This window comes from Chenopodium album, chromosome 26 (genome assembly GCF_948465745.1).
Source record: "Chenopodium album chromosome 26, dcCheAlbu1.1, whole genome shotgun sequence".
Taxonomy (NCBI): domain Eukaryota; kingdom Viridiplantae; phylum Streptophyta; class Magnoliopsida; order Caryophyllales; family Amaranthaceae; genus Chenopodium; species Chenopodium album.
The window spans coordinates 4,967,346-5,111,524 of NC_137859.1; the positions used below are offsets into that span (position 1 = coordinate 4,967,346).

Consider the following 144,179-nt stretch of genomic DNA (forward strand, 5'->3'; position numbering starts at 1 on the left):
TCTCTCCTCCATTAAAGCTTATTCAGAGCTTTTCACTGAACCGCCTTCAGTGCTTTCTCTCCTCCATTAAAGCGACTAATTTGTTCATTTTAGTTATCGATTATCAATTGAATTTTATTTGATTTTTGGAGTTTAATTTTGATATTATTGGTTCGAATTTGGCTGCTAATTTGTTGCAGGCTTTGTTTATAATCTTTCAATGTCGGAAATGGATTATGAAATCGGACCTATTCCCGGGGCGGAGGCGGCCGCCCCTTCTGCCCTGGCTCAGGGGCGGGTTTGTTTGGATTTCGAGTTACAGAGGTTAATTGCTCGTTGTCCGAAGCTTAGGAATTTAGCTCATCTCAGTTCTTTGTTAGAGAAGGTACCGAAATTCTCTTAATTATGCTACTTACCCTTTTTGTTTGTTTGTTTGTTTGATTGTTTGGATTAGTTTATGTGTGATTAATTCTGGGATTGTGTTTGGGTTATTTGAAGGGGCGTGAATTGGAGGAGGAACAATTAGTGAATGCTTTGGCCATGGTATTGCTGCATCCCAGCTATACAATACCTATTATGGGCTGTTTTCGCTCGATTGCTAAGAAAATCATAAACCGTGTCGTTGAATTGTTAAAACTAGTGCCGAATTTGAGGTTTGATCATCCCGGGGGAATTACAAATTCTATGGAGGATAGGTATTTTATAGAATGTGAAGAACTTGAAGAAGTATATCTATTTGGAGTGATTGAGGCATATTCGAGACATGGGAGGTTTTTGGATCTTCACGAACTTGCGAGTCTTGCCTTTAGTCGAGTACTTGATCTTGCACCTTTCTTGAGGGGGTAAGCAACTAAACATTGATAACATTTTATTTTATGTATGAACTTATAATTTGTATACTTTGTAAGACTTGTATATGTCTGTTTAAGAAAAATGTAGAAAACAATCATTGCCTGGCTATTTTTTACATTGCAAGAACGCGGTTGCCAGTTTTCAGTGGTATTACTATTGGATGATTCATGCATGATTCTAATTTTATAAGTATAACCGAGCTTTTCCTATATTTCATTTTCTTTGATAGTGCTTTTTTTTTGTTTTTTTTTGTCAAACATAGTATTTCTGCATTCTGCATCTGTGTAAGTCTATGCAGACTTAGTAAGAGCAATATAGCTTTCTTCTGGGGTAGTGAGCTGTATTTTGTAAAACTGCCTTGATCTGGTTGACTTCATAAATAAATGCCGTCTTTGTTTCTTGAAGTGTTTAAGAGAATAATTAGTAGTTTTCGTTGTGTTCTTGACTTAACACTAGAAACTGAGACTCAGTTTAATGCTTATTAAATAATTCCTAAGTTCTGACAACTTCAATATTCAAAGAGTTTCTTAGTATATACAAGTACATATCTTTATTTTGGAGTGATATTAGAAAACACACACTTAAGATATATAGATTAATAATTTAATATATTAAGTTCTGATTATCTTTGTTAGGGAATAAATCTCCAAACCATATTACTTCGACTCATCATTTTGTCTTTTGTACCGGACACTAAAATCCATAAGGGTATGCAATCCTTATCTGACATTTTTATCCATACTAAGATTTTACAATTTTTATCCATACTAAGATATTACAATTATCTTGAATCACATGATTGTAAAAGAAAATGTAGAATCAGAGTGAAGGATTAGCACTGCTCTTAAATAGGCTTCTAGTAAGCATTTTGACAAGGATTAACTATCAAGCTAGCTTAAAATATTGTATATGAACATTTGTACATCTTAAGTCTTAACTTCTGCCAAAAGTTTGTTAAGGTGAGGAACATGTTTCATTAATGCCAAGCACCACATGGGCCACACCCATGTCAAAGTTAAGGACAATGTCCCTGTTTTTAAAACTTTAAATTATCAAACCTTGACATTTCAGATGCATTGGATATGTATTAACACTCAAAGCTTGCCTATCTCAAAGCAAAGTCTTGTTCACTTTACCTTAAGATAATAATATTGATTAAAAAGAATTTTAGTTTAGTAAAAATCAATAATTTTAAAGAAGAAATATAATAGAAAACTAGTACAAATAATTTTAGTTCAGCATAATTAATTTCAGCTTAGTAAAATTAATTTCGTTTGAGTAAAAATAAATTAAGTTAATCATAAATAATTTGAGTTAAGTAAAAATAATTTTAGTTCAGCAAAAATAAGGTGAAGTGAACAAGGCCTGATATAGTTTTAAAGGTGTTTGATACATCTTGTTCTCAAAATTATATCTTCTTATTGGCAGAGTATGTAAAGAATGTGTGTGCTGTCCAGCGCTATTTGAGTGGTGTTATGTTTATTCAATACAATATGGATTTAACTTTCATGTAGGATATGTATATGACACTTGTTCCCTGATCATTGTTTCAGTGCAATAGAATGCTACTACAAATTTGGTAGACCACCATTTCATCGTATTATTGAGGCAACATTCAGTTCTAAGGTGAAATCCGAGGTATTATTTTTTCACTTTTTGGCACCTTGGTTTTTGAATTCTTGATTTTAAAGACGCCAGTTGGTTGATCTTTCATTGTTATTTACATACTTTATTTTGATTACAAAAGTACTCTCAGACACATATCTATCAATATACTTTACTTTATACCATTATATATTGAGGGAGATATATGTTCGATGATTGCCTATGAAAAGATAAAGTTGGAATTATTAATGAATTTAGATTATATGTTTAACGAATTTATGTTTGTTTGTTTTTTATTTATTTTATTTTATTTTATTTAAGAATTTAGGTAGTATTAATGAAAGTGGCACTCCTTTCATGTTGTTGAGATGTTTTGTCTAATGTCGTTCAGTTTCTTAATGATTTGGTGGACTTTTGCACTTCTGTAGTTTTGGAAACCATTCTGTGAGTTTAAGCTATTTTAAATCTGCCTGGCTCTCTGATTTAAAATACATACTTATGCTCTATTATCATTTTTCATTCTCCAATCTGTTATCTTCTTTTTATTCCTTCTACTTTTGGTTTTGCAGCCAGCCGCAAGACATCTACGAAATCTTGTCTGGATGTCTTATCGTCTACTTCTTCTGGACCCTGAATTTTTTTCATGCCATTGGAATTGGTGCTGTTTTTTGGACCTGGTACATCAGGCTGCAAGTTATGATGGTTATTTTAGTACTGATCTTGCTAGAGATATAAGATGGTGTGGAGTGCAGATACTGTGTATCCTTCTGAAGTTACCCTCTAGAACTGCTGTACTTGGGATGGAGCCTGTAGAAGTTTTACCCTCTTTGTTCCGGTAAGTTATTGTATCTGAGCTGTCTTCATGTCTACATAGCTTGTTGTCAGGGCTGTTGCGAAGCTTGTAATAATGACCTTCCAAATCAAACTTTGCTGAATGGATTTTCTCTTAATAGGTGGCATGAGTTCTGTTGGGATGTATCGATAGAAAAAGCTGGCTGGTTCGTATCCAGAAAAGAAGCTCCTATTTTTTCTGATGGAGATGCTTCTTTTAGTCGTGGAGGAGACGCTATAGCTATTGATCTATTAAAGCTTCTTGAATATGAACCTGAAAAATTTAAAAAGAGGTTGCAAAGGTTTGTTACCCTCTGTTGCCCTTGACTGAATAAATGTTAGGAAAAACTGCAAGCATATCCGATGTATTCTAGGATTAAATTGCCTCTAAAAATCCACAAAAGCTATATAATCTTGAGTTCATCATCTCCCTTGGGATCCAAACCATGTATTACGGATGTCTACTCTATGTAAGAGGCGTTTTGTCTGCCTGCTGACAATTTTGAATGCTACTGTCATACTTGCTTGCTTGAACGCCTTAATCCCATAAGTGGGTCGGCTACATGAACCAACACGAGGATTTCGCCTTAATCTCATAATCCTCTTAATACTACGCTCAATCATTGTGGCTCATGTCATTTGATGTGACAAAGTTTTACACTGCTGTGGGACTGGCAGTGGGTTGCGGAGTTTGACTTATGTGCTGGATTTTGAATATCTTCCAATTTCTCTTGCTATCCCTTAGCGGTGGTTATGAAACATTTGATGTTTGTGTGTTTTCCATTTAGCTTGGTTAGGCCAACATGTATGGAAGCCTAGGAATTATCTTGTGGAATTAGGTCGAAATATCTGATAATTTTTTTTGGCGTATACACATATAAAATTTGTGGCCTCTAATGGTTGCAGGGAGCAAATGAGTAAAATTCATTGATATTATGTTTAGAAGATAGGTCCTCTCTTGATCTCTATTTCATGCTCTTGAAGTTTTTGTTTGTTACATCCTAATCATATGATCCTGTTATTTATTTTCTGTGGTGTTATCAGGGACTGCAGCCCTTTTCTTCTGACATCTTCAATACAGAGCAGTTATGAAAGAGTGATCTTAGCAGTAAATCAAAAATGGCCTGTTCTGCTGTATGGTCCACCTGGTTGCGGGAAGACTGCACTTATTAGCAAGTTAGCTCAGGAAATTGGAACCCAAGGTAGCATCCTTATTATTTCCATCTTTTCTTTTTTCCTTTTGTTTGTTTGTTTGTTTTACCCATATATCTTTGAACAATTATTTCTTATATATCTTGATGGTAATTGTCTTTTTGTGTAATTTTTTTCACAGAATGGCTGTTGCCAGCTTGAGTTTTGTAGTTTTAGTTCTGCCGATTTATGTACCATTGTACATCTCTTATATCTAAGTTTTTGTTTTTTGCTCAGTTCTTTCAATTCATATGGATGAGCAAATCGATGGAAGAACATTGGTTGGAAGTTATGTCTGCACAGAACAGCCTGGCGAGTTCAGATGGCAACCAGGTCCTCTGACTCAGGTTGTACTAGTTTGTAAAGACTGGTGGCTTTGCAGTTTTTCAGCTCTTTTACTTATTTATTTTTATTTTTGTTTTCATATAATTAATGACTCTTTATCATTTACAGGCAGTTAAAAATGGTGTATGGGTTGTCTTTGAAAACATAGATCAAGCAGCTTCAGACGTGCAGTCTATATTATTGCCTCTTCTGGAGGGTGGGACTTCTTTTCTAACTGGTTATGGAGAGGTATTGTATTCTGTTGTTTATTGCTTTTGATCCACCCATAATATGATTTGATTTCTCATGTGGAATCAAATGGCTTTGAAAAATATGTTGTAGTAAATGAAATTAAGTGATATTCATTATGCTGATTACTTAATTGAAGATATGATTATAATGTTTCGTTTGTTGTATATTACCGTTGACTGTTTTCAATAGATATAGAGTTTGCTTTAAAAAAACTGAACTACAGCAAATCATTATATCATGTTGTCACACTGTTGATTATAAATTTGCGCCAATTATATTACTTGCTGCTGCCCTTTTCAAGAAAATTTACTGGTTAAAATCTTCTGCAGAATTGATTTACATCATTATATGTGTTGGATGGGGACTTTGGATAAGCTTAATACTGATGATATTCTTCAAATTCGTAATCAAATTGGACTTATTTTGTTTGTTTTATGTGTATTGTTTGAGTGGGTGAGACTAGAATAATTTGTTTCTTTTTCGAAGGGTTCTTGATCTTATGGCATTATTTATTTGAGGTGGAAGGATGTAGCCTTGTTGGGGTTGGTTTGATTGGGCTAGGATTCAATCTTGATGCATCTCTAATTTGTCTACATTGGTCACGATGAAGATATTGGCAGTCTTTTCTAGTACAGTTTTTTCCTACTTTGTTTAAGACCTTTTGTCCTCACTGGAATATTTTATTTATTTATTTTATCTTATTAAGTTTTTGTACATAGTACTTCCTCTGTTTCATAGCATCATATTGAATTTTTACACTATTCCCGTATTAACTTTAATCATGTTTAATTGTTAATATGGGTCAATATATGTCATTTTTTCCTTACTGTTTTCAGGTCAGATTCTAAGTTCATATTAGTACACTAGATACTACTTCTGTTTCGCATTATGTGCAATTTACTAAAAATGGTTGCTACGTATTATGTGCAACAAATATCTTCTTTGCTTATTAAGTTGTCATTTCTCTCTATCTCTCTCCATTTATCACTTACAAACAAATTTTGCCTAGGAGTCTTTGTTGCGCACTATGTTACATTGACACGGGTACGGGTATCCGATATTGGTACGTATCCGAGTGTCGGATACGCCATTCTAAAAAATTTAGGACACGGGGACACCGTCTTAACATTGGACTCGGGTACGGATACGGCAATAATTTTGTCCATAATATATCAAAAATAGTACTGTATATACAAACACTCAAAAGAAAAACACTCGAAACCTTGCTTGGGAAGCCAAAGTAGTGCCAACAAACTAGTAATAATCTAATACTAGTAATTTGTACCACTTTTCTTGGGAAGCAACAACTGCCCACACAGTTTTTTTTAAGAGTTTTAAAATTAAATTCAATAAATAAATAAATAAATATACTAAACGTCTTCATCTTTTTGAGAACCGTCTTCAACTGCCCACACACTTTTCTTGAGAACCGTCTACATCTTCTTCAAAGCTTCAACTCCTTCAATGGCCGCCGTACCCGAGAACAAAATGGAGTATCCGGAACGGATTTCATACCCGGATCGGTGTCGCGTCGTATCGACCCGGGTATGCCGGCCAAAATGCCGTGTCCAGGTAACATAGGTTGCGCATAATATTGCACATAATATGAAACAGAGGTAGTATATATTTTTTTTTATGATTTCAATTTAAAAATAAAGATATTTAAGGGTTAAAGTCGTGCATTGGAAAACATGCTTTGTCAAAATGATGCAATTAATGTGAAACGGATAAAGGAAAAAAGTACAAGAAAATCATGAAACAAATCAAGAGTCATTGCTCATACACAAAATTTTAGGGTCATGAACATTAATTCTCATGCACGTGGATTGAAAAATCAACTTTTAGCTCCAGCTGAACAATAATCATAAAACAATGTCAACTACTCAATGGTGTTAGGAAAAAAATTCCCATTGACAAAAAGGCTTGGCGATCAAGTTCCTTGTCTTGATGTTGCTCCACCAGTATGCCACAACAGGTCTGTAAATTTTTTCATGCATCACTTGCATTTACACATAGTTTTTGGAGACTTAGCAGTTGATAAAATTGAGGTAAGTGGCGTATGGAAAGTATTTAAATGTAAAACTGGGGCAAGTGTAGTATGGAAAATAGTGTTTTAATGTAACAGTGGGATATGAATAGTATCATTATAATGTAATTGTGAGTATAAATTTTTTTTTTTTTATCATGTTTTGTGTGGTGGGATCTTGCAATATGCTATAATTGGTGAAGGAAGATCAACAAAAACCAAAGACAAAGAACACATAGAATCATAGATGGGCATGATTCATAAAAAATGTGTTAGTTACGTCCACAAGGCGGTAAGGTGAAGTTTTTATTGATCTTGAGGAATCTCTATATGAGGAATTAGGCTAATAACCTATAAATTTTATATGCTACTTCCAAACATAATCAGTATAGGCCCAAATAGAAAACAGAACCTAAAGAACCGTGTTCGATTGTTCATAGGGGACAAAGTGGAAAACTAATTCAAGGTATGTAATAATAATATCCACATTCATTTGAGTCCCTGTAGAATCAACCAGATGCACCGTAACTGCCAGATGTACTAAAAAATCTAAACAAATCCAACCCTTGATTTAAATCCTCTCTGAATTAACAGACACCATAATAATGCTAGATGTATGGATAAGCCCTATGCCTTTGTTTTTGCGCGAAAGTAATTATCAGGTTCTAACATTTAGTAAGTCAAAATAATATCGGAACATGTGATACTCAAAGAGTTTGGTGAATATGTCAATGGGATTATCACATTTGGGAAATTGTTAAATTCATTTTTTAGGGAAGATTATCTGACCCAACCAAACACACCCAAAGAGATAAAGAATCATGTTGTCTATGCACCTTAAGGTGTATGGAGTATAGAGTAGCAGTGGTGCTGTTTGCATCTGTATCCCACTGGAGTATTGGACACTATCAACTTTAGGATTCATGTAGGCCAATTATTCTTTTTGGTTTGGTGCCTTGATTGTGGAGAATTGTTGGAGTGATTTTTCTCTGTAATATAGGAAAATAGCTTTCCTGTGATGAGTGAATCTTCACATGCTTTGAAATCCTGCAGATTTTTATAATACTGACCATTATGCTCCTGCAGGTTCATTTTTGCTTATAATCAGTATAAAATCATACAAAAAGGGTTATGTGATTGTAAATCTTTACTGATAATTGATATTCTTGCAGGCTATTAGAGTGGCAGCAGGTTTTCGACTATTTTCTACCATCTCAACTTCCAAGCCTGATATATGCAGCCATGCAGAAGGTTTGTGAATGGCTTCTTGTATACTATTTCTGTTTAGTGTTAGTCTTCTAGATTCATGCTTTTGGTGCAAATCATCAGAACCATTTGCATGGGAAGGGAGCTTTCTATCTTGTTCCTGGTGTGGTCTTTGTCGAAAATTCGAATGTGTACATGGCTAACATGTGCATCAGCTCCACAGAATAGTATAGTCTCCTTCTGTCTCTTAACATCCATAGAGGCAGTGAAAAAAGAGGAGTCTAAGTGTATATATGTTGACTGTATGGAGTTAAAGAATTGGATTAAACGGAAGATGTTTCTTACTATCTTAAATTCCACATATTGATCATGTAGGGAAAGTTGGTGTACTGGTAAGGTGGCAAGTGGTATTTGTTGTAACTTGTAAGAATAGGGGAGTGGAGAAAACATAACAATGCTCTATGTGCAAGAATAAATGAATCATTGTCAAAGATTATGTTGTTATAATTAGAGGGATCGAAATTAATAGGTTTGATTATGTAGATTTGTCTTGCTTAATTTGTTTCTTATGTGAGATCTGCTAGCTCAAATAGACACATTTGCATATCCTAGAATGCTGATATGCTAGATGCAGTAATCTTTGAAGAATTTACTGTATTTCGTTATCTGTGGATGATTTTACATCAAAGGGGAGCTTTGTGTCTTTTGATAGGTAGAAATGCTTTGTCTGCTCTTTGGAGACGAGTGATGGTCAAGCCAGCAGCTTGCACAGATTTGGCAAATGTAGTGTCTGCATGGTACCCGGATTTGGAGCCTATAGCTTGGAAGCTCATTGGTAATTTCCTTCCCTAGAGGTTTTGTGATCTCAATGTGGAGAGAAAATTTATTGTTATTTTGTTCTTGCAGAAACCTTTGAAACGCTTAATGGAGATTCTGAATTATTTGGATCCGGACAGTCTGGTTGCAAGAATTCATCCAGCAGGTTCTCGCTGAGGTTTGTTGATCCAAGCCATGAATGTAGATGCTCTATTCCACACAAAACTGTAATCGTTGGCTTTAATGTGACATCTAATCATCTTTTTTTCAACAACAGGGATCTACTGAAGTGGTGTAAAAGAATCGCTGGCTCTGGTTTCAGCTTCAGCTGTGATGGTCTGTCAGCTGACTTGTGTCGCATGATTTATCTGGAGGTTTGATCTTTGGCTGTTTGAGCTTACACTGTATCTATTTTGGGTTGCTAGCTTATCTGTGTTGCATTTGCATTACAGGCTGTCGATGTATTTGCTGTCAATGCAGCGTCACCAGTTACCAGGCTGAATATTGTAAGGAACATAGCAAAGATGTGGGCGGTGCCTGTTCCAGAAGCGGAAGCCCTATATTGTCTTAACAGACCTGTTCTCAAGGTCATTCTTGTTCTGTTCGATCTTTTGCCAGTTTATTTTTGTGGTTTAATATGTAATTTAAATTTGACAATCTAAATAAAAATAGGATTTTATTGGAGCTGTACAAATTGGAAGAGTCACTCTGCCAAAAAAAGAAGATGTAAGTTGATATGCTTAGCTCGTGTGTCAATGAAAGTGTATGTTTTCCTGAATTAAAAGATATCCAATTTCTCTGCAGCTTCTCCATGAAAAGAAACCCTTTGTGGAAATTCGCAGCTCTTTTCATGTACTTGAGAGAATAGCATGTGCTGTTAAATGGAACGAGGCTGTTCTTTTGGTTGGAGAAACTGGTACTGGAAAAACTACACTTGTGCAGAATCTGGCGACAAGACTTGGTCAAAAACTTACTGTTCTGGTATTTAAGGATTTGCATATTTTGTGCTACGCATAATTAAATAATGTCTTTAATCATAATTTCTTCTTATTTATGCAATCTTGGTAGGTTGGTCTTATTTATTTGTTGTCTCATGTGGTATTATTTAATATTTCAGAACCTAAGTCAGCAGAGTGATGTGGCAGACTTGTTGGGGGGTTTTAGACCAATGGATCCTCAGTATATATGTGTACCTCTTTACAAGGAATTTGAGAGCTTGTTCATGACTACATTCTCTGTAAAGGTATTGGTATATGTATGAATGCTTTTTAAGCTGCCTATTCTGACCCTGATTTACACTTTTTTTTTTTAAAAAATTTAATTTTTGTATTTTCAGGATAATCAGGATTTTCTTGCTCTGTTGAAAAAGCTTGTGAATGACAAGAATTGGACTAAACTGTTGACTGGTTTTAAGAAGGGTGTCGAAAGGGTGGTTCGTATAGGGAGATGTGGGTCTGGAACAAAGCGAAAGCGACCTCTGGAGGAAAGAGTTTTGGGGCTCTGGGAAAATTTGTCTCAGAAAGTGGAGATAGCACACAATCAACTTGCTGGCTCATCAGGAATGATATTTTCATTTGTTGAAGGAGCCTTTGTTACAGCACTGCGAAATGGCGAGTGGATTCTGCTAGATGAAGTAAATTTAGCTCCTCCCGAGACATTGCAGAGAATCATCGGTGTCCTTGATGGAGAGAGTGGTTCACTATGTTTAGCGGAAAATGGTGTTGTCGTGGATAGACATACTAACTTCCGCATGTTTGCCTGCATGAATCCCGCAACTGATGCTGGGAAACGGGACTTGCCATATTCATTGCGAAGTAGATTTACAGAATACTTTGTAGATGATGTTTTGGAAGATGAGGACTTGACTCTCTTTGTTAATCAGTTTCTTGATGATAGGCACACAGATAAAGATTTAGCAAATAAGATTGTACGGTTTTATAAGATGGCTAAAAAGGAATCTGAAGAAAAACTGCAGGATGGGGCCAACCAGAAGCCTCAATATAGTTTGAGGTCTCTTTATCGGGCTTTAGAATACATTAGAAAAGCAAGGAAGTTAGGTTTTAAAAGAGCAGTGTATGATGGATTTTGCATGTTCTTTATGACTTTATTGGAGGATCGCAGTGCTGAAATAATGAATGAAAGAATTATTTCATTCTTGCTTGGAGACCATAAACAACTACCACCACCTATCCCTCTGGAGCAACTGTTGAACATCAAAGAAAAACCTGGAACTGAACAGTTTCTGAGAGAATATGTAATAACTAAAAGTGTTGAGGAGCATATAAGGAGTTTGGCTCGAGCAGTTTACATAAAAAGATATCCTGTTCTCTTGCAGGGTCCAACCTCTAGTGGGAAGACTAGTCTTGTGCAATATCTTGCTGCAAAAACAGGCCATGAGTTTGTTCGTATAAATAATCATGAACATACTGATCTGCAAGAATATTTAGGATCATATATTACTGATGCCAGTGGGAGACTTGTATTTCATGAAGGTGTATTGGTTAAGGCCGTTCGTTATGGACATTGGATTGTCTTGGATGAGCTTAATCTTGCCCCTTCTGACGTCCTAGAAGCATTGAATCGATTGCTAGATGATAATCGAGAGCTTTTTGTTCCAGAGCTGCGTGAAACTGTGCGTGCTCACCCAAATTTTATGCTTTTTGCTACTCAAAATCCTCCAACTTTCTATGGTGGCCGGAAGATGCTTTCACGTGCGTTTCGCAACCGTTTTGTTGAGATACATGTTAATGATATCCCAGATGATGAGTTAACTGAAATATTAGAGAAAAAATGCAAAATTCCTCGCAGTTATGCGAATAAAATGATTGAAGTTATGAAGGAACTACAGCTACGGAGGCAGAAGAGCAAAGTGTTTGCTGGAAAACATGGATTCATTACTCCGCGAGATTTATTTCGATGGGCTAACCGTTTCAGTAAGTATGGAACTTCGTATGAAGACTTAGCCAAAGATGGCTATTTTCTTTTGGCAGAAAGGCTCAGGGATGAGATTGAGAAGAATATTGTGCAGGAAGTTTTGGAAAAGCATCTGCGTGTTAAACTCAAGAAAGATGAATTGTATAAACAGGTATTTCTCTTATTGTCTTAACTAAAAAATTGTTGTCCTCTACTCTATTTCTATTACGTTATACCCTTGATCTTTTCTTTGATAGCCACGATGCTGTTTCCTTTTAATACTAATTCTATTTACAAGTTGTCACAAATCAGTGTGACGGAGTGTGTGCCTTTTTACTGTTTATTATGTGTGCTTGGACATTCAATTGTGTTAATGGTATATGAGGTCAGTAAAGTTATATCTTTTTCTTCTAAATTTTATGTTTATACTTTTCAGGGATCTATAGAGATGAACTCTTTTCAGGAAAATGTTGGAGAGTACGTATATATATATATTTTTTACTTATTACGTTCTGTATAGTCGTCTTTCAGTATCTTCAATCAGTTTTTCTATCATTGTTGCCTAAATGAAAAATCTTGATTGCTGCAGTATTGTTTGGACTAAAAGTATGCAGAGGCTTTACTTCCTTATTGAACGCTGTTATCAGCTAAAGGAGCCTGTACTGCTTGTAGGTGAAACTGGTGGTGGAAAGACTACCGTTTGCCAGCTACTGAGCATGGCTTTGAGTGCCAAACTGCATATCTTAAACTGTCATCAGTACACAGAAACTTCTGATTTTATTGGGGTTTGTGACTACCTTTCTTTCATCTAATTGATCCGATTATTAGATTTTCTAGATGTTGATTTTACTCTGTAAATGTATTTGGATTTACTGTTGACAGGGATTCTATCCAGTTCGTGAGAGGTCAAGAATAGCATCAGAATTCAAGAATTTGATTGAACACCTAGTGATCTCATTGGCTTCAATCCATTTTGATATTGTATGGTACCTTTGATTCTCTGATATTGTGTCCATTATATGGAAAAAATGCTCTTGTTTTGAAGTTAATATATTTGTGGGTGCAGAAACTTTCTACTGATATTGGCAAAGCTCCGTCTACTCTTAAGCAATTGGGAGAAGTTTTGGATGAATGTAAACGTACTCTGGTCTCTATGTCTGATGAGCATGAAAAAGATCTAGCTTCTTCTGAAAAAACGAAAGCAGAGCTATCTCAGCTGTATCAGCAATGGCAAACAATTTTTGTATGGCAAGATGGACCACTAGTACAAGCTATGAAGAATGGGGACTTACTTCTTGTGGATGAGATCTCTTTAGCTGATGATAGTGTGCTGGAACGGTTGAATAGTGTGCTTGAGCCAGATAGGAAACTAGTGAGTGTTATAAATCTGTTTAATCTTTCGTGCATGTTCTACATTGCTGCAGTAGCTGTTGCTTTGTTTTATTTTAGTGGTAGATCATCACGGCTGTAGTGAATTAGAGTTTCTTGTGCAGTATGTGGCTAGATTTTTCTCATGATTCTCAATATAACTAAGATCCTGGTTCTCTAATGCTGTGGATTTACCAAGTACAAAGGGCTTCTTTTTATTTATTTATTTATTTGTTTATTATTTTTTTTAATAATCATGTAATTAGAAAGGCTTCATTGACACAGGGAATAACAATATTATGGATCACTGACACAATACTCTATTCTGAACCATTCAAAACCACAAATCCAGACGGTGAAAATTGAGAGTCCTTGTGACTTGCATATTTATGTCCCGTTGGTCACTTGGGCCTCCTACTCATTTTGCTACCTCTCACTCTTATTTTGGCTCATGGGAAGACCAAGAGGTCTATTAGTTGCAGCCATACACTTTCACTGTGACTCTAACCAGTTTTTTTTTAATATCATACTACGTACTACCTCCGTCCCTTAATACAAATCCTCTTTCTAGCATTTATTACTCACATAATAAAGAGAAAAAGGCTTTTAATTTAGGGATGGAGGGAGTATTTTATATTAAGAACGGATTATTATAATGGATTGTTCTCTTGTCACCAAGAATGATAATCATTGGTTAAAACTTATTTGGTTTGTTATAATGGAATATCTTCCTTATTAACCCCGTTGATCGTCAGCATACACTTTTGGGTTACAATACTCAACTCATCATTAGAATATAATCTTCCTCATGCATCACTTGTAACTACCTTGTAAAGAAAATGAGACATATGGTTAGGTTTACTGTAATCCACAGTATGAAATAGTCCTTTTAAGACCTTTTTTAGGGAAGTAGAATATGTTCTTCTGTTTTTGAAAAGCTTAAGCAATTCTATTTTCTACTTTGTGCAGTCTTTGGCCGAGAAGGGAGGACCTAGTTTAGAGACTATAACAGCTTCTGATGATTTTTTCCTGCTCGCTACGATGAATCCTGGTGGGGATTTTGGTAAGAAAGAATTATCTCCAGCACTTCGGAATAGGTTCACTGAGATATGGGTTCCCCCTGTTGATGACTTAGATGAGTTGAGAGGGATCGCTGAAAGGTATGCTGGTTTACTTAAAGGATTTGAGAAATCTGTGTGATTGTTTCTATGTTTAAATGACTTTATTTCATCTTCTTGCACAGGTTCCTAAGTCCCAAGCTCCATTGTTTTTTGAACCCTCTTCTACATTTCTGGGAGGTATGTTTCTTGTTGGTCTCAATGATGGAGTTATTTTATAGTAGTGCAAGTGTTAAGGACACTTGTTATATGAAAGTTTTGTGTGATTTTGGTGATTTGAAGAGTCAAGTATTCAACACAGATAGTGTAGGTAAAGTGAAGAGTCGGAGTAACATAGTAGAGAATAATACAAAGCAGGAGGATAAGGTGTTTTTGTGAAAAAAACCAATAATTTTATATGCAAACAACATATCTTTATTCTTTAATGATTTGCAGTTTAGCACCTACAAACCCTTGCCTTCTTAGGAAAGGACATCAAAGAAAATGCTTCTATTATGTAGCTTTACAAAATTATTGCATTTTAATGTAACTTTACCAAATTATGGCACTTTATCAAATTATGGCACTTTAATGTCAACACATACACCAAATAATGGCCAACTTAACATAGTATGTTGTACCATAACATCTGATTTCTTTAGTGTCTTGAATCACAATAGATGTTTTGAAGCAGATTCTTATGACAAAAATGTTGGATAAGATCCAAAAAGAGAAGTATATGGGGCCCTATTCTTTCCTTTGAGCTCTCCTTTATTTGAACCATTGCTTGAGCATCTGAGGTGGGAAGGTAGAGTAAATAAGTACATGTTTACGAGCACAAGGGGCCGTATTCTTTCCTTTGAGCATGTTTATGGTATTGGCTGATTGTACACCTTCCGTGTTCTATTAATATACCCATTTATTGTAGACTTAGTGGGTGTAAGAGAAAGATGGATAAAGTAAGAAAGATGGGTAAAGTAAGAAAGATGGGTAAAGTAAGAAAGATGCAGTAAAAAGGTACTTGGGTGTAAGAGCAACTTGGATAAAGAGAGATATTATTAAGAGGTAAGGGGGTGTAAGAGAAAGGTGGATTAAGGTAGAGATTATGAGTGAAAATATGTATATTTGTGTGTAAGGGGATAAGATTGTAAAATGTGCTAACCAAAGTAGAATAATTTAAAATTGGGTACATCATATAAAAACTCTTCAAAATGGAAATTGGGTACATCATAAAAATAACAGAGGGAGTAATTGTTTTGAGCTTTATAATCTTTTAGCTATTCAAGTTAGATTGACATGTTCTTTATCAAATTCGGAACATGTTTTTTTTGCGTCTTTGTTTTGATATATGAATCATTCCTCTTCCTGTCAAATATGGATAGTACAATGCACTATTTACCTTTTTATGATTTTAATGCATGCTTTATCATTCTACAGTGGTTCAATCAGATACAAGCAGGAAGGATGCTTACTGTGAGGGACCTTCTTGCTTGGTTGGACTTTGTTTCAAAGACAGAGAAGAGCTTACATCCTAATTTTGCATTTTTGCATGGGGCCTTCCTTGTTTTGCTTGATGGACTGAGCTTGGGTATGTCTTTAGTTTTTGTTTACTGTATTATCTTGTTCTAGAGAATTAAGATTGGTCTTACCTTTTTTTTCAAAAATCATAATATGGAGAAGGGATAGGTAGGGGTTTGCATAGATGGATACAATTAACTTGTACTAGCTCCACACAGTTCAACCTTTAATTATATTTAAAAATTCATTAGAAAAAGCAAACTGGACGACTAAATTTTGTTTTGTTTTGCTCATGACGAATATAGTTTAATCTTAGATTACCCCTGAAAAGGGAAACTAATAAGAGATGATAAATTGTAGTAACTCTTAGTGAACAACAATAAATAAGTCAGAGAAGTTGATTCTTCCTCTGCCTCTTAAAAGTTGTCATGTTTTGACTCTGACACTATTAACATAAGTTACTTTGTCTTTGTTGTGTGATTTATACTTAAGACATCATAGTATTTTGAGGTCTTGTTGGATTTATCTTAATATAAACTTTCTATAAATTAATATTTGCCTATTGATTATTGAAGATAGTGATATTTCAAATCATACATTGACTAGTGCTTCAAGGAATAGATCAACTAATATGAAACAGAGGAAGTATTTATTATGTTATTCAAACTAGAATCCCAAGGTAATTACCGGGGCACACTCTAGCTTTATTAATTATTTTGATATAACTAATCTATGTGAATGAGTGAGTGAAAAGGTGTACATATGATGGGGCAAGTATTCTGAACAAAAGAACAAAGGAAATTTTTTCAAGACCCTTTTTTGACTCTGCTTACACCCCCCCCCCCCCCCCCCCCCTCTCTCAGATGTATATTCCTTTTAGATCTCTCTTATTTGTTCTTCCTTTATTTGCTATGTTCCTATATTTATGTTTCTCATGAGCTAGAATAATCTCTCAAGATCTATGGCTGCTTTAGTCTTGAATGGTTTGCAGTTTTGAACCCTATTAACATCTTGCATCACCTATGGGCTTACGTCATTTACCTTTAGTAATTATGAGGTAAAGCTTTGCTGGGAGTTGTGTTTACATTGGCAAATTATATAAAACTCTAATGTATGATCCTATAAGCTTGCCTTCTTCTACTTCTTATATGTAAATTCTGTGATATTATCTTTATGTAATGGAATTCTTTCTTCCTGCTAATCACTTCCGTTTGTTCTCTTCTTTTTTTTTTTGCCAGGCACTGGTATATTGAAGAACGAAGCTGCTGAAGTAAGAGAAAGATGCCTTGCCTTTCTTGTGAAACAGCTTAAGGTGTGCTTACTGTTCTGCTTGACTTGTCTCATCTCTCGTTTCTTTCTCTCCTGTAAAGGATTGGATTTGGTACTCTTGGAGTCAATAATTAACACAACCATTTTAACTTGACTCATGTGAGGAAATCTTTCCTCAAAAGTGTGCAAAATCACCTGTACGTTGGTAGGTAGTCAGAATTTAAGACCTTGTGATGGATTATTGTGCTTTGAATTATCTTCTGTGTATGGTTACGTTTCTGCAGTGCTCATTGGTACTCTATATTGGTTATATCTACTAAGCTGTACTGTTGTTGGTTCAAGATAATTGCAATTTCATTTAAGTTGTTTGTTACAGGCAGATGATTCCTCTGTGATTGATTCAGAACTACTTCAGATGGAAGTTTATGGATGGGCTGATATTAGCAGGGATGTGGATATTTCAATACCCGAGGAGATGCAATGTGACAATGTTTTTGGCATTCATCCATTTTATATTGTGAAAGGTATATACTGCTTAATTTCTTTCTGCAACTAATCAGTTGCCTGTCATGTATTGTTGTGCCATTCCTTTCTGTTAGTCTCCTGATAAAATAAGCTCTCTCTTTTTTAAAAAAAATTTAATTTATCATTTACTTGGAGAGGAATTTTATAGCTCTAATGAAAAAATTGGAGAATTTTGTTTGAAATTATTGCCATGTAAACTCACCTTCTCACATGTCACAAATTCTTCATATCTGGTTTGTAATTTGGTATGAATTAGGAGTAAGGTAAGAAGATTGGCCTGGCAATCATCTTGTTTGGCTTTTTTTTTTTTTTTTTGGGTTTTGTTGTAAAAGAGCTATGTGACTTGATAGTGTAAATAAATTTTTTGCATATCTTCTGTTATATTTGGTACTGTAAGGCATGTTTTGACACACTCCTTTTCTTCTTTGATTATGATTGTCAGCATTCCTTTCTTTTGTTTGTTTTTCTTAATTTCCTCATGATTTGTTATGTTTAAAATTTTATGTTCTCTATTATGGATTGATCATGATATTGTTGCATTGCACTTGATTTTGTGTTAGTTTAACCTTTTAACCATTTTAACTGCTATGTAACTCTGTGAAACTATGAATTATAGGATGGATCGGACCTGTGCATTTTTCAGTTAAATTAATTGTGCACTGTTAGCTGTTTTAAAAACTATGTTCTTTATATATTTCTGTGTAGGTGGTGCTCATGTGGAAAATAGTGGATTTGAGTTCTTGGCTCCTACTACACATAGGAATGTCTTGCGAGTCTTGCGTGCTATGCAACTCTCAAAGCCTGGTTTGTTTTTTATTTATTTATTATTATTTTTTTTATATAAATATTGTTATTTTCCCCCTCCCCCACATAGCTTGGTGCTAGTTTGTTATTCTGCTGATTTTCCTAATTTATTCTACCAAATGTAGTGCTGTTGGAAGGTAGCCCTGGTGTTGGAAAAACAAGTTTGATTTCAGCCATTGGAAAGTTTTCAGGCCACAAGGTTGTACGTATCAACCTGTCTGAACAGGTTAGAATTTCGCTTTTAGCCTTTTTTGAGCTCCACATATTCTCCTATATGTTTTATATATTTGCATTTCTTACTCTTTGTGTCGTTGCGTGTTTTTTATTTGTTGCTTTTGCATTATAAGTTTTCATTTTGACCTGTTGCAGACTGATATTATGGACCTATTGGGTTCAGACTTGCCTATAGAGAGTGAAGAAGGGTTGCAATTTGCTTGGTCGGATGGAATTTTATTGCAGGTACTGGAAGTTTGTTTTCATGGTAGAATGGTAGATTATTCAGTTAGACTGCAGTAATAACATTGTTTATGATTTTTGTTCGCAGGCCTTGAAGGAGGGATCTTGGGTTTTACTGGATGAGATCAACTTAGCTCAGCAATCTGTTTTGGAGGCATATAGATTTCTCATTTCTGTGCTCTTATCGTTTATAAGTTTTGGCTCTAGTGTAGCTTTTCTTGAGTGTTTTTCTCCTTCTCACTGAGATCTTTTATTTCAGGGTCTGAATGCTATTTTGGACCACCGAGCTGAGGTGTTTATTCCAGAGTTGGGCCAGTCTTTCAAGTGTCCATCTTCCTTCCGAGTTTTTGCTTGTCAGAACCCATCTTGTCAAGGTGGTGGGAGGAAGGGTCTTCCAAAATCATTTCTTAATCGGTTTACAAAGGTATGTGGTTATGTATGCAGTAACCGTATACCTATTATTTTTGTTTTAGATTCATTGAAATAAATGTTGCAAAATAGCTTATGCCCTTATTACCCTCTCTTTTTGGACCTGGTCTTTGTTAGGTTTATGTGGACGAGTTAGGTGAACATGATTATCATTTTATATGCCGTTCTCTCTTTCCATCAATCCCTGAGTCCATACTTGTGCGATTGATTACGTTCAATAAGAGATTGTATGAAGAGACTATGGTATGTCATAAGTTTGCGCAGCAGGGATCTCCATGGGAATTCAATCTGCGTGACATCATTCGCTCCTGTCAGATAATTCAAGGTATTTTTTTTAAGTATACCTAAAGTATTTCTGATACAAACATTTTATTTGTTTGCTAAAGAATTATCTTTTGCAGGTTCATCTGGAAATTCTAAGAACGATTGTTTCCTAAATGTTGTTTATGTGCAAAGAATGCGAACTGCTGCAGATCGGAAGGAGGTATTGCGGTTATATGAAGAAGTTTTTGGGATAAAGCCTTCCATAAACCCTTATCCACGTGTACAGATGGATGATCACTTTTTAGTAGTCGGGAATACTCGTATGAAGAGGAATCAATTCCAGTCCATTAAGACCATTGGTAGTGAGCTTAAGATTTTTCCAGGTTTGAGGAATACATTGGAAGCTGCTGCACAATGTATACAGCATAAGTGGTTAGGAATTTTGGTTGGGCCAACATCTTCTGGCAAAACATCACTGATAAGGCTGCTTGCACAACTAACTGGAAATGTGCTCAATGAAATCAATCTTTCATCGGCTACAGACATTTCTGAGTTGCTTGGGTCCTTTGAGCAATATAATGCCTATAGGAACTTCCACTCTATTGTATCTCAAGTTGAGCGCTATATGAATGAGTACTGCAATTTGCAGTTAGATTCTTCTGCTGATGAATTTTTAAGAGAGAGAAAAGACCTAATTTCTAAATGGCTCTTTTTATCATCTAATATAAGTTCCGGTCACATGACAAAATCTGATACTTCTGATGGTGAAAATTGGATGACAAGTCTACCGTCGTTGGTTGAAATAATTGAACTTTTATCGTTGGACTTGGAAAGGTATCTGCTACCTGTGTCTTGGTCATTGAATGATTTGTCTAAAGTTTTGCAAAAAGTTCAGAAGCTGCAGGAAATTCAAAAGGGAAGGCCAGTTTCAGCAAAGTTTGAGTGGGCTGCTGGACTACTGATAAAGGCAATCGAGAACGGAGAATGGATTGTGCTTGAGGATGCTAATCTTTGCAATCCAACGGTATACCTTTTTATTTGTGAAACTGCATATCTGGTAGCAAACATAAGTAAAATAAAATGTAAATTTTGGTTTGGTTATCAGTTTTAACTTCCTACCATTTTGAAAACTACTTTTTTTTTTTTAATTTTTTTTTTTTTTTTTTATAATTAATGTTGTTTTATGTTTTCCATACATGTTGATCGATTTTAACTTCGTCAAACTAATATGAATTTTTTTTTATCGTAGGTTCTTGATCGAATCAATTCATTAGTTGAATCAGAAGGATCAATCACTATAAATGAGTGCGGTAACGTGGATGGAAAACCTTTGGTACTCTCCCCACATCCTAATTTTCGGATGTTTTTCACCATTAACCCAAGCCAAGGTGATGTTTCTCGTGCAATGAGAAATAGAGGAATTGAAATTGTTATGATGCATCCATATTGGCTGCTAGATGTAGATGGCAAAGAAAAGATTCAGGCGTCAGAATTAGATGATATTAAGAGCTTTCTTGCATTATTTAACATCCCAAATGGGATGTTAGTTGATTCAATGGCAAAAGCTCATATGCATGCTAGGAATGAAGGTCTGTGCCTTGGTGTTCAAATTACTTATCTTGAGCTGAGACGATGGATTCATTTATTTGAGCAGCTTTTAATGACTGGCAATGATGTCCTGTGGAGTCTCCATTGTAGCTGGGAGCATTCTTATCTTTCATCATTAGGTGAAGCTGCAGGATGGCATATTGTCCTAGAAGCAAAATCATCTTATTTGACCAACCTCGATTCTGTTTTTCTTGGAGAAAAGTTCATTGTCAATTCGAGGGATTCTTGTTCAAAGGAGGTGACAGAGGCCACTAATGGAGGGTTATCTCTTTGCTTGCCAGGTGGGTGGCCTGCGCCATTGAAACTTCGGGATTATGTCTGGTACTCAGTCGAAGCTTCTGTCAGACAAAACTGCCTGTATCTGGAGTATCTTGGGGTGCAATGTGCATCGTATGAACTATACATTCCCAGGCATCAGAAGTTGAGGGAGGATGTCTATTCGAATGGTTCTAAGTCAATATATCTTTTGGACTTGAAGATGTTGCAGACATTAATGTACCCTCAAGGTCAAAGCGGTGAATCTATTAGTTATTTTCTGTCAAAGGAATATGATATTCTGCTCACCAAGAGGAAGCTTTTATTTGCTGTTGATTGGGCCGTAGATCAAGTCACTAGAAAAAGTGATCTTGATCTATGTCTTTTGTGGTTTAGCTGGTTTGATTCCCAGTTGCAGCCTTGCTGTCAATTCTTTGGTTCTTTGGGTTTGGAGAATCTACTTAGAATGGAATTGGAACATCCAATCTGGAAGTTCATCTTCCTAAAACGCCATGAAATGTCTCATCAAAATGTTATATGTGACCTGGAGTTATTGCCAATTCTTTCTTTGGAGTCTGCTGAAGTTCTCGCAAAATTATCAGCTTCTTCTGGAAAACAGCTTTTTAATGCTATCAAGAGTGTTAGACTTTTAAGGCGTAGTTTGTGGCAGTGGAATGCTGAGATCAATGAAAACTTCAGTGATAAATCATTTGGATGTCTGGTGAAATCTTTGCGAAAGCTGGAAAAAGAAGTGCTTGATGTGATTGTTGAATCTCCATCGTTTGAAATATTACGTCAATTATATACTGACCTTCTGGAAGAACACATCTTATTTTGGAATGTTTTTGTGTCATCAGAGCTAACAACTTTGCTAGTTCATTGGCGTGCTTTGATAAAGATTGCATTAAAATTGAGAGATTTTTTCCCTGAAGCAGCAAATAATTTGTTGGTAAGTTCTATTTCTTTCAAATGTTGTAATTTCTTAGATTCTTCACCCTGGCCCATAAACAGATTTTTTTTATTTTATGTTTGTGTTTATTTTTTTATTTTTTTTGAAAGGGGGGGGGGGGGGCTTTTGAGGGGAATACTCCCTGGCTTGTTTATTCTTTCATGACATTTCTCTTCTGCTAAAGTCTTTTTAGCCTGTTGGTTGCTTGGATTGTGAACTAATTCTGTTTATCAATACTGTAGAGAAGTTTTGATACGATGTCGATAAGTCTTCATAGAAGATTGCCTTACTCTCTGAATTCTGAAAAGTCAATGCTATGGGCACATGGAGGCCATCCATCTTTACCCTGTTCTGCTGATATATGTAATAAACTCCAGCAACTTATTGGGTTTGCAAAGCTAGTCTGGCCCAGAAAACATTTACAGAAGCAGAGTATGTGTACTTTCACATGTGTTAGTTATTTTTGTAGGGTATGAATATTTTGCTGATAATTATTTATGTTGCAGTGGATGATCGTATTGTTGAAACTGCTGTATCAACAAATCAAGAACTTCGTTTTCTTTCAATGCAAGGTAGGCTAAGTTCCTTTTAACACTATTTGTGATCTTTGATAAAGCTAACACATGCAGATTTAATCATATGAAGTAACCATTGTCTCACAACCTATGTGCTTCATTTTTGTGGGGTAATCTTCCATTGTTTCATGGATATATGATTTTTGGAAAAAGATGTGATTTTCTCAAGAAAGGAATAAATTTGCATGCTTCTTTTGATTTTAGAAATTGTGTTGTATTTGTATCTCTACATGTTGCAAGGAAATGAATATTGAAACATGGAACATTGAAAATTAAAAACTCTAATGTTCAGTACGAGAGAGAGAGAGAGAGAGAGAGAGAGAGAGAGAGAGAGAGAGAGAGAGAGAGAGAGAGAGAGATAGAGAGTTATGCAAAGGAATTCCCTTTTTTATTTTCCTTTCATGCCCTACATAAGTAACTCTCAGAGAAACTCAAAGGAGTGATTTGACACACAGTTCCTTAAAGAAACCTTACATAAAGAAACCTTACATAAAAATGCATTTGGTAGAGTTCATTTGAATTATATAAGATATTTATTTTAGTTTTCCAATCGGATAACTTTGTTGCCAAGAGCATTTCAATTGGATTTGCCTCAGACTCTCTGTAAGGAAGCCTAATTCGCTCTGTGTTTCATGGACACATCAAATTGAAGGCCTTTGTGTTTCAACTTAGAAGTCGGATATTGTGTCCTGACTCTTCTCCTTTTTCTGTGTATTTTGCTTTGGTTTGTAGAAGTCAAGTAGCATTTTATCTTTCTTTTTTTGTTTTCCCCCCTCGGGATCTATAGGTGTTTGCATGACATCTTCTCTATTCGGGAGATATGAAGAGGGGGACATTGCAGATAAACTTCAGGAGATGTATGAGGTATGTCTTTTTTACAACACACACACACATGCATATCCTTCTTATTTAAAGCTAACATGATTGATGGTTTGCGCAGATGCTTTTAAAAAGATTTGAATGTGAAACGAATGTACTGGAGGAAAATAGCAGATCTCAGACAATTGGATATTCTCTTGGAAATTCTGCTTGCTGTATAATTGTACCTGAAATCGTGAGCCATAGGTGTGGTTTTGAGACGTGGATAGATACACTTCCTATAGTTGATGAGACAAGTCTATTGCTGGATTTATTTTTGCTCCAAGATTTATCAGAAATTATTCTTGCTGATCCCAAAGAGTTACAATCGGTATGCCATTTTTTTTTAAATTTCCTATCTATAATAAACGTGCTGCCTAATATAATATATGTTTTTGCTAGTTTCACGGATATGCTAATTATTGATACTTTTCATGCGATTAGTGGATTTGTTTCACATTAATCTTTAGTAAAGGGGAAATCAGGAAAATCTGTCATTAGCTACCATTTTATAAAAAATATACATACTTTTCTTAACTCAAACTCACTATGATTAGTCTCCTAATAACATGTGCCGAAGAAAGCTAAGCCAGGTATTATGGGATGGGGGATTGTTATATGAAAGGTTGTTAAAAACAAGGTCTTTGAAAATTTATAGTGTTAATAGACTTTTTATTTGATGACAATAGTAGGGGTATTGCTTTTGTTTCTAAATTTTACGCTCAACTACTTGTTAAGATAATGATGCCTTTTTGTCTCATTGTTCTTGTTACTCTTGCTTTGGGACAATCTTTCAGAGAAGTCCCAATTTATTCGCTCTACTTTAAAGATAAATTTAAGGAAAATAGTTTGTTATGTTCTTTCAGGGATTATTTGAGGACTTTCAAATTTTGAATATGTAGCAAGTAGTAAGAGACGAAGGGAGTAAACTAGGCACTAAACAAAGAAAAGAGGTCGAAAAATTGAATTCGAAAAAGTTGATTTTCCTTAGAAACCTATCAGTCCTTTACTTAAAAAAATTCTCTCTAAAATGCCAATAAACTATGGTATTTGGGGTTATAATTCACAAAACCCAAGAATCTGTTCTGATGCAAGATTTTTGATGGAGTGTGGTCTGGCTTGCCCTCTCCTGTGGCTTGGGTCTCAATCAGGAAAACATAGATTTCAATTCATCCTTGTTGTTAGCTTGATGTTAAGGTGAATTAAGTTAGGCTATTTTATGCAAACTTTTGTAACTCATTTGGAATTGTTAGGTTATTATGTTTCTTAGTCTTCTGTCGAGAGGTAAAAGGTCATTAAATACCAGTTGGTTTCCCCCCAATGCTGTACATTTTAAATTTGAATCTCTTTGCAGCTTTTATCTGGATTGCGTGATGATATGCAAAATTCTTTGCGCTTCTCGATTAATTCCTCATCACGGTCGCCCTTAGATTTTGTTCCTCATCAAGAAATGTTGTGGATAGTTGATGCATCAACGCCTACACCAGAAGGTCAAATAAATTCTACTCGTGTCACATTTCCTGTCACAAGTCTGGTGCTAATATCTTAATTTTTATCTTTCTTTGTGTTGCAGTTGGCCATAAAATCATTAGTTCTGTTCTAGAAACTTGGTTTAAATGGCATTCCGCCTTGTGGAATTTCCCCATAGTCTCTAAAAAGGTATTCTGTTATTGCTGTCTACTGAAAAGAAGTTTTGTTGTCCTACTTCGACTATTCTTTCTAGAAACTTGATCACGAAATATTCTTTCTTTTTTCAGGATCTTTATGTATCAAATGCTTATAAATTAATATTGCCTAATGTGCTTTTTACACCAGTGAAGACAGATACAGTACAAAATATGCTGTAAGAGTTTTTCTTTAATGGGATTTATTTCTTAACCTTCTTCGGTTGATTTCAGGCTATATATTGTTTTCTGTGTTGATCTGTGTACTTTACTGGATTTGCTGCAGGCAAGCTGCATTTGTTATGAAGGATTATCATTTCCATTGCTTCAAGCTCAGGGTTAGCTCATCAAACATTTGGCATAGCATTGTGCCTAATACAGACTTGCAATATTCTCTTCTGTGTGGTGCTCGTAACTTGTTGCTGCAGGTATGCCACACATTTACCTGCTAATCATTTCCTTTGCGATTGTAGTGCATCTGCCTAAATTAATTGATCTTCTATCTTCAGATTATATCTTCCCATAGAAAGTCTTTCACTGCTGAAGACTTTTTGAAAATTAAATCAAGTCTCATGTTACTTCAAAGGAATAAGATCAAGGTAGTGTCTTTCTTTGTACTTTATTTAATAGCCTTCTGCTGACCTCTTTGTAGTTATACTGTAGAATATATAAGTCTCAGTGCTGTTTTCTGCTGATTCAATGTGGGACACTCTTGGGATATGCTGTTTCCTTTTTTTTTTTTCATTCTTACCAGTAGGACAGCCATTTCTAGTCATCTCCTCTCTCTATGGATTGGAATAAAAAGAGAGGAGCTTGGATAGTGTGGGGTCTTCAGGCAGGGGAACTTTTGTTCAAAAGGTTGATAAATTGGAAATGTTATTAGCTTGACAGATTACTGGCCCATAGAGTGTTTACCACCCCGGTTACCTGAGCTTCAATCTCCAGTCTTCAAAAATTACATTCAGCCTTCTGCCCTTTACTGATAGATCGTCCTACTTCATAGAATAAAAAAATAGCTGTCACATTAATGTTGATTATTTAATTAAATTTAATGACAGTTGTTGAGACAAGTCTACCGTGTAGAAAGTTGGTAAACCACTTTTTCATCCCGTCAGTTGGGAATTATGTATTTTGTACCTATGTCTGATCCTAATTTAGCTTTCCAAGCAAGTATTATAGATCATCCTATATATATATATAGGAAGAATGGTTGCCTAACTCTTTATTTATTGTTTTTTGCAGCCAAATGACATGGATAATCTGCTTTCACTTTTGGGTTTATCCAGACATCAGAAATTTGTTTCACTTGTGAAACCATTTATTGAACCACTGCTCAAAGACATTGATAATAATCACTCCTTTGAGGGTACTGTTTGTCTCAATTTCTATATATATATATATATATATATATATATAAATATATATATATATATATGTCTTTACTATAGTCTTAAAACACTAATTTTACAATGTTTTGTCTTCAGTATTGCTGTATCACATTTCCTGTGCCTGGTTAAGACTTGGAGCCCTGCGATTTCACCTTTTGCTTGCTTGCGACGAGCTGGATCCAGCTATTAAGTTTAGTTCCAAACATCAGAAGCTGGTGGATAAATGCCAATCACTAGAACTGGAAAGTGAGGTATTGTACTTCCCCTTTATTTCATGCTATTTGCTCATCACTCTAGTGTTATCTTCTTATTCAATCATAAACAAGAACAATACACAGGATTATAGACTGTAGAATAAAAGTGCTCACATGACATCATTTTTCTTTTTTATACTCCTTATTTTTTAGATTGTAAAAGTACTGTCTCCATTATTTTTAGTTGACGTGTTTTGTCTTTAGCACTGTTCACACACTTTCCTTTGACCGTGTTTTGTGATTTATACGTAATGAAAAATATATTCATGTGAGATCTTTTTAGATTCATCACGGTTTATATTTTCAAAATATCAATTTTTTATTATTTTTACTAATCAGTAATCAAAGATATTAATGATTGAAATTGTGCATTGGCAAACGTGACCAGAGAAACGTGTTAATTAAAAAGAAACGGAGGAAGTATATGATACATTAATATAACTGTACCAGTCTTAAATGCTCTCTTTATATTGAATGACTCTGAAGTTATTGTTGCAAGGATTTTCTGTTCTTTTATTGTGTTTACATTGATTTGAATAGCCAGAAGTCCAAACTTTATCTATTGGGATAGCCCCTTATTCTAGCCCCGTTGCCCATGCTATTTTGATGCAACATTATATTGATTAAATTGAGAGACAACCAGTTACATGTGACTAACATTTACCAGTGTACTGATTATGTCTTGAGTACGTTAGCAAAATCTTAAATGGGAATGGTTTTTCTCTCATAGTATGTTAATACTTCTGTAAAGTCCTCAAAGCATTTAGAATAAAATGATTGTTAGTAGTATTGAGCTTATGCACCTATTCAGATCAAACTTTAAGCCTTTTTAGAATATCTAATCGTAATAATTAAACTACCATAGAAAATTAACTATCAGTCTTAGGTATTAGGCTTCTTTTAGTCTGTCTTATTATTCTCTTGTAGTCATATGATGTCTTCTGATTATCACTGAACATATACTGCTTACCGATAAATAATACTAAGCTACTCTTTTTAACTGTTTCTGCATCTGAGCTGCTGTTCCACATTTTCTCTCTTATGTCCCACACAAGCAAAGTTTGTATTACTATGTAATCAATGGAATTGCTGCATAATTATAAAGTCATGTAACAGTTATATTTGAGGAAGGATGAGAATTATGTTGAAGAGCCTTGTGTTTCATATCGCCTTTAAAGAGCTCTGGTTGCAGTGACATAATTCCTTTTGACTTGGTAAAAGAATAGGAAAGTAGATCTCCCAATTGAAATTTAATCCCTTAGGTCTCAAGCAAGCAACTCTATTCTTAATCAAGCACATCTATATCGTGGCATCAGGAAACTCTTTGGCTGCTGCTTGTCAGAAAAGAGAAATAGACAAGTTGAAAATGAAGACAAGTCTATATGAACAAAGCAAAAACAAAATTCATCCTAGTAGCTCATCAAAAGGAATAAAGAAAGGAATGGAAAACAAAAAAAACCAGATGTAGCTGGAGTGTTTTTGCATGTGATTATTATTTCATTTAATAGTAATGTGCTCGTCATTTCTGCTGATGTTTATTCTCTTGTAAGACTAAATTGAAAGGTGTTCTATTAGTTGCCTAATATGTCGCCTGCACAGCCCCTCTCTTTGTGTAAATGGTTATTTTAAAAGTGAATGCCTGTCATTTGAAAATTTCAGGTCAGACATCAATGTCATTATCGGGCGGGATCGTTTTCAACAAGAAATTCTGATGATGAAAGAGCAAAATTGTTGAAAAAACATGAGACTGAGTGTAAAAGGTTGCAAAGAAAGGTACTATTTAAAAGCTAAAATGCAAAAATGTCATTGCAATGTTGCATGGTATAATACTGTTACTAAAGAAAAAGATTAAATACTACACCAGTGATTTCAAATGATTTTTCTTCCTTTTAGTGTGCTTATTTGGTGTCTGCTTACTGAGTTTGTGGAGTTCTTGGCCAGTTTATGCAAAAAAAGTATATGGTCATATGATGTCAAGGACTTAGCTTGATGGTTTCTTCAAGTAAATGTAGTACTTATATCCTTTGTTAAAGTTGCAGTTTGTTCATGTCATCAAGCTACTATGTTTTGGAATTTGGGAGTACATGGAAGCCTGAAATCTAGTTTTTATGTTGTGTATTTTAACCTAATGGTTTATAAAGGTTTAAATTCCCGTTTCAGATTGTATACCGTTCAGATTCTGGAAAATTCATCAAATTAAAGGACGAGTGTGTTGAGTTCTCTGAGAATGTTAGCTCAGGTTTGAAGCTTTTGGAGCAGTCTAGGAAAATTACCAACCTGTCTTATCTTATCAACCAAGCTAGCAACTGGCAGGTACATATTTATTTGCTCTTTCTAAAATTGATTTATTCCTTCTGTGCTCTTGCTCTTGCTCATGCTCATGCTCATGCTCATGCCTGCAAGAAGAGGAAAAAAAGAAGAAATTTGTAGGACGAGGAATATTGGTGCAGATAGTACATTTATTTTTTTTTTTTTTTTTTTTTTTTTTTTATATATAAACAAAGGGAGTGGGAAAGCTGCACAAAGATTAAGTGTTCTTAATTTTTATGCATCTTGCATCAACTACTTATTATTCTTGGTATTTATTGAATTATCAGTTACCAACTGACAGGTTAATTTTGATATAACATTTTACAATTCCTTGGTTTTTAAGTATCACATCTATTGCATCCAAAATCTTGAAGACTTATAATTACATTGCAAATATCCAATATACGTATACTGGCCTCTTATATAATTTGCATGGGTTTTAAGCGATTCACATTATTTTTGTGGTCCCTCTCCCCTTTCTTAATTTCGTTGCACCCCTCGCCCCCCCAAAACCATTTTTGTACTACGTAATATCTTTGAGCTATTATGAATTTTTCATATTTGACTAGCCTTTGCCTATTATTTAGTATACGTATGGCTTGAATATCTAAGATGCCCCTCTAGTACTTTGAGCTATTAATATCTAAGTATCCCTATCTTAACTTAGCTGAAATGCGAGTTATATCCAGCTTTTCCAATGGAATTATGATTAATTGTATCAATACTTATACATCAGGGCGTGTTTGATTTGGAAACCATAATTCATAAGTTGATTTTAGTTATAGTGTCTAATACATTAGATGGCTTTGTTGTAATATATATTTCAGTTTTCTGCAGTATATGGTAAGAAACTTTCTTTGCCTCATACCTTGTTTAGTTGATAATGTTGCTCTTCCACCTATGTTATAGGCTTTTGTTTCTCTAACACAGTCGGCTGTTATTTGGCACCTTGTGGCACAAGCTATAATGGCACTTTAGCCCTTGTTTTTAATATCGCTAAGACTGTTGTGATGTATCTGATAATTTGAGCAGCATTTGTTCTATAATATTCTGTCTTTTATTAACTTTTAGATTATGTGTAATAACTTCTGTTTTTTTTTTTTTTTTGGGCATTCATCTTTACAACTGCCTTTTTAGCCCACCTTTACTTGTAACCTCATTCGATTGTGGTGTCTATCATCCCAAAGGGAATTTCTCTTTAAAACAGAACCTAGTTGTTTGACCTAGCAATGCTTTTACATTCAGGCTACTGCTAGCTGCTTTATCGATCGCTTATCAGAGGAGTATGACAGTTATGTCGATATTATTCAGCCAATTCAAGTTGCAATTTATGAAATGAAATTGGGTTTGGCACTGCTCTTGTCAAGTACCCTTCAGACGGATTTTCTTGGTAGAATGCAAGAAAATAAAATCGATCCCATTCTGGTATTAGACGATTCCCTTTGATATTGTTCATTTTTTTTACATTGTTACTTCACTTCTAACTAATAGAAAAAATGTACTCAGGATGCAATTTATTCAATCATGAGATTTCCTCATGGACATCCTTTTGAGAGACAAGTCCAGATAAACTATGGTACACCTGAGTTCCCCTTCTACACTGTTGATTATTCAGCATGCACTAGGATGGAAAAGGTGGATTTACTGAAAAAGGTTATTCAATCAACTGAACGAGATGGAGGAAAGGTTTGTGTTTCTGGTAACTCTAGCATCATGAGTTCTTGATAAAGTTATGGTTTTAATGATTTCTTTTGACATATAACAGGTTACATCTTTCCGATTGGAAGCTTCTCTTTTGGATAACATGCTAGGGCATGTTGTGAAACTAGTCAGTAGCACTAAGATGTTGGATGCTGTATCTTTTGCGGTGAGGATTTGCCTTTAAATTTAATGGTTGTGATTAATTCAAATGGAGAACTCATTTCTTTCAATGTACTTCCTTGAATCAGATTGTTGATAAGATATCTGACTTCTTTACGAGATTGTGGAGCAATGCCAAAGTTCAAGAGAAAACTGAGAAGGACAATGAAACACAGCTGTACAAGTTCAGGCCACGTCCCTTTAAGCTAGATAATGTATATGAGATTGATTTATCATCTCTAAACAATTCATTTTCGGGGGATAGCTTCACTGAATGGAAGGAGGAGTTGTTACATGAAGAAGAGAATACTATATCTTCTGAAGGGGTAAATCCTTGAACTTTTTCCACATTATTTTTTATTTTTCATGTGCTTGGAATTTGAACAAAATACCTGATTGTGCAGAAAGATGCTATTGATCAGTTTGAAAGCTCTGGAGATTGGAGTCTTATTCCAGAATCCATACTCAACACCATGGTGAATGTGCATGATCGGCTATTTGGATCAAACAATCTTATTGAAACTGTATGTTCTTGAACATTTAAATTTTATCTTTTTTCTTCTTTCCCTTGGTTTTTTTGTGTCCAGCATTGTCAGAAGGGTTTGCTGCTGTTGATATTGGATTGATATTATGTCTTTCTCTTTGCTACCAAGTTTTCTGTAGTTAATTGTTAGCATAAGATATACAACTATCATATTATTAGTCATAGATTTTTTCTCCTTTTGATTGATTTGTCATATTTTCTATTTTATGATATTCCATGTTCTGTCTTATAATATATTTTCTATGTTTCTTAAACTTCTTATTTATTGCTAGCCACTTACTTTTCCGTTTTTGCAGATGGGTATTGTCCAGATGTCTAATGAAGACAAGCTGAATGTTTTTGTTAAATCTTATAATCTTGGATCAACATTACTAAAAGGTAAGAATTGCAAATATCAAAGCAATTTTAACTTGATCTGTCAAGGTTTCATGTAAAGATCATTTACAGGTTGATTAAATTATTGTCTAGATTTTACGGGAACATCTGTTTCCTTTTTGGATGCTAAACTTGTTGGGGAGCATATGCTTCGCCTCTGTCTCGAGCATGAACATATGCAGCCTTTATCCAATGTGACAGTTGTTTCACGAAATTTTTACAAGGTATTGAATCCTACTTTCCTACACATCATTCCGACTGTTAATCCATTGTTACAATCTACGATGAACATAACATCATTTTTCAACTAGGATCCAAATCCTGCTGTCGTGGCGAGCATGGTGGAGTTGATCAGTGCTCTTAGGAAGAAAGTTCTATCTTTGTTAGAGCTGCGAGATGAACATCCAGGACTGCAGAAGATCCTGGATATCATTGATATGCTATTGGGTCTTCCTCCGAGCACCTCTGTTGCTCAGGTATTTAGACTTATTTTTTATAGGTTCTGGATGTTGTGCTTTGAAGTAGAAACTTAATGCAGGTGAGGTATCAATGTTGATAGATATTGGAATAATAACAATTTTGATTAAAAGACCTTTCATGAAACTCTGGATTGATATATCTATGTTATTTAAAATTTTAAGCGTGGCATTTTCTTCACCGTACTGGTGTAAAATCGATCCAGGTATGAATTACAGGTCAGACATGTCACTTTGCATTTGGATACGGCTAGATATGGAAGCAGATAAAATGTGTAAGAGCAAAAAAAAAATAAAAAAATGAAAAAAATCGCATACTTTGTTGTACACCATCAAATTATAAGATCTAGGGTTTGAGTTTATTTTTGAGATGTTGGGATTAGTGCACCTGCGGTAAAGCGGGGTATTAGGGTGGCTGAAGTGAGAAAGATGGTTCAAAACAGAGGAGAAGATAGTGGAATTTGAAAAGTTGAACTCCAGCTCCATGAATAGAGCGCAGCTAAATATCACTACATTTTGGTAGATAAATTGTATTTGAGTTATAAGGGAATGTGTAAAAAAAGAGTGTCCCTATGTCCAAATATATCAGAACTACTACGTTGAACATTCAGATCTGCACTTAGAGTTTGGCATGCCTTCTGCTGATTATTTCCTTTTAACAGTTTGAAAGAGTTTATTGCTTTTGCTTATCTTTTTTTTTTTTTTTTTTTTCCCTTGTATCTTCTTAAGGCTTTATCAGGCATGCAATTTTTGGTTAGCCGAGTGATATTACTGCAGGAAAATGGTGCAAAATTCCCTCTTGCTGGTGAGGCACATGGCTTTTTCATGAGCAAGATCACTAATTACTTTTTATTTATAATTTGGATCATTTACTTTATTCTGGTTTTGCTGTAATAGATGAGCTAGAGCCTATTGTTGCTCTTATTTCGTCCTTTCAAAAGATGGAATTCAATGTGTGGAAAACCATGTTGGATGATGTTCTTATTCAATTTGAGATGAATGCTGTGAAGGTAACTGTCTGGTTTTTTATTTATTGATTTTTTAAAAATCTCAAAGATAATTTCTTTGGTTTCAAGATTTTAAATTGTTAGTATGCATGTTGATGATCTTATATTAGTCTTCTTCAGAATCTTGTCAGTAGAATCTTGGTGATATTCTTGGGCTTTGAAACAAACTATGATGAGCACTGAATATTCTTATTTTTCAGACTTCAGTTCTGTTCTGGCTTATCCTCATTTAATTTAGTAGTTATGACAACTCCCTAGTACATGTATATAGCTAGTGCTAGCTTAGATCTTATTCACCTGAGCCAAGAAGTAAGACCAAGATGGGTGACCAAATAAATCATGTCTAGGCTAAGTATCAGAGGGATCCAGTTGTTTTATTATAGTGTCTTATTAGATAGGTAATTTATGTATTGTAAACTTTGATGTCATCAAGCTGTTTGGCTACCATTTTAAGATAGTATCAGTATAATATTCTGCCCTTTTGCCCCTCTATTTTCTATTAATGCAAGGCATATTGATGAGTTTTTTTATTTTTTTTTTGATGCAGTTATGGTTTCCACTTTACTTGGTTCTGCATCGAGAAAGCACTACAGATATTGCTGAATATACTCAATTTACCCTGCAAAGGCATGTCATTTGCAATCTTAGTGGTTATAAATTGGCTAAATTTGGAAGTTTTGTGTGACTGAAATCATAGATGAATTACATCCTATCAATTTCACTAATTACAATCTCAAAAAGTTGCTTACATAGCCCCTTCCCAGGAATTGAAATACAATGCAATTGCTATTTCCATAATGTGTAACTCCAGATGAAGCAACTGCTGATTCAAATGTTGTCTGACGTGTCCCTGCAGCTTAGAGGAGTTTATTCGAACATCTAGTGTTGGTGAATTTAAAAGACGTCTGCAACTCATGCTTTCCTTTTATGGGCAACTTAATTATGGCATATGCCTGGGATCCTATGCTAGGTATTTACTCTCTGCACTTTGTGATCCCCTGTATAATTTTATATGTTGTTTTATTTTTCATTTTTCTAATTTATGGCCAAGTGAAGTTTAAATATAATATTTTTGCCTCAATTAATATCCTTTTTTTTTCATTTCTGCAACAGTATTTTTGGTTACTGCTTGGTTTTTTGTCTTTGAGTAATTGAATGTGCTGCAATTATTTATCTATATAATTCTTGATAAATTGTTATGACCTGCAACGTGATCGTTATGTTTGTTTGCCAGTGTCCACTTCATCTATGTTTTGCATCTGTTGGCAGACTTCAGATTGTACTCGTCTCCAAAGAACAGCTCTGCTACAATTTTTAATTGTGTTTTTCTTTTTTTTGCAACTTTAGCCCATTCAATGAATAAAATTATCAGTAACTACTGATTCTTCCCTTTAACCCTCTTTGCTGTTGTTGAATGAAAATACAAAAGCATCATATGTGTTATGACTGTTATCAACATGTGACCTGATGCTGGCTTTTCTGTCTACCTCCAATGTTACAACTAACTTATTAAATCGTTGTCTTTCAAATTCATGCCATAATGCTATATGAACACACTTCATTTAAATGTGCAGTTGTACACAGAAGGAAAATCAAGATGTTTTATACAATGTTTTTGGTTTCTATATGCAATCACTGCCAGTGTAAGTCTTTACACATAATAGTAATTCCTAGTTTCTGCTGAATCCCTCTTATATAATGTTCTCTACTCTATGTTGATGATGGATAATTATATTAATATCTGTTTCTATAGGGTTATGAATCACATTGCCTCTAGCACTAAGAACATAAAAAGAGAGTTTGAAGAACTTTTAAAGCTATGCCAATGGGATCGTCCTGAAAAGCTTGTGTCCCTTGAAATCTCAAAAAGAAATCGTCAAAAGCTGAAAAAACTCATACAAAAGTACACTGTAAGTAGTTTCTTTACTTGTGTAGATGTGTACTTAAACATCATTGATGTTTCTGGAACAAGTCAAATCTTTAAAAGTTTTCTGATTTTCTTGTTGAAAGGTTTTGTAGTTGTTGTTGCTCTTAGTCTGCTGATAGTGGTATGTGTTGCATGTGTAATAATCCAATTAATAAATTTTCTGCTGAAACTGAATTTAATTTGGAGTATCCAAGTAGTTCCATTCTCTATATCTGAATGCAATATTTAATTTGGTATGTGTTGTTGTTCCACTAATGGTTATATTTCTAAACCTATAAGTAAACATCTCTTTCCGTACTCTTTATCTGAAAGCAATATTTGTATCCTTGTGTATTTGCAAATCATATACTAGTGCTGTTCTGTCGAAGTCATAGCTGTTCCATATATCCATGAATATAATAAAGAATGGAATTTGATTCGTAATCTGTTTAATGGTGTAATTAGGAGAGCATGATAAGGTGTATATGTTTTATGGTTATTAGAGAACAATGAAGTAAGACAAACCAAAATAGGAACGTTGACATATCAATGGGATGGTGGAAGTAGCTTTAAAGGCTCTAATAATGTAAAAGGATTACAGTGTAAGGTATATTAATTTTCTGACCAATAGAACCGCTGAGGTGGTAACTCATACTCCCTCCGTTCGCTTTTGATAGTCCCTTATGGGCAAATTTTAGTCCCAAATTGTTCACCCCATTTGCTTTTTCCAACAATCATTAATATTAATTTTTTACCAAAATTCCCTCCAATTTGCAACAATACATGTGTAAATTTAAATTTTCCATGTAAATTTTGTTTTCCCATGTACTTTTATTACTTTCTCTCTCCACTTTTTTGCATACCCAATGTCAATTAATTTCTCAATGTACTTTAACTATTCTTATTTGTGTTTATTAATTCCCGTGAAAATTGCCCATAAGGGACTATCAAAAGGGGACGGAGGGTGTATATGGTTAGTCTTTGGAATATTTGGTTGGAGGGTTTTTGATGAAACATGCCTGTACGTTATTTTATGACCCATTAAAAGTGCTTATGGCATAAGAGTATTTTTCCTTGACTTTCTTGCTTGTCCAATGGATGATCAAGTAGCTCATAAAATGTGCTGCTGAAGAGGATTATTACTCAAACAATGCTCTCCCTATTTCTTGTTGCTATTACATGACTCTAAAGTGGAGTGAATAAGTTGAAAGAAATTAATAGGTGGGTACATACTGGTGATGTTGGCTTCTATTTATAGAAAAAATAGAGAGAAAAGGCTTCCTAAATAGATATGTAGCAAGTATTTTTTATCTGAGGAAGCAAGTTACATACCCCTTCTAGCTTACTGTTGAATTATTTTTGTTGTTCTTTCTTTTTCTGAATAGTTTTTATATCATTCACCTCTGATTCATGTTGATGCAGGATGCACTCCAGCAGCCAGTTTTGCTTGTACTTACTCAGGAATCTGAAGGTTTAAAATCCCAGAAGTTTGACCACTCGCCTGACAAGGATCGAGAACTTTCTTTATTTGATATATCTCATTTTGATTACAGGTGAATTGTCTTATCTCTAGGTTCTTTTTTATATCAATATATGCTTATTTCTTACATATTTTATTCTGTACAGGACAACTTGGTATGAAGACTGGAAGACCAAAGCTAATAATGCCTTACAGTGCTTTCATGGTGAAAGAAAATTAAATATTCATACGTCACGTGATGGTACTGAAAGATTTCCTTGCCTATCAAATTAAATATTTAATTCATTGATATTCTTGATTTCCTTATTAATTGTGGTGGCAGAGGGTCATATCAGGTGCAAAAGATCAGGGGACCAAACTTTATGGAACCCTTTCCTAAGCTCCTTTTATGAGCCTAAGCTTACACTTTGTGAGTTTGGATTAGTCCTGTGTGACCCTCTCGCACTCAATAAGTGTCTCTTTCTATAAGAATCTCCTTCCTGCCTTGGGAACATGATCACACCCTGGGAATTAATTTTCCAAAACCTAATTAAAATCGTTCTATTATGCAGTGGATGCCAACAATGCTGAGTACCATTCTGCTTTGAAGTCTCCTGGTCTTGCTTACAAGGAAGAATGGATTGAAGTCTGGCATAATCTAGAGATAATATGTAGAGCTGTGTCAGAAAGTGCAGATATGTGGAAAAATGAAGGGAAATCTCAAGTAAAGATGAGGGCTTTTTCAGATCTTCTGAAGCTTTTGGAGAGTCATGGACTATCAAAGCACAAATCTAACCTTCAGAAGCTTTTGGAGAACAGTCCATTGTTCACTGCAAAGTCTGCCTTAATAGATGTAAGAACCTTTTAATCTCTTTCCATATCCTGGGTTTAAATTTTTTCTTCATTTTCTTTTTGGCTACTCTGCTGTCCCATTATATTTGTCATTTGTATATCCCAAAGGTTGCCCTAACATCAAGAATTTACTCTTATGTTGTGTTGGATTTAAATTTGAAAATACAATGACTAATCAACTGTATGTGGATCATCTCCTAAAAAAGTTTGATTACCCAAAATGAACAGAAATATTGGGATGGAAGGAGTGCTGATTTCTCGGATCAAGTATCTTAGCTTGCATAATGTACTGACAACTTGAAAATTGCAGGAAAAGTTTAAACAGGGAGAATCAAATTGGTGGTTTTTTCTTCCATCCTATGATGTACAACATTTGTTGCTGAAGCATGACAGTTTGTCCTTCAAGGAAGTTGATCTCAATGCCTCAAACCTCGTTAAACATTCAAACCACATTAGTGTAGAAGACAAGTGGAGGTGTGCTAATCAATACTACTTCAAAAGTTTGGCTTCAGCGAGACATGTGCAGCAGATATCGCTTAGCTTTCACAAAGATTTTAATCCGGATCAGGTAAATCTCATGCAACAATCAATAGGATGGATCTTTGATCTGATTTAATTTGTGATGTAATGATCGCAACCGTATCTTCTCTGGAGGAACAAGTAATAAATACTGAAAGAACAGGACAACTTCCAAGTTGATGTTGGACCACATTCTAAACACAGAAGAAATCTATTTCCTGCTTGAATTATCAGAAGAAATCTAAACACAGAAGTATGGAGGTCTCGGTTGTAAGAAAATTCATGAAAAACCTTATCAATAAAGACTTTACCTTCTTCAGTTGTCATTATTTTTTGGATCAACTATAGTATAAGACAACCTTTAAACAAATTCGAAAATAGTATCATGACAAATCCAGGAACCAAATGCAATATACAAATGTGTTTTATGCATTTATATTTGTTCAAGTAATCTTTATTTTACAACCTCCTATTGGTTGAGCTGTATGATAGCCTGTTTTAAGCCATGCTTCACAGTTCACACACTATATGGAAAACACAGCATGGACATACTCGTCACTTTAATTTAATTACCTGGATATGCATCTAAGATTTTTATATGATGTTTCATGTAGGTTAATCGGTGTAATAGCTTCCTTGAACACCTTGTAATGATACAAATGGAGCAACGTGCTGCTGCTTATGATCTGCGTAGCCAATTGCAACACTTGAGGAGAAGCGTACAATGCTTGAAAAAATTGTGTTTGGTTTGTCATTCTGTTGCTGAAGGACATACTGATGAAGTCAATGTTTCTGCTAGTCAACAAGTTCTCTTTAGATGCATGTGGCAGCAAAAGGTAAGATTTTATGCCCCTAGAGTCTTGGTGGTTGGTACATGGTACTTAGGTTTTCTAGTTATTTTTCATCAAACCTACATTTCCTTCATCTGTAATGTAAACATAATGCAGGAACTTTTTGATACATTTTGTTCTATGCTGGGAGAAGAATCCTTGATGCTAAAAACAGTTATAGATACCCATATGAGTAGCTGTCAAAGCATTAAAGATGCAGCAAATGGCATTCTTTTGCTCATTGAGGAATTCAGTCCGGCATTTGAGAAATCTAAAGTAGGCATTTGGAACTTATCCATCTCTTCTGCTCTCCCTCTCCCTCTTCCCCATCTTCATTCTTTCAAATTAATCAGAATTAGTTTTGTATATAGGGTATTTATGGTGTGTGTCATTGTGATTTCTGACAGGCATTGCTGGATAATGAACTTCTTGGTGATGATAATTCTGCAATTAAAGCATCACATTTAATGTACCCTATTGTGGCTGGCAAAGATATGGAAGCGTTGGTCAAAAAGAATTTTCAGCTCATAAGGGAGTTTCAAGAACATGTTCTTGATTTACGCGTGCGAGTTAACAAGAAATCAATTGAAGATGTTCTACTTGGTCATTTTTCAGATATAATTGAAAAGGTAAGTGATTTTTCTTACAACATGGCCTGGTCTTTGCTGTCAGCCACCCTGCCTTTCATACTTTATAGAGCACAATGAGAGACAAGGGGTAAAAAAAAAAAAGAAGGGGGGGGGGGGGGGGGGGGGGGGGGATTGAAGGAGACCATTGTGTGATGGAGTTATGTCCATTTGTTTTGGAGGGAATTATCACAAATCAAAGTTTCCCTTCAATTTTTTTGTCAGAAGTTATGAAGTGTTTTATTTGTTATTTTATGTTGAGAGGTGGGGAAGGGGACATCATGATTGTGATCCAAATCCCTATGGCAATTTTGTTACAAAATTATTGATCATTTGATCTTGATTAAACTTTTTGTGTTCTACTGTTTTGAATTGAATGGACTAATTGCTGTGAGAAGCTTATATAATCTGTTTGGAATTGCAGGGAAAAAATGTGGAAAATGAGTTTTATTCTGCGAAAGAATGTGACCAACCTTTAACTTGTGCTGAAGATCTTACTGGTCTGGAAGCTGGAATAAATGCATCACTCAGTGATATGTTTAGACATATTAGCAGTGCACTTCAACAACTAGGATCCTGGAGTGACAGGGATGCATTTGATGAAGTTTTATTGATGAAGATCACATCGTGGAAACCTTTGTTTGATTCTTTTGTAGCAAACTTCCGGCTGGATCTTATTAGTCAGAGTCTTGATAAATTAATTTCTTACACTGTAAGCTTTGTAATTTTGGTATTTTAGGAATGATAATATTGTTAAATTAATCATATTCTAATCTTGTTATTTCTCTATAGGGAAAATTACCAAGTATTTCAGATTTATCTTCTGAAACTGGTCTGCAATTTGAACATCTTAAGGAATTGCTGGTTCTGATATTGACTTTTAGTGATGGTCTTTTGCTTGATTTTTTGGCTGTCCACGAGATGGTTAGCTACTCTAAAGTCTCTAATTCTTGTTTTTCATCCTATTGGTAGTGATGTGTGTTGGTCAAAACATCCGAATTACCGACTGACTTAAACTGCATTTGCAGATATCCGTTTTGACTCATAGGCTTGCAGAGATATTTGCTTCATTGTTTTCTGAAGGCTATGGTGTACGCACTGAAGACGTAGTTGATGATACCCTTGGTGACAAGACTCAAGATGCTAGTGGGACTGGCATGGGAGAAGGAACAGGAGGAGTGAAAGATGTGAGCAATGAAATAACTGATGAAGATCAGCTCCTTGGGGCCTCTGGAGAGGTGTGTTGTGCTTTGGTAGCTGTAACCCATTTGTGCTTATTTTATCTGTGGAACTTATTTTAATTTCCCTATTTCTTCATCTCTAAATTGTTCACTTTATTTTTGCAGAAAGAGGAGCCAAATGCATTAAATGAATTACCAAACGATAAAGTTGAAGGAATTGAGATGAAGGATGATTTTGATGCTCCTGACTTCAATTTGAGTGAGGATACTGGCGATGAGAATAATGATGATGACAATGGAGAAGATGAGGATGAGCAGTTAGATAGTGCCATGGGGAATACTGGGGACGATAGTGAAGTAGTAGATGAAAAGCTTTGTGACAAGGAAGAAGATCAAAATCTTGATAATACAAATGAGAAACATGAGCCAGGACCTTCAGTGAAAGACAGAGATCTCGATAACCGGGAGCTAAGAGCTAAAGATGATGCTGCTGCTACAACAGATGAACCTACAGAAGGAGACAATGATGCAACTGATGAAAATGGTAATGCGGATACTAGTAAAGATGGCACTGATGACATGGATAATCCAGATTCAATGAATGTCGACCAAGAAGAGGCTAATGCTGACACCACTGACCTTGATCTCCATGAGCCAAATCAAACTTCTGTTGATGAGACTGAGAACATGGAAGTAGACCAGGACAATACTATGGAAGAAGATAAACCTGATGTGGGGGACAATGATATGGATGATGAAGACCCTGGGGATAACACTGACCCTGAAGATGATACTGTAGCTAAGGCAGAGTCTAACATGTTAAGTGAAGACGCTGAAAATGATTCACAGAACAAAGATGATAAGGATGGCAATATGGATCTGACAGCGCCTAATAAAGACATCAGTGAGCAGGGAAATTCAGACTTATTAAGCGATCATATTCCTAACACACAGCCCATGTCACAGACAATGAGTGAAATGCAAAAGGCAGAATCTACAAGTACAGCACCTGAAATGCAGTGCTCTATGAGCACTGATAATCAGAATGACCTTGCCTCATCGGATAACTCCAACCAGGTGGAAATGCTGTTTGGAAACTCATCAAAGGGTAAACTATCCAATGATCAACCACAGTCCATGCCACAGCAAGATCTGTCATCCTTCCAGAAAAATCAGCCAAACCCATTGCGCAATATTGGGGATGCTCTTCAAGACTGGAAAGATAGAGTGAAGGTTTCTGCTGATGTTCCACAAAGAGATGAGCAGACAGTTGACGAGTTGGATGATCAGGAAGTGGATGAATTTGGGTTTACATCTGAATTTGATCAGGGAACTGCTCAGGCACTAGGGTCTGCAATGCCTGATCAGATGGAGCATAATATTGGCCATGACAAGCCTGATGGAGATGGGCGCACTGCTCAGGAGAATGAACCTGACGAGCTCCGTGATGATGATTCTAATACTGAGGCCATCCACAGTCGTCCAATTTCTACAAGCAGGGTTGACGAAAAGCTCAATATATCTGATTTACATGATGAGTTGCCTGTAGAAGATGTTCAAGAAGCTAAGAGAAAGATCGATGGCAGTCCAGGAAAATCTGTGGAGAGTTTAGTTTCAGTAAGAAAGTCTTACATGACCCAGGACATGAACCAGCTAAGTGAACTTGCAACTAGTGGTGATGAACCAGGGAAAGTGCAGAATCTTGCTGAGCAACTTGGTGAGATGAATATGAATGCTGGTGCTCTTTGGAGAAAGTACGAGCTCCGCACGATGAGGCTGTCTCAGGAGTTGGCCGAGCAGCTACGTCTAGTCATGGAACCTACACTGGCTAGCAAGCTTCAAGGAGATTACAGGACTGGCAAAAGGATCAATATGAAGAAAGTAAGCAATTTAAACTTCGAATCTTTTCCTTGTCTTTTTCATGTTATTTTCATCCAAAACTCATCATATTCTTCCCTGTTGAACTGCAGGTAATTCCATATATTGCTAGCCACTACCGGAAAGATAAGATATGGTTGAGGCGTACCAAACCCAATAAACGTGATTACCAAGTTGTGATTGTGGTGGATGATTCTCGTAGTATGTCTGAAAATTGCTGTGGTGATTTTGCCGTTGAAGCTTTGGTCACTGTGTGTCGTGCCTTGTCTCAGCTTGAGGTGGGGAAATTAGCTGTTACAAGCTTTGGAAAGGAAGGAAACATCAGGTTATTACATGACTTTGATCAGCCCTTAACTGGGGAAGCTGGAATGAAGGTCAGTTCAATACTATATGTTTCTCTATCTTTCCAAAAACCATCTTCAAACCGAAATTTAATCTTCCCCTTTTTTTTGAACTTTGATTCAAACAGATGATCTCAAGCCTGACATTTAATCAAGAGAATACTTTAAGAGAGGAGCCTATGGTTGAACTCCTTAAATATCTGAACAATATGTTAGAACAGGCTGTGGCTAATGCAAGACTGCCCTCTGGACAGAACCCATTGCAGCAGCTTGTTTTGATCATTGCTGATGGTCGGTTTCATGACAACAAGGAAAAGGTGAAGAGGTTCATGAGAGACCTGTTGCAGAGAAACTGTCTGGTGGCATTTATAGTTTTGGATAGTGCTCAAGAATCTATAGTCGACTGCAAGGTATTTTCCCCTTATGCAACTCGCTGCATTTAGTCATGCAGGCCAAGCATCTAAAAAATTAATTCAAATTTGAGGATATATGGATTATTGAAAATCTTTAGGCCTATGCAGAATAGGTTTATAAATGTTATCTGATCCTAATTTTATTTTTATTTTTATTTTTTCCAATGAAGGATTATATTTTCAAGAATGGGTTACTTCAGAAAGCTGTTCCATATCTAGACTCTTTTCCGTTCCCATACTACATTGTGTTGAGAAACATTGAAATGCTCCCAAGAACACTAGCTGATCTATTGAGACAGGTACTCTCTTTGAACTTTAACTAAAATTGTTTTAACCCTTAGCCTCTTACTCTATGTATCCTATACTAAAACCTGGTCGTGGCGCAGTGGCTCGAGCTGGTGCAACAATCAAGAGACTAGCTGAAATGTATGCTTCTCGTCGGGTGGGATTGTATCGGTCTTGAAACACTATTGGTATCTGTTGCGTTGGAAAGGCAGCTTGTATACTTGTACATTAAGAATAGTTTTGAGAGAAAATTACATTCTACATTTGCCATTTGCTTTTTATACAAAAGAATAGGTTTAGAAAGACTGATACATGACCGGAAAAACATCATATACGGGAATGTATATAGGAAAGAGAGACTATGATGTAATCTTGACAGTTTTGTAATATGCTCATTCAATGCATCAAGCTGGTTTCTCTAATGCCCTTATCTTCTCCGTTGTAAACGGACTTGGAATTTTAATTAAATTGGAGTTGCTTCATTCATAGTCTAACCATCTGGTTTCAAACATGGGGTTATCTCTTTTTTTTTTTTTTTTTAATAATTTGGAAAATAGTCTTGTATTTTGAGATGTCTACATCATCTAAGCTAAGGTTATTGTTTAAGATAAGTACACTAGCGCACACAAGATAGTCCTTATATTAACATGTTAACTGTAAAAAGTGAGATTTTTTATGGTATCTAATACTCTTAAAGCTCGATGGTGAACTATTACTCCCTTCATTCCTAAAGATTTACCTTTCTGCATTTATTACTTTGTTAAATTATACTTGTATTTACTAGAGTTGATAAGAGACAAAAGTGATGGGGTCGAACGTATTTTATGTGAGTAAAAGTGTGGTCCTAATTATCAAAATAGAAAAGTGACAATCTTCAAAGGACAACCATTTTTGGTGTATGAACAAACATTTAAGATCGGAAAGAGTAATTGTTTGGTTGAGACTTAATGTCATACATCAATTTCCTGCAACTCTATCCTAGTTTTTGAAGTTTGTCCAGTGAATAAACAATGGTTTGTACAATTTCAAAAGTTGACCATGATTAGGCTGGCATTCATTAAGCATAACTCATTGTAAAACATCAATCATTGGTTAGCATATGCACCAAACATGAATTGGATTAAGAATATACCTTATGATTTACGTTATTAGACTAAGTCCATATTATAAAGTCAAACCAATCCATATTACTATATAAATTTGTTCCATGTACAAGTAAGAAAAAACCAACTTTATTCAGAGAGAAAAAGAGATGGAAATGGAGAAGAGGTTGTATGAAGCTGCTCTTGAAGGAAATGTTTCAAGCTTGAAAACATTAATCCAAGAAGACCCTTTAATTCTTGATAGAATCTCTTCAACCTTATATCAAGATACTCCTCTACACATTGCAATCCTACGTGGGCACCTCGAGTTTGCAAAGGCGGTACTTAGTTACAACCCAAGGCTTGCCACCGAGTGTGACTTGCTCGGCCACTTGCCCCTCCACATCGCATCTACCAAGGGACATACGGAGATCATTCATGAGCTTGTACGTGCAAGTCCGAGTTCTTGCCTGGCTCGTAGCAAGGATGGGAAGTTGCCCCTTCACTTGGCAATAAGTAAGGGGGTTCGAGTTGAGGTGGTAAGGGAGTTGGCTCAAGCATGTCCTGAGTCAATGCAATCAAGAGTGGATAGAGGAGATACTGTCTTGCACTTGTGTGTTAAGTATGAAAACTTGGATGCTTTTCAAGTAATATTGGAAGTGTTGAATGGTGAAAAAGATGGTAATTACTTATTGAATGTAAGAAATGATGATGGCAATACTATCTTGCATTTAGCTGCTCTTCAAAGGCATTTGGAGGTATTTCTGTTCTCTATTTCCTGGTTTTTTTTAAAAAAAAAATAATTATAATAATCATCAAGAAAGTGTCTTCATTTTTCCAATATTATGAATTCAACTTTATACTTAATCAAATTATATGAAGATATATGCTTATGGATTTAAATTATGGATGTTGATAAAGTACAAAATTGGAACAAATCTTACAAATTGATTTGGTTGACCAGACTGCTAAGTGACCTTTTATCATGAAATTTTCAAATTTTGTAGTGAGTTACCATTTGAATTACTTTTATAAATTAATTTGAGTTATTTGACTTGCATCCATATCACAAATAGTTTTACAAGTTCTAATATTGTTCAATAATATAAATTAATGGTCAAAGTTACCATAGTTCGACTATGAATGCAAGGTTGTCGTGGCCTATCATATAGGAATTTAAGCGAATATAATGTTTTGTAGCTCTTGTGAGATCTTTTACAAGTTTTACCCATGTTTAGCATGCAGTCATGATTATTATTTCTTTGCTTATTTCAGATTATAAAATACTTGCTGGCAATACCAGGCATTGAACCAAATGCAACGAACAACAATGGTCTTACAGCCTTAGATTTGGTTGAAAATTCACCTAAAGACTTAAAAGGACTTGAGCTACTCAACTTCCTTCTACAATCGAACGCTATTCAACGATCATCCAACACTCATTCATCTCTCTCAGCCGCGATAACCCAACCACCAACAACACATCCTAGGCAACCAAGGCCTAAGAAGTCATGGAAAAAGTTGTTCACCTTCAATAATCATAACCAGCTAGAAGATATGAGAGGTGAAATATTTATCACCGCGGCTATAATAGCCGCGATAAATGCATTGCCTATCATCTACATGAGGGTAAATGGACCGGATTTAACTGATCAATACGTGATCAACTCGGCTTCATTTGTACCAGCTGTTACAATAATGTTGCTAATAGTAGCCGGTTTTCCCTTAAGTAACAAGCTTTGTGCTTGGCTTGTGATACAATGTTTGTACACTTCAATTGGATTTTTGGGGTTAAATTACCTAGGAGAAATGGTCTCTAATGAAAGTCGATACTCAACTGTGAATTTTGTGTTTATTTTCGTGTCGATTTGGTTTGGGTTGCTTATGTTGGTAAGTGCACTAAATGTCATTCGTTTGATTGTGTGGATAGTGAAGAGCATCAAAATGTGTATGAAGCGTAGAAGGTTGCGCCTTAGAAGAGAGAATTCTATGGCAAATAATGCTTGATGTAAGAGTGAATTTAGAGATTAAAAGTATGTAATTTCTGCTCAAATATAATTGTTTTCTAACACTAGTCAAAATTTCCTCTGTTTAAAAAAAAAAATATGGTTTATGTATTGATTGATTATGTGGATGATGTGGTAGCAATGTAATTTTATTATGTGTGTTAGTGTGTACTACATACAAGTACTACATTTAAATATCAGAATTTTATGGTTTATATTAAATATAATTGTTTTCACAACATCATTACAATTACATTACAAATACTTGATGGCATCACCCAAAGTATCTTAGCTTCCAAGCTGTAGAACATATCAATATTTAGTTAGATATTTATGTGATGGTCAAACTCTTAAAATTGATCTGATATACCAGTATATGTCAACTTTGACTGTATTAGACATCAAATGATCAAACCCTTACAAGCTGAACGAAAAGAACATTTCTCAACCTATAACTTAACGACTGATACCTAAATAATGTTCAGTCAATTAGTGATACGTAAGTACAAAGTTGTGCTTATTAGGTGGTAACACCCTAAACACCTAGATAATTCATAATTATTGACCAAAATAAACTTGTATTTCACTTTAGTTAGTACCAACAAAATTAGAGCTGTCAATTTAGGTCTCGGGTATTCAAGTCAGGTCAAATTAGGTCTCGGGTTAAATATGGATCAAGTTATATCGGGTCAATCTAGCTTCAGATCAGGTTCAGGTTCAAGTCAGGTCAATTTCAGTTCAAGTTATAATGGGTCGTTCACCTTTTCGGATATAGATCAGGTTCAATTTGAGTTAAAATCAGATCGATTCAATTTCAGGTTCGGGTTGGGTTGAGTCAGGTTTGGATGGGTTAATAAGATGGTACATTCGGATTCGGGTTAGTGTTGAGTTGGGTATTGGTTCAAGTTCAATTCTAATAAATATCGATGTGGCCAAGTTGAACTATATAATAACGCCTTCCATAATTTGATCAAGCATCATCAAGATTTTATTAAACTTATATACGAGTAATAGCTAGAGAACAAAAGGTATATAAGTTGAACAAAAGATTTTATTAAATTGAGGGTTTACATAATTATACCAGTATAAAAGCTGAATAAAAGGTATATAAAACTTTATTAAACCTTCCATGACTCGCATTCAGGTTTTAATTGGGTCGGGTACTAGTTTGGGTTAGGATTGTTTTCATTCAGGTCGGATTAAATCGGTTGACGGTTACTATCTGGTCAGGTGCAGGGTAGGTTCAGGTTCAGGTCATAAAGTTTTGGATCAAATCAGTTTTCAGTTAATATTAGGTCAGGTTCAGGTCGGGTTACAGGTCACTAGTTTAATTAACCCCATTGTTCGAGTACAGGTTGGGTTCAGATCATTGTCGGATAAGGTCGGATTCTCGGGTCAAGTCAGTTTATAACAATTCTAGCTATAATCCACACTATTTGATGAAATTTTGAGGTTTTCGGGGCCCGGTGGAAAAAAGTGTTGAGAGCCCAAGTGATATATCTCGGGGTCTTATAATGTCGTTTGAAACCATATATGATCATCATATGTTGTCATAAATGTACGTGGTAGGCTTGAGTTTACGAAATCACTACAAGTTGTGAGCGGGTAAAATGACTGTTTAAGGGCATATTAGATGGTTCAACCGACCCAATTGGACACCCGGAGGGTATTAGGGACCATGACAAACATCTCAGCAGTTTCAATTTCCGGATGGAAAAAGGTCGAAAAATTGCAAAATTGAAGACTATAATCCACGCTTTTTGAGGAAATTTAGAGGTTTCGGGTCCCGATGGCGAAAAGTCTTGAGACCCTAAGGGATACATCTCGGGGTCATATAATGTCGTTTGAAACCATATATGATCATTATATGTTGTCATAAACGTCCGTGGTAGGCTTGAGTTTACGAAATCGGTGCAAGTTGCGAACAGGTAAAATGACGGTTTCAGGACATATTGGATGGTTCCACCGACCCAATAGAACTCCCAAAGGGTATAAGGGACCATGTTTAACATCTCGGCAATTTCTATTTCAGAGCGAAAAAAGGTCAAAAAATTACAAAATTGAAGGCTATAACCCACGCTTTTTAAAAAAAAAATTGAGGTTTCGGGGCCTAGTGGCGAAAAGAGTTGATACCCTAAGGGATACATCTCAAGGTCATATAATGCCGTTTGAAACTATATGTGATCATTACATGTTGTCAAAAATTTCCGTGGTAGGCTTGAGTTTACGAAATTACGCTTACAAGTTGTGAACGGGTAAAATGACTATTCAAGGGCATATCGGATGGTTCCACTGACCCAATTGAACTCTCAAAAGGTATTAGGGACCATGTTAAACATCTCGGCAATTTTTATTTCAGGGCGAAAAAGGTTAAAAAAAATTGCAAAATTGAAGGCTATAATCTACGCTTTTTGATGAAATTTTGAGGTTTCGGGGCCCGGTGGCGAAAAGCCTTGAGAACCTAAGCGATATATCTCGGTGTCATATAATGTTGTTTGAAACCATATATGATCATTATATGTTGTCATAGATGTCCGTGGTAGTCTTGACTTTACGAAATTACTACAGGTTGTGAACGGGTAAAACGATCGTTTGGGGACATATTGGATGGCTCCACCGACCCAATTGTACTCTCGGAGGGTATTAGAGACCATGGTAAACATCTCAGCAATTTTTATTAGCGAAAAAAGGAAGAAAATTACAAAATTAAAGGCTATAATCCATGTTTTTGAGGACATTTTGAGGCTTCGGGGCCCACGAGCGAAAAGCCTTGAGACCTTAAGAGATACATCTCGGAGCCATATAATGCCGTTTGAAACCACATGTGATCATTATATGTTGAAATAAACGTCCGTGGTAGGCTTGAGTTTACGAAATCACAACAAGTTGTGAACGGCTAAAATGTTCATTTAAGGGCATATTGGCTGGTTCCACCGACCCAATTGGACTCCCGGATGCTATTATGGACCATGGTAAACATTTCAGCAATTTTTATTTCCAGGCGATAAAAGGTCATAAAATTACAAATTAGAAGGCTATAATCCACACTTTTTGAGGAAATTTTGAGGTTTCGAGGCCCGATGATGAAAAGTGTTGAGACTCTAGGGGATATATCTCGGGGTCATATATTGCTGTTTGAAGCCATATAGGATCATTATATGTTGTCATAAACGTACGTTGTAGGCTTGAGTTTACGAAATTACTACAAGTTGTGAACGGGTAAAATGACCGTTTAAGCGCATAATAGATGGTTCCAACGACCCAATTGGACTCCCAGAGGGTATTAGGAACCATGGTAAATATCTCAGTAATTTTTATTTCCGAGCGAAAAAAGGTAAAAAAATTACAAAATTGAAGGCTATAATTCACACTTTTTGAGGAAATTTAGAGGTTTCGGGGCCCGATGGCGAGTGTTAAGACTCTAGGGGATATATCTCGGGGTCATATATTGCTGTTTGAAGCCATATATGATCATTATATGTTGTCATAAACGTACGTGGTAGGCTTGAGTTTACGAAATCACTACAAATTGTGAACGGGTAAAATGACCGTTTAAGCGCATAATAGATGGTTCCACCGACCCAATTGGACTCCCAGAGGGTATTAGTGAAGGAGTTATGTCTTCGTTGTGTGCAATTACTAGATATATAATTGGATCAAATTATGGAGATAATTAAGTCCGGACATTTGGGTCGTCGTTTTGCCATAGCTAGAGGTACTTACGATCTTTGGACTAGTAAAATAGCCCAAAGCCCAATTGGACGGATCCTATAAGGTCACACAAAGGGGCTAGATCGAGCATTAGAGGACGAGGCCCATCATGGGCCTCATCACTCTAGGTGGCCGGCCATATAGGGCTTTGGGAGGCTATTGGGCTTCGTGCCCTAGTCTAATTATAATGAGATTATAAATAGACTAGGTGCCTAGGGTTTGTATGTAAGGAATTAACTGATCATTTAGATCAAACCCTAATTAGCAAACACGAAACCAACCCCTCTCATACTCCCTCTCTCACGTCACTCTCCTCCTCCCGGCGCCGGTGGTGTCTCGTGGTGGTGGTGGTTCGTGCGGTGGTCGGTTGTCCGAAAAGGTGGTGATCGCGGTTTTCCTCAATCACTCGACCAATCTAGTATTGGTGGACGGTTCGTTCGAATCTCGTGGACTAAGTAGAGGAGCAACACTTGGGGCTCTGTTCTCTCCCTGATTTGCCTGTCGAATAGCTTCGTGGAATTCACGCTTCAAAGGTATGATTATGTGTCTTGTGTGTTATGCATGCGATTCTTGGGATTAGGTACTTTATTGAATATGATTCATATATGTTATTTCCGCTGCGTAGTACCTATAGAACCCTACAGTGGTATCAGTTAGCCTCTTGCATGAACGCGCTAGATCATAATAATACGATTATTTGATGTCCACGTTAATTTTATAATCAATTAAGAGGGAGAAATTAATTTAATTATGGTTCGATTATTATTTTAATGTGATTAAACTTTTGGAATCGATTAAATGTGATTTAATAATGCTCAAATAGCCATAAAGAGGACCGAATTATGCCCTAGTATGTTCGAATTTTTCGAAAACCCTAACCCTAAAATTCGAAATTTTCAAGCCCTAAAATATGATTTTCGTGCTTGATTTTGATTTAATTCGATATGTTTTATGTCTCATAATTTTAATTGGATTGATTTATGCATAAAAATGTTTTATGTATGATCATAGATTTAATTTTAAATGTTAAAATTAAATTGGGATTAAATTTATGATGAACCCTAATTTTAAAGTTGAATGTGATTTAATTTTAATCTTATGGACTAATTTAATTTAATTAGGATAAATGTTATTTTAATTAAATTAAAATTCAAAAAAAAAAAAAATTATTTATTTTGGCCGGCAACCGCGGCTGGGTGGCGCAGCCACGGCGGCTGCCGACCAGGTGGCGTCCAAGAGGGAGGGGAAGGGAGGGCGGCGGTCATGGTGGCTGGGGCAGCAGCTGTGCAAGTGTTGCACGCTGCTGCCGTGGCTGCTTCTGCTGCTGGTTGCTGCTGCTTTGCGGCAGTGGCTGCTGTGAAGCGGCAAGCCACCGTGGCTAGCTCCGGCTAGCCAACCACGGTGGCCAGCAACCATGCAGTCACGGTTTTTCAAAAAAAAAAAAAAAAATTTCTGTTTTAAAATTTTATTTCAAGATAATTGTGAATTATTTTGGGATAAAATCGGTTTTATTTTGGATAAGTTAAAATATTTTCAAAATATAATCTTTTATTTTAGGATAAAATCAAATATTCAAAAGTTGTTATATTTGATATTATCCATATTTAGTTTGTTAAATTGGTAATTATCCTAAATTAAAGTGGTTAATTATGGATAAGATTGATTAGGATATTCTGAGCATATTCCAAAAGGATAATAATTGATTTAAATAATGTGATTATCCCATAATTAGATTAGGATATAATTGATTTTAAAATTATTTGATTGGCTAGTAATTAGGATAGAATCTCCTAAATTAGTTAGGATAATCATGGAAGATTAAATATGATTTTATCTTTCTAGATTAAAATATGATTTGATTCTATCTCATGACTAAATTAAATATATGATATTTTATGAACCGTCATGAATAATATATGATATTATCTAATTATGCTTAAAATATAAGATATTTTAGGAAATGCGTTGTCTTTATTATGATCATTAGATGTTATAGTTTAGACAAGCATGTTGAGTGATTTATTATATGGCACTTTTCTAATATATGATATTATGTTGCTATATATAGACTAGTATGGCCCATAGATTCTTAAATACGATCTGCGTATCGTGATGTATTTTTGTAATCTAAATACGGTCTGCGTACCGTTGAGTATTTTCATAACTTTTATTTAATGTAAATAGAATAGTTATTTAAATGGTGTTAGCCCAAAAGAAGCCCATGAAGTGAAGGCCCAAAGGAGCAAGGTGGATAAAGATCCATGATGGTTCAAGTGGGAGCATTTTTCATTTCTAGTTTTCTTAGGACTAGGGGGCCATACTATGTCATATTTTATTGCATTAATAGATTATGCATGTTTAGGTTTATTTATGTTGCTTGATGATGCGCAAGAGTTCACTAAATAATCACAACATAATAAATCTAGATCCCAGCAATATTGATGCAGCTTTTCCAATTAAAAACCCGACGAAAACCTTGATCGTTTGTGATGGGTCAGCTCTCAGCAGAGCATCATAATATATCTTGGGGAAGTGGGGGTAGAACTGCATAACTACACTTTTAATTGGTTATATTCAACAAGGTTACCTAAATCGTTTAGAACCTTGAAGCTAAGAGTAATAATTAAACATGCGATGGTTAATTATTCAACCAAGAATTACAAGAGTTGTAATCAGTAAAGAGTTTACTCACCTTGAAAATGTAATGGTTGATTGCAGGGAATCACTCTGGTTAATTATTGCACAAATAAAGGATCTTGGAATCACTTAAAATTCAATTGGGGTCATATAATTATTGAATAAAGTGTTTTAAAGTTACCAAATGAATGTTATTTATGGTACTTTAATTTATTAAACATAATTATTAAACTTTGCCTTATTTTGACATAGATGAGTAGCCGTAATAACAATGACAACAGCGTTTACAATTTGCGACCATTCCTTGAGAAGGATAGGTTGACAGGGGAAAACTTTTCCAACTGGGAAAGAATGCTAAGGCTTGTTCTGAAATCTGAAGGTAAAGAGGATGTCATTGACAAACCCTTACCAGGACCTTTGCCAGAAAATCCAACTGCGGCAGAGATCAAGAAGCACAAGGAAGCTCATGATAGAGCTATGCCTATCACTTGCTTAATGATTGCTACCATGGAACCTAGTCTTCAAAAGCGTTTTGAGGACATGGATGCCTATTCAATCATGGAAGAGCTCAAAGTTTTGTTTAAGAAACAAGCTAGAGTTGAAAGGTATGAGCTTCATCGTGAAATTATGGATTGTAGAATGGAGAAGGGTGCCACAGTTCATGATCATGTTTTCAAAATGATCGGCCTAATTCAAAGTATGGAGAAACTGGGGTATCCAATTGTTGATGATTTGGCAACAGACATCATTCTCCATTCACTTCCAGAAAGTTTCAACCAGTTTATCATGAATTTTAACATGACTGCGGATGCAAAGACTATGGGTCAATTGCATGCAATGCTGGTTAGTGCTGAGAAACAAATCCCTAAGGAACCTAAGAAGGAAGTTCTTATGATTCAAAAGGGAAAAGGATTTAAGAAGAAGGGGCAAAAGGCTAGTGCCAAGAGCAGAGGCAAGGAAGTTGCCAAGGCTCCTGAAAAGCCTAAAGCGAATCCAAAGCCCAAAGTTACAAGTGAGAGTGAATGCTTTTACTGCAAGAGGAAGGGGCATTGGAAACGCAATTGCCAGAAATACCTTGATTTCATCAAGAAAAAGAATGGAGCATCGACCTCAAGTATTATATTATAAACATTTTAACATTCACTAAGGTATGTGATACCAAGTTGCAGTGCTTAACATTATGATGTTGCGCAGGAACTGCAAACAAGTGAAGCTAGCATGGAGATGGAGCTTGAAGGTGCACTAGGAGTATTTTAGTGGCCAGAAATAGCTTCATAGTTTTAATTTCTGATTATTTTATCATGACATTTAGAACTATTTCCAGTTTTGATGAGACAATATTTCGATTTTCTTGTTTTGAATACTGATTTGGTTTTACTTGGCTTGGACAAATGTTGATCCATGACCAAGGTAATAAATTGTTTTCATTTTGCTAGATATAAGTTAATTTTATGACATTGATATAAGTAGATCACAAAAATGAATTTAGATGATTCAAAGCAAACTTATTTAAATAAAGTAAGATTAGGTCACATAAACCATTTGCACATCCAAAGTTATGGATGGACTCTTACTCTTATATGATTATGAATCACTTAAGAATTAGAAGTTATGCTTGATAAGGTATAATGACCAAGTTACCTTTTAGTTGAAAGGGTAAAAGAGCTAAAATAACCTTTTGGAACACAAACATATGATGTGAGTGTACCATGAATTCAAGATTTAGCAAAAGGATTAAACTATTTCATTGCTTTTATTAACGATTTAAGTAAGTATGTCGATAATTACTTAATGAAACAATAGCTGGAATCATTGAAATGTTCAAAATTCCAAAATGAAATGTAAAATCAAGTTTGGGATAAACAATTTAGCACCACAATATGATTGTTGTGATAAATATTTAACTCAAAAACAAATGATCATCTAAAGGAATTGTTGAATTAGTTCACAATCCAGGAACATTACAATTAAGATGTATGTATAAAGCAGGAATCAAACTTTGCTTGTCATGGTTCGATCCAAGATTTAATGATTTACAAATATCGTTTTGAGGAAATGCATTAAACAACAACAATTGCGAATATACTAAACAGAAACTTAACCATAGCAGTAGAAAGATGTCATAAGAGTTATGGATTGGAAATGTTCCAAAGATATCTTTTCTAAACAGGATTGAGGGTTTATGAAATCTGTGTAAAATGTTTACGAAGATGACATAATAGTCCCTAAATCACAGGTATTATTCCTACAATCGCGTAAAAACAAAATATTTGTTGCTCGCGATAGTGTCTTTATAGAAAGAAGTGTCTTCCTACAAAGCCAAGTGGGAGTAAAATTAGATCTCGATGAGATTCGAGACGAGCAACAAATGGATGTAGATAACACTACAATAGAGACGAATGCGCATGAAATCAGCTAATTTGATAAAACATGTGTCGAAGCAAGCTAATTCAACTAGCAAGACTTCTATCGTCCTACTAGAATGAAAGGCTTCAAAGAGTTGAAGAGAATAATTCTATTGTCGCTCATACCTATCATAGGTTACTTAGGATTAAAACAAACAGTTTGTTGGAATTCTAGTAAAAGGTGGATTCTAAAATTTTCTATTGGAATGGTTAGAATCCATACCTACAAGCAAGCTTTGGACAAGTGCCAACTCAGGAAATGGCCTAAAGCCAAGAAATCCAGAATGGACTCCATGTCTGTAAAGATGTGCTAGTCCATGATAGTCTTATAAATAGGGTCAAACCTATTAGTCATGTAAGCCAATTCGGATTATTTCTAGTTATGGAAATCAAAATCACTTTCATGAAATGTTCTTGATAGATGGGATGTATATGATACAACCTAAGATTTGAAATCCAGGAATTCCTAGAATGTTTTTGCAAACTTCAGAAATTCATTCATGGATTGAAGTAAGCATTAGGGAGTTGGAATATTCATTAGGAAATCAAACAGTTTGATTACCTTGGAAGAATGGAAAAGAAATCTTGTAGAGACAAGAAGTTTAGTGGGAGCAATTGGTCTTCTTAGTCTAGTATGTAGTTGACATATATTTCATATAAAATGATATATCAATGCTTGAATAAGTCAAGCAATGGTTAGAAAGACTGTTTCTATATGGGAGACTTAGGAGATGTTGAGTACATATTGGGAATCAAAATCCACAAAGTGAATCTTGAAGGATGACTGGACCTAGTCAAGAGACTTATGTTGATAAGGTTCTTGACAAGTTCAAGATGCAAGGTTCTAAGAGAGGATCTTTTCCCATGTCTCATGGTTTTACACTCAGTAAAACTCAGTGCCTTAAAAGCTAGAAGAGTTGAGATGTAAAGGTAATGTACCTTATGCTTTTGCAAAAGGGGCCATTACATGTACCATGAAATGTACAAAGCAAGTTGTTACATATGACTTGTGCATGTGTAGCAAGTTTCAAGCAAATACAGAATAAGCATACAGAAAGTTACCAAGAACAAATCCTTGAGTACTTGAGAAGCGCTAAAGGAATTTTTCTAGCTATGGTGTTAAAGATAAACAAGTTTGTCAAAAGTTATAACGAATATAGTGAGCTTGAAGAGTTCAAAGCAAAGCACTATTGCATGCTCAATGTCAGAATATGTGTATTAAGCTATAGTCGGATAGTTTTAGAGGAAGTTCGGATTAAAATGTCATATGACTAAAAGGTCACCTTTGCCCAAGAACAAAGGAGCCAGGGTCACATCACAAATCCAAACAAATGGATATAAGATATCGCCTTAGTTATGAGATCATTGACCAGCGGAAGGTCACGTTCTGCAAAGTTTCATTATGAGTGAGAAATCACTAAACCCCTTCCATAGACAAAGGTATGAGAGTCATATTAAAGTCTTGGATTGAAGCAAATTATGTAATTTAAGTTGTGTATGTTTGTGGAAACATATTACAAAAGAAAATGCATCAATTTGCAGAATTATGTTTAAAATAGAAATTATTATTTCTCTTATTTAATTATGGTTTTGAAATTAAATAAAATGTCCAAAATAATTATGGATTGATGGGCTCATCAGGTTATCTATTAGATAGAGACCTGGTGTATGAAACTCCACAGGTGAACAAAATCCATATATTATTTAAGTTCCTAGTTCGAAATCATTAAAGTGGACATAAATGATTTCAATAAATGGACTAGCATGTAAGATTGATTGGATAGCTCGGTTTCATGGGCTATAGGGGCATAGTGATGCTCAGTCAATCACTTGGATATGCATGAATGATGCATGATCGAACTATTGACCTACTTTGAAGTTCAAGTATAGAGCTTCCGTATATATTAGTGGATTCCTTTGACATGAGTGGAACATTGATTTCATTCAATGGATGTTATAACTGTGGTACATTCAAACGTCTACCCGTAACTGGAGATTATAAAGGATGTTTCCCGGTTATTTCAGAAGTTGAGTGGGAGGCTTGTTGCCACAAGATTGGATAGAGTCTACCTATTAAATTAGGAAATGTGTCATGGCCGCTTGAAGAGGGAGAATTCAGAAAATACGTGGCCGCGTTCAAATGCATTACTCAGTAATCATTTGGTTTTGTAATTCTAACTCAGATTTCAAGAAATGATTTGTAGATTAATATGATCTCGACATGTGATGCAATCATATTATCAAATCGACATATACATTGACTTAAGGAATTTGAATATTGCACCCTTGTCTCAGACAAGTGGGAGATTGAAGGAGTTATGTCTTCGTCGTGTGCAATTACTAGATATATAATTGGATCAAATTATGGAGATAATTAAGTCCGGACATTTGGGTCGTCGTTTTGCCATAGCTAGAGGTACTTACGATCTTTGGACTAGTAAAATAGCCCAAAGCCCAATTGGACGGATCCTATAAGGTCACACAAAGGGGCTAGATCGAGCATTAGAGGACGAGGCCCATCATGGGCCTCATCACTCTAGGTGGCCGGCCATATAGGGCTTTGGGAGGCTATTGGGCTTCGTGCCCTAGTCTAATTATAATGAGATTATAAATAGACTAGGTGCCTAGGGTTTGTATGTAAGGAATTAACTGATCATTTAGATCAAACCCTAATTAGCAAACACGAAACCAACCCCTCTCATACTCCCTCTCTCACGTCACTCTCCTCCTCCCGGCGCCGGTGGTGTCTCGTGGTGGTGGTGGTTCGTGCGGTGGTCGGTTGTCCGAAAAGGTGGTGATCGCGGTTTTCCTCAATCACTCGACCAATCTAGTATTGGTGGACGGTTCGTTCGAATCTCGTGGACTAAGTAGAGGAGCAACACTTGGGGCTCTGTTCTCTCCCTGATTTGCCTGTCGAATAGCTTCGTGGAATTCACGCTTCAAAGGTATGATTATGTGTCTTGTGTGTTATGCATGCGATTCTTGGGATTAGGTACTTTATTGAATATGATTCATATATGTTATTTCCGCTGCGTAGTACCTATAGAACCCTACAATTAGGAACCATGGTAAACATCTCGGCAATTTTTATTTCCGGGTGAAAAAAGGTCAAAAAATTACAAAATTGAAGGCTATAATCCACGCTTTTTAAGGAAATTTAGAGGTTTCGGGGCCCGATGGGGAAAAGCCTTGAGACCCTAAGGGATACATCTCAGGGTCATATAATGTCGTTTAAAACTATATATGATCATTATATGTTGTCATAAATGTCCGTGGTAGGCTTCAGTTCACGAAATCGGTGCAAGTTGGAACAGGTAAAATGACTGTTTCAGGACATATTGGATGGTTTCGCCGACCCAATAGGACTCCCAGAGGGTATTAGGGACCATGTTAATCATCTCGGAAATTTTTATTTCTGGGCGAAAAAAAATCAAAAAATTACAAAATTGAAGGCTATAATCCACGCTTTTTAAGAAAATTTTGAGGTTTCGGGGCCCGGTGGCGAAAAGTGTTGACACCCTAAGGGATACATCTCAAGGTCATATAATGCCGTTTGAAACCATATGTGATCATATATGTTGTTAAAAATGTCCGTAGTAGGCTTGAGTTTACGAAATCATTACAATTTGTGAACGGGTAAAATTACCATTTAAGCGCATATTGGATGGCTCCACCGACCCAATTGGACTCCCGGAGGGTAATAGGGACCATAATAAACATCTCGGCAAATTTTTTTTTTTGGGCGAAAAAAGGTCAAAAAAATTAAATTACATAATTGAAGGCTATATCCACGCTTTTTGAGGAAATTTTGAGGTTCGGGGGTTGATGGCAAAAAGTTTTATCTGTTTTCTTACATGCATGCCTCTTGTATCGGCTATAAGCTCTCACGAGGCCTTTACGTTGACGGATAATGGTCATATATGGATCCACACAATATAATATGATCTCGAGATGAATCTCGTAGTGTTCCACGAAATTCCAACACCGGCTCCCGACACCTCCTAAATCACTCCGATTTCGTGTATTATACTACAAAACGCTTTGTTGATATTAAATTGGTACGTACTATTAAACACAACTTTAAACCATTGAGAATTATCTTTTTTTTTTTTTTTTGAAAGACGCCGTTGAGAATTATCTTAGTTATTATTAATGACACTGAAGTTATTATAGGCTGAGAATTTTTTTGTTGATATGGATCGAATCCCGAAAATCATTAAGTATAAAGCAACAATGATTCATTATTCCTTAAGCATCGTAGAGAACGAAGCCTCTCTTATTTCTTGTGGTCACCTAAATCATAATTTAGCGTATACACCAAAAAAGAACACGCATTTTATCCATAGTTATCTTCTTTCCCATTCTTAGCTATTAGTTTCCTACATTATTTGACTAAGTCAAATTTTCAAAGTCAAACAATTCAACTTGCCTAAACTTTCCTTGTTATCTTGACTTTCTTATACTTGCTAGTTGCTACCAAAGCTACTATAAAACTTGTTCTATGCACTAACAAAAAATGTACAATTTTCAACTAAAAGAGTAAAATAGAAGGGGTAAAAAATATGGAAATGGAGAAAAAGTTGTATGAAGCTGCTTTTGAAGGAAATGTGCCAAATTTTAAAGCATTAATCCAAGAAGATCCCTTAATACTTGATAGAATCTCAACAACTTTCTTCCAAGACACCCCGTTACATGTTGCAACCTTACGCGGGCGCCTCGAGTTTGTAAGGGCTGTACTCAGTCACAACCCCCAGCTTGCCACCGAGCCTGACTCGCTCGGCCACTTGCCCCTCCACGTCGCTTCCGCCAAGGGAAACATGGAGATCGTCCGCGAGCTTTTACGTGTTGGACCGAGCTCGTGCCTTGCTCGTAGCAAGGATGGGAAGTTGCCCCTTCACTTGGCTATAATGAAGGGGGTCAAGGTTGAGGTGTTGACCGAGTTGGCTCGGGTTTGTCCCGAGTCGACTCGGTCGAGGGTGGATGGAGGGGGTACTATTTTGCACTTGTGTGTGAAGTATGATAATTTGGATGGTTTTAAGGTGTTGGTTGAGATGTTTAAAGGTCAAAGTGATTTTAACAACTTGTTGAATGCAAGAAATGATGACAATAACACTGTCTTGCATATTGCTGCTCTACACAAGAATTTGGAGGTACTCTTTTTGTCCTTTTGACCTCTTTATTTTTTAGGTCTTAAATTTATTTATTTTTTTTTATGTACAATCATGTCTTTTATACACTTTCTTTGTGCATTAGTACTTATACCATTTAAACTCTTACATTATTAAAGCAATTATTACTATTAATTATTCGGATTAAGTAATTTGTAATTTATAAGATAATAAGAATTATATTCAAATCACTTCATTCCACTACAGCTGATCTTTCACCAAAAGTCCAGCTTACACGATCAGCCACATTATCTTATATAAAAGTCAACATAAATCTTTTCCTACTTGATCGATGATGACCAAATCATTGCACCATTATATGGAATTTTAGGATAAATAGTTGGGAAGGTGTCCATAATTTTCTTTCATTGAGATAAAGTTACACTCATTTACATTTCAATTATTTATCAATCTTATTAGCCATACACTTTTTTTTTTATCTTATTATCCGTCTTTAATTTATCTTATCTTATCCTATCTTTTATTCGTCTTATAAGACTTTATTTGAATTTATTATCCTTTATATTATATTATCATAAATTATTGGCAATAATTATTTTATCTTATTTAAGCTTATTAGCTACCTAAAATTATTTGTTGCTTGAATTGATCATCATCTTGAAATTAATTGACTTCGATTCATTGTATTTCTTTATTACGCGTATGATAGAGATTAATAACGGTCAATTGTACAAATGTATATGACTAGACGGTAAAATCATACATTTGAATAACAAGTACTTTCGTATTACTTTATAATTATTATTATATTACTCCATCTGTTTCATAATGTTAGTCTTATGAGATCTAATTTTTATTATTGTATTAATATCTAATTTTTATAATTTTTGCTAGTGTGACAAAGATTTGCATTGATATACATAATTGGAAGGAGTATTATATTTCAAATAAAATAAATAAATTAATAACTAAAACCTTATTATTCTTCTATTTCCTTTTCTAGGTTACAAAATACTTGTTAGAAACAACAAGTATTGAACAAAATGCTGTGAACAACAATGGTCTTACAGCCTTAGACTTAGTCGAAAACTCTCCTAAAGACTTGAAAGGACTCGAGCTACTCAACCTTCTCCTTCAATCCAACGTTCGAAAACCAACCACAAACACTCAACCATCAAAACTAAGCACCCAAGAAAACAATGCAACCTCACATTCTAGACCACCAAGCCCAAAAAAGTCATGGAAACGATTTTTCACCTTCAACAATGATAACACGAAACACTTGGAAGATATGAAAGGCCAAATATTAATTATCGCGGCTATTATAGTCACGATTAATGCATTGCCTATCATCTACTTGAAGGTAAACGGACCAGATATACCTGACCAATTCTCAATAAACTCGGGTTCATTCGTGCCTGCTGTAACGATCATATTGTTACTAATATGTGGTTTACCCTTAAGAAACAAGTTTTGTGCTTGGCTTGTGATACAGTTGATGTATAGTGCTATCGGATTTTTGACACTGAATTACATTGGACAAATGCTATCAACTGAGAGTCGATACTCAAAACTCGATATTGCTGTTATTCTTATGTTGATTTGGTTTGGGTTGTTGATAATTGTTAGTGCACTTAATATCATACGGTTGATTGTGTGGGTTGTAACGAGTATCAAAAGGCGTATGAAGCAAAGGAAATCGCGTGGTAGAAGAGAGAATGCATTGTCAAATGCTTGAGCTTGTGTAATTTTCTAGTTAAATCTAGCTAATTTTAGCTTCATTTGTTTGTTTGATGTAAAATTGCTCAATTTTATCTTTCTTTGTTTGATGTAACAAGGTTGGTGTATGTATGTAATTGTATCAATTAAAATGTTGTTAAGCTGATAAAACAAATTTATGGAATAGACAATTACAATTTACAACTGAAAATTCAGAGCCTTCAATTAAACAAAATCGGTAAACATAGGCAATTAATTTTGAAATATTACATCCATCATTACTCCAAGAATCCAAGATTATACGTCCACAAATAACGTAATTGAATTGTATTAATCTCTCAGTAATTACTCCGATACAAGTGTTGTATAACATAAGCCAATTCAAATAAATATTCTAATCAAGAACAAAAGATAAATTTAAAGAAAAGTAACAATCTATAGATTATTGATCAAAACACAAAAGTTTATGCACTACAACATTATTCAATCGTACTAAAACAAACATAGGACACAATTGAGTTTTACACCCCGAAAGTCAAAAACGAAACTAATGACATACGACAATGCTACTAAATTAATCGTCACACTACGACATCAAGTTAAACTATCAACGTAACAAGACAATTAATTCCCGAACAAAGGACCATCAACCGAAATCTATACTAGTAACTATTGAGAGATGATTTGAAAGACGGATTGATCGATCGACCAATCAACGAAAGGCCTTAAAATAAAAAACTTGATTCCTATGATCATAATAAATCCCAATTTTATCATCCTTATTAAACCCACGAGTCTTGAACAAATCCATATTAACCCCAAGAAAATAATCATCCTGTGCACCTTTTTCAATAAAAGTCGTCTCATCGTACGGACCGTACACAACAGGGGCATTTTCGTCAGTCAAATCACAAACAGAAACATAAACTTTATTACCCGTAACAATTTTGTTAGCAGTCTCTAAAGTGGAGTAACGAAACACATGTTCAAAAACCTCGTCATGACTTAACCGAATCTTACCCGTAGTAACCTCGTTCACGTCCAAGTATTTCCGGATCCGCCACGGGTCGTACTTCTTGTCGAGATTGTCTTTCGACTCGAGGTTTGGCATTAACATATTAGTTGCAACTGTGGAATCATCTCGTATTTCGATGAGGATACGGGGGACTTGGTTTGAATTCGTTACACCACTAGTCGTCATATCCATCTCTTCTTTCTTGGTAGGCAAGAAAGTGTAGAGGTATGTTTTCTTCATGGTTGTTGTAGGTTCTTGTAATTTCATCTTGTGTTTTTGGAGATTTTTTGGAGTATTTTATTTTTGTGGGAGGTTTATGATGAAAAATAATAACCAGGGTTTAAAGGGTTTATTTATAGAGAAAAATTATTATTGGAGATTGAATCAAGATTGATTTATTTCCTTAAAGAGAATATATGGTAATATTTATGGGTTGGGAGTGTAAAGGAAAGTTGTGATATTGTGTGAAGAATCTCAAGATACCAAATCAATGAGATTTTATGTCAAAAAAAAAAAAAAAAGTTTTTATTTATTTATTTATTTATATAACAAGAAATCAATGGGATTTTGTAACGTTTTTGGGCTAGATTTTCGTTTTTCCTATTTTTTTATCCTGTGGGCTCGAAATTATATTGGTTATGCAATAAACTATTTATTAATTAGTTGTGTATTTTTTTTTTTTTTTTAGGAAAAATTAATTGTGTATTTGGACTTATTTATATGAGTCAATTCATAGTCTTGCATTTTTATTTTTATTTTATTTTTTTTGGCTGTAAAATTAAATCTTGTAATTTTCTCACAAGGGTAGGAAGCAATCAGTAAATAATATTTGTCGATTGCTTCTGATAGTTTTAGGTTAGTCGCTTATTTTATTGATTATGGAATTATTGCATAGATCGAATGATTAGTAAGCCTATTATACATTTGGGTCTTTCTACCATAGAATTTTTTATATACACCCGGGTGTACCGTTTACCCAACTTATCCAAAGTTAGGGTTTACTCTTCATTTGATGATTAAATAAAAAAATAAATATCAAAATAAGAACAAAATACACAATAGATATACGGTACACCCGGGCGTATATAACAAAATCTCTGTCTACCATACCTTAATTGCCTAGGTTAATCATTTTTAAAAATATTGTATTATATGTGACGAGAGTCAACATTTAAATGGGTCAAGTTTTGTGAAAAAAAAAAATTAAAAAAGTCAAGCTTGGTCCAACCCTTTCAACACATATACTTGTATCATTGTATGATACATGCCAATGAAGTTGCCAACCCAAAACAAAGATGGAAAACATTCCTACATAATGGCATATTCTTAGACCAATTTCTTCATAATTCTCACAAATTTCCATTTGGGCCTTATGATGGGCTTTGATATTAAGAATTGAGGCTCAAATTTGGTTTAACATTATCCATATTAATTTTTGATGATTTTTCGAAAATCAAGAAAGATACCGTTTGATCAGGTGGGCACGTTTGTCAGACCAACAGGCCAACTATAATGTAAATCTAGAATGGACCAACAGGTGTCCGTTTTAGTTGGAGCAGTCATAGAATTTTATTAAATTTTCACCAAATGGAATTTAATTATATTACCAATCTCCTGCATTAATTTATCTTAGCCAATTGATTAGAGCCATGTCATGATATAACGCCATGTTTTGTGAGTGATCATCAATTTCATCACATTGGGCCAAGATAAGCCTCTTTGGGCCTAAAAGACAAAGTTATAAGTTGATTTGTAGTAGTGTTATGGATATTGGATTTTGTTTGGGGAGTTGCATTACAATACTTGAGATAGAAATTGGAATGTATCATTGCATTTTGCTTCTCCTCCCCAAAAAAACAAAAAAAATTGGACAACATTTACGTTTACACCTTAATTTTACCAATCCATAGTGATAAGATTTATTGGATTTAAACCCTTAAGGGTCTGTTCTCTTCATATTATTTTCAGTTCAGTTCTTAATTTCCTTCTCTTATAAAATATTCAGTTCAGTTCAGCTCCAATAAATTCAGTTCAGTTCAACTCCAATAAGTTCGGTTCGGTTCAGTTCAGTTCAACTCCAATAAGTTCAGTTCAACTCCAATAAGTTCAGTTCAATTCAGTTCAGTCAATCAGAACAAACCCTAAATCTTTGATCAATACATATGTACTGATCTAGTATTTTTTTTAATGTTTTTATAATTAAATTAGAGTAAACAGATATGTGTTTTGCCACCAAAATGTCATGATGACTTGACAAAATTATTGATTTATTTGGACTTCCTCAAACATATACAAATCCCTAAAACACTTTACCAACAAAACCAAGATAAATATTACCCTTACAAAACACTACTCAATGATTAATATTCACAATCAAAAAAAATTAAGCATGCTACCTAATATTGAGCATTCCTTAATCCTAATGCAAGTTATGAAAACACAGAAAAAACAAAGGTCCTGAAAACGGATAAGGGTAACCGAGTCACAGTCACAGCCCACGTGGCCAGCTCGTGCTTGGACAAAACCTAGAATCAAGCCCAAAACCCTAACACTAACCGACACGTGTCAGTCATTCACTCATTCTCCTAAACCCCCCTTTTCTCCTCATTCCTCAATACAACACTTTCTACTCCTCCCACCATTTCTGCCCTTCACAACTCACCTCTTTCTCTCTCTTTCACCCCTTTTTCTGGGTTTATATTTATACCATCAAATTAAAAAAAAGGGTTAAATTTGTTTTCTGGGAAAATTTTCTTATTTTTGGAGATTGTTGTCTTTAATTTCCATCTTAAATTTTGGTAAAAACAGACAAATTTATTGGTTGTTTATTTTATTTTATTTTTACAGGAAAATAATGCTAGATCTTTTCCCTGTTCTTTTATTTCGCTCTAAAATCTGGGTTAGAAAACGCAAAAAATCCCAAGTTTCCCGTTAAATTTGATTAATTTTTTTGTCAGTTCGATTAATCTAACAAATTCCCCTGTATAAATTAAACCCCTGTAATTAAACCAAATTTTTTTCAGGTTTTCTGGGTAGTTTTTTCGATTACCTTTCTGGGTTTGATTTTGTTGATTTTTGTATATAAATCCCCTCAAAAAAAAAGAAAAAAAATCCCAAAAAAAACAGAAATTCTGGGTAGTTTGTAGAGTTACCATAATTGGAAAAATCAACAAGATGAGTTTAGGCACAGCAGAGGAAGAATCAAAGGAAGAAATCCACATTCCGGCAGATATAAACTGGGAAATGTTAGACAAATCCAAGTTTTTCATCCTTGGTGCTGGTTTATTTTCCGGCGTATCGGCCGCCCTGTACCCTGCCGTAGTCCTGAAGACCCGGCAACAGGTCGGCCGATACTCGCAACGATCCTGCAGTCTTACGACTGCTATGTATATCGTGCGAAGCGAGGGGTTCCGAGCCCTCTATAGAGGGTTCGGAACCTCTCTAACCGGAACCATACCCGCGAGGGCGCTCTATATGACCGCCCTCGAGGTGACCAAGAGTAGTGTAGGTGCCACTACTCTTGGTCTTGGTTTCGCTGAGCCCACGGCGGCTGCTATTGCCAATGCTGCAGCTGGCGTATCAGCCGCCGTTGCGGCTCAGCTTGTATGGACACCGGTTGATGTTGTGAGCCAAAGATTAATGGTGCAAAATAGTAGAGGAAATCTTAGCAAGATGAGGTATGCTAATGGGGTTGATGGGTTCAAGCAAATTATCAAATCAGATGGATTGAGAGGATTATATAGAGGTTTTGGTATATCTATATTGACTTATGCACCATCTAATGCGGTTTGGTGGGCGTCTTATTCGGTTGCTCAACGCCTCATTTGGGGTGGTATTGGGTGCTACTTTTGCAAGAGAGATGATCCTAGTGGTGGTGATGAGGTGACAACTACTTATAGGCCGGATTCGAAGGCGGTGATGGTGGTTCAAGGTGTGAGTGCTGCAATGGCTGGTGGTGCGTCTGCTTTGATCACAATGCCTTTGGATACTATTAAGACTAGGTTGCAAGTGTTGGATAGTGAGGAGAATGGGCGTAGTAGAGGCCCTACGGTGGCTCAAACGGTGCGTAATTTGGTCCGGGAAGGCGGCTGGACAGCGTGCTATCGAGGGCTTGGGCCACGGTGTGCTTCCATGTCGATGTCGGCCACCACCATGATCACTACTTACGAGTTTCTTAAGAGGTTGTCAGCCAAGAGCCAAGAGGGTGTGACATAGTTTTAGGTCAATGACTCAATATACAGGGGAAAATTAGGAGTAAACATCATAATGTAATGCAAAGAACAAGTTGTTCTCTGTCTTTTGTAGCCCTATATCTCCTTGTTTAAGATCCTTTATTTGTTAAATTTGACAGGAGAATTAGGAGTTTTAATGAATGTAATCCCTTTCAACTTCACAAAAATGAATATATGTTCCTTATTTTGACAATTCATTTGGAATTATTACTTGGTTCTTTCATTTCTTTACTCTAAGTTCCTCATGTATGCAAAGAACATAAATTTCTAAGATTGATGTACAATACAATCTTGTGTACTTATGATAAGGCAAAAGTAAGAAAAGTGGGATATTATGCCTTCTCACTTTTGATTTGAAAAATGAAAGATAGGGACAACTTGCAAAGTATTCCAAAGTAAATATCCTTTCAAAGTTATGATAACATCTCAAGTTAAGAATGGCCCTCACATTGCTTTCATGTGTCAAAAGTACCGTAGTATATGAATTCTAAACAATTTTAGATCACGGTTGTTTTAAAGGAAGGCAAGCACAAGTAACTTGCTATACCTTTGCTCTAATTATTATCGGATCAAGTTCGAGGACTAAGTTTTTATGTTAAATAAGTTTCAGGACTTACAAACTAAAACGGTAAATAAATTACTTAGTTGAAATAACTAATTAACAGTGAATGTATATGGTAGACGTTGGTACAAGCTCACAAGATAAACAAAGTTTCTTTTTCACAATAGTCATAGAAGAAATTAGGGTTTATAAACAAACAAATTAATTAACAAAATCATAATAGACAACTCCAAAATAACAATTGAAATCAACAATTAAACAATTTTAAGGAATGCTGCGAGAAACTACTCGCAACTTTTTTTGCGGGATAAATAGTAGTTTTTCAAAAAAAACAGAAATACATGACGATAATTCTTGCTGAAAATGCAACCAAATAATAATACGAGTATTATTTAGGACATGGGATAGAAGTTCCATAAGATGTCAAACACCAATTTTATATAACGCAGCACTCACGAGTAATTTACGAGAGAACAGCATCAGCAAGTGTTATTGTCATGTGTTTTGTAGGAGACAAAACCAAGAGATTTGTCTATCAATATTAATTGCGCATGCAAAGTAATGTAACACAATTGAATACCATTATTTAAAATTTTAGTCTGTTTTACTGCACGGACTCCCCATGTGCATGAGAAAACTTATATTATTACTAATTAAACACAACCATATTATATATACTTCTTCCAACAAACACATAAGAGTATGAATCTTTGCATCCATTGAGATTGAAATGGAAAACTACTAGTCATATGTCAAGTATTCCTTGATTGGAAAAATAGTATCTATCAAACTCATAGAATAATTAGAATCAAGAAGCTTCTAGTCCAAATATATATAATAGTATGATTTCTTAAAAAGCAATAAGAAGAGCAGTTGGGGTCATAAACTCATAACTCATAATCAGATAGTGTTGCTTTATCTCAAATTGGATAATCAAATTAATTTTTTAATTTTGACAGTGGACGACATAAAGTTTGCTTGCATCTAGGAGTATCTATTATTTTAAGTAATTAAATTTTTTAATTTCTTTCCTCTGGTTTGACAAATTCAACGGGATCTTGATTGATAATGCTTTTAATTAATATTAACTACTTTCTCAATATTAGTAAATTAGTATCAATTTTATTATCAACATCACCTACAAATGTTGGATTCATTTGATTTGTTGAAGATCAGTAATGGAAAGACAATCAAAATAATTCATTTTTTAATTAAATTAGTATCTAATGTCAACTTGTTTGGCTATTTTAACTCTATTATGTCTGTTGAGAAAACATATCAGCCATAATCAAATTCTTTTGACATAAAAAATAATTTCAGATTGATCATAACGAATCAGCCTTGATAGATGTAATATGATGGGACCAATTTTTATCAGCAAAAACCCATTTTTATCAATTAAAACTATTCTCATCAATAAAATTTACTCGATTTAGTAAAAATGTACGCCCTCCGTCTCAAAAAGTTTGTAAAGAAGAAACTGACCTAACTTCTTAAATTCACACTGAGGATTGCAGGTAATCCAAAGTAATAGTTAGGTCTAAAGAATCTACAGACATTGTCTAAGCTTAATTGATTAATCTCATTTCAGGTCGTGCAAATGCAGGAAAGTTGTTCTTATTGTCAACTTTTCATAAAAAAATTCTGACCCACTTACCAACAAGTATACATATCGAGTATAGTTTCACCAACCTTAATAGTTAACGATAAAGATTCGCCAAATTTACAGAGACATACTTAACATTAAAAGACAGCCCATGTTCTCTGTTAAAAAAAATATACTCTGTTCATAACTTCATTTCATATAATTATACTCACAAATTGTTGAAGGTGGTATGGGATAAATCGTGCCCTCTATCGTGTTAATTGTTAATATGAACTGAGGATCGACATCAAAATAGAAAAACTGAATTTGAAAGCGGCACAAACGCAATAATTTCCATCATTTTCTTTGAAAAATCCGAGTAGGTTGATGCAATGTACTTGAAAACTTACATACTTGTCTGCAAAATTAAGTACTATAGAACTAATTCTGTTTGCAGACAATAATTAGGATTAAACTAATAATAGAAAATTTATAGACCTCAATCTACAGGCTTAAGAAGTTTTCAGGTCCACTACCAAAGATCCTAGATTCTAAGAGAAGTTCTAGAGACATGCACAAGTTGTAGCCGATAAAGAGCATACATAACTAATGGACAGGAGCGAAGGTTAACTTGGTACCCCATGTCAGGCAACAATGTGGGTTTCATGTATTCACGGTCGAGCTCTCTTGTTACTGCAAGAAGGGCATTTGTACTGCTTGATGTGCTCAGCTCTGGCAGGAGTGATCTTCACACACTTTCCGTGGAACCACGTTTCGCATATGTCACAGCAAATCCAGAACTCATCTGATGCATAGCTTTCTGCGCATGCCCCACAAAGAGTATCCCCGTGCTCATCCTCATCCTGATCATCTTCTAAGCCTTCCTCCTCTTCCTCCACCTTCTGTGGAGTAACCTTTGAGTACTTGTTGCCCTGCAATCCAAGATTTGAATTTCAAGCTCTAATTTAAATTACTAGCAAAGATGACTTACTTTGAAGATAGAAAAGAAACTGCTGCTACATTAAATAAATAAGCTGATATCATAAGAAAAATGTTCTCCCCTTCAACAAAAATAAAGTAGGTTTGGTGTCCAAGAAAGGACATCCCACTGCCTAATTGAATCTAGTGATTCCCCATACATGAGTATGCATCAAAACCAGGAAACAGAGAAAGTCGAACCCAACTTATTACTCGTTAACATCAAACAAATATATTTGTATGAACTATGATTGCAGGCTGCTTTCATAAAAAGAGTGAATAAAGCTAGATAAATAAATAAAAAGAGCAACCCAGCACCCATCATTTTATGTGGCTGACAACCCAGAACCCATAATCTTTGTTTCAATTCATGCAGTTTATAAAAAACAAGAAACGGAGCAAGAAACTGCAATACCAAAGATAAAAGCCAATTCGACCAACCCATCAATCACACCAACAATACCACTACACAGATTCAGTATCTACTAATGTTAATATTTGCAGTGTTGAACAGATACTATCACAAGTTCAGTACAAAACAAATCAGATAGGAAGAACTACAAAGATGTTATTATGTGGTCCGCAGTAATTTGAATGACATACTTAGCCTAGTAACAAACACAGAGAGCAAGAAAGAGTGCCCAATTAAGTAAACATCAACGTACAAGACATAAACAGAAATAAAAGGATCATTACCGATTTGGAGTTAGAGTTTGACTTTGGCTTGTTGTTGCTGTGATTAGGAGTCGAAGATCTCTCTTTCACTGGTTTATTCTTAGCAGAGCCGGTCACAACCTCAAATATAGTAGGGAGTTCATTAACCATATGAAACAGCCGCTTCCTACATCACACAAGTCAACTAATATTCAACAAAATAGAAAGATGCAATAAGATCAACCCCCATATTCCCTTTCATCAAGTAAGAGAAAAAAAAGACACAAACCCTGACAAGATCATTAATCAAATGAAGAACTTAGCTAATGAAAAACCATATATGCTACTTCCATGAGGCTATATATATATGACATAACGAAATAGCCATACATGCCAATGGACTGTACTGCTTCAATAGCAATTACAGATATTAATAACAGCTCATCATTCCCTCAGTATTGTTGAAAGGAACTCATTGGCCCTCTTCATTTCATTGAGAGGAAATATAAGTGCAAACTCCATGATGTAAGTACGTTCAAGACATCTGAAAGCAACACAGCATAATTTGACGAGGGAAGCCAGCTCAAAAAGCTGCTATTACACAGCTAGTAAAACTTTGAACAGCATGTGTACTCCATCTATCAGAAAAACCAATTTTGTGATTATTAGGGTCTCAATACATCGATCACTGCAGACTTCCATTCTAATATCCAAAAAGCCACATATCACTCGGCTGAACTACCTTCAAGCAAATTTAAGAACAAAAATGAGAGCATCAGAGTTCACTGGTACTGGTAGTCCTGGTACAAAACCAACACCAGCTAATGGCTCCAATATCAAGCAATAAACTACTTAGATTACCAAATTCTCAAAGTTATGAGACTTATGACCATACCACAAACTCTATAACTAACATGTCAATGTCATGCACTACGCATGTTTACCGGGGTACTACACATGATCATGCAAATGCTACTGTGAATTAAGGAATTATACCAAAGAAAGGGGGGTGGGGTGATGTCTATGTTACATTGACACGGGTACGGGTATCCGATATTGGTACGTATCCGATTGTCGGATACGCCATTCTCAAAAATTTAGGACACGGGGACACCGTCTTAACATTGGACTCGGGTACGGATACGGCAATAATTTTGTCCATAATATATCAAAAATTATATAGGTGGTTTTTATTGATAGATTTTTATATCTAGGTGAGTGGATTGCTAAAAAAAAGTAAACAAAATAAAAAGCCCAAGTTGTTTATTTAAAAAAAGCCCAAGTTGTTGATAGAGAAACATAGGTTTAAGGCCTTTTAAGCTTTTTACCAATTAAAACAAAACCCTAGCCGCCACCCTTAAGCACATATATTAAAAAAAAAAATGTTACTGCTAGGTAAATCAGGAGAGAGGAGGGAGAAAAAAAGTCAAAAACTTCAGAAATTAAATAAGTAAATACACGTGAAAGAAGAAAGAGAGAGAAAACTGCATTGAGAAAACTCGTAATCGTGTTCATCTTCGAAATTGTTTGAGAACCGTCTTCATCTTCTTCAAAGCTTCAACTCCTTCAATGGCCGCCGTACCCGAGAACAAAATGGAGTATCCGGAACGGATTTCATACCCGGATCGGTGTCGCGTCGTATCGACCCGGGTATGCCAGCCAAAATGCCGTGTCCAGGTAACATAGGGTGATGTGTTTGATTGCACAATTTCAAATTCAAAATTAAAACAGGGTTATGTGTAATACCTTTCAGCTTTATCAAACCCAAACCTAGCTCCAAAGTAGAATGCAACAGAAAGCAACCAGGCATCACTGTGAACAGCAACCAGAGCTAGCCAATCCTTCTCCTGCATCCCATCCCTTGCAAAATTTATGCCCAATGCAGGCTCAGGAAGCTCAGGAGGTACCTCTTCAGCTGGAAGATTGACTTCCCACTGCTCACTGGGGAATCCGTACAAGCAAAGGTTTTCTTTCTCTGTAGAGCGAATAAATTCATTTAGATTGTAACTCAATTTAGAAGGATCGTAAAGGAACACAAGTAGAATACAGAGTGAACTAGCCAGTAAATGTTATAACAGATTAGTATAATTCAGAACACGGAGAGAGGTTATTAATATGCAAAATTGCCATAAGTAGTAACCTAAATGCATTACAGCTGAATAAATAAATAGTTGCATAAATCATGCACAAGGCATCTTTCCATATCTTAAAATGATTTCATAATTGACCAATAAATTGACAAAAACATAATAAACTCATATGAGAGTTTCCCAAACAAAGAACCCCATTACTGTATACTAGTGATAGAGCTCAAAAACAATACTCCTTCAGTAAATGACATTCATTCAGTAAATCTTCAAAATAAAGTATTGCATGTATAAGCAAAACATATCTACATTATTGATTTACAAAGACTGCAATCCAAAAATGATAATAAACTTAGTGCACTCACTTACATAAACACCTCATCAAACCCCTTTTCTAAAATCATATTAAGCTAGCTGGAGGCTAAGTCTACTGAGTCAAAGTCTTTTATCTGATTCACCATGGCACACGACATGAGAAAAAAAATATAATACAATCAAATTGCACAGCAAAGAAAACCAGTAACACTGCTCACTTAATAACAAACCACAAGAATCACGGAAAGTACCCACCATGTGTGCACTCATTAATATAGGCATACAAATTATTGCTCAGACGATAACTCAATAAGTGACAGAAAATTAATGCAGGCAAGCTACACCAATCATTGTCAGCTCCAAATAGCAAACAAAACCACTGATTCTACAGGGGCATTTTCATAAACAAGCAGAGGAATAATCCTTTGGAGCATAATTAACTACTCACGAAGCAAAATGAATGACAGGACACAGGAGTATACAATTTATCACCAAACTAACCTCAACATCTACAAATATTACTCCGTAACACATATTCGTACTATATAATACAAGACACGGCAACTGTGGTTCATTTCAACCATTTCAACCACTAATACGAAAGACACGAATACACGACAATAGTTTCCCAATAAGCTTTGCATGTATCCAAAAACACCACGGAACTCGTACAAACAAAAACATTCCATATTCCCAGAGTCACAAAATCAAAATCTCATAAGAGTCATAACACAATTCAAACCCCGCGAAAAACAGTCAAACATACTAATAACAAGCAAAATTACCCTGTTTCTTTAATTAACCTCCCTTTTTTTTTTCTCTTTTTTGCAAACAACATTTACAAAAATTTCCAACATCAACCATTGCACAAAACTGAAAAACTAAGCAATTAGATACTGCAAACAGTACAAAGAACAGTTAACATTAACTCAATTATGCATCAATGAACAGACACTCATCACTCACATCAAATCAAAACAATTCAATGAAATTCAAATGAGTTCATCAAAATCAAAATCGCAACTTTCATTTCAACTTAACCACTAACCTCAACCCAAAAAAAATTATTTAAATAAAATAAAGAAATAAAAAACATAGCGAGAGATAAACCCTAACCTGGGTCACACTGTTGGTAGAAATCTTCAACGTCTGCCAAAAAAAACCAAAAAGGTAAGAATTAACAAAAATTATATCAGAAAAATTAAAATAAAAAAGCATAATTTATACCATGTATAGAAAATTCAAAAAATAATGAATCAAAAAAAATTCAACCCAGTAAATTTTTCCCGGGAATTTCGCGCAACATTGGACACCAGAAACCAAAAACCCAGTTAAAAAAAAAAAATGAAAAAAAAAAACCCAAAAAAAAAAAGACAAACCAGTAGTGAGAGCCTTAATCAAACCAGCACGACGACCCTTAAAATCCCTAAAAACCTCTTCAACAGTTCGAGGGTTGTACTGCGCTCCAATATCCATTGTTATAGAGAATTTTCAGAGAAAATGAAAAAATACAGAGAATTTCTGGAAAATAAAAATGGAGAAAATTGAGAAAGTCAGGAGGTTGAAGAAGGAGAGAGAAATTTGAAATAAATTAAAAAAGACAAAATGGGGGAATAACAAAAATAAAAATAATGGGGGGAGTTTGAGAAATAAGAATGAGGGTTAACTATATTGGATATGTGGGCGACGAGTCCGAGAGACTAGTCAGGACTCACCACTTTTTTTTTGATAATTTTTTTTTTTTTTTTTTAATTTTTTTTTACATTTATTGAACTGAGCTGAAACAGATTAAACTGATTGGAGCTGAACTGATTGATTGGAGCTGAATTAAACTGAATTGATTGTATCAGCCTGTTTTTAGCTCGTTTTTTAATGAAGGGTAAAAGAGGAAATTTTCTAAACTCTTACGAACAAGGTATCGGCCAAAAGATTTACCTTGAGAATAGTAGTGTGAAACTCTAACAAAAAAAAAATAAAAAATAAATAAATAAAACTTAAGGGTAATAATATATGTAGCATTTAGGCTAAGGGTCTGTCCACATTTACTGAACTGAGCTGAACTGATTGGAGCTTAACTGAACTGATTGGAGCTGAAATAAATACTTTATGAGAGAAGGAAATCAGGAGCTGAACTGAACTGAACTGATTGGAGCTGAACTGAAATTAAGTATATGTGAACAGGTCCTAAGATTAAGCTTTTAATATCTTTGGTATGGTTTTAATTCATAAGTACATGATAAATCACGCGCAAAATCAATGTCAGTAATATATATATATATATATATATATATATATATATATATATATATATATATATATAATGTCATGAAAAGAAACCTAAGCAAATGAATCACCCTTCCTATCCATAGAGATGATTGTTGGAACTTCAATAAATGTAAATTTGGTTCATTTATTTATGGTATAATTCCCTTGGCTTGTGTAAACAGTCGACTAGGTCTTTTATGTCCAAGGCCCAAGCAGGCAAGCATAGTAGCATTTCACACTTTAGACTTGAGTAGTCATTTAACTCATTTTCTTCGTACTAAGGACGATAGTTTTAAGTTTATAATGATTCATTTCCACAACTCCACAAGTAGTGGCAGATCAAGCTCTATTGGTGTCTTTTGGTTCCATTTCAAGTTTTCTACTCCAGCCTCTACACTATCTCCTACTTCAGTGCAGCCAGCAGGTGTTATGGGTCGATGTTAAGGTATACCACAGGTGTCGTTTGTTTTGACAGGTTTTACCACTACCGTTCGTGGATTTCGTCCATCCAACAATCAGGCCTCCATCAAGTGCAAAAGCCACATTTTACCAGTGTTTGTTTTGTTTCAATTTAGTTTGTACAAGCTAGAGTTTAGTGTATGTGTGGTGTTTTTACTTCCTTTTACTTACGGAATTTTAAACTTTTTTTTTAAAATTTTTTTTTATATTGTAGATGTCAATTATACTATTATAAACTCTCCACCCATTTATTTTTATTTTTCACCTTGTCAAAGTCGCTTTTTTTTTTTTTTTTTTTTTTTTTTTTGGAGGGGAAGTTGCATATGAATTTGTGTTCCCTACTTCGTATAATTGTAGGTACAAGGAGGGGCGACATTGCCTTTAAAAAAAGTACTCTTAACATACAAATGGTTATACTTCATGAAAGTTGAATATTTGTAGTGACTTAAGGGCCTGTTTTCATTGACTGAACTCAGCTGAACTGAACTGAACTGAAATATTTTATAGGAAATTTTGTCAATAACTACCAATTAAAGCACGTGTTTTGAAAACAACTACCTATTAAAATTTTTTTTTAAAAGAACTACCACAAAGATGTAAAAAGTTTAACTAGCACTACCACTTTAACAATTTTGGCTAAAATCTCCGGTATTTGGGTCTTACTTTTTATCACTTTTTACCTATATGAAGGGTAATTTAGTCAATTTAGATGATGATTTTATGAGGTAAAGGTAAAAAGTAGAACCTACATGCCGAATATTCTAGTTGGAATTATTAAAGTGGTAATGCTACTTAAACTTTTTACAACTTTGTGGTAGTTCTTTTTAAAAAAAATTTTAATAGGTAGTTGCTTTCAAAACACGCACTTTAATTGGTAGTTTTTGACAAAATTTCCTATTTTATAAGAGAAGGAAATTAAGAGCTGAGCTGAACTGAACTGAATTTCAACGTATGAGAACAGACCCTTACATTGTGTGAAACAGATAATTAAGGATAAAATCCCTTTAACAAAAAACACACATCATACATTTCAACTGTAATATAAATCACAGTAAACCCTATTCATCAACAAGTAAAAAGAAAATAAATGACCAAATTAGTAAAATTATGAACCAACATATTCACAATACAAATAAAATAAAACAAGAGTTAAAGTTGCCAAGCTCCATGTCCAACAGGCAGCCTGACTTTAATCAAAGTGTAATTTTACACAAATGATAATAATGTTATCCCATAATAACAAATCACCATACTAATCCGCTTTCTTCCAGCCAAGTTTATTTGTCACATCATTCAGATAGAAAGTAATTAGAAAGAACTAAATCTCTACCCTTCGAAAATTAGACAGCTTATAAAAATTGACACAAAGCAGAAAGTAACTGAGCCAAGGATGACTTCCCTTTTAAGGAATGATGATCAACAACCAAAATCTCTTCCGGGTGATTCCTCAACCGGAGTGTTGATTGGGATGCTGTTTTTCACCGCCTCAAATATAGTTCTCCACGCTACCACCACCAAGCACAGCTTCCCCATAGCCTGATGAGTAGTTAGAGAACCTGAATTCCAGTGGATGGTAGATATCATCACTGTTGGAGGTACTAGTGACATCGGAACAAGATGTAGTGGAGGTGCCTTCTCCATGGTTTTCTTGCTGGTGAACTTCAGCTCCTGAAGCCTTTCCAGCCAAATGTAGTGAAATTGCGCCTGAAACCTTATTATGGTCCTTCGTAGTTTGAGCAGTAGTGTTGGATTCTTGGAGCTTTTTCATGTTAAGAAAACGCCCACCAGATCCCCGGGTCCGCTTCAAAGCATGTTGGTGTCGGGATTCATGAAGATATGGCTGCAAATATCAGCAAAGTATTAGGCTTTTGACAGTAGCAAGGCACCATTAAGGCCACAAGTCGAATCATTAGATTGTGGTAGTATTAAATAGCACCAAGATTAGAGGGGGAAAAAAAAAAGAAGAAAAAAAAAACTCAGTAAAAACTTTACATTTAAATTGTTAAGAGGTAGCAAAAACTTTTAGATGAGGTTGTTATTTGAATAGAGTACTATGTGTAATTATCAATTCCCACAGCCTGAGACGAGCCTGTTCAAGGCACTGCACGGCATGAAGCCTCCAAGGTGGGTTGTAGTATGTCCAATACTAGTGAGCAGCAGCACAGCAAGGCTATGATCCTAATTCCTAACATGCTTAAGAGCAGAGAGGCCCAGGATTGTTTAAAGCAGTTAAAACCCCTTGGAGAAATAATATCACCAAGAAGAGGGTTCACAAAAGAATCTATATATTACATATAGCAAGGTTTCAAAAAAAAATTACATAGCAATGTCATATAACATACCCTCATTCTAGGATGTTTATGCACTAAATATAGGCAAGTTCAGTACCTTTCGGTTTTTGGCAAGTTTATTCTGAGCTTCAAGCTTAGCACGATGCTGTCTCCTCCTTAAGATACCATGGTACTGCTTCGCATTGACATAAATGGGATCACTTGCTGAAAAATCGAGAGGGAGAGGAACTCGAGCAGGCATGATTCCCATCATCTGGGTAAAGGGGAGTAACCCAAAATGATTCACAGGTAAGTACCACCTCATGACAGGATAGAGGAAAGATCTTATGGTGAAGCACTAAATACAGTGCTTTAAATAAATATGTTGGTTAGATGACCAATTAGGGCATTTATTAAGAAATCATTAGTCGTAGAATCTGCAGCGTGGAAACCACGAGGAAATAAAAAACCATATATTTGAGCAACTAGGCAATTCTACCCTACTAAAGATAGTAATTAGATAACATAGTATCAAATCTTTCAGCAACTTGGGTGTTCCACGCCTACTAAAAATAGTGAGCAACTAACAGTAATGCCACCAAAGTTCTATATTTTAATAAAGCTTTAATATAAGCATGACACCGAGCATTTTGTTTTAAATAATCATAGCCGGTAAAATATGAAGATAGAATAGGTATTTTTTTTCAAAGGAAAGAGATGCAAAGTTAATGATATAAAAAGAGGTAATAGTACAGAACAATGTCCTTGGGCACCGATCACTATGCATGCCACTTATATTAATATTGCAGCGAAGGACAATCAATAAATTTGGAAAGAAAGGAAGCATATATACCAACAAAAATGTGCTATTATAACACAACTTATTTAATCATGGGAGATGGGTCAAATTTTAGTAACCCCTATATTGTATAGGAAGTTTGAATGGACATTCTCAACCCATTTAATACATAGACTTGGATCCAGTTAAAGAACACTCAACCCACTATCATAATTTATAAGCACAAATACAAACCCAACTCAACAGGATCTGTTTGCCATCCCAAAAAAGACGGGTTCAAACAATGAATGGGAAGAAAAGGCTGAAAACGAAAGACTTAGACCTGTACATATATTTGCCGAAATGCATCTTAGGATCACTGCTAAGTGTGCTAATTTATAGCAACTTTTACAGATTTTATACCGCAACTAGATTTGTCAATCTTGCGTTTTTTAGTAATTTAGTAAGGACCCGGGAATTATTCCAAGGTCTTTCACCACTATAATAGGCAACAAGTGATTATAATATTTTTTACTACAACCAATTATTCCACAAAAGAAATTAAGTGCCAACTTTAACAATCCATATCCAAATATAAAACATTGACAATTATTCGTACCTGACTTCAGCTTAGACAAGAAGGTTTGGAAAGGACCACAACTGAACTAGGGCGAGAATCTATTAGACACATACTGATGTAAACAAGTGGCAATAATGCAATCCACTATCCTAAAACAGATTTCAAGTTTGGACCACTAATTACTTTACTTGTCATCATATTTCGGCTAAGCCAAATACGCTCAAACCAGTCCTATATCAGACCATTTACGAGGCATAAGATGGGCAACAAATCCCAGTGCATTAGTCATGCAATCATGCTAGTATAATTAAGATCACCAGCTATTAAGCAATAGATGAGATTACAGACTATGAATTTAGTTTCTTGAACCACTTGACATAGGTTTTAAAAGTATTTTTCCCATACAGTTGACTGATAATCCCTATAAAGAGTGGTCTTACCACAGCTTGAGGCGCATATGTTGACATTAAACTATTGAATTGTTGATCAGGAAAAGTGACAGCAAACTGAGGCTGAAATGAAACATAATAATTCATATTAAAAATGGATTCCTAAGAATCATTTAAATAGATCACATTTAGTAATTTGATGATATTAAGTCGTATAATACACTTACAACAGCTTGGTTAAAATCAGTCTGCAGAGGGGGTAAAGTGTAATCCTGAATTCCCATTGAGAAGTTGAATTTATACTCGCCACTTTCATGTTTCCCATGAGTATTATAACCTGGATGAAGAAGAAAACATAAGTATCCCAGCTACTATTTGAATCCAAATTCTCTCATTACATATTGATGGTAAGATTGGTAACCATAACAACAAATAAACCATCCAACCCTAAATGATAGGCTATAGGCCACCTCTATATTTTGCATTGTCTCAAAATAATAGGCCAACGTTTTAAATTTAGTAAGTTAAACTTTGAACATTCCAAAATTACCCTAAATGATAACTTTAATTGAGTATTCAAAGAAATACGAAATTATTATGGTGGTAAGGTAAAAATTAACAGTGAAGAGTAGTTGTGGAAGTTCAAATCAATTTCTTAATAAACACCCAGAATCAAACAAAAATAGCTTCTTAATTAGGGACAAAGAGGGAAATATATAATATGCAACCCACAAGCAAACATAGAGAAAGCAAAAGGAAGAAACACATTGAAGTGGAAGCAGAATTCATAATTAGAATTCAGGAAAATAAATAATGAACAGTCTCGAGAAGGTAAAAGATTGAATAAGCAAATGGCTAACGACTTGGAAATGATTCTTTCTTCTCCATCCTATACAACTAGTGCTTGAACAAAATGGAGATGTACAAAAAGTCAAAAACTAGCATAGATAGATTAAAAAAAAAATGAGGGTCATGAGCATTGAACCTGTTACTTTAATGAATGCTACACTGTCTACACACATTCACAGACACAGGTAAAGAGCTCGGGAGGATCACTAAGCTTCTATGAAATATTATTACAAGCACATCCTGCTCATTATTAAGCTTACTTGGCTTTATTTACAAATAAAGTAATCTCATTGGTTTCAGCTTTATCCATGTTCACGAGAAGTAGGATTTCACAGTTTCACCAACCATTTTTGTAACTACAGTTTAAGACTTGCTAGTGAAAAGAAGGAATAGGCTCAATATCATCAACATAAAAGAAGATTAGGTGGGTATGTTGCGGAAAATAGATCCCATACAGCTACAGACTCTACAGTAGCTATCAATGCTTCATATCATATGCATATAACTTCACTAGTCCGATTCTCACTTGATTAGAAATGAGCTGACAAAGCAAAACCTTTGTACCATAAAAATTCCCACTGTTCACAACCAATTCTTATGTACTGTAGCTCTCCTAAATCCTGACTAGCAAACAGCCAAATACTGCTTCTTTCCCAAAAATCTTCAGGTTTGATTTAGAGCAATCTCCAAGGTTTAACTTTGATTTAAGTACAGGCACGGAAAAATAATCTAATTAAAAGCAAGTCATATGGACAAGAAATAAATAAATTGATGTCCAGATTTGTTGGCAGACGCAAAGATGGCAACAGGAAAGGTATTCATAGTAATGAACTAATGACGCATCGTCTTTCCCCTCCCATCCCAATTGACAAACTTAAGTTTATAGAGGATGGAATTAAAAACTAATGGATAGAAACCATAGAATCAATAGTGACAAAAAAAAAAAAAAAAAAAAAAAAAAAAAAAAGAGGTTCTCTCATTTCTTCTGTAAACCCTTCCATATCAAACTTTACTACTCATTATGATCAGATTTTCTCAACAGCAAGATTATCACCCATACTTTAAATTTCAAAATGTACCCATTAACATAAGGGCACGTAACAGAGTATATCTTGAGAGACAAAATCACAAATTGTTAAGGACATCAGCAAGCAAGCCACTCAAACTAATCTAAAGCATGCATTGGATTCAGTTGCAGTAATTAATACCTGATTGGGCAAAACTCATGCTTTGAGTACGAAGGTCATTCTCTCCAAAGCTAGCAGAGCTGGTATAAGATTGACCAGTTGATTGAGTTGAACATGAATCCTGATCTTGAAATGAAAAATCTAACAACTTTGCACCCTGATAACTTTGAGCAGGAACTCCCATTTTCAAGTTTGAAAAAAGAATTTAGGGGATTCTGGATGAATTGGCCACCACAATTGGCAACTAAGGCGAAATGAGTAACTGATACAGCAACACCAGAATCTGCTTCCTTCTTGGATCCTATATTTCTTGTTGACAACTGTGACAGATATTCCAGTATGTCAATAAAAGAGAACGTTCTCCAGACTATGGCTTTTTGATGCCTTAGAAACATTCAGAAATAGGGAAAATAAACTTAAGCCAAAGGTGTAATCAATTGGTATCACAAACTGATAGATGCTCTGTCTATCTGCAACTTAAAGTCTCACGTTTACTCAACACCCAAGCTAAAAATATGATCCGGTGTGGATTGCCAACCACCCACCCCCAACACACTCATAAAAACTGTTCTGACCAACAGGCTACGAATATCCAGAGTAATGTCAAATGGAAACTGATAGCTGATCTGTTCATCTACAGCTAAGTTCCTCATGTTAACTCAGCACCCAAGCTATCACGATCTTATGGGTGATCTTAACACCCCCCCCCCCCCCCCCAAGCAAGTGCTCTGACCCACAGGCTATGATCACCAATAGTAACTTGAAATCAACCGTTCAGTGGCAGATAATTTATAATGAGTATTAGGACAGCATCTACTCAATCTCAATTTCCATTGTTACTAACTTACTATCGCATGCACTGCCAGTGCTACTTCCGTCACTTTTTTCTCATTTCCTCTTAAATCAAATTTGCGGGAGTGATGATACGGTAAATTTAAAATAACTAAGAGAATGATACCCTTTCTCGTCTCCACCATTCTACAAGTACATAAATATTAAGCAGCACCTAGAGTCCAGTTCTAGAGGACAAAAAATTATAATCATGGACAGTGTTGACACATGCCTACTGTTACCATACAGTTCAAGCAATAAAAGAACTACCAGCCATAAAAATTTCCACAAATTACACTTATGCAAAAATGCACTTATGCAAAACCAAACTAAATTCTGCATCCATACAGCACTACTATACCTAGACCAGAATGAAATCCCACAACTTGCACTTGGGGTCTCCCTAACAGTTTTTGAAAAGGTTTGTAGCTATTTCAACTCAAGATTATTCAAATCTACTCACTTGCCCAACCTCTACTGTGCTCCGGAACCATAAGTAACTTAATGAATATTGCACGATTTTATAAACTTTCTCCGTGATAAACAAGGTTTGGAATGTGAGAAGCTGGATATAAACGACATTACTTGAAAGACCCTTAAATTCTTCTTTTTAAAATAATTTCACTCCATATAGAAGAGACCCAACCTTACCAAATACCCTTAAACTACTTCCAACAGGTGTCACAGACTTACATCATCCAAACCGTTTGGCCGTTAACCTTAACATTATTATTCCCTAACATAGATAATAAACAAATTGGGATACTTATGTACATTTCCATAAATCACTACAAACTAGTAGACTATAGTAGTAGAGAAAAGAAAACCAATCAATGACATATGAAGTATATAATATTGCTTGTTAATAACAAAATTATATACGAATAATACGATTAATGTGAATGTAAAGATACATGAAATTCAACAATAACAACACCAACCAATTGAAGACGCGATCCGACAACACAGACTTATGATGATAAATTACCAAAGAGGGTCAACGGCATGTCTAGTGAAACTATATATAAGCCATACCAGATATTCATGCTTAGGTTATCAGGAAAACCTCTAAAATATGTAGACAATTTAAGCCAAATTCCAAACTAAACTTCCCATAGAACATGTCTTACAAAGTCCAATTTTAACTGCAATTTGATACCCAGAATAGCAACTACAAAAATTTATTACCACAAGAAGTCAAATCTCTAATCAACCAGAAATGGAAAGAAAACAGACCAATAACAGAACTGAATCTAGAAACAGTAAATTTATAGCAAAAACTGAGGCTTTTCAATGAGTTAGAACAAGATTAACAACAACCCAGCACTAAATAAATGATTTTTATTTTTTTTTGAAACTAATTACTTGATTACCAACCTCAAACCCCAAATTAAGTAATGGATAAACATACCCAAATTAGCAAAATCATATTTTTATCCCATTATAAATCAATAAAAGTACACCCAGAAAAATTGAAACAAAAATAGTACCAAACCCATAAAATTAAGATAAATAATAAAAGAGGAAAAGAGGGTTGAAGAAAAAACCTTTAGCTTTTGAGCATAAATCTCCAATTTTCTCTCTCTAAGTAAATCTGTTTCTGGGGAAAAATCTTGGGCTTTACTGCAAAAAATGGGCCAATAATAGGCAAAGGAACTCCAAAAGCGACGGATTCTTGCCTCCTTCAAAGCGCCAAGAAAGATAAACTCTCCTCAAAAGGCTAAAATACTGAAATTCACCATTATCATCCCACCATAGTCCCCTTTTTCTAAACATTAATTTATTGGCAAAATATAAAACTATAGGATATACTCAATAACTGTATATCTGTATAGAATTATTATTTACAATTCTGAATAAAATATTGTGTTATACTAGTGTTTGTGTTTATGTTTAACCAAAAGACAGGAGAGTAGACAAAGAAAGGGATGTGCTTGACTTGTACCAAAGTGGGTAGTCAGCCGCCCTCTTAGTGTTTGAGGGCATCACAACCTTGCGCCAAATCTCACTTGATCTTGCCCAAATTTTTTTTTGTATTAGCCGAATCCCAATTGATTTTATCAATGCATTTGACTAGGTATGATTATTTTATTTTATATTATTATTATTTTTTTTTATTTTTGCAATGTATAGAATGAAAATACAAACCCGGTGTTATCAAACGGACTAATCAGTTCATGGGCTTTAAGTACTCTACTACGACAATGACAGTTTGACACACGACATTACATAAACTGCCATAAATTACAGAAAAGAACTTTTTCTAAGGATGGTGCGGGAGGAGTGGAGGACCAACATTGGGGAGCACTAGTTTTTTTGCTTTGTACTTGTGTGCCACGTACTCGTACCAATAGTCTTTGTTACGATAAAGATAGGATCGTGTTTGTTACAGCGAAGTTGATATTAAATGTGGTAGAGGACAAAATTTTCATGAGGCTGTAAATATTATCATGATTGATGGACATTTGAATACGTATACGATTAAAAATTATTCATTTATGTAAGCATCATTATCTGAAGAATTAAAAATTTAACATATTGGATACAAAAATAGCTCTTGATCGATTGCAAGAGAATGAATTCTATTTTAAAATTATACTTAGATAGTTCGAAATAAAAACTCCCTTATTGAAACACAAAATACCCATTATCAGTTTGCTACCATTGTTTATTTTTTAACCATTAGTTTTGATGTGGAGACAAAGTGGTGAGATGGAAGAGATGTGGAGGAGGGAGAAAGGCTAGGGCATGGTGGTGGGTGGACAATGTGGGTAAGTAATTTAGAGGTATCGCTAGATAGAAAATAGAGAATAATACTTTGTAAGAGTAAAAAAATCATTAGCGTGATAGCTATTCAATGAATATTACAAATAACAATTTAAATTATAATCTAATAATCTACATTGTGATTTGAATACCTAATATTGTTAAACTAAAAAACATTTTCCAAATATAAATTGTTGGACTTTTTCTTAAATGATCAAACAACAATCTCTCATTTGAAAGCTACTACATGTTGACTTGTTGTCCAAAATTTTTGCAACCAAACACACCTTTGTCTCAATAATTGCACACATAACATACTTCGTATGTATAATGTTATCTTAGAGTTATTATTGGCTAATAACAGTATCTTAAACTCAACAAAAATTAAAAAATAGTCAACTCTCATTTCCAATTCTAATAAGGCCGATCATGCAACAAGCCAATAGTTATTCCTTATTTTTATTTGACGAGAACAATTATTCTAAATGTAATTGTTCAAACTCTCGTAGAATAAAAAATAATAGCTCAATCATACACTAAATAATGTTTATTGGTTGTTGGGAAGTTGATTTTGTTGATCGGTAAGCTAGCTATTTGGCATGGCAAAAAACGAATGTAAGTTGTCACTAAACAAATGATACTTTCAAATAATGATTAAACAAATTTATAGGATTAAGTCATGTTCAGTAAATTTTATTTGATGCTAAATGACAAATTTTATACGCTCTCTGATCAAGGTACAAATTTTATATCCTCTAACCATATACTCGTAACATTTATTTTTATTATTGACTTTTCACGATTAAAAACCACTTGTCGAAAATTAGTATGATAATAACACAATTAATGCTAAGTTATTTTTAATGCAAATTTGCAAAATTTATCTTTATTTAAGATAGATGGAGCAACCTAAGTTAACCAAATTGGTACACCTAAGACAAATATGTTTGACCACCTTAGAAAAAATGAATTTTGAGTAAAGTATAAGATTCATAAATCATAATCATAACAAACAACATGGATTCTCTTACCTAGAGAAAAATAAAAAAGGTGAAATACTATAAAATACAAATTTATAATTTCAAGAAGTGACGATTGACAAGGAGTATGAAAACACCATTATCGTTAGTTGCCCTCTTACATCACCATTTTAATTTACCCACCAATGTTGGTACTTACTCTTTAATCTATATATTAAGTGTTTGTCCATTGCATTTATTGGTGGAAGTACAATTATCAATTCTTAATCTTGTATATTTTGTACTCTAATTTCACTAATTGGTCACTAAAGTATCAAGTTGTATTAGATTATGTATTGCTCTTTGTTTTCATTCCATGCTTATCTTCTCCCAAGTCATCTTTTATTCCCTACTTGTATTAAGATCTTGTCTTGATCCAAAAGTTGGATACTTTTTGCTTTTGTCATCCTTGATCAAATTACTACTTGTATATAAAATGAATTCAGTAAAGATATTTTGTGCTTCTTTTGATCCAAAACAACTGACGTTTAAGCTTATCTTACTTGATTTGCAATAATGTATTACTATTAATTTTCAATGAAGCATAAAATGACAGATTTTACAATATCATGGGCTATTTATACTAGTATGCATGTTATAAAACGCTATAGAGTAATATTAAGGGTATGTTCTCTTCAGCTTAATTTCAGTTCACTTCAGCTCCAATCAGCTCAATTCAGTTCAGTTCAACTCAATTTAGCTCCTAATTTCCTAATTTCCTTCTCTCATAATATATTCATTTCAGTTCAGCTCTATTCAGTTCAGTTCAGTTCAGTTCAGCTCTATTCAGTTCAGTTTAGCTCCAATCACATCAGTTCAGTTCAATAAATCAAAACATGCACCAAGTATTTAATCATACCAATATTGATTTAGATAAATTTAGCATTCTTCCAAACGATGTGAAAATTTCTACAAGAATACACTTGACCCCAACAAATTAATCTTGTCTAATGTATCTTGAATATGTAGCTTTCATTCTATGGTTATAATAGTTAATACTATATTAGTGAGTATTGTGTTGGGATTTTGAAAAGGAGGCAAAATGTGGATGTTATATCTGCATGTTTGCTTAATAATCTATTAACATTTTTCTTGTATAAAAATTTAAAAAAAAAAAAAAAAAAAAAAAAAATGAGGTTGAATTCGAGTGAATTGCTCAAGAGTCGAGACTCATGCAAGACATAACAATATAGAGACTTTGTTATTCTTCCTTGAGTAGTCATATGATATCTATATTGATTTTCTTTGTGGACGAGTAGGAAAATACAACTTGAGTACTTGGTGGATTTTGGATATCCAAACACTTTAGATATCAAAGTCATTTCCAAGACAATGATGTAAGATGTCATTTGGGATAATCTCAAAAAGAAAAATTACCTCAATACCTAAACAATATATTACCATAGTAAGATCTTTCGTACCACTTACGGTACAGTAGAACTTAATTAATGAAAAAATGTCGAGAGTGAATATACAATATCGATTACTCGATTAGCCATGATCATCTCGGCCTTTTTAATTTACACTTCATAGTTTCATCTACTTGCACAATTGAGTATACCAGTTTCAAGAAAAATCTCAGATGAGAGAACCTCCAAGAAAGCAACAGACGAATAGAATGCAAAGACATTAGCTACCATAAAAGCCTGTTTAATAAGTAAATGTGTTTGTAGGTGTGTGTGTTTTCTTTATTATACTACTCGTACTTTGTAATTAAGAGAATTTTGAAATATATTTTCTAATAGAAAGACATGATTGCCAATATTTTGTTCCACTCTTAATTCAAACATAGTACTTAGTTCAAGAGACACTCAACACCTTGAGCAACCGTGACAGCAAAACCAGAAACTTATAAATCTGACGATTCTATATACATGCAAATCAATTAATTTTCGCCATAATTACTTTACAATGGCATATAGTATAAGAACGATACATTAGATTTCACGTAGTCACTATAAATTTATCATTCAGTCAATTTGAAAAGCAAAACGTCAAACTATTAACAACTCTAAGCAGGATATGTTCATGTAATTTGGTGCCACAATTCTCATCATACATCGCCTTTTTCCAATGACATCATTAGAGGGCAAGAAATTACCTGCATCAATTCATCAAACTTGAGAAATTCACAATTTTTTCATCATTTCTTTTGCAATTCCATCTCAAGAAAGCAGCGATTTTGAAAGATAAGTGTTGATTGTTGAAAATAAGCATAGTTAATTTAGTTGTTGTTATAACTTCAAGTTGATCTTCTCCGCCCACTTGAAGATATCAGAATAAACACGATCACCCCCCAAATCTTTGCCCGTTTGTCCAGCAGCTACCCTCATGACATCTTCAATCAACGCAAAGTTCCCCATAATATCAACATGGGCACCACTTTGAGTCCCCCGGCCTTCTAAAAAGTTGGCAGGAGGAGCATGATCATATTCTCTGTTGTATGTTTGAATTCCTGAAGGATTATACTTGGTTTTTCCTCTCCAGCCTTTAGCACACATATAGCCTGAACTTAAGACTGGAACTGTCTCATCTCCGTCAACTAGGAACACTCCATCTCTCAAACAACTACCTTCTTCATCCACGTTCGCTGAGATATTTATCTGAAATGGAATACTGCAGTCTGCATAAGGTGTTACTCTATATACATATGCCCTTTCTGTTGGGATGCCAACGCCATAGAGTGAAAAGATTTCCATTTCAGGTGCATCTGGCAATCTGAAAGTTAACGAACAAGTGTGAATTCAACAGAAATACGAAAGAAAATTTGATAAATGAAAGATGTAGATTGAGAACAGTATACATACTTGGTTTCTAAGGGGCTGGACCAATATTTATAATGCTGGTATTTTGGGTCGTTCAGATCATCAGCAATGCCATATGAAAACTGAGCATCGCCCCTAGCCATCATCTTTGGAGCAACAAAGTGAAGCAAGTCTAAGACATCATCAGCTGTATATGCTTTGTAGTCGGCAACAGCTTTTACTCCACCAACACCCATGTCATGGTACTCTGTCCAAACATCACGACATGTGGTATTTGCAACATTACTACCCTTCACAGCACCCTGAACAACAGGAACAATTGAAGCTTTAAAATGCAGAACGGATTAAATACACATAATATAGAGTAAAACTAAACATGGCCGAGGCCTAAACAGCCAGTTGCATCAGGTTGACCATAAGATTATGCAGGCTGGATCAGGCCAAGTAAGTCAAAAGACTAGGATATATCATATTCAAGCTAAGACATTGCCCAGCCGGTTAATGATCAGCTCAAGTATTGACGTATTGAACATGTAATGACCTACAAACTAAGTTTAAGGCCAAAGTGCTATTGGAAGAGCTTAGTAGTAGTCTGAAATCACTATTCGAGCTCAGCTAAGTCTCAAAAAAGGGCCCAGCCAGATAATGATCAGCTCTAGTATCAGACAGTTATTAACCACAGCTACAAACTAAGAATAAGGCCAATGGAATGAATTTATGAATGTCAGATGTGCTACTGAAAGAGCAACTAAAATTCATACCCTGAAATCAATCCTTTTGATGTCAGATTGAGATGCCTCAGCTACATCATTACCAAATGATATCATCCTTCCATAATTAACCTTTTTTCTTTTAGGATTCTCTGGTCCAACCTCGTTATTTCCAATTACAGTCAGGTTTTCATCTTTCTTCTTCTTGCTAGGACTATAGCCTTCTTCAGGTGACCAATCAAGATCACCCCAAATAGCGTTCCCACCTTTCGGTATCATTGACATTGTAGCATCCCAAGTACGAGTCATCCTCATCACATGCTGCAATGTTTGGAGATGGAATATATCATTATCCAAAACACCTGGTGCAATGGCCCTACAGATAAAAACAAAAACAGAAAGTGAATATCTATAAAAATTTCCCAACAACAGAATATAACTCCTTTTAATTGGGTCCAAGGATGGGACTAGCTAAGACTGCGCCAAGTCATAAAGTTGAGGCCTACAATGGCCCATCTTACAAGTGAGCTGGCAAAAATTTAAGTGGCCACAGAAAATTGAGCATAATCGTTACTAAGGAGGATTTAATTTGTTATGAAAAGAGTTAGTAACATATTAAAGCACACCTTGCAACTGCAATATCCCTGGCTTCAGCAGACAGAAGTCCAGGAACGGCCTTTGGAACACCAAGAAATGGTCCACCAATGTTCATCACAGCTTTTATGTGTTTTGCACACCAATCTGAACCACCACCACCTCCCATTGGTGCTGGAGCTTCAACCCACTTCATAAAATGGAGAAAGTACAAAACTCCCATTGAATGTGGAACAATTACTGCCTTCTTACCACCATTAGTTGCTACCATTAGCTCTATAGTACTTTTCATACGGCTTAATGTATGATCCCTCACCTGGTCACAGAATAGTGAGGACATGAAGGAAAGACCTCATATACAGAAGAATATGCGAACACAGGTGAAAAGTTTATAATATTACATGAAATACAGAGCCAAATATGTACCTCAGTATGTTGGAAAGACAATCTCCAATCGTATGAAGCCATATGCATGTTTTTCTCCTCGTAACCTATACGTGCCAAATTGGCAATCAAGACCGCCCAAACAAAATATCCAGGAGCAAAATAATCAGCAGCAACAAGTCCGGGGACAGATCTAACCCTTATACCAACAGGGTCAAGTCCAGTTTCATTGTTAAGTGACATATGCTCAACCCAGCACAGTGGTCTATTAAGATGGGACAAGAAAATCAAAATAAATAATCTTTAATTGGCAAGTCTTGTTCGACTTAATGAGAAACATTCTCAAACAGAATATCTAATTTCAGAATCAAAATCAAATCAATAATCTGTAAACTATGCCAAAATGAACATAATCTAGTATCAACCAGTATAATTTCTTGCACCCTAAAGATCTTGCTGTACAAGATAAAGCAAATAGCAACAGTCCTCACCAATGCACAAAATCTATGCTTCAAGTAACAAAAACCATCAAATATTCTAATATGAGTTAAGTTGTTTGTAGCAGCATCAAGGTAGGTAAATGCAATTCAACAACAATTTGATATTTCAATCATTGTTCAAAATATGAAAAGATAATTTCTTAAAAGAACATTTTGAGAGTATTCATCAGCTAATGTCAAAGAACAAGTATGTTATAATTGGGAATTTGGGAGAATTTAAGTTCTGTTTATAATTAAATGAACCTGAATCAAGAGTACTTAATACATTAGCCACTAACACAAAGAATATACCCCACCTTCTATGTTTCATTCTCAACAATTGATAACATCACATTAACATCAATGCAAAGTTTGAATCAAGTAATGCTACAACTATAAATTTCAATCTAGCAAACATTGGATAATTTTGAAGAAAGAGAGGCACGTGTGGACCCCGAAATCCATGCATTGTGTTGCGCTAAATCATTTTAGGCATGTTTGTTTACTCAAATGAGGATAGACTTGGATTGCTTCAATCCATATAGAGTGTAGTCATAGCAATTGCATTTTAATTAATGATTTAAGACAATAATTAGATAATTACAACAATGCAATATGCACCCATGAGGTTATGACCCATGTAGAGTTGTACACCACAAAAGGTATGATTAATACTTCAGCAAACCAAAGTCAAATACATAAATCCAAGTACACCAATTAAGACTTTAAGCGTACTCCCTCCGTACCTTTAAGTGTACTCCCTCCGTCCCCACTTAGAAACCAACCAATGTACAATTTCTCTTGCCTAAGCCTTAAAACAAAATAACTCGACAAAAAGGGACAAAGAGAGTACGTCTTATGACAAATGCTTGGACCAATCTTTTTAGTCAAATGAATTAGTGGAATTATAAATAATTACATCCAAATTTGTCATCAATTACTCTTACTAAAACTATAAAACATACATAATCAAACAAATTACTTTCCCAAGACATTTGTAAAGCAAGAATTTAGACAACAACCAAGAATAGAAACAAACCAATAGAACAGGACAATATAATATACCTCTTATAAACATCACCAAAAGTGCCACCCCAAAGCCTCTTCCTAAACAAATCCTCAGCACAAGGCTTCCCTTCCCAAAGCTCAAGTCCGGCGGTCACAATCCCCGGCACAAATATCACCGGGTGCGTCGCATTCAAACCCTCTTTCCTTAGCTTCTCCCCCGGTGGATCCGGCAATGGCCCCGTTATCGCCTCAGTAACATACTGAGGCAATGAAGATGGCATTGCTTTGTATAAAAACAGCAACAACCACCATATTGAACATATCAATCCAATCAACCAACAACAATTATCTAAACACGACCATCTCTTCCCATTTCCTTTCTTCTTACTACCATCCTCTCCATCACCCTTTCTCTCTCCTCGGGCTTTCTCGGGCCGGGTCACTTCGTCGGGCCTGTCGGGCTTTCTCCGGCGAAGATTCTGCATCTTTTATGATAAATCGAAGTGGGTTTTTGTCGCCGGAAAATGGGTTTTTGCCGGCGATATATGTATTAATTAATGATTTTTTTTTAAGTGGGAATTGATGAGGTGAATGAAAATGAGTGGTGAGAATAATAATTGGAGAAAAATGATAAGAGAGTTTGTGAATGGGGGAGATGGGGTGGGATCCACAGAAGCAGAAGATTGAGGTTTTGTTTGAATGCGAATATGGGCAAATTTAAACAGAGCATCTGATCTGAAAAACAGGAGAGAGAAACTGAAAAGAAGGGACATTTTTAACAGCAAAGTAACAAATTGTTGACGATTGAAAGATGTTTCTTGAATTAATTAGGTGTTGTTGTTCAACTTGTATTTACAGTTACTTTTTTGTTTTAATCTAGCACTTAATATACCTAAGGTTAAGCCGTTAAGGTAACAATTACTTACTTCTTGTCCGTGTTAACCTTTCTACAAATATAAGACATACAATCGTTGTCTAAATAAAACTAACTTTTAAAAAATAGGGTAATGCTATACATAGCTTTATATCAGCATTAAATTTAGGAAAAATTGACATTTACTACCGGCGAAAGTACCTTGCGTTACATTTGCTACGCTACCACCTAAAATCAAATAGTTAAAATTTCACTACCACTTAACGGAAACCGTTAAGGTTCCGTTAAGTTTATCCAAAAAAAAAATTAAAAAAAAAAATTAACCCAGCCATCCCTGCCACCTCTTCCCCCTCCCCCCTGCCGGCGGCCGGTGCTCAGATCTTCGGCCGACGCCGGCGGAATCCACCCCCTCCCTTTCCCCCACCTTACGCAGCCCCCCTTCACTTTCCCCCACCCTTACGCAGCCCCGACCCCCACCCCGAACCAACCACCCCCCCTTTCCCCTTACCCCCCACCGGAATCCGCCCCCCAGCCCGTTCCCCCACCGAAATCGACCCCCCCTCCCCTTCCTCCCTACCCTTTTCGACCTTCCCCTAACCCTAAATCACCACCCCAGAACCACCATAATCGAAACCCTAAATTCGTTTGGGTAGTTTTGGGGTGGTGGTTTAGTGTTAGGGGAGTCCGAAAAGGGTAGGGGGAAGGGGAGGGGGGTCGGTGGGGGAATAGGCTGGGGGGCGGATTCTGGTGGGGGAGGGGTGGTTTTGGTTCCGTGAAAGGGTTAGGACATAGAAAATTCTATGGCAAGGTAACATTTGCTGCTTGTCTACAGTTGTTCCTGGGGGGCAGGGGTCGGGGCTGCGTAGGAGGTGGGGGGCTGCGTAGGGTGGAAAGGGAGAGGGGTGGGTTCGCCGCGCCGGCGTCGGCATGCAGGGGGAAGGGGGTGGCAATGAGGGTGGAAGAGGGGTGGCAGTGAGGGGGAGGGGTGGTTGAAACGGTGGCTAAACCCAACTAACGGAAATGGTAACGGTGTAAGCAATTGGTAGTGAAATAAATAATTTAGAGATTTTGGGGGTAGCAAAATAAAAAAAAAAAATTAAACGGGTATCAAATGTAACGCAAGGTACTTTCGCCGGTAGCAAATGTCAATTTTTCCTTAAATTTACTCTTGAAAAATGTATAAAGTTAGGAATTTATGACAAAAACACGCGCAAATCGGTGTAATTAGTGTGTTTTTGTCATGATTTTTTAAATTAAAACAAATTTCTAGAGTAAATTAAATGCTTATATGTAGCCCTAAGGACTATGTATAGCATTTTCCTAAAAAATATAATACATATAAGTATATCATTTTATAACATTTAACTTTTGCTACTTCGGCTTGGATTCCAAATGTCATAGTCCAAACCATTTTATAATTTTTATTTACTTATTTGTATTACAAATGTAGATGATGCCACAGTGGAGTGACAAATATGAGCAATTGAATTTTTAATACTAGTGATTACATGGAAAAAAAAAGTCTTGATTTTACCAAAATTCTTTAATTCGCAAACTATAACAAGGTGTATTATGAACCAAATAAATGAAAAAATGTTTTGGTTATATCCTTGCAAACTTCAATCATGTGAATAACAGAGATTTTCTCGTGATCAGCCACTCTTAAGCAATCTCATGTTTTGAATGAAATTTGATCTAAGGAGTTCATATCTTAAAAGAGTTACCTTTCACTAAATAAATCAATAACCTCTATCAAAATTTGAAATTATTGATAAAAATGAACATTTTTGCTTTTTTGAATAAAAAGAACTACCTCATTAGGTTGAATTCCCATGTAGGTAAACTTAGATTAGTGTCTTAACAAAGTAGACACGGTGAAAATGAATGGTGGAGGGTAGAGAATTAAGAATTGTTGCCTTCAAAGTTTAACTTGGTGATTGTTACACTACCTAGGATTTGTTTCCCCAAGATTGAGCTTAATAATACTTCATAATTCATACAAGTATAGTATAAGATGGGTTGTTTGGCTCAAGTTTGTGGTGGTTTTGGCCGTTTGGGAAATGATAGGCTATTGGGTTAATGTGGTTTGGCCGGCTGTTGGGTTATGGGCTAGCCCATTAAATGGGATCAAATTGTTTCGAAAACTGTATTTTTTTTTGTCACTGCAACACACAATCACATATTCTTAGCTAGTGACTGTCCGGTAGAGCTTGGTAGGATTTTAGAGGAGGACTCTAGGGGTGTGGCAATGCCACGCTTTATCCCTCCTTAGTAGCTTCTGTTTTTTTTTTATTTTTTTTAGTTTCTTGTTTTGCTGTGTGTTTTGTCTTTGCTGTTCTGTTTGTTTCTTTTTTATTCTTTGGCTTTGTCCTCACTTGAATTAAAAAAAAAAAAAACATATTCTTAGCTAGTTTTTTTTTTTTTTTTTTTTTTTTTTTTTTTTTTTTTTAATTTTTTTAATTTTTTTATATTTTATTTTTTAATTTGTACTGAGGTTATAAGACTTAGAATAGAATCAATTAATTTTATTCTAAATTGTCCAACAATCCATTGTTGGCTTATTACAAATCTAAAGATATACAAGTACATACAATAGTATAAAACAATTTTAATACATGCACTTTCCTAGAACAGGTTATTGTATGATGATTATGTTCAATATACAAAGGATTGGTTATTTTTGGCAAATACTTATACAACCTCCATAAATTATTATATACAACTTTGGAATTTTGTATGTCTTACAAATAATATCCAAAAGTTGTACATAATAATAAATGGAGGTAGTATATGATTTAGTATACACTATATATAATGACATTTGAAACTTGTACAGAGTAAACTCGACCTGGTTTTGATCTTATTTATGCTGATATAGCTGCTACTTCTTTGCTCCTTTCTTCGACGATGTCTTCACTACAGTGTACCACTTAAAATCCAAAAAGAATGCCCAATTATTATGTGAATCAAATAGATCAATCATAAATATATAGGTTATCAAACATTGTTTAGCGTAACTATATTGAAACTTTCTAAGTCAAGAATTTGACACTCAATTGAATTTCACACGGTTTTACTCGTATAATTACCACAAAACAAAGCATTCTCCGGTCTCAATTTAACTGGCACATTTTAACCAACATAAAGTTTTAGCTAGACAAATTCAACTGACTTTTCATTTTATTGCATGATGATTGGTTGTAGAGTTTTAGAAAATACATAATGCTAATACAAAAAAGCACTAATCATTTAATAATTTATTAGAAAGGAAATTTTGCAAAAAACCACCTTTTAAATCTTGTTTTTTGCATTTAACCACCTTTTAAAAAAATGTTTCAAAAAACCACCAATTTTAAAAATTTTGTTGCAACTTACCACCAATTCAATGTAAAACAATTGATAAATTTGGCTAAAAAAGTGGTAATTTGCAACAAAATTTTAAAAATTGGTGGTATTTTGCAACATTATTTTTAAAAGGTGGTTATTTGCAAAAAACAAGATTTAAAAGGTGGTATTTTGCAAAATTTCCTATTAGAAATGCTGAGAAAAAGTTGGAGATTATGCTTATAGAAACATACCTTGGGTTTGTGGCAGTACAATTTAGGAATTGACTTTCCTTAGTCTCGTTGTCGATGGGAGTAGCCACATGATCAAATTCAATTTGATTTAATTTGGGTGCTTTGAAAGAAGGCCCAAGTGAAAAAAACTTCATCTCAGGACATTTGCTAATGTCCAATTTTTGCAAAGACAATAACAACAATTCAGGAAATTTCTCCTTTAGCTTTGCTCCTGATATAAACATCTTCAACTTGGGGCAGTCTTTTAGTCTAACACTTTCAAGCAATGGAAAAAATTCATAACCAAATGTAAGATCCTCTGTTTCCTCGTCTTCCTCGTGACTTATAACCTCCCTTAGTTGTGGACACCTATCGATGGACAATTGTTTGAGTTGCACAAGTGCCGTTGCTATTGATAGCGAACCCAATGTTTCAAGTTTGTCACATCTTGTAATTTCTAACTTGTGCAAATTCTCAAAGCTGGAACGATAACGATATCTCGTACAATTGACATCCCATAGCATTACAATTCTGCCACAGCAGTACAAGACCAATTGCTCCAACGATGGGAATATCATCTGCATGTCATCAACATAAAATTTACATCATATTAAAAACCAGTTGATTTTTTTTTTCTAAAAAAAATAAATAAATTATCTTAAGGCCTTGTTCTTTTGAGCTTCTGGTAGTGCAAAACAGATTTCATCATATCAGAACAACTTTAAAAAACAAGGGATGCCAAATTTGAGTAAGAGTACACACTTAATCACATTCATGCTTACATACTATGTACATACCTTCTTATTGAAAAGAATTTGTTGTCGAGCCTCGAGATTATAACTAGTCGTGGTGGAACGTTTAGTTATACCTGTAAGACTTTCCAATTTCGGAAGATATTCTAGGCTCATTCGCTTTAAACTAGAATATCTTTTAATAAGTATGTCCTCATCTTTATTCTCTTGATGATCATGCTCCATAAAAATGAATTTCATACTATCACAAGATGACACAGTTACCTCAGCCAATTCTGGTGCCTCGAAAGGGATTGATGAGATAGATTGCATCTTCGGGCATAGCCTAACCATCAAATGTTGCAAATGCGGAAATGTAAGAATTGAGCTTTGCATCTTTGGTTCGACTTCTTGTTGGTGGATGCGATGATCAAATATATGTTGGAGCTCCCACATAAATTTGACCATTAACAATTGAATTTTCTCTCGCAAGACTCTCACACTCTCATATGTTGCAGTTGAGTTCGGATTTTTTATGTGGTTGAGCTGCAAAGCACGAGCCTGCGAGTACATATTTGAATCAAAGCTAGTCCTCCTTTCAACACATATTTGAAATTGATCCAGTTTTTTGACCAACTCGAATTCATTGTCTACACGACAATGATCTTCAATTGTTACTTGCACTTCATCCAACTCAAAAATTGCAAATTCACTTCCATTTTCACCCTCTTCATAATCAAATATCAAGCCATTACTAAGAGCGTAAAGTCCTTCCAACTTAGACAGCTTAGATAAGACAACATTAGCTGATATCCCTTTCTTGCTAATAACACACCCATTCAAATCCAACAAACGGAGATTGGAAAGATTACCTATTGCCTCTGGTAATTCCTCCATACTCGATTCACGTAAGCTAAGAACAACAAGGTTTGTCAACTCATCAATTCCAGTAATATCTCCCAACTTACATTTTTCCAAGAGCAATGTTCTAAGATTCTTCTTTAATTTTCTAATGGAATTTGGCAACCCTAGTGTAAAGTCCATTCCTTTCAGGACTAAAACTCTTAGACTCAACATCCAATCAAAGAAACTATCAGAAAAATGATCTCGAGGTATGCTATTGTCCAATATCAATATTTGAAGCTTGTCGGAGTTGAGATCATTCATTTGAGAATGATCAACACCCGACATGAGAGATATGGCATAATACTTTTGGAAAGTCTCCAACAATGGCCTTTCAGGAAAGGCTTCCACCATGACCTTGTCTCCATCTGCATTATTTTTTTGATGATTTGCATTTAGAAACTTTTATTTAGATTATGTATTGACAAATTCACATACATGCGCGCATGCACACATATTGCGAGGATTCTTCAAGTAAAGGTACATGGAATAAAACTAAAATTGAAAGGAATGACAACATACATACCTTGTTCTACAAGAGATATTGTAGATGCCCGAACCAAATCATGAATTTTTACATAACCTTCACGATGGTCTACTAACAATAAAGCTGATGATTTGAGTTCATCAACCCATTTGTTGGCTTGCTCCATGGCTTTTATTAGAGTGTCAGCTTGTTGAAACAACCCTAATCCGATGCCATATCTCATCATTTCTTCAACAGGTATACTTGCACCCGAAGGAAACAAACAAGCAAGCAACAAGAATCTCCTTTTCTCCTCACTTTCCATAAACTTGTAACTTGTTTGTAAAATCGAGTATGTTTGAGGATTTACACCACTGATTTTGGCTTGACTAATTGAAATAGGTTTTTCCAATTCAGTGGCGAAATGTTCCCAAGCTGACAAATCTTGACCCTGAAGCACATAGGATAATGCCACAATAGCAAGGGGCAGTCCTCCACACTTGTTCAATATTCTCTTCTCCATCTCTTCATGACCTTTTAGTCTATCATCAGCATTAGCTCCAATTTGTTCCCTGAAAAGTTTCCTCGCTTCATTTTCATTTAATGGACACACCTCGACTATGTTAGCCATTGGTACTCCCATATCTTCACATACATTCCTCTTTGTGCTTATCACTAACAACTTGCAACAAAATTGTTGTGTTGTTTCATGATAAGGTTGAGGTATCCCAACTTTTTCTAGATCAATTTTCTCACAGAGGTTATCCAATATAAAGAGTATCTTAGTAATTTTCTTCAAATTGTTGAGCAGATCCTCTGCCCTTTGCTCGATACTGTGTATACTGTTTAATTTCAGATTTAGTTGCTCTGCAATTTGATCTTGGATGTGTTCCACATTGAGGGTTCTTGAAACCTCAACCATCACAATTTTTTCAAACAACATAACATTTGCTGCTTTGTTGGCAATTTCTTTTGCCAATGTTGTCTTACCTATCACATACACATAGTATATAACATTTTATTAACAATTTAATCACTCCATTTAATTTCCATTGTTCCTCTTTTTTTTTTTTTTTTTTGGGAAATTCTCAACGGTAAGTCCCAACTTTTGCTACGCACTAATGCTAACCTCCCCTTTTTTTATTATATAATATGACCCCAATTAAAAAACTTATCTCACTTATGACATTAATGAGAGTTAATTAATTAAAAAAAACTAACTATGGTTAGCTTTGAAAAAAAAAAAAAACTAAAAAGAAAAACCACCAACCCAACCAACACCTTCACCCTCACCCCCACTAGATCTAGCCAGCACCACCTCCACCCTCATCGGAGCCACCTCCCACCCAACCCCCTCATCTGAAACACCTACCTCACACCCAAATCGCCGAACCCCAGCGCAACAAGTCCCTCGCACAGCAGCCTGCAACCAACCACTTCCCTACCTCCACCTTCAACCCATCACCGCACAACCCCAGCGCAACAACTCCATCACACAGCATCCCGCAACCAACCAACAACGATTCCCACGAGACAACCACCGTTAGTCGCCAAATTAACCACCAGCACCTCCAATTCGACCACAACAGCCACCGTCGCACTCAGTCCACAGCAGAGCCACCGTAAGACCCTTCCGAGCGCTCATTCCATTGAAGCAATCGCTCCTTGATCGATCTACAAAATCTAATTCGTGTTTGGGTTCACCGATCTGGGGTGGTCGGGCTTCCGAGATTGGCGATCTAGTGGTAGTGACGGTAAGAAGGAGGTGAGGGAAGGAGGGTTGTGGCGGTGTTTGAGGTGAAGTTGGCGCATCATCAATGGCGGTCGGGGTAGTCTGGGTGGGTAGAATCGTCGGCGATCGGAGGACTTGGGATGGTATGCCGGAAGGGAGATGGTGGCTGGCAGATGGTTGCTGGGCAGGTGGTGGCTAGGCAGTTGGTGGCTGATTTTTGGTGGTTAGGGTTAATTTTTTTATTTTATTTTATTTTATTATTTTTTTTAAATATAAATCTAACTATATTTAATATTTAATGACATTAGGTTATGAGTGAGATGAATTTTTTAACTAAGGTCATTTTGTATAATTAAAAAAAGGGGAGGTTACCATTGGGGCGTAGCAAAAATTGGGGGTTACCGTTGAGAAATTCCCTTTTTTTTCATATTAAAATACTAAAATGTATGGTTCAATTAAATTAAAAAAAAAAAAAAAAAATTGATAATGAATACATTAGTAACAATACTTACCCAAACCATCAACGCCATACATGCCAATAACATCAACTTGAACATCTTTTAACATGGTCACCACTTGATGTACAAGATTTTCATTTCTGGACTCCAACTTCTGTTGGAAGTTCTTGATATAAAACAAGAGTGTTGGGAAAAATAAGAGGGAAAGAGAGAGAGAAATAAATGGAAGGGGAAAAGTCCCACATTGATTGGGGAGGAAGGTTTTTCCTTGTTTTTATAATGTAGTGCTTTAGCACTACTTAGTTGAGTGAGTTGGAGGTGTGTGTTACTCCACACACACACACGCGCGCGCGCGCGCCGAGCCGGGCCGGGTCGGGTCGGGTCGGGCTCGGGCCTCGGGCCTCGGGCCTCGGGACTTGGGGTCTTGGGGTCTTGGGGAATGCGATGCGCGGGCGTGGGTCCTTGTTATCTTTTTGGAGAAATTTTATTTCCCTTTTCTTTGTTAAACAGAATATTCCTTTTTGTCTGTTGGGTTTATTCTTTTCTGACTGTTGTGAGAATTAATCAGCCATTAATTCCTTGATTGTAGCTGACTGATTAATTCCTTGTTTCTTGCCTCAGTTGTTGACTGACCAGATTAATCTGGTCGTTTTCTTGGCCAGATTCTTCCCACCTTTCATGCTTTCCGTTTTTCCTCTTCACCCTATAAATATTCGGTGGTTTTCTTAGCCAAAACAACACAACACAATCAGTCTTCTCTTTTCTCTAAACTTATCTAAATACATGTTCTTTCTGTTCTGTTTTCTGGGCGAGTATTCTGAGTTCCAGTCGGGTTTGTGAGTGCACATAAACTCCGGCGCCGTGCTTATCCTGGAGGGCGACCGCAATTGTCTACTGCACCGGGAGGTAGCGCGGAATCGTCTTTTAGGTCAGTGGTTCTCCACGACGCGGCTATTGTCAGTTTGGTTCACGCATCAAGAGATAAGTTATTTCTGGTTTATTGCTTATTAGTATAACAATCTAAAAGACGATTATGGCTTCCAAATTCCTTGTTCCTGATATGTCTAAACTAGAACCTCTTGATGGAAAGAATTATAAACGTTGGGCTGTTAGGATGCATTTTTATTTGGAGCAGATTGATGTTGCATATGTTCTTGATGATATTGTTGAACCTGTTGATAAAGATGATTTGTCTGAATCTGAGATTAAGTTTTCTAAGGATGATAGAACTTGTAAGGGCATGTTGTTGCATTATATGTCGAATAGTCTGTTGGATATTTATATGGGTTTCTATCATGCTAAGGATATTTGGGATGCTTTAGAGAAAAAATATGGAACTGATGATGCTGGTACTAAACGTTATTGTGTTAGTAAGTGGTTAAGTTTTCAAGTTGTTGATGATAAGCCTATTATTGATCAGATTCATGCTTATGAGAGTATTTGTATTAATATGGCTGCTGAAGGTCTGTCTATTTGTGATACTACCCTTGCTATTGTTCTTATTGAGAAACTCCCTCCCTCTTGGAAGGATTTTCGTAACCAACTCATGCACAAAAAGAAAGACCTAACCTTAGAGGAACTTGCTGCCCACCTCAAAATTGAGGAGGAAAACCGTATCAAAGACAAAACCCCTTCTGTTTTCCCTTCCTCTTCTTCTGCCAAAGCCAACCTTGTTGAACCCAAATCAAACAACCAGTCCAAAGCCAAAAACAGTAACCTTAAGCCTAATGGGAAAATTCAGAAGTACAAGTTTAAGGGAATCTGTTATGAGTGTGGTTTGACTGGTCACAGGGCTAGAGATTGCAGGGTCAAGAAGAAGAATGGGCAAAGTCAAGCAAATCTTATTGAGGATTCTGACGTTATTGTTGCTGTTGTTTTAGAAGCTAACTTTACAGGTAATGCTGCTGAGTGGATTGTTGACACTGGAGCTACCAGGCACATCTGCGCCAACAAGGACATGTTCACTACCTATGACAAGGTTGAAGGTGAAAATGTCTTCATGGGCAACTCAGCTTCTGCTTCTATCCAAGGCAAAGGGAAGATCGTTCTCGCTCTCACTTCTGGAAAATTGCTTACTCTCACTAATGTTTTGCATGTTCCAGAAATGCGCAGGAATTTAATTTCTGGCAGTTTGCTCATGAAAGCTGGACTGAAGCTCTCCTTTGATTCTGATAGTCTAAGGACGAAGCTGAGGAAATGTTCCTCAAATATAAAGCTGAGGTAGAAAACCAGTTGGACAAAAAGATCAAGAGGGTTAGGAGTGACAGGGGTGGGGAGTACAGCCCTGACACTCTTAAGGCATTTTGTGAGCAACTTGGCATTGTTCATGAGACGACGGCTCCCTATTCACCCGAACAAAACGGTATAGCTGAAAGGAAAAATAGAACTTTAAAGAATATGATGAATTCTATGCTTATTAGTTCTGGGCTTCCTAATAACATGTGGGGGGAGGCTATTCTTTCTGCTTGTCATGTTTTGAACAGGGTTCCTCACAAGAAGCTTGACAAGACTCCATACGAAATATGGAAAGGTCGAGCGCCAAACCTGAAATACTTGAAAGTGTGGGGGTGCCTAGCAAAAGTAGGCATACCTAGCTTCAAGAGGGATAAGATTGGTCCCAAAACTGTTGATGCTATTTTTATTGGCTATGCTTATCAAAGTGCAGCTTATCGTTTCTTTGTTAAAGGTGCTAACAATTCTTATGCAGGTGGTCATATCATTGAAGCAAGAGATGCTGAGTTCTTTGAGAACATTTTTCCTTTGAAAATGTCTCCTTCTAATGATAGTGAATTGCATGCTAGTAGTTCTGTTAGTTTACCTATTGCTAATGCTCCTATTACTAACGATGATTCTGTTTTGGAGCCAAGGAGAAGCAAAAGGGGAAGAAAGGAAAATAGTTTTGGTCCTGATTTTATTACTTCTTATTTATCTGAATCTTCCTTAATTGATGATGATTTTGTGCATATTTTTGTTTTGGAAGATGATCCAAGAACCTATGATGAGGCAATGAGGTCAGTTGATGCTGTATTTTGGAAAGAAGCAATTGATAGTGAATTACAATCAATTCTCAATAATAACACTTGGGAATTGGTTGAACTTCCTAGAGGTTGTAAGCCCATTACTTGTAAATGGATCTTTCGGAAAAAATTAAAGGCCGATGGATCCATAGACAAGTATAAGGCAAGGATAGTGGTAAGGGGTTTTACTCAAAAGTTTGGCATTGATTATTTTGATACTTACTCCCCTGTTACTAAAATTGCAACCATTAGGACTTTAATTGCTCTTGCTTGCATTTTTGGTCTTGTTGTTCATCAAATGGATGTCAAAACTGCATTTTTGAATGGTGACTTGGATGAGGAGATTTACATGGTCCAACCTGAAGGGTTCGTTGTTCCAGGACAAGAGGAGAAGGTTTGTAAGTTAGTCAAGTCATTGTATGGGCTTAAACAAGCTCCAAAGCAATGGCATGACAAATTCGATAAGACTATGACTGGTAATGGTTTTCATGTTAATGAAGGTGACTCTTGTGTTTATTTTAAGCATGATAGTCATGGGTGTGTAATTATTTGTCTTTATGTGGATGATATGTTGATTTTTGGGACTAACTTGGATCGTGTAAATGAGACAAAACAGTTTTTGAGTTCGAATTTTGAAATGAAAGACATGGGTGAGGCAGATGTGATTTTGGGAGTAAAAATCAAGAGGACTCCAAATGGCATCTGTCTTAATCAGTCACACTATGTTGAAAAACTTCTTAAAAAGTTTGACTCATTTAATGTCGATCCAGTTAAGACTCCCTATGACCCAAGTTTCCACTTAAGGAAAAATAATGGTAATCCAGTTAATCAGTTTGAATATGCTAGAATTATTGGTAGTGTTATGTTTCTTATGAACTACACTAGACCTGACATTGCTTATTCTGTTAGTAGGTTGAGCAGGTACACTCATAATCCAAGCAGTGATCATTGGATTGCTCTAAGGAGGTTGCTTAGGTACCTTAAGGGTACTATGGATTGGGGTTTGCACTACTCCAAATTTCCTGGAGTTTTGGAGGGTTTTTGTGATGCCAACTGGGTATCCGATAATGATGAAGTTAACTCCACTAGTGGCTATGTCTTCACCCTTGGGGGTGGAGCCGTATCCTGGAAATCTTGTAAGCAATCTTGTACTGCTATGTCTACTATGGAATCTGAGTTTATTGCTCTTGAATTAGCAGGTCATGAGGCAGAATGGTTGAGGAACATGCTTGCAGATATTCCTCTGTGGGGGAAGCCAGCTCCTTCAGTTGCACTTCATTGTGATTCGCAAGCTGCTATTGCTGTTGCACACAACCATGCCTATAATGGGAAGAAGAGACACATCCGTCTGAGGCATAAAGCCGTCAGAAATTTGTTGTCTGAAGGGGTGATATCACTGGACTATGTTAAGTCCGAAAAGAACATTGCGGATCCGTTAACTAAAGGCCTATGTAAAAAACTAGTTTTGGAAACATCGGAAGAGATGGGGCTAAAGCCCGTTGTATGAATTGTGAAATAATGAACTCCTACTCACTATGAGTTCAAAGGGGAACGTTATGTAATAATTCGGAAGCACATTTTTATTTTATTTGTCCATCTCTAGATGTTTGTTTTGTGCTTAGCTACATATGAGAAGGAGGTTGAGCATACGGCTCTTAATGAACCCATATCCATATTTTTGGAGGTGTGTTGTAGCTCACACTTGATGGAGTTCACCTACTTAGGTGTGGAAGTGTGGCCGCTTCCTATGAGTATTTCGTGGGCTTATACTCTAGAGCACCTATGAGCATCCAGGCTGGACGTATGGCCAGTATAATGCGTCATCTTTATTCGCGGAATTTCAGATTATTATACATGTTCAATTGTGTGGCTCAAAGTGACGGGTCCCTAACTCCCTATTGAGTTCAAGACGAAGGTCACTTGTTAGGTGAGGGATCATAGCTTGATGTCCACTATGTGTTAATTCAAGTCGCGAGACATTGACACTTATGCAATTGTTTTGTTTTGCCCAGAATTCATTTTTCCTTTCTTTCTTTTTCATATCTTCGAACCTGTGGGGGATTGTTGGAAGTTCTTGATATAAAACAAGAGTGTTGGGAAAAATAAGAGGGAAAGAGAGAGAGAAATAAATGGAAGGGGAAAAGTCCCACATTGATTGGGGAGGAAGGTTTTTCCTTGTTTTTATAATGTAGTGCTTTAGCACTACTTAGTTGAGTGAGTTGGAGGTGTGTGTTACTCCACACACACACACGCGCGCGCGCGCGCCGAGCCGGGCCGGGTCGGGTCGGGTCGGGCTCGGGCCTCGGGCCTCGGGACTTGGGGTCTTGGGGTCTTGGGGAATGCGATGCGCGGGCGTGGGTCCTTGTTATCTTTTTGGAGAAATTTTATTTCCCTTTTCTTTGTTAAACAGAATATTCCTTTTTGTCTGTTGGGTTTATTCTTTTCTGACTGTTGTGAGAATTAATCAGCCATTAATTCCTTGATTGTAGCTGACTGATTAATTCCTTGTTTCTTGCCTCAGTTGTTGACTGACCAGATTAATCTGGTCGTTTTCTTGGCCAGATTCTTCCCACCTTTCATGCTTTCCGTTTTTCCTCTTCACCCTATAAATATTCGGTGGTTTTCTTAGCCAAAACAACACAACACAATCAGTCTTCTCTTTTCTCTAAACTTATCTAAATACATGTTCTTTCTGTTCTGTTTTCTGGGCGAGTATTCTGAGTTCCAGTCGGGTTTGTGAGTGCACATAAACTCCGGCGCCGTGCTTATCCTGGAGGGCGACCGCAATTGTCTACTGCACCGGGAGGTAGCGCGGAATCGTCTTTTAGGTCAGTGGTTCTCCACGACGCGGCTATTGTCAGTTTGGTTCACGCATCAAGAGATAAGTTATTTCTGGTTTATTGCTTATTAGTATAACAACTTCTTCACTGGATACTTTTCATATCCCTTTTCTTCAATCTCTTTAATATTTAGAGATCGAATGATGGGTGCACCATCGTGGCCGGGACGATTGTTACACATTGATGTAACTAAATCGATCTTCTCTTGAGCTTTAAGGCTAGTTTTATACCGATGTTCAAAACTACAGACACTGCTTTGTCGTCGCCCGACAACGCCAAAGCAGTGATCATTTGATTGCCCATTTCTATTGTTTTCCATTTCATCTATCTCCGTAATCAAATCCTTTAGCTCCTGATCATTTTCCAGCAGACTTTTAACCTCTTCAAGCCATTTTAAAGTGGATTCTTTCGGCAATATTGTTGGTCCTTCAGCAAGCCATAAATCAAATTCAATGTTGGACTTGTGTCTCTTTAGTTCTTGTACTTGTTCTTTTAAGTTCTTCATGTTTTCGTCGTAGCGCCGGATGATCTCACACTTTTCACACATCATCTTCCATATTTTAGTACATTCCATCGCCATTTTTTTTTTCTTCTGCTTTTTGATTAATTGTTGTACGCTTGCTATTTAGCTTGTTTTATGTCTCCTTTCATTATATAATCTGAATGCAATATATAAAAAATAATTCCACGTGAAACAATAGTTAGATTATAAAGTCGTCAGCATAATGTTAGATTATAAACAATATTTCAAACGACTGCTGTAAAATTTTCAATAATGTTTAGTACTGTACTGTTTTACATGAAAGAGAACGGATATGGTTAGAAAATAAACGAATAGTCCCTGTTTTTTATTTTAAATTTACTTGTATACACGTAAAAATAATTTAAAATTTTTGGATATTAATAAAATACGAAGTATGGAGTATATAATAAGACAAATCTTCATTTATCTCATATAGATTAAAGAGAATTTATAATCGAAGATAACACAGTAATACAGTTTTACCCGATATTAACAATGGTGCAAAAAAAAGGGACCGAGAAAGTAGGTGATACTCATTTAACTGATATTTAATTGACAATAGAGAATCTTGAAAAACGCCCTGTTCTCTCTCAATCTTCCACATAAAATACCCTTTTTTCTTATAGTTGCTATTTACATGTACGCGCCAATGTTTAACCGAAATGCTTGTATAAAATAATCGAATAATATAAAAACGTTATCAACTAAAATCTCAAGTGCTTAAAAAAAAAAAAAAAAAAAAAAAAAAAAAAACACAAAAATCTCAAGAAGTGGCAAATTATGAAGATGTGGGGTACAAACCTATTATGTACTTCAATATTAATGCTACAACCTCCTTGCTGCTTCTTGATTAATTAAGTTCCAATTAATGACTCTTTTTTCATAAATTACTTTGTGCTTTTTGCTGGTGGTATATTAATGCATGGCAGAATATATCGGCTAATTTATAGATTAGTTTGATGTGTTCTTTACAATTGGAATGTTTTTATTTTTGGGTGCAACTTTACACTTGGAATGTGATCTTGCTTTGCCAACAATTTAATAATACCTTTACTCTTTGGACCAAAAAAATGTTGCAGAAAGTTATAATAATTCTTTTCTTTCCACACCTATATGGTATTAATTCTTTATTTGACAACAAGATGATGTCAATGGATTTGATCACAAGTTATGCACTCGTTACAATTACCTTTTTCTATTTCTTTCTTTCTTTCTTTCTTTTTTTTTTTTTTTTTTTTTTTTTTTTTTTTTTTCTCTCTTTTGGTTTTCAATAAACAGTTTCGATCATTGAATGAATACGTAAGTATTTTAATTACACACACTTCCGTTTTTTTTAATTGTCACATTTGACTTTATGGACAATCTTAATACACACTCTCTCCAATCCGTTCTTTATCAATTCTATTCACTTTTTATTTAATACGGAGTACCGTTTTTTAGCTCTACCACTTTGCTTTATGATATTTATTTATTGCATATTCTTTTACAATCTTACCCCTCTAATCTCACATTAATTACATCTTTTCATACTATCTCTTTTATTTTATTTGCATTTTTCTTACACAAACCCACATTTTTACATACTCTTACTTTACCTTACACTCACTTATCTTTTTTAACAATCTCTTAAATTTGTTATCTACATTAAGTGTGGAGTCAAACATTAAAGAATAGAGGTAGTAGATTTACACGTTAATCTCTTCAACTATGTATAACAGTATAATACTAAATGCTACTTCTATTAGACAAATGCTCAGGTTGCGATAAATTAAAATTCCTTTTCTTGGAGCATGATCTGATGATCAAATGAACAATAAAGCTATTAAATTTCATCATTTAACTCTGATTGATCTTACAAATCTCAAAAGTCTGGAAAGTATATCGGGCAAAATAGATTGTTCCACCAGCACTAACCACGATGTACATGGACAGCATCATAATTTATCATCATTATCGGGTAAAATAATACTAAATTGTTATTTGAGCTCAAATTACAAATCAATCCAATTATTGACATAGCTAAGATTTTAAGATTACTACACTGATAACTATCTAATACCCTTATTCTTAATATGTCCAAGCAGCAATCAAATCATTTTCTTATTACATACAGATTTAATATTTACACAATAATACAAAGTATAAAACATAACAAACTATCAAATAATACATGCATGCAACATTACAATCCCCTAGCTAGAAGTCTAGAACAGTTTAATTTATTGTATGTTCATTATGCAAAGGAGGAATTTGGTCCTTTGGCAACCATATCAAGCGAAAGTTCTACGATCAATGACATTTGAAACTTGTACTGGAGTAATCTCTTGGTTCTCATTTAGTCTCTTTCGTCTTCTCACTTTCGTCTTCACACTGCATGAACAATGTAACATTTAAAATCCAACATGTATATTTCAACATAATACGTATACTAATATCTCTGATCTCCAATTGCATGATTTTGAGTTGAGTACGTGTTTAATAATTATGAATATGCTATAAACCAATATACTATGTAATTAATTAGTTATATTGAGATAGGAATGTATAGTTTCCCCATAGTTTTAACAAGTTCGTATATCTTTTTTGGGCTCAAAAGCTAAGTCATCTAGATCGATTATTATATGAAATTTTATTAAATTAGTATGCCAAGTAAAATGGAATTCGATGAACTTAAAATATAAATGGTACTTTATAAAGTATGTTATTTAATTTATTAAAAGAAAGTAAAAAGTTTAGAAATATACAGAAGCAAATCATATAAAATCATGCAATTGCGATACCTTGGGTTGACGGCTGTTTTGGAGAAAAGAATTAATGTCAGTAGTCTCATCCACTGGATAATTTCTATAATTATATTTAATTTGTTTTAAATTGGGTGCCTTTAAAATGGATCCAAACGACCGCATCTTTGGACATTTGTCAATTTTCAGGTGTTGCAAACATGACAACTTAACAACTTGATCCTTGAGATTTTCTCCTGTTATTGATATAAACATCTTCAATTCGGGGCATTCTTCTAGCTCAACACTTTCAAGGGATGGAAAGATTTCATCAGCAGATATAGTAGCCTTTATTTCCTCCTCCTCCTTGGAACTTATTATGACTTCCCTTAGACGTGGACACCTCCTTATGGATAATGTTTTCAGTAGTACAAGTGCAGTTGCTATCGAGAGGGATCCCAAACTTTCAAGTTTCTCACACCAATAAATATTTAAGGTGTTCAAATTGTTAAAGGTGGAATAGTAACTCATCTCCTCACAATTCACTTCCCACAATTGTACTATTTTATTACAAGACCACAATCTCAAGTCTTCCAGAAATGGGAATATTGTCTGCAAGTAGTTGATACAGAACATGTAATCCACGTTAAAAGAATGGAAATAATTTGGAAGATATAATTAATTAATAGCTCAAGAGAATAGTTAGTTTAGAGTAAAAGTATTAAATTATATCAGAAATTAAAACTAGTTTTTAAGGCCAGGGGTAGAATAAAGAAACATATTAGGTACCTTATGATTGAATAGAATATGATGTCCAGGTTGCTCATCATCATCATCATTAGTGGTGGCGGAACCCCGTTTGATTAAACCTGTTACACTTTCCAATTCCCGAAGATGAGTGAGGTCTATTAGCTTCAAACAAGAAATTGTAACAGCAGTATCATGTGGATCTCCATGTGCATTTTTCAGTTGATGATCAGCCTCATCATTCTCCATAAATATGTATTTCATACTTGAGCAATATCCCACACGTAAACAAGTCAATTTGGGTGCCATGAAAGGAGTAGATGAGAGAGACTGCATCATAGGACATTCCCAAATCTCCAGGTAATGCAAATGTGGAAAGTAGTGAATATTACTCAACTGCATTTTGGTTTTGTCTTCTTCTTTTTGTTGGGTGTCATCACTAATATGTTGGAGCTCCGACATACTCTGTACCCTTAAATATTGAGTCTTCTCGACTAATACCCTTACACCGAGTGATAACCAAGAATCATTGTCAAAGAACCTTAAAACACGAGAGTATCCACTTGGAAGCTTCTCATAAATAAATCCAAAAGTGATACAAAAGTGATCGAGATTATTGAGAAATTGGAGTTGATCATCATCAATTGGCCAATCATTGAATGCCACATGTAACTCAAGCAGTTTGAGGAAGCTCAAATAATTCAACTCAGCAATGCGGGCATAATATGAATATTCACCCTTTTTAGAATCATCTTTATTATTATTATATCTCCATGGTTCCCGACCAGCATTAAGAGCGTAAAGTCCTTCCAAGAGAGAAAGCTTAGATAGGACATTAGCTGCTATTCCTCCCTTTTTAATCCTACAAGCAGTCAAATCCAACAAACGAAGATTGCAAAGATTCCCTATTGCCTCTGGTATTTCCTCCATTCTTGATTCACGCAAACTAAGAACAACAAGGTTGGTCAATTCACCAATTACTGTTATATCTCCCAATTCACAATCCTCCAACAGCAACGTTCTAAGACTCCTCTTCAATTTTCTTATGGCTTTCGGCAACCCTGGTCTAAACTTCATTCCTTTCAATACTAAAACCTTTAGATTTGTCATCCCTTCAAAGAAACCATCTGAAAATCCATCACAAGGTTGGCTCCTATCTAATATCAGGATTTGAAGTTTGTCGGAGTTGAGTCCATCCAATCGAGAATGATCGGCACCTGACACCAGAGATATGGCATAGTACTTTTGGCAAGTCTCCTCCCAAAGCCAACGATGAAAGTGTTCCACCATAACCATGTGCTTATCTGCTTTGGATAATTGATAGTTACTACCGTAGTATAATTCAAAATTTTAATAAAATAAAACAAGTGCGCTAATTTGATTTGGAGCAGTATAGAAATCACGTACCGGCCTTTGTAATTTAATAGTTATAATATAAGTAAGGTATTAATTACCTTTGGCTAATATTGAAATTCCATATCTTCGAATGAGATCGGGAATTTTGACACACCGGCCTTGGGATAATAGATTATCATCATGAACATCATCATAAGCTTCTGCTAAAGTTGAGGAAATGAGTCTGTGAAGCCAGGTATTTGCTAACTCCTCAGCTTCAAAAAGATTGTTGACCCTTTGAATCAAACCTAACCCAATGGCATATCTCATCAATTGTTGTGCTCGTGCACCCGAGGGAAAGAGACAACAAAGCAAAAACATCATTCTCTGTTGGGTACTCAAAAGCAGGTAGCTTATTTCCAAAATAGACAAGTATTCATGATCATCATCACTCCAATCACCAGATTCACCACTAACTAGTTGTTGTTGACTGCTACTGCTACCGATACTAGGTGGGCGCCTTTCAAGTTCAGCAGCAAAAGATTCCCAGTATAGCAGAGTATTACCACTGAGCACCCTCGCTAGTGTTATGACTACAAGAGGTAAGCCTCCACACTTGCTCAACAATTTATCAGCAACGCTTAGATACTCCCCACTGATAGTGATGTTTTCTTTAAAAGAAACCTTAGACCAGAACAAATTCCTAGCTTCATCGTTCCTCAACCGCCCCAATTCAAACATATTACAATTCTCCACAGGGGCAGTCTCTCTACTTACCATCAAAACCTTGCACTTTGGCTCTAAGGGTATCCCCACTTTACTCAAATCAAGTTTAGCCCAGACATTATCCAAGATAATGAGTATCTTACGCACTCCCTCCAAACGATTATATAGTGTCGTTCTCCTTTGCTCTACACTGTGCATATCATCCAATTTCAATCCAATTTTCTCTGCTATTTGATCTTGAATACGTTCCATGTTGGGGGCTTCAGAAATCTCAACCATTATTATTTCATCAAACATAGTTTTTATTTCTTTGTGGTTGAGAATTTCTGTTACCAAAGTTGTTTTACCTATGTCACGTACACATAAGCATCTCAACATTAGTCCTAAGTCTTAACATATGTACTAACTACTACGTACATTTATAGTAAACATGCAATTTGGGGTAATTAATTATTGGCTTATGTAAAATTAAATCAAAGTACGACTAGATATTATCTTAAGTTATAACTAGCATTTTGGCCCGTTCAACGAACGGGTTGAAGCTCATTTTATTTTTCTTGAAATGTGTTACTTATTTGTGTTGTATGTGTCGGTGATTTTTTTATAATAATTTGCTTAATTTTCTTACTTATAATTTGCAAGTTAGGAATACATAAAAATTTTAACATTAAATAATTTGTTATTTTAACTTTTACATTAAAAGGGGTATAAAGAGGAGTACAACTTTTTTTTTATAGTGAAAATGGTGAAAATGGAACACTAATGGAACACTCCATTTCTTACTCAAATTTGCAAGTTAGGAATGCATAAAGACTTTAGCATTCAATAACATTTTATTTTATCTTTTACATTAAAAAAGGAGTATAAAGAGGAAATATTAATTACATGTGTCATATAGGTGATTGTGGTTTCGCTTTTTAAATACTAAGTATAGATGAGAACCAAGATTAAAATAAGAACTACTCCCACTACAAGAAAACAGCTTAATAGCGACGGACTTCTTCCGACGGACCCATTATTCCGTCGGAAAAACGAAATTTCCGACGGATTTTTTTTCCGTCGGATATTTCCGACGAATTCAATAATTCCGTCGGAAATCCGTCGGAAATTTCCGATGGAAAAAAAATCCGTCGGAAATTTCGTTTTTTCCGACGGAAATTCCGTCGGAAAGTGCAATTTCCGACGGAATTTTCCGTCGGAATCTAATTTAAAAAAAGGGAATTGTGTTTTAAAACCCTAATACCCTATGTCGTCTTCCGCCTCCACTTATTTTTCCCCCTTCTCCTTCTTTTTCCACTTCTCCTTCTCTCTCCTCCTCTTTCCTCTATGTCGTCTCTCCTTCTCTCTCCTCTTCGTCTTCTCCTTCCCCCTTCTCCTTCCCCCTTCTCTCTCCTCTTCGTCTTCTCCTTCCCCCTTCTCTCTCCACGAACTTCTCTATGTTCGTCTCCTCTTCCTTCTTCTTCCTCTATGTTCGTCTTCTCCTTCTCCCCTTTTCTCTCCTCTTTGTCTTCTCCTACGGAAAACACCAACAACAACACCACGCGCGGATTGGACAACACCAACAACAACACCAAAGGTTTTCGCCTTTTATCTCTCCTCGTGATGAAAACAAAGGTTTTCGGGTCAAATTCGACCATGAAAACTCTAGATCTAGAGTTTTCATGGTCGAATTTGGCCTTGCAAACCCAATTTCAAGGTTTTGTGAGGTCAAATTAAGGTATGTTTATTTTTTTTGATTTTTTTTGTTGTTGGAATTCGAATTTTTGCGTTTTGATGGTGGTTTTTTGGGTTTTTGATGGCGACGGTGGTGGCTAAGGTGGGTGATAGGGTGGCTGTCCGTGGTTGGGCAGGTGTGGGTTGGTTAGAGGGCTCGTGTTGGTTGGTGGTACTTTTGACTTTTTTTCTTTCTTTTTTTTTTTTTTAATTTTTGGGTTGTGATACTTTGTTTTGGTGGTGGTGGTGGTTTTAGGTGCGTGGTGGGGTGGTTTTCTTAGGTGGGGTGGTAGATCTGGCTCGTTTGTGTGGGTTAGGGTTAGGTGGATAGGGGTTTTGGTGGTGTGGGTGGTGGAACAGGACGAGTTAGGGGGTTAGGGGGTTTGTGGTGTAGGCTGGTGGTAGCGGCGGTGGTTCGATGTGGGTGGTAGCGGCGGTGGTTCGATGTGGGTGGTAGCGGCGGTGGTTCGATGTTTGGGTAAGGGTGTATTTGGTGGTTGGTGGTGGTTGATACGCCGTGCCGTGGTGGCGCGGCGTTTTTTTTTTAATTTCTTAAAAAGCGTTTTCGACGGAATTTCCGTCGGAAATTTCCGACCGAATTATAAATTCCGTCGGAAATTTCCGACGGAATTTCCTGGGGCTGAAAAATCTTTTTCGACGGAAAATTCTGTTGGAAATTCTGTCGGAAAAGTGTTTCCGACGGAATTTTCGTCGGAAAAAGACAAATTTCCTACAAAGGCTTTTCCGACAACCGGTTACGACGGAATTCCGTCGGAAAGGTGTTTTCCGACGGATTTTGGGGTGGTTTCGACGGAATATTTCCGTCGGAAATGACCCTTTTTCTAGTAGTGTCCCTCCGTTCCCTTTTGTTCTTTACGTTTCCATTTTAGGTGTTCCTTTTTATTCTTTACATTTAGTATCTTTCCTTTTATAGTTATAAATTTTAGACAAAATTACCCTTGCTTTACAATATAAATACTCAATTATCCTTACTTTGTCATGTGCATTTGTACTTTTAGGTGGTCACCTTCTTCCTACTTACCATCAAAATCTTGATATTGCACTCTTTTTTTATCCCAATTTTTTCAAGATCAAGTTTCTTCCCGATGTTATCCATACATATGATATATTCATTATTTCCACGAAAAACTGTTTTTATGAAAAAGGCCCTTTCCTCTGTAGATGAGAACCGTTCCTCCGGATTAGTATAAGCGAGCTGACGTATGATGTGATTTTGAATGTCTTCAATATCGTCAGCTCTTTCTATCTCAACCATAATTATATCAGGTAATAAAGGACGACTATCAGCAAATTTGCTGATAATTTCTTTCACCAACAAAGTTTTGCCTGTGTCAAGTACATAGATGCATTACTATCATTTACGCCTTTACGGGTTAGATGATTAGTAATCCGTCTATCCCCAAAAATTGAGACACAAACTTTGTATACATGCTGATGAATTATATAACAAGGCAAAACAGGTATAAATCTTCTTTTTTGTCCTACTTTTTCGAAAAAACTACCTTTTTTTGTTTTTTATTTACAAAATTACCTTTTAATTACCTAAATTCTTCATTGCACCACCCCTATTTCAAATTTTGACGAAAAATTTAAGTGAGACGTCAAAGGGGTCCATAACTTGTGTCTTTCGCTCCTAAATCATATATTTTTTTCACCAAAAAAAACATTTGACCCTTCCCTCTATATAAATGCATGACTAAATTGAGTAAAGCTCTAAAAAACCAAATCTAATTTTGCTACAAAAATTAAATTGTAGTATTTTTTTATTCTCAAACCCTAAATTGAGGTAAAAGTGACGGTTGAGATGGAAGGGAAGGTTTTGCAATGGTTGATGATTTGGAAGTGGATGGTTGAGATGCAATCTGTTAGATTTGAAATAGGGGTTGTGATTGTAAAAAAAAAAAAAAAAAAAAAATAAAAAAGAAGAAGAAGAAATAGGGGCGGTGCAATAAAAAATTTAGGTACTTAAAAGGTGGTTTAGTAAATAAAAAAAATATAAAAGTCAGTTTTTTCAAAAAAGTTGGACAAAAAATTAAAGGTGGTTTATACCAATTTACCTATAAAAATATTGTTACATATCAAGTAACTTTATATTAATATCTATCTAGTAACATATTTTATGAGCAAATATATATTTTTATTATATTAGTAAAAAAAAACTATAATTAAAGTTAACATTTAAATAGTGAATAAAAAAGGAAAATTTGTCAAAAATAACACCACCTTTGAGCAGTCTTCCCATAATAGCACCACCTTTTGATTATTCCAGAATAACACCACCTTTCACATGCATTTGCCAAAAATGATACAAAATCGGTTGGTAACCTGGTTTACAGGTTACCTATGACACGTATCACAATCTCATTGGTTAATTCTTTTTATTTTTAATTTTGATTTTAAAAATAAAATAAAAACATAAAAAATAATTTTAAAAAAACCTTAAAATTAAAAAAAAAAAAAAAAAAATCACCCTTCCAACCCAGCCCCCCTCCACTGCCCAGTCCCCCTCCACCAGAAAACACCAGCCTCCCCCAACCTAGCCCCCATTTGCGGCCTCCCACGACCCTCCCCATTTCCTCTATTTTCGCTCAAGAATTAAAGTAGGCGCACGACCCTCCCCTTCCCTTGCTCACCCGATTGAAGCCGTACTCTAAATTCTCCATTGAAGCAGCTTATTCGCGTTATGTTCTCCATTGAAGTAGGCGCATCAGCCAAGTCGTCAAATTGAAGCTTCGGTTCGACAATTAAGGGCATTTTTTGCTTTTTTCTGGAATTCGACAATCAGAAAAGGAGATTGAAGAGGGTTCCGGAAAGGGGTTGGGAAGGGGAGGAGGTGTCAAAAAGGGGGTCGGGAAAGGGAGGGGGGTGCGGGAAAGGGGGTCAGGAAGGGGAGGTGTGCCGGAAATTGGGAAGAGGGTCGGGGAAAAGGTGGTTTCAGGTGGGTGGTCTTGGTCGGGGGTGGTGGACGGGTGGATGCCGGTGAAAGGGGTGGGCAGGGAGGATGGGAATGTGAAAGAGGGGGTTTATTTTATTTTTTTTAAGTTTTTTTTAAAAATGTTTAGGTTTTTTAGGTTTTTTTTTAAAATCAAAAATATAAAAATATAAACCGACCACTTAGATTGGGACACGTGTTCTAGGATTACCTGTAAAATAGGTAACCGATTTTTTATTTTATTTTTGGCAAATGCATGTGAAAGGTGGTGTTATTCTGGAATAATCAAAAGGTGGTGCTATTATGGGAACGAACACAGGAGCTTGGGATGCAGGAAAGGTAAGAAGGTGCTTTGAGTGGAACAGTGCTAAGGCTATCTTGGCTATGGAACTATCGCAGAAAGGGGATGATGACTTCAGCTATTGGAAATTTCACCCATCATGGAGATACACAGTGAAAACAGGTTACTACTATCTCCTGAAGGATGAGGGGTCAAATCCAGCTTCCTTTTCCTCCAAAGACTAGGAGTTCGTAATGCTTATTTGGAGAATAGACATACAACCTAAATGGAAACTCTTCCTATGGAGACTCTTTCATAATAGCATCGCTGTCAAAGTCAACCTAGCAAGGAGAGGTTTACAGGTTGATGAAATTTGTGATTTCTATGGCTCTGGGCCGGAAGATAGCCAACACCTCTTCCGTTATTGTTCTCTGGCAAGGGAATTTTGGGGAGATTCTTCACTTTCTATTAGCCACGATTCTACTGGTTCCAGTTCGTTGATGAAGTGGATCCAGAGTTATATCCAGCTCTTTCATAGCGAGGATGGTAAGTTTGGTACTCGTAATGCTTTGTTCATAGCGACCCTATGGGGTCTATGGAAAACAAGAAATGCGAGATGTTTCAAGAATGCAAATGGGAATACTAGTTTGGTCAAAATTCATAAACCAAACAATGCATGAACACAAGGTCTTCACCCATAAACATAATGAAGGCAACCCTAACATGGGGTTAGGGAGCAATGACCCAGTCATTCTCCTAGATTACAATCATGTGCAGTTGGGAAAAGACAAGAGCGGCTATGCAAACTTCATTGTGGAAGCAGATGGTTCGTGGGATAAAAAGACTTCAAGGGCAGGGGTTGGTTGGGCAGTGGTAGGGAATAGGTCGATGGGGTTGGCGGATGAGAGGGGAAAATATGGAGCGGCTTCATTAGCGGTACAGTGTGAAGCATGGACACATCTTGAAGCCTTAAAATGGGCTAAATCTCAAGGAGAGCAGGGTATCCTTTTGATTTCTAATTCTATCTCTCGATCTTCTGAACAACTTGCAAGACCATCTTGGTAAGGATGTTTCGATTACCTGGTTAATTAAGGAAATAAAGGAAGTAGGAGCCACATTTGTGAAATGTGCAATCCTAAAGGTTCCGAAAGAAAAAGTAAAAAGGGCGAACGACATGGCTAGGAAATGTCGTCTTACTTTGTTGAACTTTGATTAATTTTTGCTCCTTTGCTATTGTCAAAAAAAAAAAAAATGTATATAGCCCCTCGTTTACATCAAAAAAAAAATTACTAGGTAAATAAACTTACCCACGGCCTCATCGCCATATATACCAATATATTGAACTTGATCATTTTGTAACTTCAAAAGCACTTCATCAACAAGCCGATTTCTTGAATCCAAGCCATCTTTCTTAAACTTATCAATGATAGATTTGACCTCTTCAGCATTTTGAGGTCGAGTCACATCATTAGGAAGTTCACCAATACGACTATGGAGTGATGTGGTCCACTCTTTAGCATATTTGCTCCATTTATACCGAAAACATGGATTGATATGAAGGGTTCCAAAGCAGCATTCATCTTCCTGTTTTCTATACCCTTCATTCATAAGCTTCGTTAACTTCTTATCTTTTTTCAGCAAATCATCCACTTTCTTAAGCCAATTAGCAGCTTCGTGTTTCAATACTTCTCCTTTCTGTTTCCCCTGCTTCACTTTCTCAGTAATGTCGTTCCAATGACTATTCAGATTGTCTACTTCTGTTTGAAGTTCCACAATATTGTCTTCGTACGTTTGGATGTATTGGTAAGCCTTTTTTATTTCATCCAATACTTTACAACCTCCTATTTTAGCACACTCAACTATGAATCCTGACATTTTTTCCCTGTTACAATAACATCATCTACCATATTAAGACGTGCAGTTTTTGCATAGTATACATGACCCAACATTGTACTCTGTATGCATTACGAGTATAATTTAAAGCGAATAAAAGAATGTATATTGTGAAAACATAATTTAAAAAAATTAAAAGAATCAGATAGAGCGTTAGATAATATTGGAATATATTTTAGGAAATAAGATAATCTCTTACACTCGTAGTATGATCACTCTCATGATCTAAGATTTAATAATTTAATACTCTTGTAAAGATTAATATGTAGATGGAGCTAGTATTTTACAATTAACTTTCACCCGACACACATAAATAAATACGAAAGCATATCATGCATATCCCATTTTTTATACTAGAATATTATATTGACAAACCACTACAAGATAATCTTTATCAATTTAATAAAACAAGCAACATATGATAAATGAAATATGATCTCCTATATATAAGTTATCAACTTATGCCTATAGTCATAAGTTTATTTATATTCACTCGTGTTTTATATATACTTTATATGTGCATATCGCATAACGAAATATATAATTACAATACATGACTACATGTAACATTACATTACATACAAATTGAATGTGTTAGAAAAAAACAATTAAATAATAATAATACGCTCAAAGGGGAAATAAAATAGACAACTACGCAAATTAGATCATACACCCAAGTACCTTTTGGGTTGGAAAGGGTTGAAAAGCTGGTTGGTTCAAATCTCCAAAACCTGTAGTTGTGTTTTGTTTGTGATATGAATCAATTAATACTTGTACGTAGTAATAATAAGATGGCACCATCAATCAATCAATTTATAGACAAGATATAGAGTGCAAATTGTGATCCTTAGTCCTCACTGTTGGAATAAAATATTTGCTTTGTTCACAATTAAATTATTATGCTTTATCACTTTTGCGCTTCAAAAATTTTGGATATACCTTTCCCCAACCATAAGAAATTGCAATTATGTCCTACAAAATTAGGAATATGGTATTGATTTTATGTCAAGAAATTACAATCATCTCCTTGAAATTGGAATATAGAATTGATTTTATGTCAAGAAATTGCAATATTCACTTTGAAATTGGGATATAAAATTGATTTTATGTTAAGAAATCGCAATCATCTCTTTGAAATTAGAATATAGAATTGATTTTATGTCAAGAAATTACAATATTCGCTTTGAAATAGTGAAATAGAATTGATTTTATGTTAAGAACGAAATTACAATATGTTCCTACAAATTGGATGTGGTATTGATTTCATAACAAGAAAAGTGGACCATGCATATGTCAGTCACCTAAAAATATATACGAAAACATGCAAGACAAGCAAATCATCACCCATGCAAACCACTATTATTTCAGTTGCCGGCATCTTTTCCTCGTCGATTCTCAGTGTTGCCTCACATACTAAGGCCTTGTTCTCTTCACCTTAAAAATAATATTAAGTAAAAATAATTTCAGTTCAGTAAAAATAAGTTCAGTTTAGTAAAATTAATTTCAGTTCAGTAAAAATAAGTTCAGTTTAGTAAAATTCAGTTTTCTTAAAGAAGAATTATAATAGAAAATCAGTAAAAATAATTTCAGTTCAACAAAAATAATTTAAGATCAGTAAAAATAATTTCAGTTCAGTAAAATTAAGTTCAGTTAAGTTCAGTAAAAATAATTTCAGTTCAGCAAAATTAAGGTGAATCAAACAGGGCCTAAAACGTCGTCGCATGACTTAACCTGATGGATTTTTCTTTTTCTTTTTTTTTTCCCAGAATTCAGTAAAGTATTTTGGGCTTGTGATGTAGTCAGATCTGTCAATATTTGATCCAGCCCAATTTTAAAGGTTTTAAACAAAGTTTTATGACTTGGACCATATAATTGGACTCACTGACCAGTTTATGTAGGTTTTTTTTTTTTTTTTTTTTTTTTTTTTTTTTAAGTTCTTTGAATTGATTCGATAGAAAAATCATTTGGTGGTTTTAATTATACGTAAAGTAATAGAATTCGATAGAAAATGCATTCGGTGCTTCGATAGATAATGCATTGCCATTTGGTAGTTTTAAAAAACATAAAAAGTAATTGAGTCCAATCCTAGCTAGATCAGAGGCATTGATGTTATGAACAAAGAGTTAATGACATACGTAAAGTAAAATTGGTTCCGAGCTAAGTGTGCATACATTTCAAGATAGAGTACGATTATAGATTAATGTTACACAATGTTGATGGCTCAATAGATTTATAATTGACATAGGATTTTAAGATCACACTGATAATTGTCTAACCTTATTCTAAATATGTCCAAGCAACAATTCGTTTTCTTATTACATACAAATTTAATAATTACATAATATATACCAAGTATAAAACATAACAAATAATCAAATAATACATGCATGCAACTAACATTTCAATTCCCTAACTAGAAGCCTAGAACAGATTATTGTATATTCATTATACAAAGGAGGAATTGGTTCTTTGGCAACCATATCAAGCAAAAGCTTTCTACGATCAATGGCATTTGAAACTTGTATTGGAGTAATATCTTGGCTCTCATTCTGCTTGTATAACTGCTACTTCATATTCTTCAAAAATGCCTTCACACTGCATGAACAATGTAATATTTAAAATCCAACATGTATATTTCAACATAATACTAATATCTCTGATCTCCAATTGCGTGATTTTGAGTTGAGTACGTCTTTAATAATTATGAATATGCTATAAACCAATATACTATGTAATTAATTAGTTCTATTGAGATAGGAATTGAATGTATAGTTTGCCCATAGTTTTAACAAGTTCGTATATCTTTTTTGGGCTCAAAAGTCATCTAGATCGATTATTATATGAATTTTGTTATATTAGTATGCCAAGTAAAATGGAATTCAATGAACTTAATTTTTATATCAAACCTCGCAATGGCTCTAAATCATATGAATGCACGCACTTTTCTTCTAGACTTGTTGGTTGATTATATATTTTATGATATACGGAGTACAAAATAATAAAGATTCAAAAAGACTTGCGTGGACCTGGTCCACAATAATGTTATTATTGTGGATGTGGACCCGAGGTTTATACACACGCAACTGACATTATATAGAACATAGTGACCCTTAATTTTTACATAGTAATTATATTTTTAACATAGTAATTAACCTTTATTAAAACTAGTATAACGTTTAATATAATTGTAAACTAAAAATACAATGTTATGACCCTAATTTTAACACAGTGACCTTTATTATTCATATTAACCAGTATATAAAATATTTCATTAAAAAATTAACCTCTAATAGCCTATATATATTACCAAAATGATTTTTATTTCAACATAGAGACCTTTTTTCTATTATAGTGACCCTTTTTTTTTACTAATAAAACAATCATAATTTTCCTAATGTTAGTGGTCCACAATAAATTAGTGTGAATCAGGTCTATTTAAGAATTTATAATAAAGATTAAGTTTGATTTGCTATTAAAAAGGCAAAAAATCTAAAAAAACAAAATTTATAAAAGGAAATTTTGACATTTACTACCACTAAAATACCCCTCTTTCACATTTGCTACCTATCTAGAATTTTATTTTATTTTAGGAAATTTTGTCAGAAACCACCCATTATAAACACTTTTTAATTTTGTCAAAAACCACCCGAAAAAAAAAATTTGTTGTCTAAGACCACCCAATTTTTAAAATTTGTTGTCACAGGTAACCTGTAAAATAGGTTACCAACCGGTTTTGTTTCATATTTGGCAAATACATGTGAAAGGTGATGTTATTCTGGAATAATCAAAAGGTAGTGCTATTACTGGAAGACTGGCCAAAGGTGGTGTTATTTTTGACAAATTTTCCTAATAAAAATAAAAACCTTAATAAAGCAAGCCTTATACAGTCTGTCAGTCTTCTGCTCGTATTATTTTTCTCAACTAGAGATTGGCCAATAACTCCAATAAGTTAACCAAATAATTAAACAAGAACAAAACTTAGAACTTTGCTAAGTAATGTAAAGCTAAGTTTGATTTAGTTTGCTAATGCAAAAGCTAAAAAGTCAAAAGATAGTACCAATAAACAGTTAATCCTTCGTTATTAAGAACCAAATGGCTCAAAAGTAGACAACTTTCACGTTTTTGCACTTGTATGTATTTGAACTTGCAAAAGCTAAAAATTTATAATTTGGAAAGTACAAAGCGATGCTTCCATGCTGGCATGCTGGATAAAAGAAGTTGAAGTTGCTTTTAACTGTGAAATTTGGTTATCCATTAATAGGGGTGGACTATTTCAACTTTTTATTTCTTCCTTTTTTTTTTTTTTTTTTTTTTGTTTGAGACATCTTCGCTTTTTTCAGGTGATTTGAATTTCAAGTTTAATTTATTTTTATGTGTCACAATAATATGTATCACTCATTTTTATTGAACTAGTCCAGTTTAGAACGAATCGAACTACACTTTATGACTAATATGAGTCGTAAATATACGGCTGTATCGTTATAATTATAATTTGGATGCACACCATCAAGCTAGGGAGGAGAAGCAACTTAAGTCTAACCTTAGTATTAACATTTTCATTACATATCAGAAAAGCTCAAATACGTATAAGAAAATGACATAAAGTGAGGGGAAAAAAAATGAATTATACTCCGATCCATAGAGAATTTTTTTTAAATTAATCTTTCCCAATAATAAAGAAATTTCATATTTATTTATTAAATATCATAAGCAGTCCATTTACACACATGTTTATTTTATTAATACCGGCCATAAACCATTCATTTACATTATTACATACGGAGTACATGTTTATCTATTATAATAATAAGGAAAATTTGATTTAAATAATCCAACCTTTGACGTATTTATTTTTAATAATCCAACCTTTTGATTATACTACAATAATCCAAGCTTTGGGGGGTGTCTTAGATTCTCAGGCCTAGCAGGTCACTTAACCTAAAAGTGCAGGTCACCTTCCACGTGTCAGATTGTCATTTGTCCAATAAATATTTTTATTTCTTTTTTAAAATTAAATTAAAAAAAATCCCCTTTTTTCCCCTCCTTCTTCCTTTCAAACCTCCATAATATTACAGCACCACCACCACCACTCCCTCCCCTCCAAAATCCGATCACCAGTCACCACCACTCCTACCCATCCGAAATCCGACCACCACCACGCACGACACCACCCCTCCCCTCCAAAATCCAACCACCCACAGTCGGTACCTCCAATTGCCGAGCACCCCACCTCCTTCCATCTCCTCCATAATTTTCGGCAGCTCATTCCTTCCTCCTTCCTTCTTACTTCCTTTCTTTTTCTTTCCTCCCTCCTTCCTTTCTCTTTCCCTTCACTCTCCATTAATTCCGATCCCAGCCACCCACGACTGACCACACGCCGCCTACCGTCCCTCGTCCTCAATTTCTCTCTCTTCATTCTCAATTCCCGGCCGGCCGTCGCTCCCCCCTCGAATAACATATTCCTTTTTCGATGTATAGGTCTTCGGTGTTTTAGGAATTCGGGTTTTAGGGAATTGGGGTGGTTTCAAGGGGTAGCAGCTGCGCGGAGGGGAGGGGGATCGGAGGGGGAGGGTCGGCAGGGGTAGGGATGGCGGTGGTCGGAAAATGGAAAAGAGAATGGGAAGGGCGGCAGAGAGGTAGGTGGCTGGGTTTTACTTTTTTTTTTTTTTTTTTTTGTCAAAAAAATTTAAATTGAAATGAAAAAAAAAAATTACCTGAGAAACAGGTTGCAAGTCACCTCGGCCTGATAATCTAAGACACCCCCCAAAGCTTGGATTATTGTGGAATAATCAAAAGGTTGGATTATTAAACATATATACGTTAAAGGTTCGATTATTTAAATCAAACTAGCCTTTTGACCCGTTCGATGCACGGGTTGTTGCTTAGGTTATTTTTCTTGAAAAGTGTCGGTGTTGTTGTGAAATTTAATACAGTATATATACATAGATATTGTAGGGAATGAAATGACACATTGGTTTAAGTTATATTTAAGTTTAAGAGATGAAAAGACTATTTTATTAATGTAATGAACACTAATTAGTTTAACTTTAATTTATTATAAATGGGAATTTAAAAAGAAAGGATTAAGAGAGGTAACATGTGGCATATGAGTGATTATGGTGACATGTGGCTTAGTATAGATTGTGGTTTGTGTTTTTAAATACTAAAGTATAGATATAGATTTTTCTAATAATAATGACCATTAAATTTTACTAATTATTTTTATTTAAAAAAAAAAAAAAAAAAAACACTTCCCATCTTTATTTACATTTTAATACACTAATGACACGTGGTATTGACAAGAAATACAAATTTATTTATTTGATAAACAACTAACAGATGTTTATCTTTTAATTTTTTTTTTGGGACACTGATGTTTATCAAGGGTTATATACTTATATTATTGGTGTTTGAATCTTATAGGTTGAGGGTAACTATATAGTTTCCAGTTTAACTTTAAAAAATTATATATTAACGTCATTCTTGAGATCTTCCATCAACTAGTTGGGGCCGTCGATACAGAAATTGGAATATGTGAACCATTCAACGATAATGTAAAGTGATCAATATTCTTGAAACATGCTGTAACTTGGCGCTCTTCAACTTAACTCCTTCTTTGGTCCTTCATCCACTGCAACAACTACAACCAGTTGTGATCAAATTTTGTTAACTTTGGCGTTTAAAAAGAAGTACTCCGTATTATAATTTATTTAAAAACGTCAAGGAGTTTTATACTTATATAGTTTAAAATGTAGCTATTACACGAGTTTCTATTGAAGTACAATATAAAAACTAAACATTGGTGTTTACGATTAAAGTTGATAAACATATACTCGGGTGTATAATAAAAATTCGTAATTCATTGTTACCTTATTATTGTGCTCACAAGATATCCTTGTTTTGACCAAATCCTCCTGGCCTTCATTCCTGACGAGTTTCAGTTTTGATCTCACTCATCTGAGCCTTTAGTTTGTTACCTTCTATGTTCGATCCTGTCCTTTTGCTTGTTTGGTTGAGTTCGCTTGACTTCCTGCAAAAGCATATACTCTTGAAGATGTTGCGCTTAGCATTTCGGGCCGAGCTCCTAGGGGAACCACCGCCCTGATTGCCGGATTCATCACCAGAAGTACTGATTAAGGGGAAAAATCAGCTGATTAGATTAATATACTTGTGCTTTGATCCATGCTTATTATGGAAATAATGAATTCTAGGACAAGTACTGTGATATACTAGCATACACATTATCTATATTACTTGGACTCTTCATTTTATAGAATACCTCACATATATACCCATGTCAAATCCTCGACATAAGTGTTGACAACTTGACACTCCACTTCATAATGGACAGTTTTGTTGAATTGGATACTTGAATACATACCCGTGTCAGGTAATAATACGTACATGACATGAGTCCATGTAATAACATAGTGTATAAACAATACAAAAAACGTACCTTGGGTTTTGCTCCAGTGAATAACTCTGTAGGAAGGTATTAAAGTTCTCAGTTTGCTGCCTTTTAAGTTGGTAAGGTTCAACTTTAACCTCACTTAATGGTGCTCTAAAATCTCCAGAAGTGAAAGACTGCATCCTAAAGCAATACTTAATGTGTAGGATTTGTAATGATTTCAGATGCACAACTTGTTTCTGCTTTCCTGAGAAAAACCTCTGTAAATTGGGACAGTGGCTAAGGAACAATTTTTCGAGTTTCGGAAAAATTGATATTTCGTGATGATCATCACCCTCCCATGAGATGACTTCCTTTATTTTTGAGCACGAATCGATTTCGATTGTTTTAATCTGCTTAAGAGCATTAGATGTGGCAACCGAGCCAAGACTTTGCAGCTTGTTACATTTGTAAATACATATGTACTGGAGTTTGTCATACGTATTCATCTCTTGTGCGATATCCCAGAGTTTTACAATTTGATTGCAATTTCGCAAAGTCAATTTCTCCAATGATATAAATGTCATCTGCAATGTCAAAAATAGATACAAATTCAAGTCATCCCAACAAGTCGATTGGCCTATTATATACTTCGTATGTTAAAAGATGTAACAATTTATACAAAGTAATATTACGAGTGTCGAGATTAAAGTATACCTTTCCATGGAAGAGAGTTGAGAAGAGCTTTGAATCATAGCTGTCGATTTCGGTCATTTGACGTGACATAGTAGCCAAATTATCGAGATCCTCTAGCACTATATCTGTTAAACGAGGAAACTCAGTGAAATCTCCTTCTGAAACACCCTTGACAAAAAGGAAGATTAATTTCTTACACCCTTTCACTCTTAAATGAGTTAAGTTGGGCGCCTTGAGAGGTATCTCTGAAAAACACAGCATATCGTTGCAATCGAAAATGTTCAAGATTCGCAAACAAGGAAACTCAGGATCATGACTTCTATTTCCAGGCAAAGAGATCTCCATCTTGGTAGTTTTCTTGTCGAAATCTTTCACGAATTGTTGCCACCCCACCATTTTCTCTAGCCTTAACTTTTCTGTTTTCTTGAGCAATTCTGCCATTTTCGTGTTGTTTTTATAAGTCTCTTTTATGGACCCAACTCGTAAAGTACGAGACACTCGTTTGCTGCTTGCAGACCGCGATTTTGATACCAAATTCACATATGATTGTGACGATTCTGCTGGTGAACTCAAACCAACAGATACATAAAAATGATCCAAGTTTGTAATAAACTTGCTATTCTCTGGAAATTGATCAAGATTCCGTACTTTGATTTCAACTACGTTCAAGAAGTTGATCAAGTTCAACTCATCAATTTTCGCAGATTCATTCTCCTCATCACTATCTTCTGCCCAGTCTTCGAAGCAATCGAATGCATAAAACCCTTCCAAATCAGAGAGCGATTTTAAAAGATTAGCAGGGATTCCGACCTTGTGCTGAATTTTACAGTTGCTCAAATCCAAAAGGCGAAGATGGTGGATGTTCTTCATTCCATCAGCAGGTAACTCCTCCATTTTCGAGTCACGAAAACTAAGAACAACAAGGCCTATTAGATCACCAATCCATCTAAGATCACCCAACTCACACTTCTCCAAGAGTAACACTTTGAGTTTCGACAATAATTTTCCTGTTGATTCTGGTAAACGCAGCTTAGATGATTTACTCCCCATTTGTTTAAGTGCTAAAACCTTGAGATTACTCATCCCTTTGAAAAAATCATCGGTAAACTTGTTATGAGGTTCGGTTTTATCCAGAATCAATACTTGAAGCTTCTCGAAGTTAAGCCCATTAAGACGAGAATGATCAGAGCCAGCCGCCAATGATATTGTTGTGCACATTTGTTGGTAAGTCCCTTCCATGTAACGCCATCGAGGAATGTCTTCCAACATGAACATCTCTTTTTCCTTTTCTGAAAGGAAATTAAGGAGAATATTGATTGTTACATTTAAGATAGAATAATTTTTTATCCAAAAATGGAGAGAGTATATATATATATATATATATATAACCTATTAAAATGGAGTATAAACGTTTTGATATGTGTCTTGGAGACCAATGAAAGGTCAAATATGACAAAAATAAATTAAAGGGACAGAGGTAAAACAATTGGGTGTAAATAGTGAGTACGTACCGTCTTTTTGGAGCAATAAGGAAAGCGTATGGCTACGAGCTTCATCAGTGAGTCTAAGAGAGACGCCTTGATCATCTTCTTGAGCTTCAAGCCACGACGAGGCGCTCATTTCATGAGCCCAAGAGTCGGCTAGGGAGATGGCTTCAGAAAGGTTTTTGACAGAATTGAACAAATCTAACCCAATGCCAATTCTCATCACTTCACGGACTGGTATGCTTGTTTCGGGGGGAAATGCGCAAGCAATCTTGTAAAACCTCTTCTTCTCTTCGAAATTACTAACAGAAATCTTTAAACTCTCTTCCCAAATAGTCCGGATCTTATCCTCAGAACTCGACTTCTTATCGAGTTCTTCACCAAATTCTTTCCACTTTAACAAATCTTTATCTCTTAGCACCTTTGCCAACGACACCACTGCTAGAGGTGAGCCTTGACAGTAACCCAACAATCTGTCAGCAAGAGATAGATATTCGGAATTCGTTATGTTGTCGACCTCCTTCTCTTTCTCATAAACCTTTCTCCAGAATAGACATCTTTCTTCATCTTTCGACAACTTTTTCATTTTGAATATGTTTTCGTCTCGTTCCACCCCCATTAATCGGCACACATCATCTGTCCTGCTTACCACCAAAATCTTGCAGTACTCATTTCCACGATCTACACCTATTGTTTTCATATCAACTTTTCCCATTACATTATCCAAGATTATCAATATTTTTTCCTTTTCTGAATATATGTGCATATTTAAAATCATTCCCCTTTGATCTAACTTATCCTGATCAATGATCAATTTCTCATCACATCCAATGTCCTTTGCAATCTTTTCTTGGATCGCTTTCAGATTTGGTGTTTCCGAAACCGATACCACGGATATTCTGTCGAATGCCCTTCGTACCCTATCATTTTGCACTATCTCCTTTACCATTGTCGTTTTACCTGGTGGTACAATGCACCCAAATACATAAGTACGGTACAAGATACCATTTATTTGGAAAAAAATTACTAATACTTTAATTATTTGTTTCTTTAATTTATTCTCCCCTTCCATTCTACTACCTTCATTTTGTTAAATTACACATTTAAATTGATACAGTACTATTAGATGTTTTCTTTATTTTTTTTGAAAACCGATAGAGCAATTTTATTAAGCATTATCCAAATCCACCAAAGTTAAAATACTTTGGGGAAAGGAATCAAGTCTTACAGGAATCAAGTTAAACTAGTAGATGTTTTCTAATAATAAAGTTATAGCCTTATAGGTCAAAATCAAATATTCACATCGGTTAAAAAAAAAAAAAAATTTAAAAAAAACAGATATTCACATGAATGGGTGCATACGAGGCTAGTATTGTATAAGTTAATATATGCTACATGTACAACCTTAAAAAATCATGGCATCATGCAATGCATATTAATATATTATTTTTCATTTCCAAGTTATAGCATGATATAAAGGCGGACTCACAATAAATCATTCTATTCAACCAAAAATAGTGAACCTTTAATATGCACGTTATAATTCTATTCACATAAATTAAAATTAAAATTAAAAAAATAAATTAAAAAACAAAAAAAAAAAACAAAAAAAAAACAAAAAAAAAGCTAAGAAAAATGAATTAAATTAAGGGCCTGTTCATATTTACTGAATTGAGCTGAACTGAACTGAACTGAACTGAACTGATTGGAGCTGAACTGAACTGAACTGAACTGAACTGATTGGAACTGAACTGAACTGAACTGAATTGAGCTGAAATGAATATTTTATGTGAGAGGGAAATTAAGAGCTGAACTGAACTGAACTGAACTGAACTGATTGGAGCTGAACTGAACTGAACTGAACCGAAATTAAGTAAATGTGAACAGGCCCTAAAGGTGAACATGAAAAACTTACCCATACCCTTTGCACCAAATAGGCCAACAACAGAGACTTGTTCATCAAGTAACTTGTTCACAACTTGATCGCAAAGTGTTTTTCTAGAATCCAAGTCAAAATTCTTATATGTACTAATCTTCTCATAAACTTTTTTAGCTGATAAAGGTTGAGTTAGTGCAAATTCTCCCTTGTGAACATTTTCAAGGGTTTTCTTGATTTTATCCAACTTCTGTTGAGCTGCTTGGCTCCACTTATACCGATGAACCAGATTGCAATGGCAGACGCCGAAGCAGCATTCATCTTCAATTCTTCGGTCTACTTCATCCGTATCCACAATTTTCTTGAGCTTAACATCGTTAAGCAATTCATCTACACCTTTAATCCAATCCCTAGCTTCATTTGTTTGTTCCTCTCCTTTGTGATTAACACTCTCTTCCACTTTACCTACAATATCAATCTTTTTTTCCTCTAGCTTTTTCGTTAAATCTTTCAGCTCCTTTATGTTCTCATTGTACTTTGTGATGTAACCATAAGTGTTAACTGTGCAGTCTGTGATCGCCTGCGCAACTCCGCTGCTAATCTTATCCAAGACAGAACTAGCAAATCCCGCCATTGATCTTTAAATGCCTGTCGATGAATAAGCAAATGTGGATGATCATAAACTGCTAAACTTAGACACTTAGACAGTTGAAAATGATGGGAGCAATATTCTCAATTTAGGTCATGCTCTCTTCACCCGTCTTATTTTTGTTGTAATGAAATCATTTTTGCTAAATATTCTCTATTATATTTGTTCTTTAAAGTTACAGATTTTTAGTGATTACAACTTATTTTTACCGAACTGGAATTATTTTGTTGATCTAAATTTATTTTTACTGACTGAGATTATTATTACTCCCTCGGTTAATTTATTATTCTATTTTCCGTTTGATTTGTTTTTTCTTATCTTCCTACTTTTGCTTCCTTTTATGGTAAGAAAATTTTCACTTTTATTATTGTTTACCTCACCACATGATTTAATAATACCAATGTTTCTAAACAATTTTCTTTCTCTCTTCTCACCAAGTACATTTAAAAAAAAAAACTATTGAAACCCACTTTCCATTTACTATTTCATTTATATAAACCATTAGTAAGAGATAAAATAAAAGAACACAAGAAGTACTAAATATTACTTCTTTTAAAGTGAAGAGAACAAGGTCGATCATAGTTAAATTGACAAGAATATTCAAGAAAGAGAACAAAAATAGTATTAGGCTATGTTCTATTCATCTTACTGATCAAAAAATGTAATTTAAGTTTCCATTAATAAAAATAAGTTAATTTAAGCTAGGTTACAATAAGTTAAGTTTAGTAAAAAAAAAATTAATTCAACCAAAATAAGTTCATTTCAATAAAAGTAAATTTTAATCAATATAAATCATCACCTCTAAGCAACAAAAATAAGGGAGGGAAACATATAAGTATTGTACATACATAAATGATTGTCCAACCATAAGATATGTTTTGATAAAATTTTATTAGTATGCAATTAACATAGATATGATTGTCCAAATTTTTATATAAATGATAAATGGAAAAAAGAATTTAACCACTAGATAAAGGATGAATAAAACACAAAGTATGCAATTAAAATAGAATAAAAATATGATTTAATTAAGTGATAAAAGATTGGCCGGTTACGTGCATAATTTAATCGAATGAAAATTGAGTATATTAATTAAGCTTATTCTCTAAAAAATAAAAAATAAAAATAAGCTTATCAATTATCATATCTTAAAAATTGGACGGAATCCGTCAAATAGTGATGGTGCCAAACAAAAAACCAATAAAGGTTTCACAAACTTTAAAATAAGGTATTTGTTCACAAAAGTGATCGATAACTAAAAGGTCGTATAGTAGTTACGTTGAAAATTTTCCTAAAAATTTAATAATGAAAAATCTTGCTAACAAGCATCTCAGGGCATTAGATGACTAATTAATATATTGCTCAAAATAATATTAAATTAAAAATGCATGAGAAACTTATCCGTCTATCGGAGTAATAAATATTGATTTTACTTTGATATTTCCAATTTTAGTTGTCTAAAGCGCTTGTTAGCTTTTGCATATTATGAAATACCCATTCTTTATAACAATTATAGCAAGATCAATCGCATGTCAAACTCATTAACTAACACTTATGATGAGAAAAAGAGGTTGAGATGCAAACCTAATTGGCTTGAACAGCTTTGCTCATATGTTCAAGCTATTTGAAACTTGCATGGAACCTTAGGTAATAGTTATTTATGATATAATTGGTAATTTGGTAAGTTGTTTTGTTTTCGTTTGTGGTATGAACAAATGACACCATCTGTTAATATTTATAGATGTGTTAGGTTTTGTGTGAGCACGTATTCCTCACACTTGGAATATCATATTGCTTTGGTTTTGCGACACAAGTACAAGCACAAATTTTGATTAGGTTAATTACTCCAAGTTATTCCTTATTAAGTCCAATCATCTGTTTCATGTTAACTGTTAAAGAATTTTCATCAACTTAATATGGTATTGATTATTTAATTTCTTTGCAAGGCAATGTTATTATCATATCATACATTCGTACTCATGCAAAAAGTCTAGAAAATGCAAGATTATCATCTTCTTATATAAATTAACACTTTTCGGGAAATATGTGAAAGTATTGATCCTACAGATTTTGACTATACTTGTGAGGTATATAAAATGAAATAAAGAAAATTGTCATGTAATCAATGTGAGATCTTATTCATTTCAGTTAATATGTATTCGCAATCATACAATATAATACTACATATATGTTAACAGTCTCATGTATACATTATTTTTATTTTTTTTACACGGTAAGGGTAACTGGACTCCAACCGAGAGCTCCTATCACAGGAAGCCTGGCTGGCAATGCCCAAAGGGGTAGGGGGATGGGATTTGAGCCCGATGAGAATCGAACCTCGCACCTCAAGGATGCGAGGTGATCTCTAGACCACTGGTCCAAGAGATCATTCTCTCATGTATACATTATTGGGGATCACGTAAATTACAAATTCTTAAATGAACTTGTTCGTGTTCACACTACTTTATTGTGGACCACGCACTAACATTAGAGACAATATGATTGTTTTATTAATAAAAAGAAAGGTTACTATATTAAAATAAAGGTTAGTATGTTAAAATAAAAATTAGTGTGACATTATAAAAGTTATAAGAGGTTGATTTTTTTAATGAAATTTTTAATATAATGGTCAATATGAATACTAAAGATCACTTTGTTGAAATTAGGTCACTATTCAACATAATGTCGTATTTTAAGTTCATAATAACATTAACGGCTATTTCACCAAATGCCACTGACAAATTTAAAAATTCACCAAATGTCATCGGACTTTTCAGAATTCACCAAATGCCATCGAGTTTTTAAAAAATTCACCCAGTGCCATAAATGACTAACGGCAGTTAACTCCGTTAGTCATTAAGGCTAATTATGCCACATGGTGGCTTATGATTGGTTGCTTATTAAATTAGTAAATTAATTACTTAATAAAAGACTTAAAAAAAAAAAAAAAAAAAAAAAAAAAAAAAAAAAAACCACCCACCATTTCTCAGCCCCAACCACCGTCTTTCACTGCCACCACCATATCCCCGCCTCCAGCCAGTACCCACCGCGGCGACGGCCATCCCTGAAGAACCGCGCCGGCCACCCAGGCTAGCCAGCCTACACCGACGACGCAATCCAGCCACCATTCCCGCGATTCGCAAACCCTCTTTCTCCCTCGAAAATCCCTCCCCTCCCCACGCCGGAGAACTCAAATAAGTTCATCCCCTCCGAGCTCCACCCTTTCAACCACCACGCCGGAACCCTAAATTAAAATCACCAAAATCGAAATCTAGGGTTTTGACACCTTAAATCCCAAATTCGAAACCCCCTCTACTCCCCACTGCTGGCGTCCATGATCCCTCCCCGCTGGAAAACCAAAACCGCCCCTCCCCCTCCCATCTCCACACCCTGAACCACCTCGCTTAAACCCCAAAATCGAAAAACCTTAAATACGAAATTTAGGGTTTCGTTTTTGGAGATTTCAATTTTGGGGTTTTAGGGTGTCGAGGATGGTGGTTTAATGGGGGGAAGTGGATGGAGGTGGTAGGGGGAGGGGGAGGGGTGGCCGCCGACAACAAAGAGGATGTTGTCGCCGGTGGGGGTGGGGGAAAGGGGTTGGGCTGGCGTAGGGGCGGTGGTGCGGTGGGAAGAGTGGCTGGGGTTTAGTTGTTTTTTTTTTATTTCCTGATTTTAATTTTTTTTTTAATTTTTTTTTTTTTTTTGAAAACTTCTTATTTTAATTTTTTGATAAATAAATAATAATAAAGTGAACCAATCATAAGCCACCACGTGGCATAATTAGCCTTAATGACTAACGGAGTTAACTGCTGTTAGTCATTAATGGCACTGGGTGAATTTTTTAAAAACTTGGTGACATTTGGTGAATTCTGAAAAGTCTGATGGCATTTGGTGAATTTTTAAATTTGTCAGTGGCATTTGGTGAAATAGCCGTAACATTAAAGGTCACACAAGTTTTAAAAAAGGTTATTATGTCAAAAAAAAAGGAGTACTATAATAAAATTAGGGGTCACTATATTGAATATAATGCCAGTTACGTATGTATAAACCTCGCAAGATTTTCTGCACGTAAATTGTAAGTGTCACTATCATTTCTTTTATTTTATAAAATACGGGAGAAATTAAAAACGTCTTCTCACAAGACCGTAACCTAAATTGCAATTGTCGCTATCATATACTATGTAGAATATGTACGTAGCTAATCGTTTTACAGCTATTTTTTTATAACGATTCTCTTCTCTTACTATAAAATATCTCATTTATAACCTATAGTAACGGTTTTTTATTCAAACGCTATTAAAAGTCCATTTAGGGTCTGTTCACATTTATTGAATTGAGTTGAACTGAACTAATTGGAGCTGAACTAAACTGAACTGATTGGAGTTGAACTGAACTGATTGGAGCTTAACTGAATTGAACTGAACTGAAATGAATATTTTTTGAGAGAAGGAAATTAGGAGCTGAACTGAACTGAACTGACTGATTAGAGCTGAAATGAACAGAACTGAACTAATTGAAGCTGAATTGAACTGAACTAAAATTAAATAAATGTGAACAGACCCTTATTATAGCGTTTACTAGACAACTGCTATTAAAAGTAATTAGATTAGAAAAAACAAACGCCTAACTTATTGCAGTGTACGTGCATAGTTCCACTTAATTATTTAATAACTTTAATATTAATCTTGGATGTGATTACACAATAATACTACCTCCGTTAACTTTGTTTTGCAACTTTAGAATATTTTATATCTTACAAATAATACCCCAAAACTGCAACTACAAGTTAACAGAGGTAGTAATACTGTAATGTTTTAGATTGTATATTAGTGATAAATAGTGGTATAAATATCATTAGTTACATTAAATTAAAACATCATAGCGATACAACAAAATTTTAAACAATAACTTAAACCAGATTTGGAAAGTGTTCCTCGAATTTCAAATTTCAACGTGTCTCTCGTAATAAGGCAAGAGTAATGATTGGCCAACGAACAACTCTCAAGTTAACTAATCAAACAAGAACAAGCAATCTTATTTAGAACTTTAATAAAAGTATTAAAATTTAAAAAGTTACATATTTTGATTATCCAAAAGCTAAAAGATGGTACCAGGAAACAGTTAATCCTTCGTCCTTAAGGATCCCAAATGGCATAAAACATGGATAACTTTTACGATTTTGCACTTTAATTTGATCAAAGTAAGAGCATATAAGCTTCTCCTCCAAAAAAAATTAATTTTAAACAATGTAAAAGCTTAAAGTTTATAAATAGAAAGTACAAAATGATGCTTCCATTCCGAATAAAGTAGCTGCTTTAATTGTAAATTTTGGTAAGTTTATTCTTAACTTGTAAGGATACAAGAAGTTACTCGGCTAGTGTTCTTTCAAGACGGTAACCCAAGTACCTAACCTATCTGAAGTAATTAAAAAAAAAAATTTACTATCTAAAAAAGGATTATTTGGCTATCTATAGGAGTAGACATTTCCAAAAATAAATAAATAAATAAATAAATAACAATAAAAATAAAAAAAGGGAGAAACCAGGGTTCAAATTTCAAATCATATTTAAGTACCTCTATTCATTTCCCACATCGGGAGCTCCAATCACAGGAAGCCTGGCTGGCAATTCCCAAAGGGGTTAGGGAGATGGGATTTGAGCCCGATGAGAATCGAACCTCGCGCCTCAAAGAGTCAAAGGATGCGAGGTGTTCTCTAGACCACTGGTCCAAGAGATCATTCTCTCCTATAAGGGCTTATTAGAGATAGATAATCTAACTAAATCTTACATAACTTATATGACAAAAAGGATATTTTGTAAATAATGTATAACACCAAATACTTCAATTAAAAAAAAAAAATGGTAGTGTATACTCCTACAAATAATAGTTAAGATAACAATCTACTTCTTTCTTTTTTTCTGAATTCTACCTAATTAGTAACTACATACTAAACCTATATACTGTAGTAACCAAGGAAAAGTTAAAATGGTAGTGAATATATATATGAGAATTAGTAGGAGTATTAGTAAATATAATTGAGTCTAACAAATTCTAACAATATAAAATGGTAGTTAAAATTTTCTAACAAAATCTTCTATTACAATAAATTAACAAATTTGGATCAACCGCTTAAAGCTCTACACTGATCAATATGTTAGGCTCCCTTAAAAAATGAGGGAGTACTCCATGATGCTCTTTAAGTTTGTTCAAATCAAATATTTCGTATAATAAAAAATATCAATTAATTACTACCTCCGTTAACATTTACTTGCAACTTTGGTTATTATTTGAAAGACATAAAATAAAATATTTCAAAGTTGCAAGTAAATGTTAATGGAGGTAGACAGGTAGTAGTATCCTTATCGGAGGTACCACATTTGTAGTATGTTTGTAAGAAAAAGACATAAATAAAGTGAGAAAAAAGAAATGAATTTTGTTTTTGTAATGTGATGAGCACAAACAAAAGAAAGTACTCGTATAATATAAGTTGGGCCCATTTTAGTGGGTCCAAAATTCCTTAACCATGGGCTACGGAAAAAAGAAGAACCAAAAACAAAAAAAAAAAAATTGGAGCAAACTTTATACGAGTAGTTTTTACACCGGGATCCAAGCAAGGAAGTGCTGCTTATGCTTCTATCAACTGCAACACTAATCATTTGCCCATCGTGCAACCTAAACTCTTACCTTTTGTTCTTCTATTCAACAATATTATAAAGCTTCCAAGCTTCTACACTTTCTCTTTTTTCTTTCCTGCTTTCTTTCTTTTTGAGTTAGGATATATTTTGGCGGACTCTATCTTTGGCGGACTTTATACTAGTGCATTGGTATGTGCTCAATGTTTGACTGTGTCATATATTATGGGACAGAGAAAGATTACATTTGGTATTTGAATTAACACTAAAGTGCGATTCGGTTTTACTTTGATATTTGACCAATTAAAAATGGAATGAAGGAATATCATTTTAACCATGATTAACGTGACGCATTAACGTATCTCAAGTACCTCTCTATTGTGAAGTATATATTTATCTACTTATACAGTTGCAAACATGGAAAATAGTGTAAAGAGTCAATTGATGAATAGAAACACTATAAAACCATGAACTTGATTAGACAGTGAAGGATAGCTCAAGTGGTTAGAGCTTTCCTCCCGATTTCAGGGGATGTTGAAATCAATTTTGACTTTTAAGTACCTTGTATTTTACTATGGGTTAATTGCCCCTAAAAATAATGGTAATAAAGACATAAAAAAGTTGAGATTAGCACATGCTAATCTTCCATCGAAAGCTGATATGTCCCAATTGCAAGTTGCAAGATTGAGTTGAGTTGCATGCTAAAACTTTGGGTACATCTTTTTCATATACTTCACTTAGTTACTTAAAAAGAATAGAGGGGACCCTGAATCATCTAATATAAAGCATAGATTTATCACACTTTTTTGGTGAATTGTCCTAACTCTAAACTTAACATCATCTCCTCCGAATTTGTCACTGCTCCCCCAACTTTTGTATGCAGATGCATAAAATAGCATTAAAGTAATTGGAAACACACACACACACAAAAAAAAAAAAAAAAAAAAAAAAAAAAAAAAAAAAAAAAAAAAAAAAAAAAAAAAGAAAGAAAGAAAAAGAAAAGAAAAGAAAAAAAAAACTGTCATCAAAGATCTTTCATCGGTATATTTCAAATTAAAAGCCATTGTTTTAGTATTTAACAAGAGGTTAGTGACAACTTTTCTCGAACATTTGGTAATTTTTGTATGTATGATGTGTCCTAATCTCCTATAGTTAAACTACAAAAAAGTGACTTGTGTATATATTTTAACATGTTTAATGCACCGTAATACAAGTATATTTAATGCTAAGCTAGTAAGATAAATACTTTTGGTTTTGAAAAATCTATTTAACATCCTATGTATATATAGCATGATAAGAAACTCACACGTTCATTATTCAATGTTAAAATTAATTTTGTTCAATATCCATATATCATTTAGCTAGCATAAAAATTGAATAAGTATATCTCTAGACCTAAATAATACGTGTAATATAATAAAAGATAAAAGACATTAATATAAATCTACAAATATGATATATCTCCGATATACACATATGAGCATTGAGCACAAGCTCCCTCACATAAAAGATAAGTCGACTTAGAGTCTGTTCATATTTACTTAATTTACTTCACCAAAAAATATTTACTTAATTTCAGTTTAGTTCAGCTCCAATCAGTTCAGTTCAGCTCCAATCAGTTCAGTTCAGTTCAGCTCCTAATTTCCTTCCCTCATAAAATATTCATTTCAGCTCAATTCAGTTCAGTTCAGTTCAGTTCAGCTCCAATCAGTTCAGTTCAGTTCAGCTCAATTCAGTAAATGTGAATAGGCCCTTAATCTTATTATATTTATATTGAATGTAAATTAAAGCTTGTCCTAAAATCTTATTATATTTACATTGAATATAAAGCTTGTCCTAAAACTCTAAAAGAACTCATTTAATTACTTATTCAAATAGCATTCTTTATGATGATTGTCTAAAATTTATTAATGTACTATTACAACAATTTTTTAAGGACCACAAACACGAGTGGTTGATTAGGTTTAGAGAAGAATTACAAGAGACCAGAAATTGAGGCAAAATTTTATGTGTACCATCGAATATAAAAGAAGATCAAGTACATAGTTGGACATTGGAAGCGAACTTGTCGGCCTTCACAAATTAAAAAGGGCCAAATATTAATCCACAACACTTTTTTTACGTTCAATCATCATCATCTTAGGGTTATCCTATACACTTATATATACTATAATAATACATATGTGATATATATAATATGGTTTAAGGAATTTGGGTCTTTTTTTTTGTGGGTCCAAAAATATAATGAGGATTAATTAGCTTCACAACATATGCACCCCTCTTCCATGTGACCATCATGAGTATCTTAGAGCTTATAGTTAGTACAACTTGATAAGGTATCTTGACAACTAAGGGTATGTATAGACATGACAAGTCTACATTTGAGAATCTAAGGATTGCTATATTTGTGCGTTCTAAAGAATGGATTGATGAATATGTTCTAAATGGCGTTATTTACACCACGCGTGACTGCGTGAAGATAGTTAAGTATGGCAGTGACTACTTTAAGGTGCATTTAGAACTTACTTCGTATAATATAATACATTTATACATGCATCTATGTTTAATATTTGGAAGTGAATGCTTTCAAAATTTAATAACCTATAAAAAAAAATACACATTTGTGTTGTATAAAGCATGTGACGATAAAACTAATAATGTCAAATTTTTCTCAATTAATTTCTACGTAATTCAATTAATTAACCTAATTTTAGGCTACTTGAGTACTTCTACTATTGAATTGGGAAGAAAAAAAAAATTATTATTAATTTATGGATTATTGTCCTTCACATATATAATACACCAGTGAATTGATATAAAAGGGCTGAATAGTTGCTACTATACTATCCAACTTTCAGGCATGAAGTCAAGAGTCAATACAATATATGAAATTACGTAATTTTTCATGAAATTTTGATACATTTCTTTTTACCTAGCTAAGGTTAAAGACAAATACAAAAACCCTTACATATTCATAATTGGCAAACAATTTCATCTAGTCCTTTAAAACCTGAAAAATGCTAAAAAATGAAAAAATGAATATTATTTGCATGATATCCATGACTTATAATTCAAAGTTCACTGTTTTCCATTCATATTAATATTACAAAACACTCAGTAATTTAACATTATAAAATATACACTCAGGGTCTGTTCTCTTCAGCCTATTTTCAGTTCAGTTCAGTTTAGCTCCAATAAGTTCACTTCAGTTCTTATCTTAATTATTTCCTTATCTCGTAAAATATCTAGTTCAGTTCAGTTCAGCTCCAAGAAGTTCATTTCTTATCTTAATTTCCTTCTCTCATAAAATATTCAGTCAAGTTCAGTTCAACTTCAATAAGTTTAGTTCAATTTAACTCAGGTCAGTCAATCAGAACAGGCCCTCAAAGTGGTGGAAATAGAGGTAAATTGAATAAAGTTTACAACTTTTGTATATCTGACACCAAAACATTAGTTTTCTAAATGATTTAAGGTTGGATAACATTAATATATCCTAACTCAATTGTTGAAAAGGAGAAGAAGAAAAATTGGCTTATTGCTTACAAATTATTGTGATATAATCATGATTTTCACTGATCAAAGAAATATTCAATGTATTTAATGCAATTACATATGAAGTATTTTGCATCTACATACGAACTATTACACAAATTCTCAAATCATAGTTATCAGAATCGGGATTCTACCTTGGATCGGTGAGTAGCGTAGAATTGTATCGTATAATTGTACAATTCTACAAAATTGAAAAGTACGATTCTATAAAAATTGAAAATTTGGGCTTTTAAATGTAACTAATGACTAAATACGTAATTTTCAAGCAATGACAACAATAATAATACATATATATATTATATATTATGTTGATAACATAATTTTGACTATACAAACATAAAATAGTTTTAGAAGTAATTCCGCACGACTCAAACAGTACACTACAAAGTTAGAATATTGGTACATATTCTTAATCACAAGACCAATATTCTTAATCACAAGCAGACGACACAATTGTTATTAAATTATGAAAAAAACAACGTTGTTGTCTCCTAAAATTGTCTTCCCTAATAAAAGATTCGACGATAATAGAATACTAAGTGTAAAGTAAGTTCATTTCAAACAGATAGCAGCTAAAGAATGACAACTACAATAAACTCATGTTATAAAAGTGTTGTTTATATGCCCACAGTTGAGTGCATATGACTCATGAATATATTTTTTTGCCTAAAAAAATTAATTGGCCTGGTTAAATAAAAATTTGAAAGTTCTTTAAATTGATGATTCATAAACTTAATTACGATTTATACTAAATAATATATAAGTCACTAACTAAAGTCAGGCTCAACTATGACATCTTTACACTCTTTAGGCTATAACATAAAATATGCAAATGATATGGATACGA

General features: G+C 35.0%; 11 protein-coding genes across 11 annotated transcripts; 4 read left to right on the forward strand and 7 right to left on the reverse strand.

The window, feature by feature from the left end:
- The first annotated feature begins 208 nt into the window (after positions 1-208).
- Positions 209-44,669, forward strand: LOC145616223 (midasin-like). The gene is made up of 76 exons (XM_081670915.1): positions 209-364; positions 478-821; positions 2,385-2,469; positions 3,006-3,271; positions 3,390-3,569; positions 4,312-4,469; positions 4,696-4,805; positions 4,912-5,031; positions 8,233-8,311; positions 8,979-9,101; positions 9,173-9,260; positions 9,360-9,456; positions 9,535-9,669; positions 9,755-9,808; positions 9,887-10,063; positions 10,200-10,325; positions 10,419-12,167; positions 12,432-12,472; positions 12,585-12,780; positions 12,878-12,976; positions 13,062-13,367; positions 14,333-14,523; positions 14,607-14,661; positions 15,898-16,048; positions 17,217-17,290; positions 17,624-17,771; positions 18,478-18,576; positions 18,702-18,802; positions 18,946-19,035; positions 19,121-19,186; positions 19,292-19,456; positions 19,579-19,786; positions 19,863-20,749; positions 20,975-22,537; positions 22,780-22,969; positions 23,044-23,109; positions 23,900-23,976; positions 24,053-24,301; positions 25,325-25,460; positions 25,544-25,629; positions 25,728-25,813; positions 25,921-26,062; positions 26,144-26,233; positions 26,877-27,000; positions 27,119-27,273; positions 28,936-29,049; positions 29,437-29,589; positions 30,832-31,011; positions 31,093-31,272; positions 31,352-31,453; positions 31,536-31,772; positions 31,851-31,970; positions 32,287-32,368; positions 32,459-32,589; positions 32,677-32,841; positions 33,571-33,646; positions 33,739-33,851; positions 34,396-34,475; positions 34,705-34,818; positions 35,423-35,491; positions 35,602-35,758; positions 37,177-37,307; positions 37,381-37,475; positions 37,786-38,066; positions 38,376-38,633; positions 39,199-39,420; positions 39,532-39,690; positions 39,822-40,043; positions 40,465-40,752; positions 40,833-40,964; positions 41,069-41,278; positions 41,387-43,102; positions 43,192-43,473; positions 43,569-43,850; positions 44,024-44,152; positions 44,240-44,669. The coding sequence occupies exons 1-76, from the start codon at positions 209-211 to the stop codon at positions 44,270-44,272; spliced, it is 16,401 nt and encodes a 5,466-aa protein (XP_081527041.1). The 3' UTR covers positions 44,273-44,669.
- Positions 44,670-45,390: 721 nt separating this feature from the next.
- On the forward strand, positions 45,391-47,227 carry LOC145616277 (uncharacterized). Its single transcript, XM_081670973.1, has 2 exons — positions 45,391-45,978; positions 46,496-47,227. Exons 1-2 carry the CDS (start codon positions 45,391-45,393, stop codon positions 47,225-47,227), a joined length of 1,320 nt encoding a protein of 439 aa, XP_081527099.1.
- Positions 47,228-60,518: 13,291 nt separating this feature from the next.
- LOC145617932 (uncharacterized) lies at positions 60,519-62,959 on the forward strand. Its single transcript, XM_081672705.1, has 2 exons — positions 60,519-61,129; positions 62,112-62,959. The coding sequence occupies exons 1-2, from the start codon at positions 60,542-60,544 to the stop codon at positions 62,844-62,846; spliced, it is 1,323 nt and encodes a 440-aa protein (XP_081528831.1). The 5' UTR covers positions 60,519-60,541; the 3' UTR covers positions 62,847-62,959.
- A 3,520-nt stretch (positions 62,960-66,479) lies between these two features.
- Positions 66,480-68,271, forward strand: LOC145617641 (uncharacterized). Its single transcript, XM_081672363.1, has one exon. The coding sequence runs from the start codon at positions 67,017-67,019 to the stop codon at positions 68,055-68,057; it is 1,041 nt and encodes a 346-aa protein (XP_081528489.1). The 5' UTR covers positions 66,480-67,016; the 3' UTR covers positions 68,058-68,271.
- Positions 68,272-70,547: 2,276 nt separating this feature from the next.
- On the reverse strand, positions 70,548-75,874 carry LOC145616603 (PHD finger protein ALFIN-LIKE 4-like). Its single transcript, XM_081671354.1, has 5 exons — positions 75,635-75,874; positions 75,372-75,404; positions 73,600-73,828; positions 71,896-72,040; positions 70,548-71,153 (listed from the first exon to the last, which is right to left on the reverse strand). The coding sequence occupies exons 1-5, from the start codon at positions 75,729-75,731 to the stop codon at positions 70,893-70,895; spliced, it is 765 nt and encodes a 254-aa protein (XP_081527480.1). The 5' UTR covers positions 75,732-75,874; the 3' UTR covers positions 70,548-70,892.
- Positions 75,875-77,988: 2,114 nt separating this feature from the next.
- Positions 77,989-85,914, reverse strand: LOC145618001 (nuclear transcription factor Y subunit A-3-like). The gene is made up of 6 exons (XM_081672777.1): positions 85,411-85,914; positions 83,054-83,352; positions 81,224-81,333; positions 81,048-81,119; positions 79,368-79,523; positions 77,989-78,819 (listed from the first exon to the last, which is right to left on the reverse strand). The coding sequence occupies exons 2-6, from the start codon at positions 83,214-83,216 to the stop codon at positions 78,466-78,468; spliced, it is 855 nt and encodes a 284-aa protein (XP_081528903.1). The 5' UTR covers positions 83,217-83,352; positions 85,411-85,914; the 3' UTR covers positions 77,989-78,465.
- A 3,605-nt stretch (positions 85,915-89,519) lies between these two features.
- Positions 89,520-94,357, reverse strand: LOC145617752 (phospholipid:diacylglycerol acyltransferase 1-like). The gene is made up of 6 exons (XM_081672502.1): positions 93,646-94,357; positions 92,144-92,366; positions 91,750-92,033; positions 91,175-91,499; positions 90,456-90,715; positions 89,520-90,366 (listed from the first exon to the last, which is right to left on the reverse strand). The coding sequence occupies exons 1-6, from the start codon at positions 94,071-94,073 to the stop codon at positions 89,883-89,885; spliced, it is 2,004 nt and encodes a 667-aa protein (XP_081528628.1). The 5' UTR covers positions 94,074-94,357; the 3' UTR covers positions 89,520-89,882.
- A 2,893-nt stretch (positions 94,358-97,250) lies between these two features.
- LOC145618456 (putative disease resistance protein At1g63350) lies at positions 97,251-101,080 on the reverse strand. Its single transcript, XM_081673227.1, has 4 exons — positions 100,180-101,080; positions 98,817-100,021; positions 98,041-98,597; positions 97,251-97,391 (listed from the first exon to the last, which is right to left on the reverse strand). The coding sequence occupies exons 1-4, from the start codon at positions 101,060-101,062 to the stop codon at positions 97,379-97,381; spliced, it is 2,658 nt and encodes an 885-aa protein (XP_081529353.1). The 5' UTR covers positions 101,063-101,080; the 3' UTR covers positions 97,251-97,378.
- Positions 101,081-110,959: 9,879 nt separating this feature from the next.
- LOC145616224 (putative disease resistance protein At1g63350) lies at positions 110,960-121,847 on the reverse strand. Its single transcript, XM_081670916.1, has 6 exons — positions 121,738-121,847; positions 120,471-121,045; positions 113,611-114,564; positions 112,199-113,460; positions 111,591-112,021; positions 110,960-111,059 (listed from the first exon to the last, which is right to left on the reverse strand). The coding sequence occupies exons 2-6, from the start codon at positions 121,036-121,038 to the stop codon at positions 110,960-110,962; spliced, it is 3,315 nt and encodes a 1,104-aa protein (XP_081527042.1). The 5' UTR covers positions 121,039-121,045; positions 121,738-121,847.
- Positions 121,848-127,315: 5,468 nt separating this feature from the next.
- Positions 127,316-128,998, reverse strand: LOC145618634 (uncharacterized). Its single transcript, XM_081673406.1, has 3 exons — positions 128,513-128,998; positions 127,926-128,185; positions 127,316-127,696 (listed from the first exon to the last, which is right to left on the reverse strand). Exons 1-2 carry the CDS (start codon positions 128,950-128,952, stop codon positions 127,978-127,980), a joined length of 648 nt encoding a protein of 215 aa, XP_081529532.1. The 5' UTR covers positions 128,953-128,998; the 3' UTR covers positions 127,316-127,696; positions 127,926-127,977.
- Positions 128,999-129,061: 63 nt separating this feature from the next.
- LOC145616225 (putative disease resistance protein At1g63350) lies at positions 129,062-134,855 on the reverse strand. The gene is made up of 4 exons (XM_081670917.1): positions 134,733-134,855; positions 132,539-133,147; positions 130,651-131,583; positions 129,062-130,428 (listed from the first exon to the last, which is right to left on the reverse strand). Exons 2-4 carry the CDS (start codon positions 133,131-133,133, stop codon positions 129,062-129,064), a joined length of 2,895 nt encoding a protein of 964 aa, XP_081527043.1. The 5' UTR covers positions 133,134-133,147; positions 134,733-134,855.
- Positions 134,856-144,179: the final 9,324 nt, after the last annotated feature.

Bases quoted from the DNA above. Each gene is read 5' to 3' on its own strand.
- LOC145616223 (XM_081670915.1), top strand. From the start codon at position 209: ATGGATTATGAAATCGGACCTATTCCCGGGGCGGAGGCGGCCGCCCCT. The intron at 10,326-10,418 runs GTATTGGTATAT...TTGTATTTTCAG, and splicing joins TGACTACATTCTCTGTAAAG to GATAATCAGGATTTTCTTGC. The intron at 25,814-25,920 runs GTAAGAGTTTTT...GATTTGCTGCAG, and splicing joins GATACAGTACAAAATATGCT to GCAAGCTGCATTTGTTATGA.
- LOC145616277 (XM_081670973.1), top strand. From the start codon at position 45,391: ATGGAAATGGAGAAGAGGTTGTATGAAGCTGCTCTTGAAGGAAATGTT. The intron at 45,979-46,495 runs GTATTTCTGTTC...TGCTTATTTCAG, and splicing joins CTCTTCAAAGGCATTTGGAG to ATTATAAAATACTTGCTGGC.
- LOC145617932 (XM_081672705.1), top strand. From the start codon at position 60,542: ATGGAAATGGAGAAAAAGTTGTATGAAGCTGCTTTTGAAGGAAATGTG. The intron at 61,130-62,111 runs GTACTCTTTTTG...TTCCTTTTCTAG, and splicing joins CTCTACACAAGAATTTGGAG to GTTACAAAATACTTGTTAGA.
- LOC145617641 (XM_081672363.1), top strand. From the start codon at position 67,017: ATGAGTTTAGGCACAGCAGAGGAAGAATCAAAGGAAGAAATCCACATT.
- LOC145616603 (XM_081671354.1), bottom strand. From the start codon at position 75,731: ATGGATATTGGAGCGCAGTACAACCCTCGAACTGTTGAAGAGGTTTTT. The intron at 75,405-75,634 runs GTTTGTCTTTTT...TTTTTTTGGCAG, and splicing joins GATTAAGGCTCTCACTACTG to ACGTTGAAGATTTCTACCAA. The intron at 72,041-73,599 runs GTATTACACATA...TGTGTGATGTAG, and splicing joins GGGTTTGATAAAGCTGAAAG to GAAGCGGCTGTTTCATATGG.
- LOC145618001 (XM_081672777.1), bottom strand. From the start codon at position 83,216: ATGGGAGTTCCTGCTCAAAGTTATCAGGGTGCAAAGTTGTTAGATTTT. The intron at 81,120-81,223 runs GTAAGTGTATTA...GTTTCATTTCAG, and splicing joins CTGATTTTAACCAAGCTGTT to CCTCAGTTTGCTGTCACTTT. The intron at 78,820-79,367 runs GTACTGAACTTG...TGATATTTGCAG, and splicing joins AACTTGCCAAAAACCGAAAG to CCATATCTTCATGAATCCCG.
- LOC145617752 (XM_081672502.1), bottom strand. From the start codon at position 94,073: ATGCAGAATCTTCGCCGGAGAAAGCCCGACAGGCCCGACGAAGTGACC. The intron at 92,034-92,143 runs GTACATATTTGG...TTCTGTGACCAG, and splicing joins TGTCTTTCCAACATACTGAG to GTGAGGGATCATACATTAAG. The intron at 90,716-91,174 runs GTATGAATTTTA...CCTGTTGTTCAG, and splicing joins TCAAAAGGATTGATTTCAGG to GGTGCTGTGAAGGGTAGTAA.
- LOC145618456 (XM_081673227.1), bottom strand. From the start codon at position 101,062: ATGTTGTTTGAAAAAATTGTGATGGTTGAGGTTTCAAGAACCCTCAAT. The intron at 100,022-100,179 runs GTATGTATGTTG...AAAATAATGCAG, and splicing joins AATATCTCTTGTAGAACAAG to ATGGAGACAAGGTCATGGTG. The intron at 98,598-98,816 runs GTATGTACATAG...GATGACATGCAG, and splicing joins AAATTCTTTTCAATAAGAAG to ATGATATTCCCATCGTTGGA.
- LOC145616224 (XM_081670916.1), bottom strand. From the start codon at position 121,038: ATGTCAGGATTCATAGTTGAGTGTGCTAAAATAGGAGGTTGTAAAGTA. The intron at 113,461-113,610 runs GTAATTAATACC...TATCCAAAGCAG, and splicing joins AATTTCAATATTAGCCAAAG to ATAAGCACATGGTTATGGTG. The intron at 112,022-112,198 runs GTACCTAATATG...AACTACTTGCAG, and splicing joins ATATTCTATTCAATCATAAG to ACAATATTCCCATTTCTGGA.
- LOC145618634 (XM_081673406.1), bottom strand. From the start codon at position 128,952: ATGAATACGTATGACAAACTCCAGTACATATGTATTTACAAATGTAAC. The intron at 128,186-128,512 runs GTACGTTTTTTG...CCCCTTAATCAG, and splicing joins TCACTGGAGCAAAACCCAAG to TACTTCTGGTGATGAATCCG.
- LOC145616225 (XM_081670917.1), bottom strand. From the start codon at position 133,133: ATGGCGGGATTTGCTAGTTCTGTCTTGGATAAGATTAGCAGCGGAGTT. The intron at 131,584-132,538 runs GTAAGTTTTTCA...TTGTACCACCAG, and splicing joins ATTTGGTGCAAAGGGTATGG to GTAAAACGACAATGGTAAAG. The intron at 130,429-130,650 runs GTACGTACTCAC...ATTTCCTTTCAG, and splicing joins CTTATTGCTCCAAAAAGACG to AAAAGGAAAAAGAGATGTTC.